The sequence below is a fragment of the Hyaena hyaena genome, unplaced genomic scaffold (genome assembly GCF_003009895.1).
Source record: "Hyaena hyaena isolate Hyena2069 unplaced genomic scaffold, ASM300989v1 scaffold_279, whole genome shotgun sequence".
Taxonomy (NCBI): Eukaryota; Metazoa; Chordata; class Mammalia; order Carnivora; family Hyaenidae; genus Hyaena; species Hyaena hyaena.
The window spans coordinates 1,369,856-1,514,034 of NW_024080910.1; the positions used below are offsets into that span (position 1 = coordinate 1,369,856).

General features: G+C 39.1%; 2 protein-coding genes, 1 non-coding gene and 2 pseudogenes across 6 annotated transcripts; 3 read left to right on the plus strand and 2 right to left on the minus strand.

Moving 5' to 3' along the window:
• Positions 1 to 4,484: 4,484 nt before the first annotated feature.
• Positions 4,485 to 4,591, minus strand: LOC120241123. The gene has a single exon (XR_005530838.1). It is a non-coding gene; the product is annotated as a U6 spliceosomal RNA (small nuclear RNA).
• A 2,702-nt stretch (positions 4,592 to 7,293) lies between these two features.
• On the minus strand, positions 7,294 to 119,556 carry MCM9 (minichromosome maintenance 9 homologous recombination repair factor). Of its 4 annotated transcripts, XM_039246022.1 has the most exons (13): positions 119,261 to 119,556; positions 115,842 to 116,160; positions 107,348 to 107,664; positions 106,148 to 106,229; positions 100,893 to 101,093; positions 96,862 to 96,987; positions 95,347 to 95,466; positions 55,724 to 55,898; positions 18,810 to 19,012; positions 18,020 to 18,223; positions 16,330 to 16,412; positions 15,712 to 15,857; positions 7,294 to 11,206 (listed from the first exon to the last, which is right to left on the minus strand). In XM_039246022.1, exons 2-13 carry the CDS (start codon positions 116,143 to 116,145, stop codon positions 9,745 to 9,747), a joined length of 3,423 nt encoding a protein of 1,140 aa, XP_039101953.1. In that variant the 5' UTR covers positions 116,146 to 116,160; positions 119,261 to 119,556; the 3' UTR covers positions 7,294 to 9,744. The 4 variants fall into 4 exon arrangements, with proteins under 4 accessions (XP_039101953.1, XP_039101954.1, XP_039101955.1 ...); XM_039246023.1 differs by lacking the exons at positions 106,148 to 106,229; positions 107,348 to 107,664 and having other exon boundaries at positions 119,261 to 119,340; XM_039246024.1 differs by lacking the exons at positions 7,294 to 11,206; positions 15,712 to 15,857; positions 16,330 to 16,412; ... (1 more) ...; positions 18,810 to 19,012; positions 55,724 to 55,898 and adding an exon at positions 79,273 to 80,150 and having other exon boundaries at positions 119,261 to 119,340.
• LOC120241117 lies at positions 22,141 to 49,736 on the plus strand (annotated as a pseudogene).
• ASF1A (anti-silencing function 1A histone chaperone) lies at positions 78,925 to 91,682 on the plus strand. Its single transcript, XM_039246026.1, has 4 exons — positions 78,925 to 79,316; positions 84,779 to 84,894; positions 89,806 to 89,982; positions 91,284 to 91,682. Exons 1-4 carry the CDS (start codon positions 79,208 to 79,210, stop codon positions 91,494 to 91,496), a joined length of 615 nt encoding a protein of 204 aa, XP_039101957.1. The 5' UTR covers positions 78,925 to 79,207; the 3' UTR covers positions 91,497 to 91,682.
• A 1,195-nt stretch (positions 119,557 to 120,751) lies between the features above and the next one.
• LOC120241109 lies at positions 120,752 to 121,306 on the plus strand (annotated as a pseudogene).
• The last annotated feature ends 22,873 nt before the right edge of the window (positions 121,307 to 144,179 follow it).

Here is a 144,179-nt window from a genome sequence, read left to right on the forward strand (position 1 = left end):
GGCTCTTTCTTCTACCATCCATTCTAGATTTCCCTCACTCTTGATTAGCACCTGTGACAGACAATACAATATGTGAGTAAATGTTATGTTGGATGATGAAAATGCTATGGAAAATTGGGAAGGGAGAAATGTTTTCCAATTTTGAATTGGTTATGGTAGGCTTCACTGAAGTGACATTTGAACAAAATCTTGAAAAAGGTGAGGGTGATCACCTTCAGGGGAAGGGCACTTCACAAACAGAACAGCAAGTGAAAAGGCCCTGAGGCTGGTTCATGTCTGGAGAATTACACAAACAGCATGGCTAGTGGTAGCTTGTGGCCGGATGTTGTAGGGCTTTAGAGGTCATTACTATAAGGACTTTGGCTTTTATCTTGAATATCATGGGGAGCCACTTGAGGGTCTGGGTTAGGAGGTATCATGACCTGACTTGACTTATTAACTGGATCGCTCAGATTACTGTGCTAAGAACCTGTAGGAAGTCAAGGAGGATGGTGAGGCAAGAGAGAATAGTGGTTTGTAATGGGGTGATAACAGGTTTGGTGAGAGAGAGAGTGTGTGAGTGGGTAACAGGGGCAGAGGGAGAGAGAGAGAGACAGAAAGACAGAGAGAATCTTAAGCAGGCTCCATACTCAGTGTGGAGCCCAACATGGAGCTCAGTATACCTCTGGGATCATGATCTGAGCTGAAATCATGAGTTGGATGCTCAGCCAACTGGGCCACCTAGGCGTTCCTGGATATTTTAAAAATAGAGAGTCCACAGGACTTTCTGACAGATGGGGTGCGAGATACAAGAGACAGTAAATTGTCCAGGATGACTCAAGTGTGTGGCCCAAGCACTGGAAGAATAGAGTATCCATTTAATTTACCAAGATGGATAAATTTGGGAAAGGAGCAAATTTAGGGGGACAAGATCAGGAGTCTAACTTGGAATATGATGAGGTTCAGATGCCCTTTAGATAACCAAGGAGATGTACTGAATAGGAGTTTGATACCAGTGTCTGGAGATGAGGAATCATCAGCGAACAGGTAGATTTCTGAGAGCCCTAGGATTTTGTGACAATAACAGGGGTAGAAAAGAGCTCTGACATTAAAGGTCTACAAGAGGAAGAGAAACTAGGTAAGTTGCAAAAAGACTGAGGAGGCCAGAAGAGGTTAGTAAGGAAAACCTTTGTGTGTTGTCCGGGAGGACAAGTGAGGAAGGATTTCAGGGAGGGGAGCGTAAGTGGCTCTGTCAAACCAAGTAAGATCAGGGCTGAGAATGAAGGTCACCTTGAAAAGGCTGCTCAGATGAAGTGTTGAGGCCAAAAACTTCACTGGGGTGGGCCAGCAGAGGGAACAAGAACTGGAGATGGGGGGCGGGAGGGGATAGGCAACTCTAAAAAAGTTTTGCTAAGAGGGGAAACAGAGACATAGTGAGGGAAGTGGAGTCAAGCAAGATGTTTTTCTTTTTTTTTTTGTTTTGTTTTGTTTTGAACCAATGGTGGAAATGATACAGTAGGCAGGGGGACCGGTAAGGGTGAGGGGAGGATGCTGGGGCCGTGTTCTGAAGAGGCAGTAGGGGCGCGATGCAGTGTGGGTGAAAGGCTGGAGGGAGGACTTTCTTCACATAGCAGTGTGGGTAGTCCATCTGTCAGAGGGGAGAAGGCAGGACACACGGTGACAGGTCCTGGCAAAGGTGTGCGGGGTGGACTAAGAGGATGACAAAGTGAGGAGTTTCTTCTGGGTAATACTTTTCCGCTCTCATTTTAGGAATTAATATAGGCATCACATTGCTCACTCTTGTAAAGGATTTCAGTCTACAGCAGAAAGGAGGGTATGAAATGGAGAATCTCATTCAAGAGCTTCAGGACGGAACTTAAGTACTAAGGGCCTGACTTCCTAGAAATGCCTAATTTACAGAAGACAGAGCCTTCCCTCCTGACCAGCAAACGCCTGCCAAGATTCTCTCCCCATCTTCAAATCCATGACCTTGCTTTTTGAACTCCGGCTTTTACTCCTTGCCCATAAATACCCCAAACCCTCAACAGACTCCCTGGAGCTTGCAATAGCATGCATTTTCCAAACTGCAATTCCTTGGCTATTCCCACATAAACTAGATTTCTGGAAATTCAAGCTTGTCTCAGTTTACCTTTTTATTTAAGTTGACACTTATAATGTAACTTTGGTCAGGTTATATTCTGACCAAACTCTAGCTGGTTACCTAATTTATAAAACCAGGATAACAATACTACCTATGTTATAGATTGCTGGGAGGATCGCGTGAAGTTAAAACTTTTGTCTAAACACTGAAAAGTGCTTAAGGAATAACTAGCACATCGTAAGAAATCTAAATAGATAACTTTTACCCTTTAGTAATAGATATTATTTTTTAATGGAGCAGTAAGAAGTGAGGGGAATTGAGAAATATGTTCCAGAAACTAATCTTTCAAATAAGAAATGTTAAAGACATTTTAAAAAAATCACTTAGGGGCACCTGGCTCAGTCAGTTAAGCATCTGACTTTGGCTCAGGTCATGGTCTCGCAGTTCATGGGTTTGAGCCCCGCATCGGGCTTTGTGCCGACAGCTCAGAGCCTGGAGCCTGCTTTGGATTCTGTCTCCCATCTTTCTGCCCCTGCCCTGCTCATGCTCTATCTCTCAAAAAATGAATAAACATTAAAAAAATCTTTTTTAAATCACTTAGGAATGACTGGCTGGTTCAGCTGGAAGAGCATGTGACTGTTGATCTTGGGGTCATGAGTTTGAGCTCATGTTGGGTGTAGAGATTATTTAAAGAATCTTAAAAAGAAAAAAAGAAAAAAAATAACACTCTTAAAAAAAATCCTAACATCTCTTCTTTAAAAAAAAAATTACTTAAATGTCTGAGTTTCCTGTTTGTAAAAGTATCACCTTAATTATGAGTAGTATTGACATGAAAATCAAATGTCATGTGTTAAATGTGTTTTGAAAAGTAAGTACTAATATCATGATGATTGATATCATTATCCTGTAATTACAATCTTGTTGGGGTAAATAAGTACTTAAAACCAATTTAGAAAAACTTCAGTTGCTGTGAATTTAGCTTTGGCTCAAGTTTTCTTTTTTTATTTTTTTTCTTAAACATTTTATTGTCAAGTTGGTTTCCATATAACACCCAGTGCTCATCACAAGTGCCCACCTCCACGCTTATCACCCCCCTTCCCCTCTACCCTCATCCCCATCACCCCTCAGTTTGTTCTGAGCATTCAAGAGTTTCTTATGGTTTGCCTCCCTCCCCTCTCCCCAACTATTTTTCCCCTTCTTTCCCCTATGGTCAAGTTTTCTTTGAAACTCAGTTCATTTTAGCATTTTTGGATAAGACAATTATAACATCCATACATCTAATTATAATGAAATAAAAATGTCATGGCTTTTGTAACTCTCCAGAACACATAATGATATTGAAAGAAAAACAACTGGACAGTGTCTGGCAGGTAACTTCCCATTCAAGGATGAATTGTGTCACACAGATGCTTTACTTTTTTCATCTTTACTAGTTCTTAGGGGCAGAGTATATAAACAAGGTGGGGGGTTCTCTCCAGGGGCTTACCGTGCTGCAGGCAACAGTGTCATCTCCATCACACGGAGGCCTCTCAAAGACAGCAAATCAAAGGTCTCCGATGTGCTGGATCCCTCAAGGCAGCTTTGGGTTCCCCTTCTTACAAAGCAGTTTAATTTCCCAACAATGATAAAATAAGATCATTAAAGATCAGTATCTTATGAATCCTCAATTTAAAATTATCCTGGACTAACTGTAAGTCTAAAAGGACTGAAGTAGGCTTGAGACACATATATTTTCCTCTCTTCGCAGTGGATCTAGTCCCTGCTTTGTTGGCGATTAAAAGTTGAAAATTTGGAAAATTTTAAATATATCTTAATTGCAGAAATTATTTCTAACGTATATTTCAGGTATCTTAAAAAAATTTTTTTAATGTTTTATTTATTTCTGAGTGAGAGAGAGAGAGAGAGACAGCATGAGCAGGGGAGAATCAGAGAGAGAGGGAGACACAGAATTTGAAACAGGCTCCAGGCTGTGAGCTGTCAGCACACAGCCCGACGCGGGGCTCCAACCCACTAACCGTGAGATCATGACCTGAGCTGAAGTTGGAGGCTTAACCGACTGAGCCACCCAGACACCCCTGTTTCAGGTATCGTTTAAGCTCCCATGTATTTTGATTTTTTTTTTTTTTTTTTTACAAATAGTTTATTGTCAAATTAGTTTCCACATAACACCCAGTGCTCATCCCCACAAGTGCCCTCCTCCATGCCCATCCCCCCCTCCCCCCCACATCCATCAGTCCTCAGTTTTTGTCAGCATTCAAGAGTCTCTCATGGTTTGCCTCTCTCCCTTTCCCCCACCATTTCCACCCTTCTTCTCCCGATTGGTCCTCAATTAAGTTCCTCCTAGTCCTTCTATACGTGCACACATATGATATTTGTCCTTCTCTGCCTGACTTATTTCGCTCAGAAAAATATGGAACGCTTCACGAATTTGCGTGTCATCCTTGCGCAGGGGCCATGCTAATCTTCTCTGTATCGTTCCAATTTTAGTATATGTGCTGCCGAAGCGAGCACCCATGTATTTTGATTTTTATCCAAGTGTTTCAAAAGCCTATAACAGAGTTATGATGAGAAATTTATGCAAAGGAAAATGGAAATTTAATAACCAGGGACAAAACAAACAGTGCCCTTGGTGGCCGGTAGCCTGAACTGCACTTCCAACATGCCCAAAGTGGCTCTCAATCCTTGAAAAACACCTGGTTGCTCTTGGTCAGGAATTTACAAGGCTCCCTTAGGAAAGATGATCCAAATACCTTTAGAGGCATGCTCTCTCATCTCAGTAACTGTAACAGAAACAATAAAGGTTACAGAATTATAAAACCTATAACCCCAAAACCCTGTGAAGGCAGAAATGTGATAGGCTGGCCAATCACAGCCTCTCAGCCCGTTGTTGGGGACTGACTCCACCCACCTCTGGATGCTATTTGTACCAAGTGGCCACTCACTCCCTCAACCCCAGGAAGTAGGGTATCCTCTTGAACCAAGTGAACACTGAGCCTGAATCTGTAAGATGAAGATGGGTGAGGTGTCTGGAAAGATCAAAGAAAGGAACAGCAGAGAGCCAGCCCGCAAGGTAGATCAAAAGCTACAAGGCACCTGGAGCAGAGAAACCCCAAGTTGGCCCAGAGAACAGGACTGCAGGGAGGGACAGTACATGGGAGCACGCTCCCTAAGAGAAGGAGCGACAAGGGACCTTGAGAACTCCAGAGAGGCTGAGAGAACTTTCCAGTTCTAGGGTCATGTAGGCTGGTTATACGTGGTTTCCTGCCCTTAATGAGATTCCCTCCTATACCCTTGCAGTGAACCTTTTATTTCAGCTAGCGTCTGAAGTTTTCCTTTTTTGTAACTCAGTAATACCTGAATCAGAAATACTTAACCCTCTTTTATGGACAACATCCTTGTAGAAAGCAAGGTCATACTGCCAGCTACTGATCATTTGGTTTTAGAAACCAATAGCCTGACTATTTGCTAGGCATCCTGGTCTCCTTTATGTATCAGCAGGCACTGAAAAAGTTAAATCTGAAGTATTAAGCAGTATTTCCATCCTGGCTTGGTTTATTATGAAAGTCCATGTTTACCCCCACGTAAAAATGCACCTGATACAAATGTTTGCTCTCAGGTGGTTCAACTTGGCCAATGCTTAAGGTTCTAACCAAACATAGAGAAGAGTGGCCTGAAAACCATTTGTGCTCAGAAGAGAAATAACTGATACCCTACTTCCTGGGGAGATCAGACCCAGTGTATAAATCCTATTTCCCTTCTGAGACTTTATCTTGAATCAGCGTATTTACATAGACACATCAACAATGTAGTTAAGCCTAACTTGACATTTCTGTCAAGTTCTTTTATTTAATACATGATTAACAGTAATATTAGTATTTAATATTTAATATAAACATTAAATCTAGATGCATTTTTAAGCCTTTAAGAAGAGACAGGGGAACTGATATAAGAACAGAGAAGTGCATCACAGGGAGCAATTTCTACAGCTCCCTGTGTATGTTATGTCTTTTGAGAAATGGTGAAGGAGGTGTGTGAGTAATGGCTTCCCATATACCTGGGGGCGCTATGGCACTTGTCGCAGGGGACATGGATGGCAAAAGCCCTATGGGAGTGAGCACTAACATGAGCCAGGAGTATTCCTCTATCCATCTTAATTGTTAACAATATGGAAAGCAGGCATGGGAGATGTTATTCTGACCACTGAAGAATGTGCACTGGCCTAGCCTGCCACACTGTGAGTTCGTTAGATTTGGAACGAGGCCATCGGATAAACTGCATCTGAAAGGTTAACCAGCTGCAGGTAGGCCCTAATGACCCAGACTTTGAGTGCAGGTTGGTTCTGAATTCCCAAATGCTGTGGACTGGCCAAAAGTGACCTCAAGGTATCCTCCTTGTGGTTGACCTAAGATTATGCCTACAACTGGTCTTGCAGTAAGTCTACCAGCTAGGCAGCTTTAGCACTTGAAGAAAGCATAGAAAGTAGGTACAGTGTTTGTGGGAATTCAGATTTGCCAACCAAGGGTAGATCTCTATTATTAAAGTTTTGGTATAGCATCAGAAAAAGTTTAAAGTTTAAATTAAGGCAAACAGTTAAAGATATCAGAATAATAAGCTTATGCTGTCTGTTATTTCTAAGAAACACTAAAAATTATAATAAAATCCCTACTATAAATTTTAGACTACCACATACACACTGAGGAGATTATCTTTTACAGGATCAGAAAATTCCTTTCTTCTACATAGTTATAGAGTTAAAATTATGGTTTGGTCTTCTCACAAATTAGGTATAATTCTACATTATTAAAATGTTTTCAACCAGTTCACTGGCAATGAAATAAAGAGTATTCTGACATGCTGATGCAGAATTGAAGGTTATTTTTATACCTTCCTTTATTGACCAGAAATATGATTTTTGAAAATGTACATACTTCCCCCCAAGAGGCCTATGTGCTTCTTTGGCACATGCTAAATACCATATAAGAGGAAGTCTTGTGAAATCACATAGTGTAAGAAAAATAGGACACAGCAGGATAGAATGTGACCTCAGGACATTAGACATTTTCAGCTCTAAAACTACTACAGGGAGCCAAGAGCAGCAGTAGTACTTTTGACCCTGGGTACCCTTAAGACCGTGAGTTTGGCCTATAATATGACTGGCCTATAAAGGGAGTAGACTGCCTTAGGGGGTAGCTGATTGTAAGACTTGAGGCAGGAAAAAAAAAATCAAAATGTGTCTGGCGCATGCTGTTATTTTCAGATACTACAGATACTTTTAGAAATGTCAAGAGTCCTAAAAGGACATAGGCATCAACATAATGGGACTTCCGATTGACCAAGTTGTCAGATTCTGAGCATCAAATACAAGCACAGCAAGGTAGTCGTAACCCAAAAGTAAGGCTGTGATACAAGTTTAATTTTTCAGTAAGTAGGGGAGTGTTCACATTGAACTTATTTTATTCCTTCTAATAAGTTTATCTGTTTACAATATCTATATAGTTATTTCTAACTGGGTAAGCATCAAAGAAAAAAGTACACGGAACTTGTAATTTGGCCAAATGATCCTGACAGAGGAAAGTACTAAAATAAAAAACAGGGTGGATTTATTAGCATAAATAATAGGATGCATGCTGAGTACAAAGAATAACTAGGTAGCAGGTGGCACAGGTGGTTATATACAATAACTAAGGAAGAGAGATAATTTAACACTGTATTATTTTTTTCTGAGAGAGAGAGAGAGACTGCAGAAGCAGGGGAGGGTCATAGAGAGAGGGAGACACAGAATCCAAAGCAGGCTCCAGGCTCTGAACATGAATCATTCAATGTCCCGAAGACATAAGTTAACTACGTAAATCCCTCATTACCAAGAAGTGCAAGTTCTAGAGAATCAAGATTCCCAATGAGGAACACAGCCATTTTAAATAATGAGAACAGAAGACATCAAAATACTCTCGTGACAAGCCAACAGGTTAGGTACTGCCAGCCATGCAGTGCTTTTAATACATCATAACTGCAAGAGGTACCAAGTTTCAAAGACAAACATTTATAAAAGGAGGACTTAAAAGTTTACCACAAAAACAGAAACAACAGCTCGGCGTCGTGACTCAGTTTGAATTACCCATCTATGCAATCAGACTAGACTGTGTCTAGACCAAGATTCAACCTGTCAATAACCTGGATCCTCTCCTTTTCCCTCATTTCTAGTCAGACTACTGAAACTCAGGAAAGTACTAACACTGAGACATTAGGGATAGGTCACATTATGAATTATACTACATTGGGAAGTTATTAAGTAAGTACAGAAGTAACAAGAAATTACCTAAACCATAATCTTAATGTTTCAGAATAGGGTGAGGTGAATGTGCAATAGTACATTTTACAATCACTGCTTATATATGTCTCTCACTGGCTGTTTAAGGTGTTATTTCAAAAGACTCATCAATTTGTACTCACAGTTTAACATTTTTCAGAAAATTTAATTAGTCAGTTTTGGAATTAATGTTTAAATGCTCAAGAATTTTTGGAGTTCCTTAATTTTTTTGGTATGAACTTAATGAAGCAATCATTAAACAAAGTACATACAGTTTTGGATATTCTTCACAGCTAAAAGTCCCTTAGACAATGGAAGACTTTATTATTGTTTTAAAAATTCGTAATTCAGAAGACAAAGTCTGTAATTAAGAAATCCTAACAGGCCCTGCTAGAATCCAAAGGAAACAGTGATTTTAAAAGGACTTAAGAAAGACAAAGCTTGAGATGTCTATTGCTACTGAACACAGTCATCATTTGCTTGGTTTTGAAGACAAATGAATCATAACTTAGTAGGAATCACATTTCCATATTAACCATTTGGGTAGATGCCATGACACATGATTGAGATTACTACAGATTCCCCTAACTACAGGATTTAGGTTGTGTTGAAGGTAGACCCCTCCAGCCCCCAACAATACAAAGAATCTGAAGCACAAAATGTTAGTTCGAGAAAACAGGGAAAACTTCAAAGGTCAATACTTGAGAAAGTGACTGTTTGACCAGTTGCCAGATCTTTAAAGAATACCATGAAACTGTAAGGACGCCTCTTTAAGAAGGAAAAGCATTAGTCACATCTAATCTGACACATGAGATTAAACACAAAAATATTAGAAAAATCACATCATTTTAGCAAATTACAATATATATCTGTCACACTCAGCACATCTTGGGTGAAGAAAAAAAAGGAAAAAATAGAAAATTGTTCATCTAACCTGTTAGCTTTATGAGGGCTACCTTCCTGGTATTTGTTCCTGAGTAAATGAAAGAAGCAATCTCTGGAAGACCCTACTCCCATTAAAACAAAAACAAAAACAAAAACAAAATAACAGAACAAAACTAACAAAAAAACACAAACCAAAACAAACAGAAACATCTTTAGGAATACAAGTATTACATTTGCAAAATTAAGCACCATGTCAATTAATTTGAGTGCTGGTATGACACTGCCCGACACTGATTATATAACTTTTCAAGTCATGAAGATAAAGGTGAAATTATAAATTCAGGGGAGCCGATATTCCAAATGGAACTCAATACAGCCAAGAGTTCTGTTCATATATAAACACCACGTTGATATCCTGAAGGTGCTGTGTTGAGTTGGGGAGGCTGAAATTTGACCTGAAAGCTTTTCATGATTATGGCTTTTTTCTCATTTCTTCATCCCAATCAAAATCCAATGCTTCATCATCTAGTTCTGATAAAGTAAAAAGAGACTTTTTGGAAAGAGTCAATCTCTCAGCGGACCCCTCCAGCTGGAAAGTTCTCCTCTTCTTGCCAGGCGCTGGAGCTGCAGTCCCGGGAGGCGGGCTTGGGCCTCTCTCTCCCAGGTTCGCACTTGCAGAAGGAGGAAGGGATTCTGGTTTGGATTCAGAGGGGGAGGTAAAGGAGAAGTCTGCCAATTTGGCTAATGTGCAAGCGTGAACTTTGCTGCTTTTATTGCTGCACGAGACCTCTTCCTTTCTGTCTCTTTGACAAGTGAGATGAAAACGCCCAGTCTTGTTCCCAAGCTCTACTTCACGCTGGATGGCTCTCCTTTCAGGGGCGTGTTCGCTCTCCTCTCTTGATCCATCTTCCTCCGGTGGCTTCTGGGACACCTGCTTTGTCTCAGCCTGTGGCTGGTTTGAGTTTCTGCTTTCTGAGGGAGAGGCCAACTTCTGTGGACCCTTCACAGGCGAAGCTGAGTCTCTGCTTGCAATGCAGGGAGTTGCAGAACCTGGGGCGGCTACTTCAGTTGTGCCCGGAGACACGTGACTATGGTCTTCAGGGGAGTGGATCAGTTTCGACTTTGGTTTGAAAGTAAATTTTGCCAGTTTGGCCAACGGGGGACCTGGACTCTCAGGACTTTCAAGTTCAGGCTCTTCCATCTGAACAACAGATTTCTGTCTCGTTCTTTTGGGGGTTTCTCCTTGTGGGCTGTGTGCGGGACCGGAGCGAGGATGACGAGGGCCCGTGGGCCGTGAAGGTGCCCTAGCGGTATTCCTGCACATCTCCTGGGCCCTCGCCTTGCGCAGCTTGTGCAGCTTCCTGGAGACGTGCTGCGTCAGTACCGAGTCTGGCTCGCCGGCAGACACTGCCGCTTCGGAAAGCATTGCTGCCTTTTTTGCCTCTTTAGCTTCCACACTGTCTGGCCTCGATGAAGCTTCTGTCTCTCCTGGTGCTGAAAGCTGTCCAGTTTCCAATTTGCTCTTTTGGCCTGGCTCACTCCTTTCCTTACCTTGAGACTTGTTCCGGACGACTTTCAAAGCCATTTTCCCCCCAGTTGTTCTGGGAGACATGGGAACAGTGTTTCTGGGTTCAATCTGATGAGCTGCTATGCAGTCAAACCAGTCCAAACTGTCACCTTTGCTGTGTTTGTGCTCAGGTGAATGTTTTCTATTTGTTGATGTATCAGGCCCCAGTGGGGACAGGGAGCTGGGAAGTGGGCTTCCCTGGGGACTGCCCCCAGCAGGGGACATTGGGATGCTACAGTTCACTTCCTGCCTTGCTGACCTGATTCTGGACTTGCATTCTTCTCCTGGATCACTTTTCAAGGATGGTGGGTTAGTCTCTGCCTCCACTGCCTGGGGCTGGGATTGGTAGGGACTCTGATTCTGTAACCTACGGCAGAGATAAAAAAGGAAAACGTATTTTGAAGAGAAGAGAATTTGCTTTAACCTTTCCATTTCTTTAGTCTCTGAGATACCATCTAAAGGCTTGAGTCCAGCATAATTCCAATTAATAACCAAATACAGTCTCTTAGAGCAGCACGAGGATATGATCCTTTCTCATCAGTACAGAATGTAAGTGCTCTGATAATCATTTTAAAACCGAAGTGAAACAAAGGAAACAAAGTAGCAGGTTTGTCTACATCTTTAGATCTCTCTGAAAGTCCATTTAATTCATTTAAGATTGTCTGAAGGTCAGTGTAAAATGCTCATTCTTATCTCTCCTGTTGCATGGTCCTCTACCACAGACTTGTAAGTCTCTACACAGCAGCTGATCGAGTGGCTCTTCCGTAGCCAGTCTGCAGGTCAGAAACAAAGTGCAAGACCGGAGACCATGATCTCCTCACATCTCTCCACCTGAGTTCTGAATCTTAGTGCACCTAAAAGTCACCTTCCTTGGGAGCAGACACCGTGGCTCACATGACACTGTGGCATCACGTCTGTGGCACACCTCCCCCAGGCAAGTGTGACATCTTTCCTGCCAAGCGCAGCCATGTTTCAACACATGTTCTGGGCAGCTACTCTCTATCCAGGTGACACGGAGGTGAAACCTACTGACCTTCCAGAATGAAGGATCTGATCAGTGATAGTCATTCTCAATCTTGGGCATACCAGAAATAGAAACAATGCCAGAGGATCGATTTCCTACAGAGATGACAGTGTCTCAAAAGGAATAACTTATCAGTATAAGGGGCAACGTGATCCCACTTCCATGTGTTAAATTTGAAAAGGAACTAAGCCAAAGAGCAGATGAGTAAATTATTCTAAAAATCATGTGTAATCATAGAAAAAGGTATGGGAAAAAAATACATTACATTTAAATGAATTTTAGATTTAAATATATTTAAACACATTAAAATGCTAATGTAGGCATCTCTGAGAAATAAGATTATATGTGATTTTTGTCTTCTTAATTTATTACTGTTACTTTTCAAAATACTCTATTAAAAGCATGTATTACCTCTTACCATCAGGAAAAAAAACAACAAAAAATTATGATAAAAATATTGGGCTATATTCACTTACTGTAGATATGGACACATCAATACAGCAAAATTGATATTCACCATAGTCACAGCCAAACAAAAAAACCTGAAATTGCTTGCAAAATTACTACTATCTAATATACATCAAATTGGGGTCAGGGATACTCATAATTGCTAAAGCTCCATAAAAGAATGTTCTAAAAGACAGGGAATTTTAAGGGGTAGAGTAACTTAGTCCTACCATTTTAGTCTTTTTTTTTTTTTTTAATGTTTTATTTATTTTTGAGAGAGAGCTAGAGACAGCATGAGCAGGGGAGGGTCAGCGAGAGAGGGAGACACAGAATCCGAAGCAGGCTCCAGGCCCTGAGCTGGCAGTCAGCACAGAGCCGTATGCGGGGCTCGAACCCACGAACCGTGAGATCATGACCTGAGCCAAAGTCGGACGCTCAACCGACTGAGCCACCCAGGCGCCCCCCTACCATTTTAGTCTTAATTCTGACTTTGGGAATCAAATTCTCCCCTTCATAAAATGTTTCCAGTTTTACTATACCTTCCTAAAAGACAATCTCTTTGCGTTCTGTTTTCAGGTGGATACAATGACCACCATTTGAGGCTGGCTGTCACTGGAAAGTATTTTCCAGAAGAAAAGTGTGATAAAGGTACAAATAGTTTTATGAGTCATATATGACCATCTTAAGGAACAGACAAGTCTTTCCTGAGGGGATAAACCCATATGCCACATGGGCTTTTCTCGCTTGAGAAGATTAGCCTTAGATGTGTCTTGGAGGTCATGCTCTGTCATTTGCAGGACACCTGGTTTTGTTACTTTGAGGGTCAACACAGGGACACGCCTCTGCATTACAAAGACATACCAGAAGAAAAGAATATTTTAAGGCAGAATCCCATTTTTGTTTAGATCATTACCTACTCTTCTTCTTTCCCTCCAGGAGGGAGGGAAATTTATTTTGAATTTGTTAAGTGTGACCGCTATTTTGCCATCACATAACACTGATTCTGAGCTTTACATACCTTTCCTTCCTGAATACAGCACATGACAGCTTTTGGTAGTCCAAATGCCCGGTTTCTGCTCAGTCAAAATGAACAGCCTTTCCAAAAGCCAAGCCAGGCCCAGGGCAGGCCGAAAAAGGATCCACTACATCAACCCATAAAAGAACTGAAGGAGTAGCTTTCATCTTAACACTAGGCTCTGGATCATTAAAAAACCAGGAGACTAAAAGGAAAGGGGGTTGATTTTATACTAGGGGCACTGGGTATTAGCAACACAAAGCCAGTCCCCACAGTGCCCCCAGGAAGGCTGTGCTGGGGTTTCATGAATTTGAGAGAGAATGCTACTGGATGCAGGCAGTGAGTGAAAGGAGAAAAGCCCGGGAAAGAATTCTCAAGGTTATACTTTTTCAGTCAACAATCCCATCTCAGTCTCCAATTCTCCTTCAGCAGCCGCTCTGCTTCTACGTGAACTCCTTTCACCAGCCCCCAGCTTCAAGGTCAAAGCCAGTTGCCAGACTCAGGGCAATTACTGAGCCACTCACCCTGATCACTAAGATAACCAGATGGATACCTCTGCCAACGCTCACTTGTGTGTCACAGACACACCCTCAAAGTCTAGCTTTTTTAGAAGCTCATGTACGCAAGGAGCATACAAACATTAAAGTTTGGGCAAAAATTCTCTAGGTAATGCACATGACCTGTTCCTTCCCACATTTTAACAAATCATTACAAAGCTGAGTTCTGAAACATTGTTTTTGTCATTCTTGAGTTGCTATCCTGTTGGAGGAGAAACAGTTTTCCCTCTTTAACAAAATACATTGTTCTCACTGGAGATTTTCTTTTTTGTCTGTTAAATATGTGAAATTTTAAAGGTCATGAATCTGGGGATGATGGGAAGGAAAATCATGATGCTGAAGGGAGGGTCAGAGCTGTTGCTAATGAACCAGGAGGGCGTCTCCCAGGTGAAGGTTGGTACAAGTTATCTCTATTTCTCAAACCTTAAAAACATACTATTCAGCTGGCCAGAAAGTAATCTGGGCCTCAGGCTTCTACCTGTGATTTTCTTTCACCAGGGTTAAATAAAGATCAAATGTTTACGGGGAGCCTGAGTGGCTCAGTCAGTTAAGGATCCGACTTGGGCTCAGGTCATGATCTTGCAGTCTGTGGGTTCGAGCCTTACATTGGGTTCTGTGCTGACTGCTTGGAGGCTGCTTCAGATTCTGTGTCTCCCTTTCTCTCTGCCCCTCTCCTCGTGCTCTGTCTCTCTCTCACACACAAATAAACATTAAAGAAAAAAAAAAAAGAGACCAAATATTTATTACGCTTGGAAGAGAGCTTTAAAACCGTTAAGAATAAAATTAAAATATTAATAAACACTATGATTCTTTAGGTAAACTCCCTATCCCATGTCCTCACCTGGCAAGGAAAAGTGATAAAGCCAAATTATGATAATATTTTGTATCTGGGTCTAGCCTGGGGTAGACTGCCCTCCTGGAGTTCAACTTCCTCTTTCTTAACAGCATTCCCAGCCACTTTTCTGAATGGCACCAGTCTTTTATATTGACCCAAATAAAGAGAAGAGGATGAAGTAGTAGTGGTGAACAGAATAAAGCCCATTTACCACGGTTTCTTGATTCCATGGAAACTGCATGTCTTGGGGATGAACTCTGAGTAGCCAACCTGCTGTTCATGTAATAGGGAACCAGTGGTATAAATTCAGTAATTAATATATAGTTTACCATATATAGTATATAGTAAAGAAGCTGCTAGTGTTCTCCATGAGGCTCACCAAATCAGCAAGCCAAAGAAATGTAGCTATGTCACTCCTCCTATCAAGAGGTGGTGTCTCTTTCCTCCTACCTTGCATGGGGGCTGACCTTGTGACTTGCTCTGACCTATATGTGGCAGAAATGATGCTGTTACCAGCTCTGGCCCAGCTCATGAGGCCTGCCAGCTTCCATTTTTGCTCTGTTGGAGCATTAAGCTACCATGTCAGAACTCTGACTCCCCTATGGTAGAGAGAGCCCCCAGCCATTTAAACCACCCCCTCCAAGGCACCACACATGTGAGGGAGACCATTCTCGATGTTCCAATTCCACCTGAGCTCCCAGCTAAATGCAGGTATATGAGTGATCCTGACTGACACTATGTGGAGTGGAAATAAGCGAATTTCTGACTTTCAGAAAAGTGAGCAATAAAATGGTGGTGGTGGTGGTGGTGGTTTTGTTTTTGTTTTTTAAGCCATTGAGCTTTGGGTTAGTTGATTATACAGCAACAGACAACTGAAACAATCCCCTACAGAGAGCACAGACAAATTTTCCACTTAATTTCCACCTCCTTCATTTTACTAAATGTCAAACAAGTATTTTCCATTATAAACCTTTGCCTGGGTTTCTTTTCTCACCTTTCAAGTCTTCTTAGCTCTTCACTCAAGAGGTTGTGCAGCTCCAGCTTTTCTAGAATGAGTTCACACTGCCTCTGGTACTGCTGCAGAGGGTTTTCAGGAAAGGAAGTGTGGAGTGCGTTCACACCTCCTAGCAGTGCACCTCCCTGAAGGGGTTTTGAGAAAATGGAAAATACCAGAGAGAGTCAACCAGTCAACCTGCAGAGAGGAGGCATACACTGGAGGCCACTGATCCCAGATCAGCCCTCTCCACTCCCATCTTGGCTGTCAATCACCTGCGGCCTTTTGCAAATTTCAACGGTTCTCTCCCTCCAGCACTGGTGGCAAGCACTGGTCCAGGAAACACACTGTCACTAGCAGGACAGTGAGTGCCCCTCAGACATGTTGAGGAAAAAAAGGTGAGATCCACTACTGCACACAGTGGGCAAAAGCAATGCTACTGATGCAAAGAATGTTTCCATGACCATGTTTTCCCTTCTTTTTAATGGTTTCCTTTGGATATATCCTGAAATTATTAGATCTAGGCTATGATCACTTTTATAACTCCTGATATACTATAACTTGTTTTTTTTAATGTTTATAACTAGAGTTCAAATATTAGGTGCAAAATACTCTTACCTGCATTGAGGATTCCATTACTGACACCGCTGTAATAGCATCTTCCAGAGTCACAGTGTCACGAAACATCAGGCGAGCATGAGCTAAGAAAATTATGAAGACAGAAATTTTTTAATGAACACTTGAGGTGACAAATGTAATGGTTTACCTGACCTCCCTGAAAAACTATATTTTATGAATGAGCTACTAATAACAAATTCATTTTACTAAAACAACCACGAAGGTCTAATTTCTTTCTTTCTTTTTAAGTAGGCTCCATACCCAGCATGGAGCCCAGCGTGGGGCTTTAACTCACAACCCTGAGATCAAGATCTGAGCCGAGATTAAGAGTCAGATGCTTAACCAAGTGGGCCATCCAGGCACCCCACAAGTCTAATTTCAACTAGTTTTAAAGTTGTTTCTCTAATGATGGGCCTGACCTTTCACAGCCCATGGCAATTCTGGGTATTTACATGAAAAGTACTCTGGGCTCCAATAAAGAAAGGGGCAAAGGGTTACATAAGCATATATCTAATATTCAACTTTTTATTTCCATGTTTAAAAATATTTATTTATTTTGAGAGAGAGACAGAGAGAGGTGCATGTCTGTGAGTGGGGGAGGGGCAGAGAGATAAGGAGAGAGAGAATCCCAAGTGTTACCAGCACAGAGCCCAAAGCAGGGCTTAAACCGTGAGATCATGACCGGAGCTGAAACTAAGGGTCGGACTCTTAACTGAGCCATCCAGGTGCCCCATTAATGCTCATTTTCTAGTCTATTATAGAAATACAGAATATTAAACTCATTTCTCATCTCTGGCACTTCTCTTTATTTGTGAGCTTTTCAAAACTACCAAACTCACAAGCCTGCGTTTGGGATGCTTCTTGTCTTAATATTAGCTATAAATCCTTGACAAGTGAAGTATGTTTGTTTTCTAAAACTTTTTATTAGGCATATATTGTCATCATATGATACAGTCAGTTCACATGGAATTTTTTTAAGAATTATTTTAAGGGCTAAATATAAAAGCCAGTATTAGAAAAAAAAAAAGGTCTTGATGTTTGTTTATTTATTTATTTAGAGAGAAAGAGTGCAAATGGGGGAGGGACAGAGAGAGAGTGAGACACAGAATCTGAAGCAGGCTCCAGGCTCTGAGCTGTCAGCACAAAGGCTGATGCGGGGCTTGAACTCACGAACCATGAGATCATGACCTAAGCTGAAGTCAGATGCTTAACTGACTGAGCCACCCAGGTGCCCCTAGAAAAAAAGTCTTGAGATGCATGTCAGTTGTATGTATGCACATTAGTCTCATGCCTTAAGGGATGGGCTCATCTATTATGTTAGTGATAGGCTGTGAATAGCAATTAGTGAGGAAAAAAAAAGATATGCTACACAGGAAACAACTCTAAACAAGAAAGTACTCTACCCAAAATGCTAACAGACTACCACTGAGAGACAAACATTAGTAAATAAGACTTTCTAAGTGAATCATGTTACCAAGGGTCCTCTTCCTTAATGATGCTACACTCTTCTCAATACCCATAATATGTCCCCAGAAGAATGCAGGTTTCATAGCTCAGAGCCTTTGCTTTTCAAGCAACTATGAGCACCTTAGAAATTCTTCTTATTCATCTTTTAATTCATGGTGCCAAGCTCCATGCCTTGCACATACTGGGCACCCGAAAGAAGTATTATTTGTTGAAAGAAATCAACCTTCTGCTAATCGGATCAAGCTTTCGAGCAGGCGGATGGTGGTCCGGGCAGCGTTCCGGGAATCGCTCTGTCTCTGCATCTGGTAGTACCGGAGAAGAACCTGATTTCCCACATCAGACAGCGTAGGCTGTAGATTCCTAATCAGGCAGAAGTAGGTTTTCATCTTTTCCATGCTCCAGAGCTTCTCTGATTTGCTTGGGTAACCTGTATATATCAGGTGCGAGGTCAGCAATTTCTAAGAACAAGCAAACACCTCACTTTAAGGGTTCTGATAAAGTTCTTGTGCTCATTTTTAAAAAAGATAACCTGCAGCTTTGTGGCCACCGAAACCCAGACCTGATTCTGCATGGCATATAGTTCAAGAACAAGCAGCCTTAGGATCTAAGCTTAATAAAGGTAAGCTTCCTACAGGGGTTAAAATTATCCAGAATAATTCTGGTCTGCCTATAGTAATACACAGTATTTGAGTAAATCTAATTTAATTTAAAGAGATCTGTTTCAAAATTCAGTCCAGTTTTCTTGGCGTACAAGAGGTAGGTGGTAACTATATACCACAGTTTGCCCTCTTTTAATCACAAAGAACATATGTACCAACTATACTATCATCAGAGGGCCCTTTCCTTCTGCTCATTATTCTGGGCACACTAACTGGCCCCTCTCACTGCCTTCGATCTAAGTATCTCTCTATTTCCAGTTAGGTATGGAACCTTACTTAATTTTCTTCAAAGAGAATTTCACATAGTTATGTCTACTTTTTCTCCATCAATGTGAATGATTTATCTCCACATACCTTTGTTTTCTAAGATAAAGGAGGAAATTATACGATCCCAGTCTTCATTCTTGGTATCAAGCAAAACCAGGATCAGATCAAATCGACTTAAGAGTGGGCTGCCAAGGGCGATGTTCACGGACACGGACTCATGGGGGTCATACTGGCCTTTGGGGTTAGTTGCTGCCAGAATGGTGGTCCTTGTGTTCAGCTTGCACACGAGGCTATTAAAAGAGAGGGTACAATTCACTGACTGTTGAGATTCAAATAAAAAGCAAAATTAAACTTGTTAATAAAAAGAAAATCTTGTACCTTGAAAATCCAGAGAAACTGTGTGAAAGGGAATATGGAATGATACAAGGAGGTATCACAAACACCAAGTTCAAAGGAAGTACATTAACAGTAGCCTATGCTGAAGGGAAGTTATTGTTACATAAACACTTCTTACGCCCCTACTATGAGTAGATCCCTTTTCTGGGTGCTAAGAGGTGTACAAAACGAAATAAAACATGGATACTGTTCTTAAGGAGCTTGTAATCTACCAGGTATAATGGTAAGACAGGAAAGACTATGGTAAGTTCTAGAAGGATAAAGTTCCTAGGGGAAGTTAAGATGACGTGTATCCATTTATGGGTTGGAAGAGATCATTAGAGAAATGATACAAAGTAGCTTTTGAACTGGGCCCTTCACAACATCTTGACTTTTTAAAGTGGAGATTAGATATATGTATTTGTGAGAGAGTGAAGGTGAGGGGTGAGGGTGACTTTGGAAAATGATGAGCGGGTAAAGCAAAAACTTGTGTACTCATTTCTTTTGATTTTTCTAAAACTGAAAGAAACAAGAGTCAGAGACACAGAAAGAGGAAGGGAAAGTTGGGAAGGGAGTGGGAGAGGGGAAGGAAGGGAGGGAAAGGAAGTCAGGAAAAATAAGGATTGATCAGCATCACTTTTTTGGTTTGTTGTGAGCATAGCTGATACACAATGTTACATTAAATTGTATGTGTATAACTTAGTGATTTGACAAGTTTATTTATTAATTTTTTAACATTTATTTATTATTGAGAGACAGAGAGACACAGAGCATGAGCAGGGGAGGGGCAGAGAGACGGGAGACACAGAATCTGAAGCAGGCTCCAGGCTCTGAGCTGTCAGCACAGAGCCTGACGCGGGGCTCGAACCCACGGAGTGTGAGAACATGACCTGAGCTGAAGTTGGATGCTTAACCGACTGAGCCAACCAGGAGCCCCTGATTTGACAAGTTTATACATTATGCTCTGTTCATCACAAGTGTAGCTACCATCTGTCCCATTATATCACTAATACAAAATCACCAATTGTATGCCTTATGCTCTGCTTTTTATTTGCATAACTTACTTTCCATAATTGAACTGTGACTTACTCATTCCAGAACTGAACTGATTCCCTCTCCCATTCATGTATTTTGCTCAAACTCCCATTTTCCTCCCCTTCGGCAACCATCAGTTTGTTCTCTGTATTTATAGTTCTGATTCTGCTTTTTTTAAAAATTTTTTTAGATTTCATTTATGAGTGGAATCATATGGTGCTTGTCTTTCTCATTCTGACTTATTTCACTCAGCATAATACCCTCAAGATCCATCCATGTTGTCTCAAATGGCATGATCTTATCCTTTTTTGTGGCTGTGTAATATTCCAGTGTGTATATGTGTGTATCGGTGTGTGCACACGTGGATATACACACACATTTTCCTCATCCATATGTCTACTGATGAACACTTAGGTTGCTTCCATGTCTTGGCTATTGTAAATAATGCTGCAATGAACATGAGGGTACATATATCTTTTTTTGAGTTTGTGTTTTTGTTTTCCAACAGTAGAACAATTGGACCTTATGGCATTTCTATTTTTAATTTTTGAGGAACCTCCATACTGTTTTCCACAGTAGCTGTAAACCAACTAACATTCCCACCAACAGTGCATGGGTGTTCCTTTTTCTCCATATCTTCACCAACCATTTGTTGTTTCTTATCTTGTTGATTTTAGCCATTCTAACAGGTAATATCCCATTACAGTTTTGATTTGCATTTCCCTGATAATTAGTGATGCTAAGCATCTTTTTTATGTGTCTGTTGGCCATCTGTAGATCTTCTTTGGAAAAATGTCTATTCAGATCCAGAAAAATCCTAAAGAATTCACCAAAAAAACTACTAGAAGTAATAAATTCGGTAAAGTGGCAGTCTACAAAATTAATACCAAGTAATTTGTGGCTTTTCTACACACTAGCAACAAAGTTGCAGAAAGAGAAATGTTAAAAAAACAAAACACTATTTATAGTTGCACCAGAAAGAATAAAATATGTGGGAATAAACTTAACTGAAGAGGTAAAAGATCTATATTCTGAAAACTATAAAAAAATTGAAGATGACACAAACAAATGAAAAGATATTCCATGCTTACAGGTTGGAAGAATACTGTTAAAATGTCCATACTACCCAGAGCAGTCTACAAATTCAATGCAATCTCTATAAAAGGCCAACAGTATTTTTCACAGAACTAGAACAAATAATACTAAAGTTTATATGGAATCACAGAAGACCCAAAATAGTCAAAGCAATCCTGAGAAAGAAGAACAAAGCTGGAGGTATCACAATTCTAGATTTCAAGATACACTATAAAACTGTAGTAATCACAACAACATAGTACTGGCATAAAAATATACACATAGATCAATGGAAGAGAATAGAGACTCCGGAAATAAACCCACAATTATATGGTCAATTACTCTATGACAGAGGAGGCAAGAATATACAATGGGGAAAAGACACACTTTTCAATAAACTGTGCTGGGAAAACTGGACAGCTACATGTAAAAGAATGAAACCAGACTACTTTCCAGTATCATGCACAAAAATAAAATGCATTAACAACCTAAACAAGAGACCTGAAATCACAAAAGTCCTAGAAGAGAAAACAGGCAGTAATTTCTCTGACATCAGCCACAGCAATAATTTTCTAGGTAAATCTCCTAAGATAAGAGAGAAGAAAGCAAAAATAAACGGGATTACATCAAAATAAAAGGCTTCTGTAGAGTGAAGGAAACCATCAAGAAAACAAAAAGCCAACCTACTGAATGGGAGAAGATGTTTATAAATGATAAACCTGATCAGGGGTTAATATCCAAAATATATAAAGAACTTATACAAACAAACACCAAAATACCAAACAACCCAATTTAAAAATGGGCAGAGGACCTGATTAGTTATTTTTCTGAAGAAGACATATTGATAGTTAACAAACATATGAAAAACCTCACATTTTTGAGGAGCAACAGTGAAGGGAAGACTCAGGAGGTCTAGGCGCAGTGGGCAGGCTAGATGGGGAAAAACCTGTGGACAGGATACATGGAGAAGATCAAAACAATGGTCCAGGAAGAGGCACACACGTCCCGAACAGAGCAGTGGCGCCATAGGTATGGAAATGACATAACTTAGACATTGTTTTTGAACTTATCATTGATGGGCAAGTCCTCAAAATAGCATGGCATATTCATTAACAGTAACAAATGTAGGTTATTTTTTCTCTGTAAATTTGTATGCTCTCCATTCAATGACCATTTTTAGTTACAGTGACATATCACAGCCCTGTGATATCAGCAAACATGGGCTACATTTGTTAATCTCTGAGCTATTTCCAGTTGGTTCTAGTGACCAGCTCATGAGACTGTAAAAGTTTAAGAATCTTAATTTGTAGTAAATGGCACAAGAAGACACTCATTAAAGAGAAACACAAACAAGGCACTAAATCCCTCTGTAAAATGAAATCCCTTTTAAAGTTTTACTGAAAGGGGGTCACCTGGGTGGCTCAGTTGGTTAAGCATCCCATTCTTGATTTCAGCTCAAGTCATGATGTAGCAATTTGGGAGTTCAAGCCCTGTGTAGGGCTCTGTGCTGACAGTGCAGAGCCTGCTTGAGATTCTCTCTCTGCCCCTCCACTGCTCACTGTCTGCCTCCAAATAAATAAATATTTTTTTTCTTAAATAGTTTATTATCAAGTTGCTTTCCATATAACACCCAGTGCTCATCCCCACAAGTGCTCTCCTCCATGCCCATCAACTCCCTTCCTCTCTCCCACACCCCCATCAGCCCTCAGTTTGTTCTCAGCATTCAAGAATTTCTCATGGTTTACCTCCCTCCCCAACTATTTTTCCCTTTCTTCTTTCCCATGGTGCTCTGTTAAGTTCCTCCTAATCCACCTATATGTGCAAACATATGGTGTCTGTCCTTCTCTGCCTGACTTATTTCACTCAGCATAACACCCTCAAATTCCATCCATGTTGCTACACATGGCCAGATTTCATTCTTTCTCATTGCCATGTGGTATTCTATTGTATAGATAAACCACATCTTCTTGATGCATTCATCAGTTGATGGGCACTTAGGCTCTTTCCACTATTTGGCTATTGTTGAAAGTGCTGCTATGAACATTGGGGTCCATGTGCCCTGATGCATCAGCATTCCTGTATCCCTTGGGTAAATTCCTAGCAGTGCTATTGCTGGGTCATAGGGGAGTTCTACAGTTAATTTTTTGAGGAACCTCCACACTGTTTTCCAGAGGGGCTGCACCGGTTTACATTCCCACCAACAGTGTAGGAGGGTTCCCGTTTCTCCACATCCTTGCCAGCATCTGTAGTCCCCTGATTCGTTCATTTTAGCCACTCTGACTGGCGTGAGGTGGTATCTCAGTGTGGGTTTGATCTGCATTTCCATGATGATGAGGGACACTGAGCATCATTAAAAAAATTTACTGAAAGGGAAAAATTCTGAATAGCTTATATTTTACAATTTATGTGCCAAAATGGCTTTGTGAAGGCAGTTGTTTAGTCCTTGTGGAACCAAGTTTGAAGGAAAAAAAAGAGTAGTACATTGTTCCTAACTAATCTTACAAAGAGCGTTTAATCCATACTAAAGTGAGGCTGTTTGCATTTATCATAGAAAAGGAGTATTACTGAAATACTGGCAATGAAACAAAATATAACTGCATATGAAGTGATTTTCAAAAAAATATTTTCAGTATGAGGTAAAACTGCCTGTTCTTCCTCCCTCTGATCTACCTATATAATAAGGTATTTCCTGTGTGCAGAGGACTGTAATGACAGTTCAGGAAGGTATACAGTGGTCCCTCCTTCAGTTAGTCTCCAACAGAACTGCTGCAGGGAGGGAAGGTTCTACACGGTGCTTGCCAGACAGTACATGAGCCACAGATGATGGCATCCTTGTCAGCGTTAGCATCAGCAAAGAGGCACTTCTGTGAAGACTCCTGTGTATCTGTAAGGTATATCATCTTAAAGCTACCCATGATGTGAGAAGGGAAATGAACAAGCAAAGAAAGAAAGAAGGTGGTGAATTATTTCTGAGGTAACTGGGGGAAAAAAAGAAACAAATAAGCTTAAGGAAGGGGGCTAAGGACAACGTATATGTGAAGAACACAGGCTGCCTGATGGACAGTTGGTGGAAATGTGAGCAATGTACAGCAGAGGAGTGGTTTCTGGTCATTTGAAACAGGGGAAGGCTGTATACGCACCTGGTGTTTGCAGATCTGTGATACAAACATTGCTGCATTAAAACCAAAGGAGGCTCTGGTAAAATACAGACACACACACACACACACACACACACACACACACACAGAGTCTAATCCTAAGTACTTCGTGCATACTAATGGCTCACTAAATAACTACTGAATGACTGAACTCACAGATTGGAGTAAGGTAATAATCATGTTTTCAATCCAGTATGACCTCTATCTTCTTCAACAACAATACTATAGGTAACTACTGTATTCATAATGCCAAGCATTGTGCTAGGCTTTATGTATACACACTATCCCTAATATTCACAAAAACCTAAGAGGTAAGATAACATATCACCAACTTAGAAATAAGGAAAATAGAAGTTGAAGGATGGTAGTAACTCCTCCACAGGTGACAGCAGCAGAGCTGAGCTCCCATTCAAATCCAGACCTGCTTGACTCCAAAACCAGTGCTCTTTTACCTGCAGACTGCCACCCAGGTATAACATCTTAAACAGTTCCTGTGTGGTCTTTAAATGTGTGTGTGTGTGTGTGTGTGTGTGTGTGTGTGTGTGTGTGTTTGTGTTTTATATTTATTTTTGAGAGAGACAGAGAAAGAGAGCACGTGTGCACATGAGGAGGAGAGAGAGACAGAGAATCCAAGGCAGGCTCCATGCTGGCAGCATGGAGCCCGACACGAGGGCTCGAGCTCATGAACTACAAGATCATGACCCGAGCTGAAACCAAAAGTTGGACACTTAACTGACTAAGCCACCCAGGCACCCCGTCCTGTGTGGTCTTAAAGAATCTGTCTGATGGTTTAGGCCTTCATTGACTTGCCTTATCTTTTGCCTACTTGATTCGATCCTCCTTGAAGGGCTGTGACTTATTGTTACCATGCTTACATGCCTGTCACGTATTAAATGATCAATAAACATTCACGAAATACATGACAAATAAAAAATATATCTTTATTTAGTTCAGTTATTTCTAAAATTCAGGGCCATTTTATACTTACAGACTTCAACAGTCATAAAATAATCATGCTAATATGTGTTTTTTTCTACATTAACTTCAAGGAGTGAAAACATTCCAGTTGCTGAAAAAACTACTTTTCCATTTTAATCCAAATGTTTTCACTTTCCTGAAACACACAGTGGTAACTTTTCTATTCTAAAGTTAGGTTACACAAATTATCTGTACTATTACAGGCCCTCCAGAAAGTGCCCTTGACTTTGCAATGCTCTCCAGTACTCTCATTACATCCTTTACGGGGTGATCCCCATCTCCACTCATGGCTTTAATCACCACCGATACGCTGGTTCCCGTAAATTCAGTTCTCGATTGTGGGACTGGCTGCTGTGTGTTCATCAAACCTTGTTTGCCCTTTGCCCCAGGCACAGAGCCAGACCATGTTTCCCATCCTCTTTTGTGTCTGAGTAGGTCTGTGGTGAGTAAGTCTTCTCAATGGAATGGGGGTGGAAGAACATATGCCATTTCCACGTCGGGCACCTATGTTCCCGTTCAACCCTTCTCACCCTCTCCCTCTGCCAGCATAAACCCGGATGAGGCCCTGGAGTCAGCGCTGCCCGAGGGACGGAGCTAGGCCCTGGAGGAGTGCGTGGAGCAGAGCACCCCACCCTCAACACACATGGGAGTGTGGCATAAGCAAGAAAAACTTCCTTTGCCAAAATACTGCAGGCAAGAGATGAGCACAGGAAAGAATCGACCAGTTTTCAAGGAGTAATGAAGAGAATAGACAGCTCGGAAATGTGAAGTATGGAAAGGGTGGAAAACACAACTGCTTCTAGGCCCCAGAGAGTAGGAGCAAGACTTGAAAGGGTTTTGAACAACAGAGCCCCAGTAAATTCTCTCCGGTGTACAAAATGACCCAGGTTAAGGGTGAAGCCTTCAGTTCTAGATGGCCTTAAGTTAGCCACCATTAGGTTGAATAAAAGAGGAATGGAAGCCACACTCATGCTCACAGCAATATTATTCACAATGGCCCAGAGGTGGAAGCTACCCCAGTGACCACGGATGGACAAATAAACAAAAGTGAGGTATGTATACATATACATACACAAACACACAGTGAAATATTATTCAATCTTGAAAAGAAAGGAAATCCTGCTACTTACTATAACAGGGACAACCCTTGAGGACATTATACAAAATGAAATAAGTCAGTCACAAAAGATAAATATGCTATCAATCTGCTTATATGGGATTTCTAGAATAGTCAAATTTATAGGGACACAAAGTAAAATGGTGATTTCCAGGGATGGGGAAGAAGGGAAAATGGGTCGTTGTTGTTTAAGGAGTATAGAGTTCTAGTTCTGCAAGACAAAAAGGGTTCTGAAGATTAGCTGTACAACAATGTGAATATGAATATGCTTAATATCACTGAACTGTACACTTAGAAGTATTTAGGATGGTAAATTTTACATTAGGTATTTTTCTTCACCACAGTAAAAAAAATGGAGGCCATAATGGACTGAATGTTTGTGACTCCCCCAAATCTACATGTTGAAGCTCTAACCAGCACGGTGATAATATTATGAGGCCCATAATATTATGGGCCTTAAGGAAGTAATTAGGTATAGATGAGCTCATGAAGGTAGTGCCCCCATAAGGGGTTTAATGTCCTCGTATGAAGAGGAGGAGAAGGCAAACCTCGCTCGCTTTCTCTCTCCCACAGACACATAACTGCACACGCACACACACCAAGGAAAGACCTTGTGAGCACACAGCAAGAAGCAGCTGTTTACAAGCTGGGAAGAGGGTCCTCACTAGGAGCTGAATCTGTCAGCACCTTGATCTTGTACTTTCCAGCTTCTAGAACCATGAGGAATAAATGTCTGCTGTTTAAGCCACCAGTCCATGGTATTTTGTTACAGCAGCCCACACTAAAACAAAGGCAAAGAAGGAAAGGAAAGAAAACCCCAGAGCAAGCCAGATTTGAGAAATCTGTGAAGAAAAGAACTCTGGATGCCAGTACAAGCATTTGACTGGAAGCAAAGGGATGAGAGGCCTATGATTCTAGGAGATCCACGCTGCAAAAGAAACCATACCTTCACTCTACAGAAAGCCTTTGATGTTTTCAAGTTGTAAAATAACCTATGGCAGATATGACACCAACAGCACAAGCAAAAAAAGACGAAACAGATAAAATGGACTTCATCAAAATTAACAACTTTGTGCTTCAAAGAATGCTATCACAGAAGTGAAAAAACCCACAGAATGAAATTATTTGCATATAATAGAGCCAAGAAAGGACCTCTATCCAGAATATATAAATAACTCTTAAAACTGAACAAAAGGCAAATAATCCAGTTAAAAATGGGCATAGGATTTGAATAGATGTTTCTCCAATAAGGATACACAAATGGCCAGTAAGCACATGAAAAGATGCTCAGTATCATCAGTCATTAGGGAAATGCAAGTCAAGACCACAGGCGAGATACTAAAGGCACACTAGAATTATTATAATCACAGACAAAATAGGTGTTGGCAAGGATACAGAGACACTGGAACCCTCCTACACTGCTCGAGGGACTGTGAAGTGGTGCAGTGGCATTGTAAAGGTTTGAAGGTTCCTTAAAAAGTTAAATATTGTTAACATACGACCAAGTGATCTCTCCTATTACATACCCAAGAGCAATGAAAACATATATCCACACAAAAACTAGTATGTGAATCTTCTTAGTAGCACTGTTCCTCATAACCAAAGTGGAAACATCCCAGATTTCTATCAACTGATGAATGGATAAACGAACTGTGGTATATTCATATAATGGAATACTATGAGGCCATGAAGGAAGCTATTGGTGGTACAAGCCACAGCTTGGATGAACCTTGGGAACATTATGTCAGTTAGAACACTTGAGGACCAGTCCTGAAGGCTAAAGAGCTCTGTGACGGAAGGGGCCAGGGCACCTAAATGATTTCATGGGCTGGAACAACTCCTCTTCCACACATTGGTGAGCAAGACACAACCTTAGATTGTGTTAAGCCACTGTCTGCTATAGCAGTTAGCCTCCCCTGAGCGATATCCAGCAAATCTCTCTAATGAACTCTAGATCCTTTGGCTGTAGCAAAAACTACTCCAATGTTTGAGTGGTTTCCTCATCCAAAGAATCGGGCCAAAAAATAGCCTGTGATGTAATACATATGTGTTTCTAGATTATCCAACACTTTTAGAATAGGGTCCCAATTAAAAGAAAAACTACTTAGCACTCAAAAGTGGGGTAAAAAGCCTCACAAAACTATACAAAATAAAAATATATTAATGATATGCTCATAATCCATGAACACATATTACAAAATTATTAAAAAATAAGATTGTTAAAGTTGACAAATCACCTTTGACTGACTCAATGAAGGGTAACAAGAGAGAACAAGACACAGGCCAGGGCAGCTCATACGGAGCATCTAGAAAGAATGGAAACTCTCAGAGTGTGTGACGTGAACTTACATTTTCATACCCTGGTGGCACACTTGGATGCCTGTAAGGGATCCTTATCCTGTTCCAGAGCCCCCCAGCTCCCTCAAGAGTCAGAACCCTCTCAGTGGCGTTGGGTAGAAGGACTTGTTCCCACCTCTCCCTGTCTCCTCGCCTTAGCCTGAGGCTAATCTGAAGAGGATGCCACCAGAGACACAGCTTCACAAGATCCGGAGGAAGGGGCAGACAGGTTGTCTGGTATGTAGAGAAATCTTATCTGGGAGCAGTGATTCCTAAGCCTGGCTCATCAAAGAGAGCCAAGGTTGGTTGTAATAACAGAGATTCTCAGGTCTCATCTCTGAGATTCCGATTGGTAGGCCTGGTGTGGGCTAGAAAACACCACCAGCAGAGTGACTGGTGCTGTGGCTCTTCTATGGCTGTTAAAATCACAGGTACAATAAACGACTACTTGTCTGTCTCCCTACAAAGTCTGAGCATCTTGAGGCACCTGGGTGGCTCAGTGGGTTAAGCATCTGACTTCATTCAGCTCAGGTCATGATCTCATGGTTTGCAGGTTTGAGCTTCACGTGGGGCTCTGGGCTGACAACTCAAAGCCTGGAGCCTCCTTCGGATTCTGTGTCTCCCTCTCTCTCTGCCCTTCCTCCTGCTCGTGCTCTGTCTCTGTCTCTCAAAAATAAATAAACACTAAAAAAAATTTTCTGAGCATCTTGAGAACAAAAGCCTTGCCTTTTCCTCTTTGTGATGTGAGTAGCATGGCATTGTTTAGTGCTCAAGACAGGTTTATTGAGCAAAACAATACATTGCCATCATGCTTGTTTTTATTTTTTAATTATTTTTATTTTTAAAAATATTTTTTATTTCTTTTGAGAGAGAAAGTATGAGAGAATAAGTGGGGAAGGGGGAGAGAGAGAGAGAGAGAGAGGGAGAAGGAGAGAGAGAATCACAACCTGGCTCCACACTGTCAGTGCAGAGCCCAGTGTAGGGCTCAAACTCACAAACCACAAGATCATGACTTGCGCCAAAATCAAGAGTTGGACGCTCAACCAACTAGGCCACCCAGGCACCCCCAGTGTGCTTGTTTTTAAAATTTAGACTGTACTTCCTACCTAGACTTGTGAGTATAATTTAGTAGCACCAAATATATAATTACAACATCAAATTTTCTCCTCAAAGAAATATCAAAGGTATCCTTTTAATTACTTAAGAGTCAACTGATACCCTGCATTTGAACTCTAACTCTATGCAGTGTATACAGAGTGATATATTTATTTCTTATTTTTTAACATTTATTTCATTTTTGAGAGAGAGAGAGAGAGAGACAGAGCATGAGCAGGGGAGGGGCAGAGAGAGAGGGAAACACAGAATCCAAAGCAGGTTCCAGGCTCTGAGATGTCAGCACAGAGCCCGATGAGGGGCTTGAACTCAGGAACCGTGACATTATGACCTGAACCAAAGACAGATGCTTAACCAACTGAGCCACCCAGGCACCCCCAAAGTGACACATTTACACACACACACAAAACTGAGAAATTCCCTGCAGCCTTGGAGGCCAGCCAGATATTCTGATTGAATGGTTCACACTATATCCTTAAACTATAATTCAAATTTAAAAATCCTTCACAAAGCAATCAGACTTTAGTCACTTGAAATGAGAGAGATAACAAAAGAACGCACATTTCAGAATTCCTAAAAATGATACTGTAAGGTATCAAACATCTTAAAAAACTTGAAGTGTTCTTAGAGAAAGTGCCCAGAACATCGGGATGATGATGGCCCTTGTATTGCTAGCCAAATTAAGATGCCTTTGAACTGAGGAGTGAAGGGTAGGTAAAGTGTTTTAAGGGTAAAATTCAGAGTATCTTTATTTGACTTTGGTGGAATACATGATTCAGTATTCCGTTTTCACACTTAACCCTTCTAATCGGCTTACTAATTAACAACTTGAAATGCTTTATGTCTCCAGACACATTGTTTCAAGAGCTCTGCATCTGGCAAATAACTGTATACTTTGCATCAGGAAGATTAACAGGCTCCTAGTTAGGGACAGAATAAAACTTAAGGTTCTGAAAACTGTTAGCCCCCCAAATTAGATAGAGCTACTGATAGAGGAAGACCAACTTTTTCTTAAACAGTAGAGTGACACACAGAAAGTGCCATGAAAAATGAACATAAGCGATGGTGGAACTTAAAGATGTTTTTCTTGGTCCCACCCACTACCACACAGACGGTCCGCAAACACTGCGCCCTGAAGGCACACTTAAAGCCATCCCAAAAGCAAAACCACAATGTGTACTATTCTTCCACTGTTCTCTACGTGATATTATGTCAAAATAAACATTTTTTAAATGTAAAAGGCCACTTCCTCCAGACAGAGGGAGAAAAATATCACATAACTGGTGGTAGACGTGATCTGGGGAGAAACTGCAGAACTTGACCAGGAGCGACTAAGTGCAGTCTTGATAAACTCTTCCAGCCTTTTTCTTTATCTCTTTGAAACCCGCTGAGCTCAAGACTTTTCTCATCAAGAGGCACCCTGCTATTCAGATTGATTCATCAGGCTATTCTGTCTGTCTAAACTATTGCTCCTCAGCACTGACAAGTCCAAGCACTGACAACTGTTGTATTCCTAAAGTGGTTCTTTTGTCCTCATTATAGTGCTGGACAGGCCAACCACTGGAACGTCCACCAAGCATGTAACAATCCCGTCTTTGTAAATTGCCACGCACTAACAGTGGGCTGGAGTAGAGACTGGAAACTGACTTAGGGCAGTCACCCTATAAACCAGAGGTGTCTGAGCTGCTGCTGCATAAGTCTACTAGGGACTATCTAATTGGACCTCTTTTGAGGGTATCTGAAATGGACACAAGAGGGAGAACTGAACTGCTATTTTATATCTACTTGAAACAATCTCCCATTCTCCAAATTATGTTCCAGTCACCAAATGTTCCAGTCACCAAAAGAAGCAGCTTCTTTTATTCTGTTCTTCGGTTTCTGCATTTGTAAAAATGTGGTTATAATAATCGTGGGCTGATATCAACTATTGTGAGAAAGAAATGAGTTATTACATGTGCAATGCTTAGAATAGAGCCCCGCATCTACTAAGTACTAGATAAATACAGATAGCCCTTTATTATCCAAACTCCTGCTTTCTGTAACTAGGAATTTGAATATGTTAAGATAAATTTTCTGATAAATTCCTTGCTATCCAAATTCAGGAACAAAATAGATTTGGCTAGAGAGAGATACTTGTGTTACTTATTATAGTTAAGTACCTTATTATGTGCCAGACACCATTCTGTGTGATTTACATGTAACAGTAAATTAACCTTCTTTTTTTATTGAATTATATTTAACATGTATCATTGTGTAAACCTAAGGTATACAACATGTTGATTTGATACATTTATAGATATGGTAATGTAGTTGCCATCAAAGTGAAAACTTACAATTGTATCTTGTTATGTAATTACCATTTCTTTTTCACAGTTGGCGTGATTAAGATCTAGTCTGTTGGCACTTTTGATGATTATAATATTATTGTCTACATTCACTATAATGTGCATTAGATCTCCAGGACTAGTCTACTAGCTACAAGTTTGCACCCTTAAAAAATATCTTTCCTTCTCCCCCAACCCCCAGGCCCTGGCAAACACTATTTTACTCTGTTTTTGAGTTGGCTCTTAAAAAATTTTTTTAAATGTTTATTTAGTTTTTAGAGGGAGAGACAGAGCATGAGTTGGGGAGGGGCGGAGAGAGAGAGAGAGGGAAAGAGAGAGAGGGAGACACAGAATGTGGAACAGGCTATAGGCTCTGAGCTGTCAGCACAAAGCCTGATGTGAAGAGAGATCAGGACCTGAGCCAAAGTCAGACACTTAATCGACTGAGTCACCCAGGTGCCCCTGAGTTTGGCTCTTTTAGATGCTATATGTAAGTGATATCATATAGTATTTGTGTTCTGTCTGACTTATTTTACTTAGCATAAAATGTTCTCATGATCTATCCTTGTTGTAAATGGCAGATTACATTCTTTCTCAGGCTGAATGTATTCCATTTTATATACACATATCACATCTTCTTTGTTCATTCATTTGTTGACAGGCACTTAGGCTGTGTCCATATCTTGGCTGTTGTGACTTATGCTGCAGTAAACATGGGAGTACAGGATATCTCGATATCCTGTTTTTATTTCCTCTGGTGTATACTCAGAAATGGGACTGCTGAATCATATGGAAATTCTTTTCGTTCCTATTATGTAGGCTGCCTTTTTAAAATTAAAAATTAATATTTGAGAGAGACAGAGAGACAGAGAGAGAGAGAGAGAGAGAGAGAGAGAGAGAGAACAAGCAGGGGAAAGGAGCAGAGAGAGAGAGAGAGTAGGCTCCATGCTTCACGGAGCTAAATGGGCTCCATGCTCAGTGCGGAGCCCTAGGTGGGGCTTGAAGCCATGACCCTGGGATCATGAACAGAGCCAAATCAAGAGTTGGACACTCAACTGACTGAGCCACTCAGGCACCCCTGTAGGCTGCCTGTTGAAGACACATTCTACAAGGTTGAGCTGAAGGCAGGCATGCAGTCCCAGACCAAGTAGAGGCATGTATTCCTCTCTGAGCAAACTGCACCTTTAGCAAACTACTCAGGAAGGGGTCCTCGCCCTGCACTACATGTTCAAAAGGAGCACGTAGGTGAATTACTTGGTCCTGGAGGAGAACACAGACAATGACCCCGGTAAGTCTTTACTCATGAACAGGGAGACTTCTGAGCAGATTATTCTGCAAGCCACCAACATTGACATCCAGCAAGCGCGGGCACAGGACAATGATCAAGTCTTAGAAAAACAGTAAGACTCCTTAAATGCTGCAGTGGGACCTCATCCATCAACGATTACTATATGCTGAAGGAGAATGAAATCTCTGTGAACCCAGGCGAGGTGGTCCAGATCCTCACGGTTAACAAGCAGAACACGTGCATGATGTTATCAGCCTGTCAGCAACCATCCTTCCAGAGCTGAGGGCTGGGTCCTGGGCAGCAGCCTGGTGTCCCTCACCAAAGCCAGGCTGGCAACAGAAAACAGTGACAGGAGGGGCACCTGGGTGGCTCAGTCGGTTAAGCGTCCGACTTCGGCTCAGCTCATGATCTCACTGTTTGTGGGTTTGAGCCCCGCGTCAGGCTCTGTGCTGCCGGCTCAGAGCCTGGAGCCTGCTTCAGATTCTGTCTCCCTCTCTCTCTGACCCTCCCCTGCTCATGCTGTCTCTCTCTCTCTCAGAAATAAGTAAAACATTAAAAAATTTACATTAAAAAAAGAAAAGAAAACAGTGACAGGAGCAGTAAATAAGTGCTTCATTGGCTTCCCCAGGATAGGAGTATGCAGATTTAGAAAAGTGAAAAACAAACAACACGAACACATAAACACATGGTAGGGAACTACTGCTGCCTAATCTTGAAGGTGCCACCGGAACCAATGTTTTGAGTGCTGGAATCATAAGCAGCATGTCGTCCAGGGTGGACCTTTCTGATGTTGTTGGTAATGGTGGTTTCTCCTTTCTCTTTCCCCCCACCCTACTAAGAAACCTCCTGAAACCCTAGGTGATGCAAGGCCTGCCTTCTGTTGTTCCATTAACTGACTGCAGGATTCACTGAACTGGACTTCTATTTTTATTGTAACACGTTATATATGGGTAATGTTCCAAATATGTACGTACACACACACACACACACACACACACACACACGAAGGTGATTTTTTTCCCTCTTCAAAACAAAGAGTTTAGACATCAACTAAAGAAGTAAAATGAATCATACAGCTCTAAGCATCAGTAGGAGCATTAATGTGGGAGAATTACAGTTAGCAAGTGCTAACCACTAAGGAGAGCTGAACAAGTCTGAAAGACTCACAGACACAAAAAAAATCAGAAAAAGTATCTGAGTCACAATGTTGGGAAAGCAGGTCTGAAGGTGAATACACTTATGCTATGGCAGCAATGAACAATACAGCTGCTATTTTAGATCTACTTTGAACAAAAACTCCCATTTTCCAAATTATGTTCGTCTCATCAAAAGATGCAGCCTTTGCCGTCCCGGGCACCCTAGCTGCCCTGGCTTAAGGTGCCCTTCAGGTAACGTGAGCTTTTCTCATTATAACTTTCAAAGGCCTTTCCAGTTATCATCCACCCTGCAGCACTTGAGGGTTCGTCCTGGAGCATAATCAGGTTTTGGCTGACTGATCAGAGCTCCTGGACACATGCAGGAGCCAGGTGATGATGATGATAACAGTCCATATCCATTTATCACAATTTCAAAATCCAAAAAATTCTGAAAAAGTGAGTTGTTCATAGTTAATTTGGCAGGAAAATCTGACCTAAATTGATGTACCTTTATTACATTTAGTGTGAAGTTTTATAGCTTCACTGTAGTATGATTAAAATAAAATGCTTGATTACAGAGGCACCTGGGTGGCTTAGTCAGTTAAGTATCTGACTTCAGCTCAGGTCATGATCTCGCGGTCTGTGAGTTTGAGCCCTGCATCAGGTTCTGTGCTGATAGCTCAGAACCTGTAGCTTGTTTCAGATTCTGTATGTGTGTGTGTCTCTCTCTCTGCCCTTCCCCCACTCACACTTTGTCTCTCTCTCTCTCTCTAAAATAAATAAACATTAAAAAAAATTTTTTTTAAATGATTATAGGCACTGTCTCAGGCACTGCTGGTAGATTTCATAATATAGGACATATGCACTGTATTTCTTTCCTAAAATGAAAACCAAAAAATCTGAATTCTAACATGTATTTGGCCTTAGGGGTTTCTGAAAAGAATTGTAGGTCTATAATAGTAACACTTAACTAGCATTTATTATATGTCAGGTTAGATCATAAGCACTTTACATGGATTAACTCAACCATTTTCATCGTGGCCCTATGAAATGGAGTGATTCACACCATCTTACCAATGAGGAAGCCATGGCACAGAGAGGTCCAGTAAAATGCCAGTAATTAGCTAGTAGGTAGTGAGCTGGAACCTCAACAAAGCCAGACTAGCTGTGGGACTCTTTCCCTTTTTATAATTCTTTCAATACCCAATGCAAAAAAAAAAAAAAAAAAAAAAAAAGGTGGAGCTCTTGATGCAGTCTCCTGAACTTGTTCCACATTAGCATAGATCATGTTCAACATTTCATGATATAACATGAAGCCATATTTTATATATGTACACATTCTGCAACAAACCAGCCAGCAACTGAATTAATTTGCTGGCTTAGGTTTATAGTACCTCATAGGTGGTACCTTGAACGTTATCCATTTACTCATTAGATGCTTGAATTCTTCACACAAATGTTTCCTAGTCTACTTTGAAGGCCCCTACAACGATGCAGCCTACCTGATGCCCTAACCTCTAAAAAGTCTTCTTTGTACTGATTCTAAATATACTTCCCTGAACTTTCTAGCCACTGATTCTAAAGGATACAGAGAAGTTTAATTCCATTTCTATATATCTAGCCATTGATTCTAAAGGATACAGGAAAGTTTAATTCCACTTCTATATATTTGATCCCTTTAAAATTATTGTAGATAACTATTTCCCCAATTACTCTTTCTAAAAATAGTTGAAAGAAAATACAGGTGATATTTTAAAAATACATAGAAGAAGTTGGTATGAGAAGTTAAACAACAAAGAAAGAATAACTTAAAAAGTAAAACACTGATGGGATGCCTAAGTGGCTCAGTTAGTTAAGCGTCCAACTCTTAGTTTTCAGCTCAGGTCATGATCTCATGGCTTCTGGGTTTGAGCCCTGCATTGGGCTCCGAGCTGACAGTGTGGAGCCGGCTTGAGATTCTCTCTCCTTTTCCCTCTGCCCCTCCCCTGCTCACATGCTCTCTCTCTTTCTCTCAAATAAACATAGAATAGAATAGAATAGAATAGAATAGAATAGAATAGAATAACATAACATAACATAAAATAAAATAATAAAATAAAATATTGATTTCTAGGTTTCCAGAGGATAATAGCAGCTGCTTATATCCACATCTCTCCACATATCCTTCAGAGAGGTTACAGATAAACAAGGAGAGCAAATAAACCCATGAAACAAAACTAAAAAATAAAAGTGAGAGAGAATAGTGCAAACCTCAATTTACATGGGAATCAACAAACAGACATTAGGAACCAGCAAAACTGATGTAGAGCCCACAACGGAACGGAAAGACCAGTGGAGGCTAAGTGAAAAGGCGAAGAGACAAATGGGTTCCTCATAATGGTAAAACACAAACAAAATGACCCTTAGAAGGAGAGAGTCCTACATGGATGGGGAAACATTGTGAAAAGGCTCGAGGCCTTGTGGATCAAAACAGTGACTATTGGGGAACAGAAAGATGGCCTTCTTGGGAAGGGTCCTGGAATAGATGAAGGTGACCAGCAAGGGGCAGGAGTTCCTTGGAGTCTTGGTGATCAGAGAAAGAAAGAGACAAGCAGTGGATATTGAAGATCCTACTAAACAAATAAGAAATACAGAATCAGAAGACACATAAACCACTCTCCCCTTAACCTTTAGAAAAAAAATTATCTGTTAAGTAATATGCACTCAGCTGAGATTACTCTGAACTAAAAACTAGTACACCATCCAAGTTTCTCACCATCCCCATAAAGAATAACTATTATTAATTTAGGAAAGGATAAGACATTTTATTTTCTTCTTATTATTTTTTAAATTTAAATTCAAGTTAGTTAATATACAGTGTAGTCTTGGTTTCAGGAACAGAACCCAGTGATTCATCTCTTTTTTTTTTTTTACTTTATTTCTAGGAGAGAGAGACAGACAGCGTGAGCAGGGGAGGGTCAGAGAGAGAGGGAGTGACAGACTCTGAAACAGGCTCCAGGCTCTGAGCTGGCAGTCAGCACAGAGCCCGACGCGGGGCTCGCACCCATGAACCGCGAGATCATGACCTAAGCGAAAGTCGGACGCTTAACCGACTAAGCCACCCAGGCGCCCCCCAGTGATTCATCTCTTACACACGACACCCAGTGCTCATCCCTAAAAGTGCCCTCCTTAATGCCCATCGCCCATTTAGCCCATCTCCCTATCCAACATCCTGCCAGCAACCCTCAGTTTGTTCTCTGTATTTAAGAGTACCTTAGGGTTTGCCTCCCTCCCTGTTTTTATTTTTCCTTCTCTTCTCCTATGTTCATCTCCTGTGTTTCTTAAATTCCACATATGTGTGAAATCAAACAATATTTGTCTTTCTCTGACTGACTTATATCACTTAGCATAATACATCCTAGTTCCATCCACACTGTTACAAAGGCAAGATTCTATAGTATATATAAATCATATTTTCTTTATCCATTCATCAGTCCATGGACATTTGGGCTCTTTCCATAATTCGGCTATTGTTGACAGTGCTGTTATAAACATTGTGGTTCATGTGCCCCTTTGAATCAGCACTCCTGTATCCTTTGGAAAAATATCTAGTAGTGCAATTGCTGGGTTGCAGAGTCGTTCTATTTTTAATTTTTTAGTAACCTCCATTCTGGTTTCCAGAGTGGCTGCATCAGTTTGCATTCCCACCAGCAATGCAAAAAGGTTCCCCTTTCTCTGCATCCTTGCCAACATCTGTTGTTTCCCGAGTTGTTAATTTTAGCCATTCTGAGAGGTGTGAGGTGGTATCTCATTGTGGTTTTGATTTGTACTTCCCTGATTATGAGTGATGTTGAGCAAAAGATAAGCCATTTTAAGAGTAATGGAAACACATACAACATCCATACAAAACTATAATAAAATCCTTATCCAATCTCTCACCATAAAAACCACAAAGCAAAAGAAATCTGTAAATAATACAGTCACTTGAATTAAATATCCTTAAAAATATTTGCATATATGAAAAAACTCTCCAAATCAGAAATTCAAAAACTCAAAACTTAAAAGTACAAAAAAGATGTATATCCAGAGATGACTCAAGGAAGAAAAGGAGGAGAGAGGAAGACAAAATAATTTTAGAAATGAACATTCAAATCTGAGATGCCAAACAGACAAGACATGGGGCTAGAAATATAAATAAAGGGTGCTAAGAAGAGGAATAAAAACACCATGAGAATAAAAACAAAATACAAAAGAGCTAAAAAAGTCTAAGACAAAAATTGGTTGCTACAGAATCTAGGCAAAGAAGACCTAAACTACCTGTAGTGAGAATTTCTGAAAAATAAAAACAAAGGACAGAGAGTATATATATACAAAACTATGTAATTCAGGAAAAATTTTCAGAAAGAAAAGAATTCTATATTTCAAAAGACTCACTAACACCTAAACAAATGGACTAAGAATAATTAACTGAGACACAGCCTAGTAAAAATACTGAGATTAAAACAAAAGAAAAAAATCCTCTGGGCCTTTATCCCCCCCCCCCCCCCCCCCCCCCCCCCCCCCCCCCCCCCCCCCGCCTCGGACCTTTAGAGAAGAAAATCAAATCATCTATAAAGCAAAAGATACCACAATGGCATCAAATTTGTTAACAGCAACACACAAAGAAAAACTACAGGAAAGAAAGTGTAAGGCTAGGTCTTTATATCCAGCCAAGCAGTTTTCAAGTATTAAAGCATGAAAAATAGTTTGATACCTGCATAGATTCAGAACAGCCCTCGGGAGCCCTTTCTAAGAAATCTGTTAAGAGGACAACTTTCATTCAAGCGAAAAATGTTTGCGATGCTCTGGCAAAAGGACTGAAGGTAAGCAATGAATACATTTAATATTAGATCAAAGACCAAAGCATCAGAAGGGATAAAAGTAGAAGAAGAGAATGTGTTATATGTACTGACAAAGCATAAATAATACAACCATTTTTTTAATAGTAAAGAGAAGGGAGTAAGGGGGAAATAGAATAGGATCATTGGTTACCACATGGGTAAGAGTAGAGTCAAAGGTATTACATAAAGCTCCCAACTGAAGATAAAGGGGCTGTAGGCATTATAAAAGGTATTTTTTAAAGGTAAGACCTAGAACAGATGTTGGCAAACTTTAGGCAACAGGTCAAGTCCAGTTCACCTGTTTTTGTAAATAAAGTTTCAATGGGACACAGCCACATCCAGCCAGCTACATACTGTCTATGACTTTTGTTCTGTCTACATAATACACAGTAATTTAGTCAAATTATCCAATTAAGAGAGGTGAGTGGTTATAAGAGATGGTATGGCCCTTAAAGTCTTAAATATTTACTATCTGGGCCTTTATAGAAAAACTTTGCCAACCCCTATAAAATAACAAAAATACAAACCTTCCTAAATGCCAAACACATAGAAAAAGAAACAGTAAAATTTAAAAAAATGAAACAGTTGACACCAATCGTATTGGTAATACCAATAAATATAAATGTGCTTAATTCACACATTAAAAGAAAAAGATTTTCAGGTCATTCATAAAGCAAAATAAAATAAAACCAACTGTATACTCTATATAAGAGAACAAACTGAGGCGCTCTTTTTTTTTTTTTTTTTTTTTTTTTTGCCCACAGGTCTTGTCCCTATGATATAATGAAAGCATTTTAAAAATAAAAATACAGGGGTTCCTGGGTGGTTCAGTCAGTTGAGTATCCAAGAGTATCCAACTCTTGATTTCGGTTCAGACCATGATCTCATGGTTCATTAGATCAAGGCCCACATCAGGATCTACAGAGAGCCTGCTTAGGATCTTCTCTCTCCCTTTCTCTCTGCCCCTCCCCTGCTCCCATGTGCTTATGTTCTCTCTCTCTCTCTCTCAAAATAAATTTAAAAACGTAAAAAAATGTAAAAAAAAACAAAACAAAAAACCAAACTGAAGTCTTAAGGTTAAACATGAAGAAATAAAGAAAGATATATTAGGCCAATACAAATAATATGAAATCAGGAGTTGTGATCTTGATACTAGGCAAGGCAACATTCAGACCAGAAAGCTTTAAGACAAAGAAGTACAAATGCCAAAGCCATAGCAACTATGACCACACAAAGAAAAGAATTAATTCAAATAACCTCTGAATATGCACTCTAACCATATATGGCCTCAGTGAAATATATTCTAAGCACAAAGACAAAAACAAACAAAAAACAAAACCAAAAACACCACAAACAAATTACAAAGAAAATTTGAAGAAAAGAAAAATTGAGTATCACTAAGTTTTTTGGGTTTTTTTGTATTTTGTTCTTTTTTTTGGTGGTTATTACTGGCAACAGTGTTGGTAAAATAATTCTGAAACTATTATGCAGACTCAATTTAGTTCAGGAACACAAAGAGTTCTGTGAACACTTTCATATACATAGGAAATAAATAATTTTGGAGAGTCACAAATATTTTCTCGCCCTGGTTAAAAGGATTGGATAAAAATCATAGGTTTTTAAGAAGTACATAAATAGTTGCACAGTAATTTGAATCTACTTAATACTGAACTGTATTCTTAAAAATGGTTAAGATGGTAGGTTTCATGTTATGTATATTTTACCTTGTGGCAGGTACTAAAGTCAGGATATTAACATATATCAGCCCTAAGTTGAGAAATATCCCTGGAAGAAGGAAATTGTTATTTTCCTTTCAGAGATGACTAAACTGAGGCCCAGTGATGGCAATAATGTCACACAGATCAAAAGGAAGTAACAGAGACTAGAACTGACTATGGGTCTCTTTAACTCCAAAGCTTAGATGCTCTTTCTTCCATAACCAATGGACGTTTCAAAAAGAATATTAACATTTAAGATTTTCTTTATTTTAAATGAAGGGATATTTACTAATTTTGTTATTGTTGCATATTTGTTGTTACTGAGTAGTGACAGTGGCAGGTTTATGTAGTTTTACCAAGAACTCATCAGGAAGGAAATAATTCCAGAGGAAAGGTGTTTGGTCTCTGGAAGGATTCTTGTTTCAGGTGATATCCTCTGCATGAAAAACACAGAACCCAACAACTCAAGGTGGAAGATATTCAAATATAAGTTATACGCCTAATCTGTTTTTAAATACAGTTTTAGGGGCACCTGACTGACTCAGTCAGTAGAGCATGCAACTCTTGATCTCAGAGTTATGAGTTTAAAATCCACATTGGGTTTGGAGATTACTTAAAAATAAAATCTTAAACAAATAAATAAAATTTAAAATTTTTTGAGTAGTGTAAAAAATGTTAGGTCTGGTTGAAACACATTTTCAGGCCAGCATGCATTAGCAACATTATGTTCAGGAGCAGAAGCAGGGAGTCCTAAGTGCTCATCAGTGTGTGGTAGCCCTGTTACGCCTGGGAATTGGCCATTTAGTAAGTTCAGAGACCACAAGAACCTAAGCTCTGTTAGTACAATGTAATTAAAAAATATCTTCATGGGGCACCTGGGTGGCTTAGTCGGTTAAGCCTCCAACTTCAGCTCAGGTCATGATTCACAGTTCGTGGTTCTAGCCCCGCATCGGGCTCTGTGCTGACAGCTCAGAGCCTGGAGCCTGCTTCAGATTCTGTGTCTCCCTCCCTCTCTACCCGTCCCCCACTCATGCTCTCTCTCTTTCTCTCTCTCAAAAATAAACAGACATTAAAAAAAAATATTATCTTCACAATTACATTGCTCAAGAAACCCTTTCAAGAAGATGGGAGGAATTAAAAAAGCAAACCACTGAGTATCATTATATAATAATGCAATTATATAGTATTTAAAAACTATGTCTTAAAATGCATGATAGAAATTAAATAGTATAAATGTCTTTATGAATCTAGAAATAGTTATGTAGGGTGTGGAACACATCATAATGCCACCAACATCCAAACCTGACAGTCCATAGATAAGAACTAGTGTAGTGATAATAACTAGAAGAGAACAAAGAGCCTTTAATTTCTGCAATGTGGTAAATCATAGTAATGTTTAAATATATATGCCAAAGTGCTTCCATAAGTAAAAATTCTTACATAAATGTAAAGAAGCTGAAGGGCTAAAATATCAGTCATGATCCATGCCACAGTTCAAACAGGTTTTAAATTCTGGATAGTAGCCAAGACAAAAGAGAAACATTTGAAGAATTTTATCTTGAAATCATACAAATATTTACCAAATAAGAACTATAATATTAATGCCTACTATGATACAATGGTCAAAAATATTAGCCCTTGACAAAAGTTCTTTTGTCTTTTTTCTTTTGAGAGAGAGAGGGAGCAAGTGAATGAGGGGCAGGGAGAGAAGGGGGGAAAGAGAGAGAGAGAGAAGAGAGAAGCGAGAAGCAGTGCTCATTTGGGGCTCATGTTTTACCCAAAGCAAGGATCAAGCTCACCCGATACAGGACTTGAACTCACAAACTGTGAGATCATGACCTGCGCCTAAGTCAGAGAGATGCTTAACAACTGAGCCACCCAGGCGCCTGAGAAAAGATCTTTATATCAGAGCATTCAGAGTGCTCATGTAAAACTCCTTCCAGTATATATTATATATTTGACATGTGGTTTAAAGGAGAAACAAAAACTGACTGTAAATATGAGTAGCATATCTTCTAGCTGTAAATGATCTCCTTTCCCAACATATAAAAGAAATTCAATCAGTAAATTATTCATTAAAATTATTTTCTTTAGATGTCACTACAAATTAAAAAGGTGATAAATGTATCATCTTCCCTGGCACAATTGTTCCTTTCCATCCCCTTCCCGTCTATCCCTATGTGGTAGCTTTACTATTCAAGCCCACCATCAGCAGACAAAGCTTGGGCTGTGAATTTGTACCTGTTCATATACTGTTGCCAATCAGGGAAGATAGGAGCACAGAAAGAGTAAGTGTTTAGAAACTTCAATAGCAATTTGACAGGGTTATTTCATGTATGTTGAATCTAAAAATAAAATATATGGAAAAATACATATGTAGTATAAGCATATATATAGATTTACATATTTTTAAAATTAAGGATTACTGTGGTATAATTTACATATAGTTAAATTCAACTTTTTTGGGTGCCCCTCTACAGTCAATCCCTCGTCCTAATGCCCAATCCCTGGCAACCACTGATCTGATTTCTCTTCTCATTTTGTCTTTTCTATTATTTCATATAAACGGATCATAAACTATGTAGTCATTTGTGCCTGGTATCTTTCACTTCATACAGTGCTTTTAAGATTCAATCATGTTATTGCATATATCAACAGTTTGTTCCTTTTACTGCTAGTAGTAGTCTACTGTATGGATTTATCAAAATGTTTATCCAGTCACCAGTTGGTAGATTTCTGGGTTATTTTCAATTTTGGGTGACTATGAATAAAGTTGCTATAAGCATTTATGTACAAGTCACTTTTTGGAAATGAATATCCAAGTGTTCTAGCACCATTTTTTGAAATGACTACCCTATTTCTATTGAATTATCTTGGCATTGTTCTTGAAAATCAACTGACTTTGTATCTGTGGGTCTATTTCTGGACTTATATTCTCTTCCATTGATATGCGTCTACCTTTATACCAGTGCTACCCTATCTTGATTCCTGTGGCTTTATAGTAAATCTTGAAATGAAGCTAGTCCTCCAAATTTGTTCTTTTTCAAGATTGTTTTGGCTATTCTAGTTCCATATAAAATTTAAGATCAGCTTGTTGATTTCTGCAAAAAGCCTCCTGGGATTTTAATTGAAGTTGCATGGATTCTATAGATTGCTCTGAGGAAAACAGGTATTTTAACACTGTCTTCTTATGAGTGAAATTTGGTATATGTCTCTTTATTTAGGTCTTCTTTAATTTCTTTCACCAATGTTCTGCAATTTTCATTGCAAAATATGGAAAATATTTTGCTAGATTTATCTCTAAACATTTCATATGTGTGGATACTATCATAAGTATTTTATTCTAGTTTTCAATTGCTCATTGTTAGCATACAGAAATGCAATTAGTTTTTATACTCCAACCTTGTATCCTATGACTTTTTATTTATTATTTTTTTAATGTTTTTATTTATTTCTGAGAGAGAGAGAGACAGCATGAGCAGGGGAGGGTCAGAGAGAGAGGGAGACACAGAATCCGAAACAGGCTCCAGGCTCTGAGCTAGCTGTCAGCACAGAGCCCAAAGTGGGGCTCAAACCCACGAACCGTGAGATCGTGACCTGAGCTGAAGTTGGACGACTGAGCACCTAGGTGCCCCTCTATGACTTTTTAAAACTTATTAGTTCTAATACCATTTTCACTGATTCTTTAAGATCCCCTATGTAGACAAACATTTACATTTGGAGACAGCTTTAACTTCTTCCTTTCTAAACTAAATGTCTTTTAGTTCTTTTTCTTGTATTACTAAATTGTCTAGGACTTCTACTACAATACTGATCAGAAGTGGACTGGATATGCTTGACTTGCTCCCATTCTTAAATGAAAGACATTTAGTCTTTCATCATTAAGTACAATATGTTTCTTGTAGGTTTTTCACAGATAACATATAAATAGGCAGATGGACTTCTTTTCTTGTTTGCTAAGATTTTTATCATTATTTTGTCCGATATGTTTTCCGCATCTATTGAGATGTTTTCTCGTTGATTCCTTAATATTGTGAATTACATTAATTGATTTTCAAATGTTACAATAACTTGGCACTCCTGGATGATCTTTAATTGATTATAATGTATAATTTTTTTAATACATTGCCGGATTTAATTTACTAAAGTACTGATGAGAATTTTCATGCCTGGCTGGCTCAGTTGGTAGAGGATTTGACTCTTGATCTCAGGGTTGTGAGTTCAAGTCTTATGTTGCACACGGAGCCTACTTAAAAAAAAAAAAAAAAAAGAATTTTCATGTCTTATGTTCATGGGGGATATCATTCTGTAATTTTATTTTCCTGTAATGCGTTGGTCAAGTTTTGGTGTTTCCATGGAATGTTTTGTTCCTATCCTTTTAACTTACCTATGTGTTTGAATTTAAAGTCAGTTTCTGGAGTTAAGATGGCAGACATGTAGGGGGACAGGGATTTTCCTCAAACACAGTTGTACTGAGGTCAGAACACTTGGAATACCCAGGTAATCTATCTGTGGAATGACAGAAAAATCTCCACAAGTGGAAGGAGACAGCTTGGCAGGACAGAGGTGCCTGTATGTGAATTGGGAAATAAAGCAGCGTTATCAGGAGCACACTGAGAGAGAACAGTCCCCTCCCTTGAGTACTGTGGGAAGAGAGTATATTGCCCCCCCACCCAGGCAAGGACAAAAGACTCTGCAGGCACCGGCCTTATTGGCAGGGCGGAGTGGCACCACCCCAGAAATGGGTCCCCATGGTGCGGCATCCTTTAAGACACTGGGTCTTGAATCCCAGCCAAGCACGTAGGAGGCACAGGAGACTGTGGAGCAAGCTCATTGCCCACGTCACTCTGTGAGGACTGCCTGAACAGCGTGGTTTGAGACACCTGGTCTGGGGAGGAGAGACTGAGGTGTGCCATTTTTCTGCCCATCACCAACATGGTGCGGCTTCAGGGACCAGCACAGTGGTCTCCAGTGGGGGCGGGACCAGTCTACACCCAACCCGGGCCCTCTGTGCCTGGCACCTGTGTATCTACTGGACTGGGACGGACTCTGAGGGCATTAGACGGCCCCTCCTCCAGACCAGCACAGCCACCAGTCCCAGGCACCAACAGACAACAGTCCTGGGGCTTTGTATGTTAGTCTGTTCTGTTTTTGTTTGCCTCTTTTCTTTCCTTCTCTTTTCTCTTTTTCTTTCTACCCTCTTCTTTTTTTTTTCCTTTGGAATCAGGCCCACAGTTTCTGATTTGATTTTTAATCAATTCTTATTATACACACATATATTTTTTCTCTCTCTGCTTTGTTTACAATCAGACATTTTTACTTTATTCTTTTACCTCTTTTCTATATCTGCTTCTTATTTTCCTTTCTCTCTCTCTCTCTCTGGATGCCTTATAGTTTCTTTGAGTCTCTGCTTGGTCTTTTTTTTCCCCACCCCTTTCACTTTCCTCTTTGAATAGGATCAGGTCTCCTGCCTTTCCTTTCTTCCAGGGTTACTTTATTGAACAAATCAAAGCACACCTGGTAGAAGTTCTAAACAATTCACCACTACAAGTAGGGAGGAGCTTTGCAGAAGACTTACCAGTGGGATAAAGCAGTCAAATATGCAGCAGCAGAGTGCATGCAACACACTCCAAAAACACTTCCTGAAGTGCCTGGCCCTGGACAGTGTATGACCTCTTTTTAAAATAGGAGTTCTTATAGGTGCAGGACACATAACAGGCTATTAAAGCAAGACAGAAACCTAGCCAAAATGATGAAACGGTAGAATTCTCCTCAAAAGAAATTCCAAGAAGAAATGACAGCCAGAGAATTGCTCAAAACAGATATAAACAATATATATGGATAAGAACTTAGAATAACAGTCATAAGACTAATAGCCGGGCTTGAGAAGAGCAGAGAATATACTGCTGCAGAGATCAAAGACCTAAGAAATAGTCACAATGAATTAAGAAATACTACAAATGAGATTCAAAATAAACCATATACAGTGACAGTGAGGATGGAAGAAGCAGTGGAGAGAATAGTTGAAATAAATGATAAACTTAGGGAAAATGATGAAGCTAAAAAAGGAAGAGAAAGGAAATTACTAGACCATGAGGGGAGAATTAGAGACCTAAGTGATTCAATGAAATGAAATAATATTCGTATCATAGGAATTCTAGAAGAAGAAGTAGAGAGAAAAAGGGGCAGAAGTTTTATTTGAACAAATTATAGCTGAGAATCTTCCTAATCTGGGGAAGGAAACAGGCATCCAAGTCAAAGAGGCACAGAGAACTCCCTTCAAAATCAACAAAAACAGGTCAACACCATGACATGGCAGAGTGAAACTGGCAAAATACAAAGATAAAGAGAGAATTCTGAAAGCAGCTAGGGACAAATGGGAATTAACCTACAAGGGTAGATGCATAAGGGTGGTAGCAGACCTGTCCACTGAAAGTTGGCATGCTAGAACGGAGTGGCAGGAAATATTCAAGCATCCTTCATCCAGCAAGGCTATCATTCAGAATAGGAGACATAAAGGCTTTCCCAGACAAAAACTAAAGGAGCTCATGATCACTAAACCAGCCCACAGGAAATCCCAACGGGGACTCTGTGAGTGGAATACTGCAATGACTACAAAGGATCAGAGACATTACCACAAGCATGAAAACTGCAAAGAACACAATGATACTAAATCCGTAACTTTCAATAATCACTCTGAATGACAATGGACTAAATGCCCCAATCAAAAGACATAGGGTATCAGAATGGATTAAAAAAACAACAACAAGATCTATCTATATTCTGCCTACAACAGACTCATTTTAGACCTGAGGACACCTGCAGACTGAAAGTGAGGGGACAGAGAACCATCTATCATGCTACTCAATGGCAAAAGAAAGCTGGAGTAGCCAAACTTCTATCAGACAAACTTGATTTTAAAACAAACACTGTTACAGGAGATGAAGAATGGCATTATATTATAATTAAGGGGTCTGTCCATCAAGAAGAGCTAACAATTTAAATGTTTATGTCCTCAATGTGGAGGAAGCCAAATATATAAGTCAGTAAATCACAACCATAAATAAATGTACAGATAACAATACTGTGATTGTAGGGGACTTTAATAGTCTACTTACAGCAACGGACAGATAATCTAGGCAGAAAATCAATAAGGAAACAGCGGCTCTGAATGACACATTGGACCAGATGGACTTAACAAATATATTTAGAACTTTTCATCCCAAAGCAGCAGAACACACATTCTTCTCAAGTACACATGGAACATTCTCCACAACAGATCACATAGTGGGTCACGAGACAGCATTCAACAAATATAAAAGGACTGAGATCATACCATGCATATGTTCAGATTACAACACTATGAAACTTGAAATCAACCACCAGTAAACATTTGGAAAGCCCCCAAATACATGGAAGTTAAATAACATCCTACTAAAGAATGAATGACTCAACCATGTGATTAAAGAAGAAATTTAAAAAATATATGGAAGCAAATGAAAAAAGAAATACAACAGTCCAAACCCTTTGGGATGCAGCAAAGGTTGTCATAAGAGGAAAATACACTGCAATTCAGGCCTATCAAAGAAGAAAGAAAGGTCCCAAATATAGAATCTAACCTCACACCTAAAGAAACTAGAAAGGCAGCAGTAAAGAAAGCCCAAAGCCAGCAGACAGAGAGAAATAATAAAGATTAGAGCAGAAGTAAATAATATAGAATCCAAAAAACAAACAAGCAAACAAACAAAAAAACAGTAGAGCACATCAATGAAACTAAGAGCTGGGTTTTTGAAAGAATAATCAAAATTGATACACTACTAGCCAGACTTCTCAAAAAGAACAGAGAAAGAACCCAAATAAATATAATCAAGAATGAAAGAGGAGAGATCACAATTATCAGAGAATATTATGAAAAATTATATGCCAACAAACTGGACAATCTGGAAGAAATGGACAAATTCCTAGATTCTCACACACTACCAAAACTCAAATGGGGAAGAAACAGAAAATTTGAACAGACCCCAAACTAGAAAAGAAATGGAATCAGTTATCAAAAATCTGCCAACAGCTTTCTGTCCAACATCTTAGCGAGGTTGCAGGGGTGGTCACTGCTCTCTGAGCTTCCCTATACCGCCCAAGGACAAGAAGAAGAAATATGCCGGAAAATCAGCCAAAAAAGACAAAGATCCAGTGAACAAATCTGGGGGCAAGGCCAAAAAGAAGAAGTGGTCCAAGAGCAAAGTTTGGGACAAGCTCAATAATCTGGTCTTGTTTGACGAAGCAACATACGACAAACTCGGTAAAGAAGTTCCCAATTATAAGCTTATAACTCCAGCTGTCGTTTCTGAGAGACTGAAGATTCGAGGTTCCCTGGCCAGGGCAGCCCTTCAGGAGTTCCTTAGTAAAGGACTTATTAAGCTGGTTTCAAAGCACAGACCCCAAGTAATTTACACCTGAAACACCAAGGGTGGAGATGTCCTAGCTGTTGGTAAAGATGCATGAACAGATCTCACCAACTGTACATTTTGGAAAATAAAACTTTATTAAATTAAAAAAAAAATCTGCCAACAGATAAGAGTGCTGGGCTGGAAGGCTTCCCAAGGGGAATTCTACTAGACATTTAAAGCAGAGTTAATATCTATTCTTCTCAAGCTTTTCCAAAAAATAGAAATGGAAGAAAAGCTTCCAGACTCATTCTATGAAGCCAGCATTACCTTGATTCCCAAACCTTTAAGACCCCACTAAAAAGAAGAATTATAGGCCAACTGCCCTGATGAATATGGATGCAAAAATTCTCAACAAGATACTAGCAAATTGAATCCCACAGTATATTAAAAGAATTATTCACCATCATCAAGTGGGATTCATTCTTGGGTTGCAGGGCTAGTTCAATATTTACAAATCAATAAACATGACACATCACATTAGTAGAAGAAAGAATAAGAACCATATGACCCTGTCAATAGATGCAGAAAAAGCATTTGACAAAATACAGCATCCCTTCTTAATAAAGACTCTAGAGAAAGTTGGGATAGAAGGAACCTACTTAAACATCATAAAAGCCATCTATGAGAAGCCTTCAGCTAACATCATCCTCAACGGGGAAAAACTGAGAGCTTTCCCCCTGAGATCAGGAACATGACAGAGATGTCCACTCTCACCACTGTTGTTTAACATAGTGTTGGAAGTCCCAGCTTCAGGAATCAAACAACAAAATACACTATTGGATAACTTCACACTAGCAGAGAAGTCGTCAAACTTTCACTCTTCACAGATGACATGATACTCTACATGAAAAGCCTGAAAGACTCCATCAAAAAACTGCTAGACCTGTTATATGAATCCAGCAAAGTCACAGGATATTAAATCAATGTGCAGAAACTGGCTGCATTTCTATACACCAATAATGAAGCAACAGTAAGATATCATACAATCAATCCCATTTAGAATTGCACCAAGAACTATAAAATACCTAGGAATAAATCTAACCAAAGAGGTAAAAGATCTGTACACTAAAAACTATAGAAAGAAATTTAAGAAGACACAAAGAAATGGAAAAACATTCCACATGCATGGATTGGAAGAACAAATACTGTTAAAATGCCGGTACTGCCCAAAGCAATCTATGCATTCAATACAATCCTAATCAAAACAGCACCAGCATTCTTCACAGAGCTAGCACAAACAATTCTAAAATTTGAATGGAAACACAAAAGGTCCCAAAAAGCCAAAGTAATATTGAAAAAGAAAACCAAAGCCGGAGGCATCACAACCCCGGACTTTAGCCTGTATTACAAAGCTGTAATCATCAAGACAATATGGTACTAGCACAAAAACAAACACACAGACCAATGGAACAGAATAGAGAACCCAGAAATAGACTCACAAATATATGGCCACCTAATCTTTGACAAACCAGGAAAGAATATCCAAGGGAAAAAAAGAGTCTCTTTAGCAAATGGAGCTGGGAGAACTGGACAGCAACATGCAGAAGAATGAAACTGTATCACTTTCTTACACCATACACAAAAATAAATTCAAAATGTATGAAAAACCTGAATATGAGACAAGAAACCATCAACATCCTATCGGAGCAAATAGGCAACAACTTCTTTGACCTTGGCTATAGCAATTTCTTACTTGACATGTCTCTGAAGGCAAGGGATATAAAAGCAAAAATGAACAACTGGGACCTCATCAAGATAAAAAACCTTCTGTACAGTAAAGAAAATAATCAACAAAACTAAAAGGCAACCAATGGAATGGGAGAAGATATTTGTAAATGACATATTGGATAACTATTTATCTAGAATCTATTAAGAACATACCAAACTCAACATCAGAAAAACAAATAATCCAGTGAAGGAATGGGCAGAAGACATGAACAGATACTTTTACAAAGATATCCAGATGGCTGACAGACATATGAAAAGATGCTCAATATCACTATCATCAGGGAAATAACAAATCAAAACCACATTGAGATACCACCTCACAATGGTCAGATGGCTAAAATTAATAACTAGGAAACAACAGATGCTGTTGAGGATGTGGAGAAATGGGAACCCTCTTGCACTGCTGGTGAGAATGCAAACTGGTGCAGCTGCTCTAGAAAATAATATGAGGTTCCTCAGAAAATTAAAAATAGAACTACCCTATGACCAAACAATTGCACTACTAGGAATTTATCCAGAGGATATAGGAGTGATGATTCAAAGGGGTACATGCACTCCAATGTTTACAGCAGCACTATCAACAGTAGCGAAATTATGGAGAGCCCAAATGTCCATTGAATGATGAATAGATAATGGAATACTATTTGGTGATGAAAAAAAATAAAATCTTGTCATTTGCAACAATGTGGATGGAAATGGAGGGTATTATGCTAAGTGAAATGAGTCAGTCAGAGAAAGACAGGTATCATATGACTTCACTCCTATGTGCAATTTGAGAAACTTAACAGAGACCATAGGGGAGGGGAAGGAAAAATAAGATAAAAACAGAGAAGGGGGCAAATTCTAAGAGACTCTTAAATACAGAGAACAAACTGAGGGTGATGGGGTTGGGGGAGAAGGGGAAAAGGCCATTGAGGAGAGTGCTTGTTGGAATGAGCACTAGGTGTTGTATGTAAGTGATGAATCTACTCCTGAAACCAAGACTATACTGTATGTTAGCTAACTTAACAATATAAACAAACAAATAAATAAATAAAAATAATAAAGTCAATTCCTTGAAGAGAGCATTTAGTTGAGTCCTGCTTTTCTATCAAATCTGACAATCACTGCCTTTTAATTGTTTATGTTTATTAATGTAATTAGTGATATGGTTGAATTTGGATCTACCTAATTGCATTCTATTTGTCTCATCTGTTTTTTTGTTTCCTTTTTCTTCTCTTCCTGCCTTGTTTTGTATTATTTTTTATGATTCCATTTTATCTCTACACCTGGTTTATTAGTTATGCACTCATTTATCTTCTAGTGGTTGCTCTAGAGTTTACATCTTTAACTTATTACAGTCTGCCTTCAAATAATATTATGCCATTTCACGTAGAGTGTAAAGGCCTTCAGTGTCTGTAAGGTCATGATAGTTGATTTGAGTACTGACTTTGTTGTTATCTTTACCCTCAATGCACCAGAGATTTAAAATTTTGCTACTGTTGTGCTGCCACTATTTTGTGCATCGAGATGGAGGTTGTAGCACAATGCTGGAAGATCATTCTCAGTGTTTCTACTCTAACTTCAGTTTTCAACAGTCACTGCACACCTGAACCATAGGGGGTGTCTCTTTCCATACTCTGGCACCTTCCCCAGTGGCAGACTGCTTGTTACGAGGTGTTAGGCTTATTTGGGGGCCAGACTGGTTCTTGGTCTCCTGGTCTGAAGCAAGGTTTGTGAGCCTGCTTTTCGATGGGATGGGCTGGAAAGCTGTAAGCCTTTCTGTCCCTCCCATCTGGTGGCAGAAGAACCCTGCCATGTATCTGTGGTAGTCCTTGGGCAGGAGGAATTGTTCTGTCCATTTCCCAAGGAAATGGATGCTTTGCCTTAATTCAGGATCCTGGACCTGATGAGTGTTTCTTGCCCTTCCCTCAGGAGAGAAAGGCTTTTGCTTCTACCCTTTTGCTTGGCTCCTGTGGGAGGAAAGGAAGATGCTCTTACTTCTTCTTGAAGTAGAAGGTTTTTGTTTGCTTTGGGTTTTTCCCCCGTCTCCTCTCCTTAAGAGGCTCTGGTTGGAGACCTGTGGAGAAGGGCTTGCAGGCAAGAACTCCCCTTGTGTTTGGAGCTCCAAACATCATTCTATATGAATTATTCTAAACTGACATCTATACCATGCTTGGAGATCAAGGAATTTTAAAAACTTTAGTTATTTTTTTCTTATTTGGTTCTATGGCAGCCACCTCTTCCTCTCATGCTCTGTCAAAAATGAACAGTTTATGTGCCTTATCTCTCCTCAGATGGGCCTGTCACACTTTAGAATCAAGTTCCCTTGATTTTCTTGTAAACTCAGCTCTCTGATACATTCAAGGAAAGTTATGATTTTTGTGGGCTACGCAGATTTTCTTGTTAGGATGGGAGTGACATGCTCTTACAAGCTTTCCACACTGGAAGTGGAAGAACAACTTAGGCTTATGATTTGTATGTTTTTGCTTTTTTATTTCACTTTTTAAAATAATTTTTATTGTATTTTATAATAATATTGCTTTGTAGGACACCTGGGTGGCTCAGTCAGTTAAGTGTCTGACTCTCAGTTTCAGCTCGGGTCATGATCCCTCAGTTTATGACTTCGAGCCCTGCACTGACAGCTCAGAGACTGGTTGGGATTCTCTCTCTCTCTCTTTTTCTCTCTCAATAAACTTTAAAAAAGTATTGCTTTGTTATGGATTGAAAAAGACAAAACTGGTCTCTCATCACAGTGTGAAAAGCCCAGTTTCAGTGCATGAAGTATAGTTATGACAAGATTGTCCAACCTATGGTTGCTATAACTGAACTGTTTAGGTATAGAACATTTCTTTTGGAACTTATGACACATTTATGGATAGCAAAAAGGTTCATACTAATTCACAACTAGCAGAGGGTAAGGTTATAGGAGTGACTAATCAAATATTTTCACTTTAAAAAGTTTATTCTGTAGCCAATCACAGAGCACTGCTAATTTTCTCCCTTTCTAAAATAGATTCAAAGCATTTGTTCCAATTTTCCCTGTTGTAAGGGTAAATTTTTAAGGAATACTTCAAAACGTCCCAGATTTTCTCTGGAAAAGGTATATCAAAATAAACCACAAATTCTACCAAACAGCAAAGGTGCTAATAAAATGGAGACATAATGAGAAGAGAAAGTAGCCTTGAAGATATTTAGGAAACTATACCTTTAATTTTCCCCGATAAAGAGTTTAGAAGCAACAATTACCTTAAAGTATGTTCTCATATCACTTCTATTATGAACTTATCACTTTGGTGCTCTTTGGTTTATCTTCCTCAACGAAATAGCAAGCACCTCAAGAATAGTGCTGTATTCATCTTTGTATTTCTCAGCGTCTAGCACAGTGCCTGGCATATAGTAGGCTCTTAATGAATATATACTGAGTGAATGTACATTCAGTAAAATGAATAAATCTGGTAATCTTTCTGCCTAGCTTTTTTTTCCTGTGTCTTTTTCCTACAGCCTATATCCTCTCACCTTCCCCCATTCTTTTTTTTTTTTTTTGCAAGTATATATAATTAGATCTCACGGAATCTATACACACCAGCGCCTATCTTTATATCCACTGCTGTTTGAAGACTTTGCTGGCAGTCCTATCTGCCTGATCAGCTGACATCACATCTATAACAGGAGCATTAGAGCTGAGATAGCTCTAGCTCTGTCCTTTTTTGGATGACCCAGCAGCCTACTTGGTGGTCAGCCTTGGTAGCTAGAGACATTTCTCATAACCACCTCAGGGCCTGAATGAATGGATTTCTATCTAACCTGCTTACTTTTCCTCCTCAGTGGTCACAGGCCACCAGTGACTCATATACCTCAACTCCTAAACCTTTTGGAGTCACAAATAGGCACATCATTTTATGTTAATATATTTTATTATTTAGTTTTCCACTCGCTGTGATCAACCTTCTATTAGGATAGATAAAGAGAATGCCCTTGAAAGCAGAAATTATGTTATTTTTCTTTTTGAATCTTTTAAAGTTCCTAACATAGTAATATGCCCACAGTAGACAGACATTACTGGATGAGAGAATAAGCTGAATTCTGCATGGAGAGCTCTTTATAAGTCAATTTACACTTATACTTTAGTTTCTCCTTTCTTTGTCCCAACACCTCACTTTTACCTCCTCATACACCTCCATGGGGATGCTAATGTGTGTCTTGATGAATGTTAGCTGATAATACCTAATAAGACCAAACATACCTTGTAGTTCAATAAGATTCATATTTTTCCATAATCACATATTAACTAATCTCATTATTCCTATACATTTAAAGAAAAGAGACTCTTACCCAGCCTTAGCAACACTTATGGTTTGCTGCTCCATTGCCTCATGGATACTGGTTCTATCATGCTCTTTGAGGCTGTTAAACTCATCGATACAGCAAAGGCCCGCATCTGCAAGTACTAATGCCCCAGCTTCCAAATTCCATTCTCCTGAGTCTTTCACAGCAGTTACCGTCAGACCTAAGGAAACAAGCAAGCTGTGTCAGCTTTTATTTTCAAAAGCATACTTATATCTATGAGGGGAAAGTGCCTACATTTTAAATGGAAGGGCACAGAGTCAACACTTTTACTTCTATTCTGTCTAGAATGGATGGCATCAGACAGAGAACTGGTAGTTCCCAAGGGGAGGTGGGTGGGAGGATGGGCAAAGCAAATGAAGGGAATTAAGAAGCACAAACTTATAAGTAAGAAATTACTAAAAATAAATAAATATTTAAAAGTGTGCGAGATCTCTATGCAGAAACTACAAAACATTGATCAAGGAAATCAAAGATAACCAATGAAACCAAGAGATATTCCATGTTCATGAAATGAAAAACTCAGTATTTTTATTTTATTTTTTCCAGTGGCCTGTGTCTTTTTTTATTAATTTATTTTTAAATTTATATCCAAGTTAGTTAGCATACAGTGCTATAATGATTTTAGGAATAGGTTCCAGTGATTCATCCCGTATATATAACACCCAGTGCTCATCTCAGCAAGTGTCCTCCCCTAATGCCCCTTATCCATTTAGCTCACCCTTCCCCCACAACCCCTCCAGCAACCTTCAGTTTGTTCTCTATATTCAAGAGTCTCTTATGTTTTGTCCCCCTTACTGTTTTTATGTTATTTTTGCTTCCCTTCCCTTATGTTCATCTGTTTTGTATCTTAAATTTCACATACGAGTAAAGTCATATGATATTTGTCTTTCTTTGACCAGACAATTTCACTTAGTATAATACCCTCTAGTTCCATCCATGCAGTTGTAAATGGCAAGATTTCATTCTTTTTGATTGCCAAGTAACACTCCATTGTGTATATATACTACATCATCTTTATGCATTCATCTGTCAATGGACATTTGGACTCTTTCCATACTTTGGCTATTGCCAATAGCACTGCTATAAACATTGGGGTGCATGTGCCCCTTTAAAACAGCACACTTGTATCCCTTTGATAAATACCTAGTAGTGCAACTTCAGGGTGGTAGGGTAATTCTACTTTTAATTTTTTGAGGAAACTCTATACTGTTTTCTAGAATGGATGGACCAGTTTGCATTCCCACCAGCAGTGCAAAAGAGATCCTCTTTCTCCACATCCTTGCCAACATCTGTTGTTGCCTGAGTGGTTAATGTTAGCCAGTCTGACAGGTGTGAGGTGGTATCTCATTGTGGTTTTGATTTGTATTTCCCTGATGATGAGTGACGTTGAGCATTTTTTCATGTGTTGGTTGGCCATCTGGATGATTTCTTTGAGGAAATGTCTATTTATGTCTTTTGTCCATTTCTTCATTTGGTTATTTGTTTTTTGGCTGTTGAGTCTGATAAGTTCTTTATAGATTTTGGATACTAACCCTCTATCTGGTATGTCATTTACAAATACCTTCTGCCATTCCATCGGCTGCCTTTTAGTTTTGCTGATTGTTTCCTTCACTGTGCAGAAGCTTTTTATCTTGATGAGGTCTCAATAGTTCATTTTTGCTTTCGTTTCCTTGCCTCCAGAGATGTGTTGAGTAAGAAGCTGCTGTAGCCAAGGTCAAAGAGGTTACTGTCTGCTCTTTCCTCTAGGATTTTGATGGCTTCCTGTCTTATATTTAGATCTTCCATTCAGTTTGAGTTTATTTTTGTGTATGGTGTAAGAAAGTGGTCCAGGTTCATTTTTCTGCATGTTCGCTGTCCAGTTTTCCAAGCACCATTTGCTGAAGAGACTGTCTTTATTCCATTGGATATTCTTTCCTGGTTTGTCAAAGATTAGTTGGCCATATGTTTGTGGGTCCATTTCTGGGTTCTCTACTGTTCCATTGCTCTGAATGTCTGTTTTTGTGCCAGTATCATGCTGTCTTTATGATTAGAGCTTTGTAATACATCTTGAAATCCGGGATTGTGATGCCTCGAGCTTTGGTTTTCTTTTTCAACATTACTTTGGCTATTTGGGGTCTTTTCTGGTTTCATACGACTTTTAGGATTGTTTGTTCTAGCTCTATGAAGTATGTTGGTATTATTTTGATAGGGATTGCATTGAAAATGTAGATTGCTTTGGTGTTATCATTTTCATTGGCTTCCATGTACTTTTTAATTTTTTCTTTAACTTCTTGGTTAGCCCATTAATTCTTTAGTAGGATATTCTTTAGTCTCCAAGTGTTTGTTATTTTTCCAATTTTTTTCTCGTGGTTGATTTCAAGTTTCATAGCATTGTGTCTGAAAACATGCACGGTATGACCTCAATCTTTTTGTACTTATTGAGGGCTGATATGTGTCCCAGTATGTGATCTATTCTGGAGAATGTTCCATGTGCACTCAAGAATGTGTATTCTGCTGCTTCAGGATTAAATGTTCTGAATATATCTGTTAAGTCCATCTGTCCATCTGGTTCAGTGTGTCATTCAAAGCTATTGTTTCCTTGTTGATTTTCTGTTTAGATGATCTGTCCATTGCTGTAAGTGGGATGTTGAAGTCCTCTACTATTATGGTATATCAATGAGTTTCTTTATGTTTGTGATTAATTGATTTGTATACTTGGGTGCTTTCACATTTGGAACATAAATATTTCCAATTGTTAGATCTTCTTGGTGGATAGACCCTTTAATTATGATATAATGCCCTTTTTCATCTCTTGTTACAGTATTTTAAAATCTAGATTGTCTGATGAAAGGCTACTCTGGCTTTTTCTACTGAAAAGATATGAATATATTGTCATTATGTTCCCTGTAGAGTTGGAGTTTCTGGTGGTGTTCTCTGGCCTTTTCTAGTCTTTGTTACTTTTGATCTTTTCGGTTTTTTTTCATATTTTCTCCCATCAGAGAGCCCCCCTTAAAATTTCTTGCAGGGCTGGTTTAGTGGTCACGAACTCCTTTAGTTTTTGTTTGTCTTGGAAAATTTTTATCTCTCCTTCTATTTTGAATGACAGCCTTGCTGGATAAAGAATTCTTGGCTGCATATTTTTCCAATTCAGCACATTGAATATATCCTGCCACTCCTGTCTGGCCTACCAAGTTTCTGTGGATAGGTCTGCTGTGAACTTAATCTGTGTTCCCTTGTAGGTTAAGTACTTTTTTTTCCTTGATGCTTTCATGATTCTTTCCTTGCCTGAGTGTTTTGTGAATTTGACTATGATATGCCTTGTTGATGGTCAGTTTTTGTTGAATCTAATGGGAGTTCTTTGTGCTTTCTAGATTTTGATGTCTGTGTCTTTCCCCAGGTTAGGAAAGTTTTCTACAATAATTTGCTCATGTAGACCTTCTGCCGCCTTTTCTCTCTATCCATCTTCGGGGACCCCTATGATCAGGTATTATTCTTTTTTAATGAGTCATTGAGATCTGTAATTCTTAGATCATGTTCTTTTTTCTTAACTTCCCTCTTTTTTCCTGGTTCATTATTCTTCATAAGTTTGTCCTCTATATTACTGATTCTCTGCTCTGCTTCATCCATCCTTGCTGCCATGGCATTCATTCGAGATTACAGCTCAGGTATAGCATTTTTTATTTTGTCCTGACTAGATTTTACTTCTTTTGTCTCTGTAGAAAGGGATTCTATGCTTTTTTTTTCAACCCCAGCTAATATTCTTTTTATCCTGACCCTAAATACTGGTTCAGGCATCTTGTTTGTATCTGTGTTGAGTAAGTCCCTGGCTGTCATTTCTTCCTGTTTCTTCTTTTGGGGTGAATTCCTTTGCGTTGTCATTTTGAAGGAAGAAAAAGAGTTAATAAAATAAAATATTAAACTTAAAAACAACACAAAAAAATAAAATAAAAGATGCTACTAGCTCCTAGGTGTGTTTTGGTCTGGTTGTTGAAAGAAGCTTGATAGAAAAAGAGAAAAAAGGAAAAGAAACAAAAAGCAAAAAAGGGAAAAAGGAAAACATTTGAAAATTTTAAAAAATGAACACAATAAGATAGAATAAAATGGAATGATGAATGTAAAATAGAATTTAAAAAATTTGTAAGAAAGTAAAAAATATAGTAGAAAAAATAAAGAAAAATCTTTTTTATAAAAACAGAAAATAAAAATAAGTTTTTTCTCTTTCTGTATTCAATAAGAAAAGAAAAAGAAAAAGAACTGAATAGACAGACCAGCAAACAGTATGAAATATGACTGAAATGACATCCAGTTTCCCTTAGAATTCAAACATGAAGCACTTTATAGTCTGTAAACCAAGTAGGATGAGAGATTTATGGCGCTCCACTAGAGCATGGTGGCCCAGTGGGCAGGGCTTGGTGTAGCAGCTCCATTCTCCATGAGATGGCGCTTAGTTCATTGGTGGTGGATTGTTGTGGCGCATGTAGGTGTGTATGCGCATGCCTGGGAGGGTGAAAATGGCATCACCCAGCTATCCTGTTTCTAGTATCAGAACTCTGTGCTCTGACTGGCAATCAAACACCCCTCCTTTTGTCTCCAGCTTCCATCCACTCCCCACTTCTACACCGTCTGTGACCAAGCCATCAGCCTGTCAGGCAGCATCTCCCTCTCGAGTTTTATCCCAGATAGGGCCGTCTTTCCAAACCCCTCACTTCTGAGGGCCCTGCAGCTTTGACCAGCTCAGACCCTTTGGGGGAGGGCCTCACTGAGCAATGGCTGGGTGCCGGCCCACCCCCTGGAACATTTGCAGGACCATGCTACTGCAGATGCCCAGAGAATGTGGCTGGGTGCCAGTCCACCCCAGAAAAAGTTTGCACGATCATGTAGTGGCAGTGTTTCAGGGATTATGACAAATCACAACACCCATCTAGCGCCAGACTTCAGTGAACTCTTAACATCCTTGTTCCAACACCAGCAAATGTGGCTGTTCTCTGGTATCCGCTGGGGCCTTTGCTTGTACAGAGGCTGCACAGCTCCTACCAAATGTCCTCCCAGCAGGGAAACAGCTTCTCCTCATGTGGCCTGAGGACCTCTTGGACCTCACTGTCTGCTCTTGGGGATTTGCCCTTCCCATTAGAGCACCACCAGGTATCGAGCTGCAAAGTTTCAGGCCCAGTGCTCCTCGTTTGTAGAGTCTTAATGGAATTTAAGCCTCCTCCTTTCTCCTTTACTCCTGTTTTTTGTTCAGTCCCTTGCAGTCCCTTTCTCCTTTCTCTCTTCTTGTTCAGTCCACTCTTTCTCTTTCTTTCCAGCTGGTCTCGGGGGGGAATGCTTTTCTTGTACTCTCTCCCATCTCTGTCCTCTCCTCCACAAGCAAAAGCAGCTCCCTACCCTCCACGGTTTCTCTCTCTCCCAGTTCACCTCTCTGCACCATATACTTGCTGAGTTCTGTGGTTCAAGTTGTGCAGATTGCTGTGTTAATCCTCAAATCACAATAATTTCTAGGTGTGCAAGATAGTTTGGTATTGATCCAGCTGTATTTCAGGGAAAAGAGACCAAAACTCAGTATTTTATTTTTATTTATTTATTTATTTTTTTATTTTTTACAAATAGTTTATTGTCAAATTAGTTTCCACATAACACTCAGTGCTCATCCCCACAAGTGTCCTCCTCCATGCCCATCGCCCCTCCCCCCCACATCCATCAGTCCTCAGTTTTTGTCAGCATTCAAGAGTCTCTCATGGTTTGCCTCTCTCCCTTTCCCCCACCATTTCCGCCCTTCTTCTCCCCCTTGTTCCTCCGTCAAGTTCCTCCTAATCCTCCTATACGTGCAAACATATGATATTTGTCCTTCTCTGCCTGACTTATTTCGCTCAGCATAACACCCTCAAGGTCCATCCATGTTGCTACACATGGCCAGATTTCATTGTTTCTCATTGCCATGTAGTATTCCATGGTATAGATAAACCACATCTTCTTGATCCATTCATCTGTTGATGGACTCTTAGGCTCTTTCCATGTTTTAGCTATTGTGGAGAGTGCTGCTATGAACATTGGGGTACATGTGCTCCCATGCCTCAGCATTTCTGTATCCCTTGGGTAAATTCCTAGCAGTGCTATTGCTGGGTCACAGGGGAGTTCTATTGTTCAAAACTCAGTATTTTAAAGATGCTTCCCCAAATTCTCTGTAATTCTCCCTAAACTGGTCTATAGATTCAATGCAATTCCAAACAAAATTCTAATAGGACTTTTTTTAAAAATAGAAATTGACAGGGTGATTCGAAAATGTATATGGAGAACCAAAGGAAACACAAGAACAAACCAAAAAACAAAGTAGGTGGTCTCATATGATCCAATTTCCAGATTTACTACAAAGCTATAGTAATCAATTCAGTGGTACTAGAAAAAGGATAGACAGCAAGAACAATGGAACAGAGTCCAAAAAGGGGCCCAAATATATCTGGTCAAGTGAGTTTTGACAAAAATGCAAAAGGAGTTCAATGAAGAAAAGATCATCTGTTCCACAAATGGTGCTGGAATAATTGAATAGCATTATGCAAAAAGAAAAAAAAATCAATCTTTGTCCATACTTCAAATCTCATACAAGAATCAACTAAGGATCTAGATGAAAAATGTAAAATTTATAGATGAAAACTCATAGCAGAAGATGTAGGAGAAAACCTATGTAAGTTCTTCTGTTTTCCAGTCCAGCACTTCAGGAGCTCAGAAGTTGGCACAAGTTTCCCCATCTTTAATAATAAGTAAAAAGTTGAGCAAACTGAAAAATCAGTAATTCTTCTAAGATGTATTAGAGAAGTGAGATCACAGGGCAAACCAATGCCCCAAAATTAGAAAGAGAGAAGGACAGAGAATCACAACTTAGCAGAGCAGATACCTCCATGGGAATAAGTAATGGTTAAAGAAAACTTGAACTGTAATTGATGAATTGCTGGAAGCTCACTGTGGATGACTCTAATAACTAAAATTTCCATTCATAGGGGGGGCCTCACACTTTTGTGATTTTTAACCTCCAAGAGCTCTCCCAGGTTCTTCCATTAAATATCAGCAATTTTTCTCTGAAACTGTAAGCAATAAGATGAAAAGTCTTAAAAAAAATTTTAGAGATCCAAAGCACTGAAAATGAAACGAAGAATTCCTTTGATGGTCTCATTAGCAGACTGGACAGAGCTGAATAAAGAATCTCTGAGTGTAAAGATAGTGTAAGTTTCAGTGGAAACTTCCAAAGCTGAAAAGCAAACAGGAGAAAAGTGGAAAATAACAGAGCAGAATATCCAAGAACTGCCTGACAACTACAAAAGGCGTAACATACATGTAATGGGCATCCAGAATGAGAAGACAGAAAGGAACAGAAACAACATTTGAAGAATTAGTGACTAAGAATTAGTCATTAAGTGATAAATTAATGTCAGACCTCACCAGAGATCCAGAAAACCCAAGATAACACTGAGCAGGAAAAATGCTAAAAAACCAAAGAAAACAAAACAAAACAAAACCCTCCAAAAAACTTACATGTAGGCATGTCATATTTAAACTTCAGAAAATTAGACATAAAGAAAATAACTTGAAAGAAACCAGAGGAAAAATATAACTTACCTGTAGAGGAACAAAGATGAGAATTATATACAACTTCTCCTCAGAAATCATGCAAATAAGAAGAGTAGAATGAAATATTCAAAATATTGAGAGAACAAAACCCACCAGACTAGAATTCTGTCCCCTGTGAAATTATCTTCAAAAGTGAGAAAACAAACTTTCTTCAGAAACAAAAATTTTGAGGTAATTTGCTGCCAGCAGATCTTTTAAAGGAAGTTCTTTAGAGAGAAAGAAATGATATAGGTCAGAAACTCAGAGCTATATAAAGGGACCTGACTGGTTCAGTTGGAAGAGTGTGCAGCTCTTGGTCTTGGGGTTGTAAGTTCATTCCCCAAATTGGGTGTAGAGATTAATTAAATAAATAAACTTAAAAAAAACCCCTCAGATCTACATAAAGAAGAACAAACAAGGACTAGCTTATATAAAAACTTCTTTTTTTCTTTTTTTTTTTTTAAATATTTTTTTATTTATTTCTAGGAGAGAGAGAGAGAGAGACAGCGTGAGCAGGGGAGGATCAGAGAGAGAGGGAGTCACAGACTGAAACAGGCTCCAGGCTCTGAGCTGGCAGTCAGCACAGAGCCCGACGCGGGGCTCGAACCCACGAACCGCGAGATCATGACCTAAGCGAAAGTCGGACGCCCAACCGACTAAGCCACCCAGGCGCCCCAAAACTTCTTTTTTTCTTATTCTTAGTTATCTAACCAATAGTAGTTTGTTAAAAATAATAGCAATAATATATTCAAATATGTATGTTCATATGTGTCTATGTGCAAGTGAAATGAATGAGATCAATAATAAAAGGGATGAGAGGGAGAAATTAGAAATATTTTGCAACTTATGAGGTACTTGCACTGTACAGTGTTATTTGAAAGTGGACTTGGATTAATTGTAAATGTATATTACAAACTCTGGAGCAACCAATTACAAGTTAAAAAGAAGCATAGTTGATATACTAACAAAGGTAAAAAATGGAATCATACAAAATGCTCAATTAAAACCGTAAAAGGCAGGGCACCTGGGTGGCTCAGTCAGTTAAGCATCTGACTTCGGCTCAGGTCATGCTCTCACAGTTTGTGAGTTCAAGCCCCACATTGGGCTCTGTGCTGACAGCTCAAAGCCTGGAGCCTGATTCATATTCTCTATCTCCCTCTCTCTCTGCCCCTCCCCTGCTTGTGCTCTGTCTCTCTCTGTCTCTCAAAAATATAAAATTTAAAAAAAAAATTAAGAAAAACATAAAAGGCAAATAAGTAGAGGAAGATAAAAACAGGACCAAAGACTATTTAAAAAAAAAAATTAAAAAAAACATAAAAGGCAAGTAAGGAGAGGAAGATAAAAACAGGACCAAACACTATTTAAAAAAAAAATTAAAAAAAACATAAAAGGCAAATAAGGAGAGGAAGATAAAAACAGGACCAAAGACTAAGGGCAACAAATAGAAAATACTAACAAATATGGCAGGTATTAATCCAGCTATACTAATAATCACTTTGGGGCGCCTGGGTGGCTTAGTCGGTTAAGCGTCCGACTTTTGCTTAGGTCATGATCTCACGGTTTGTGGGTTCGAGCCCCGCGTCGGGCTCTGTGCTGACTGCAAGCTCAGAGCCTGGAGCCTGTTTCAGTCTGTGACTCCCTCTCTCTCTGACCCTCCCCAGCTCAAGCTGTCTCTCTCTCTCTCTCCTAGAAATAAATAAAAAATATTAAAAAAAAATAATCACTTTGAACATCCATGGTCTAAATTCACCAAGTAAAAGACAGAGATTACCAGAGTTTATTAACACACACACACACACACACACACACACACACACACACACACACACAAAAACCCAACTATATATTATGTATAAAAAACCCACTTTAAATATAAATATATAAATTTTTAAAAAAGAGAAAGATACACCATGCTCACACTAATCCCCCCAAAATGGGAGTAGCTATATTAATTTCAGACAGAGCAGACTTCAGGACAAGAAAAATTATCAGGGAGAAAGAGGAGCATTACATAATGATAAAATGAGGCCAATACTCCAAGATGACATAACAGTCCTTAATGATTATGGGCTTCAGAATAAGTGAGGCAACAACCAGTGGAATTCAAAGGAAAACAGATGAATTTGTATTACAGTTGGACACTTTACCACCCCTCTATCAGAAACGGACATATCCAGCAGGCAGAAAATCAGTAGGCCATAACTGAACTCAATAGTACCATCAATCAACTAAATATAACAGACATCTATAGACAACTTCATCCAACAACAGCAAAATGTAATTTTTTCCTCCAGATCCCATGGAATACTCACCAAGATAGACCACACGCTGGATGATAAGACAAACTTTAACACATTTATTAGAGAAATCATAAATCTTTCCTCAGGCTATAATGAAATTAAACTAGAAAGCAATAACAGAGAACTAGAAAATTCCAAATTATGGGAATATTAAACAACACACTTCTAAATAACACATGGGTCAAAGAAGAAATCTTAAGAGAAATCTTAAAATGTTTTGAACTAAATCAAAATGAAAATACAATTTATCAAAATATGTGGGATGCAGTGAAAGCAATGCTTAGATGAGAAGAGTAATCTAAGTGCATATATTAGAAGAGAAGATCTAAAACCAATAATCTAAGCTCCCACCTTAGGAAACGAGGGAAAGAAGACCAAATTAAATTCAAAGCAAGCAGAAGAAATGAAATAAAAATTACAGCAGAAATCACTGAAATTGAAAACAGGAAATCAATAGAGAATATCAACTGAAACCAAAAGCTGTTTTCTGTGACAACATCAATAGTATTGATAAACTAAGAAGAAAAGAGAAAAGACACAGATTACTAATATCAGAAATGAAAGAGGGAACATCACTACTGATCCTATGGAAACTAAACAGATAATGAAGATTATTATGAACAAGTTTATGCCCACAAATTTGATAACCTAGATGGGAAATGGACCAACTCCTTGACAGGCACAATCTGCCAACTCACAAAAGAAGAAACAAACAATCTGAATAGGCCCATTCTATTAAAGAAATTGAGTCAATAATAACCTTCTAAAATAGAAAGTACCAGGCCCAGATGGCTTCACTGGTGAATTCTTAAAGATCTAAGGAAGTATACCCATTCGCTATAGTCTCTTGCAGAAGAGAGAAGTAGGGGGAATATTTCCTAACTTATTCTATAACATAGCATTACCTTGATGAGTTCACATTTTGTGAGATTGAGCCCCACACTGGGCTCTCTCTCTGCCCCTACTCTCTCAAAAATAAGTAAACATTTGGGGCGCCTGGGTGGCTCAGTTGGTTAAGCATCCGACTTCAGTTCAGGTCATGATCTTGCAGTTTGTGAGTCTGAGCCCTATATTGGGCTCTGTGCTAACTGACAGCTCAGAGCCTGGAGCCTGCTTTGGATTCTGTGTCTCCTTCTCTCTCTGCCCCTCCCCTACTCATACTCTGTCTCTCTTTCTCTAAAATAAATAAACATTTTAAAAATTAAAAAAAAAAAGATAGAGGAAAAAGAATTATATTGGAATAAAATTTTTTATATACTATTAAATTACTATTAATCTGAACTAGATTGATTTTACATTAAGATATTATAATAACCCCCAAGACAATTACTAAGAAAATATCTAAAAAACATAGTAAAAGAAACACTATGGATATTAAAATATTACACAAGAAATTACATTAAACACAAAGGAAGGCAGTAATGGAAGAATATCGCAACAAAGAAGACAAGTCATGTAGAAAACAGAGTGGAAAATAGCATTCATACCACCTACCCCCATCACTAATTACATTAAATGTAAATAGAAGAAACACTTTAATAAAAAGCTGTTTGTAGAATGAATACAAAAACATGATTTATATATGTGTTGTCTATAAGAGACAAAAAACCAAAAGAGTGCTGCAGTGACTATGCTAATATCAGACCAATATTTTAATACAATTTAAAAAATATGTTAATGTGAGAATAGCATTCACAAGTGAAGATATAATCACACTGGTTTCTGCACTAGTTAGATAACATCTAGAGCAGGAATCAGTAGACTATGATCTGTGGGCAAAATCTGGCCCAACCACTTCTTTCTGTAAAAATACTCTTTGGAACACAGTCATGCCCATCATTTACTTATTGTCGATGGCTGCTTTCACACCACAACAGCAGAGGTAGGTAGCTTGACAAACACAGTGGCCTTCAAAATCTAAAATACTTATATGTGGCCTTCTACAGAAAAAAGGTTATTAACTCTTGATCTAGAGTATTAATGTTTACTTTGAGACAACACATTTTAAAAGATACAGTAATAAGAAGAGAAGGGCAAAAATATAATAAACAATAAGGAAATAATGCAATTTAAAGAATAGTTTATGGCATAGAGTATGATTATCCTGAAAGATTTGGAGAAGAGAAAATAATTTTTATATATTTAGAGAACTATCCTATGGGAGAGGAATTGGGGGCAGCTTCAAAAGAAATAACAGAGACCAGCATGCAGAGTTTTATAGTGGAAAACCTGAGGTGTTTAAAATAGAACTGGCTGAGGCACCTGGATAGCTCAGTCAGTTAAGCATCCGACTTTGCCTCAGGTCATGATCTTACAGGTTCCCGAGTTCGAGCCTGGCATCAGGCTCTGTTCTAAAAGCTCAGAGCCTAGAGCTTGCTTCACATTCTGTGTCTCCCTCTCTCTCTGTCCCTCCTCCACTTGTGCTCTGTCTCTCTCTCAAAATAAACAGACGTTAAAAAAATAAAATAAATAAAATGGAATTGACAACTTTACAAAGTAGCAACTTTTCATCAAAGTAGCTATATAAGCAAAGATGGAATGTTTACTTGTCAGAGACAATTTAGAAACGCATAAATGCAATGAATAGGTGGCTGTATAAAAAAGGAATTAGATCCCACATTGGGTATAGAGATTACTTAAAAAATTATAAATAAATAAATAAATAAATAAATAAATAAAGGAATTAGAAAATTCTTTGAAAGAAAATTAAAAACAACTTACTATAACTTATGGGTAGCAACTAAAGCAGTTATTAGAGAGTAATTTATAGCTATAGATGCATACATTTAAAACGAAGAAAAATCTCAAACCAATAGTCTATGCTTCCACTTAAGACACTCAGGGGTTGAGGGGAAAGAAAAAAGAAAAGCAAACTAAACCCAGAGCCAAGGAGAAAGAAGGAAATAATAAATATTAGAGCATAAAACTGAAAAAGACAACAGAGAAACAATAGAGAAAATAAAACCAAAAGTTTACAAGCCTTTTTGGCAACTGACTAATCCAGTAAGAGAGAAGAATCAAATTACTAAAATTAGGAATCCAAGATAGGACATTATTGGCAACTTTAGAGAAATAGAAAGATAATAAGGGAATACAATGAACAACTGTGCGTTAACTACTTAGATAACCTAGATGAACCTGATGGATTCCTAGGAAGATACTAACTACCAACACTGACTCAGGAAAAAAAGAAAATCTTTGTAGACCTATAATTAGTGAAGAGTTTGAATTAGTAATAATAACAAACTACTCACTAACCCCCCCACACAGATACACACAGTTAACTTCACTGATGAATTCTACCAAACATCTAAAGAATCAAATACCAATTCTTCACAACTCTTCTTTAAAAGTAGAAGAGGAAAGAATGCTTCTTCTTCTTCTTTTTTTTTTTTTTAATGTTTTATTTATTTCTAGGAGAGAGAGAGAGACAGCGTGAGCAGGGGAGGGTAAGAGAGAGAGGGAGTCACAGACTGAAACAGGCTCCAGGCTCTGAGCCGGCAGTCAGCACAGAGCCCGACACGGGGCTCGAACCCACGAACCGCGAGATCATGACCTAAGCGAAGGTCAGACACTTAACCGACTAAACCACCAAGGCGCCCCGGAAAGAATGCTTCTTAACTCACTCCATGAGACCACTATTACTCACATACCAAAAAGCAAAGACATCACAAGAACACTAAACACCAGCATCTCTTATGACTACAGATACAAAAATCCTCAACAAAATATTAGCAAACCAAATCCAGCAATATATGAAAAGAATTCTACACCACGACTAAGTGGGATTTATCTCAGAAATATAAGATTGGTATAACACCTGGAAACCAATTAATGTAATAGTCCCATATTAACAGAAGAAAGGACAAAAGGCACATGATCATCTCAATATAGGCAGGAAAAGCATTTGAAACAATTCAATACTCCTTAATGAAAAAACACTCAACAAGCTAGGAACAGAAAAGGACTTTATCAACCTGATAAAAAGGATCTACAAAAAACCTACAGCTAAATATCATTCTTAATGGTATACGACTGAATGTTTTCCTGCTAAGATCAGAAACAAGATAGGGATGTTCACTCTCACTAAGAACACTGTCCTGGAGCTTCTAGAAAGAGCAATTAGGCCAAAAATGATACAACAGGCATCTAGAGGGGAAACAAGTTAACTATCTCTATTTGCAGATAATATAATCTTGCATACAGAAGATTCTAAGGAATCCACTAAAAGTTTATTATAACTAATAAAATGAGTTTAGTAAAGCTGAAGGACACAAAATCAATTTTTAAAAATCAAATGTGTTTCGGGGTGCCTGGGTGGCTCAGTCGGTTAAGCATCCGACTTCGGCTCAGGTCATGATCTCACAGTTTGTGCGTTCAAGCCCCACGTCGGGCTCTGTGCTGACAGCTAGCTCAGAGCCTGGAGCCTGTTTCAGATTCTGTCTCCCTCTCTCTCTGTCCCTCCCCTGCTCACACTGTCTGTCTCTCTCAGAAATGAATTAAAAAAAATTTTTTTTTAAAAGATTAAAAAAAAATCAAATGTATGCCTATACACTTGCATTAAATAATATAAAAATGTAATTAAGAAAATAATTCCATTTACAATAATATCAAAAGGAATAAAATATTTAGGGGCGCTTGGGTGGCTCAAATGGTTAAGTGTCTGACTTGAGCTCAGGTCATGATCTCACAGTTCGTGAGTTTGAGCCCCGGGTTGGGCTCTATGCTGACAGTGTGGAGCCTGGAGCCCCCTTTTGAGTTCTGTGCCTGCCTCTCCTTCTGCCCCTCCCCTGCTCATGCTCTGCCTCTCTCTCAAAAATAAGTAAACATTAAAAAAAAAAAAAGAATAAAATACTTAGGAATAAACTTAATAAAAGTAGTATAAAACTTATACTCTGAAAACTACAAGACATTGTTGAAAGAAATTAAAGATGACTTTAACAAATAAAAAAATTCCCATATTCACTGACAGGAAGACTTACTACTATCAAGATAGCAATATTCCCCAATGGGATCTACAGATTCAATGCAATCCCTATCTCTACTGTCTTCTTTTCAGAAATTGACAAGATGATCCTAAAATTCACATGGAAATTCAATGAATGTCAAATAGCAAACATAACCTTTAAAAAAGAATAAGAAAGACTCACACTTCATGATTTCAAAACTTACTAGAAAGCTACAGTAATCAAGACAATATGGCAGATGGGGGGCGGGGGGCGCCTGGGTGGCTCAGTTGGTTGAGTGTCTGACTTCGGCTCAGGTCATGATCTTATGGTCTGTGGGTTTGAGCTTCACATCAGGCTCTGTGCTGACATCTCAGAGCCTGCAGCCTGCTTCGGATTCTATGTCTCCGTCTCTCTCTACCCCTCCCTCCCTCACTTGTACTCTGTCTCTCTCTCTCTCTCTCTCTGTCTCTGAAAAATAAATAAACCCTAAAAAACATTTTAAAAAATCAATTCAATATGGTAATGGCATAAAGATACAGACCAACAGAACAAAACTGATTGTTCAGAAATAAATCCACAGATTTATGATCAATTCATTTCTTTAAATGTTTTTATTTATCTTTGAAAGAGAGAGCACATGTGTGCACTCACACACATAAGTTGGAGTGGGGCAGAGAGAGAGACACACACACAGAATCTGAAGCAGGCTCTAGGCTCCAAGCTGTCAACACAAAGCCCAATGAGGGGCTCAAACCCATGAACCATAAGATCATAACCTGAGCCAAGTTGGATGCTCAACTGACTGAGCCACCTAGGTGCCCCTATGGTCAATTCATTCTTGATAAGGGTTTGAAGACAATTTACTGGGGAAAGAATAGTCTTTCCAGATGAAACTGCTGGGAAATTGGACATCCATAGGCAAAACCGGAAATTTGGACCTGTACTTCATTTCGTATACAAAAAATAATGCAAATTGGGTCAAAGACTTAAATATAAGGTGCTGAAGTATAAAACTTTTAGAGGAAAACCATCCAGCAATTCTACTCTGGGTATTTATCTGAGGAAAACAAAAACATTAACTAGAAAATATACATATACTCCCATGTTCACCACAGCATTATTTACAATAGACAAGACATGGAAACAGCCTAAGTGTCCACTGATAGATAAATAAAGAAATTGTAGTACATATACACAATGGAGTATTATTAGGCCATAAAAAAGAATGAAATCTTGCCATTTGCAACAACGTGAATAAATTCGAGGGCATTATGTTAAGTGAAATAAGTCAGACAGAGAAATATTACATGATCTCTCTTATAAGTGGAATCTAAAAAAGCTATAGATACAGAGAACCAAGATCACAGATACAGAGAATAGTTTGGTGGTTGCCAATCTGTTGGTGGCAGGGAGAAATGAGAAAACTGGTTGTGTTTTTGGAGTTCAAATAAATTGCATAATTTATAATAAAAACCTTTTAAAAATGAAACTATTAAAATCCTGGAAGAAAACAAAAATAAAAGAAACACATAAAACTCTGAAAAGAAAATGCAGGTGTAAATCTTCATGACCCCTAAATTAGGCAGTGTTTTTGAGAGCTGACATCAGAAGAACAAGCAAAAATGACAAGACAAATATATTAGACTTCATTAAAATTAAAAGCTTAGGGGCAACAAAGGCCATCACCAGAAAACAAAAAACAAAACAAAACAAAAAACCCAACTCATAGAGTGGGAGAAAAAATTTCCAAACCTGATACATACATGACTTTGAAAGTGACTTGTGTTTAGAATATATAAAGAACTCTGACAACTCAATAAGAAAAACAACTCAGTTTTTTTAATGACCAAAGGATCTGAACAGACATTTCTCCACAGAAGGTATACTAATGACCAATAAGAAAATAAAGATGCTCAACGTCTTTAGCCATCAGGGAAATATAAGTCAAAACCACAATGAGACAGATACCACTTCATGCATCACTCATGGCTATAATCAAAAAGGCATAATAACAAGTGGGTTGGCGAGAGTATGGAGAAATTGGAAGGCTTACACATTGCCGGTGGAGATGTAAAAGGATGCAGGCAGTTTGGAAAACAGTCTGGTAGTTCCTCAAGAGGAGTTACTATATGACCCAGCAATTCCACTTTTAATTAAGCGTATAACCAGAGAAATGGAAACATAGGTCTTGCACAAAAATTTGTGAAAAATGTTCATAGCAGCATAGCTGTTATTTAAAAAAAAAAATCACTGTGTGATAATATTGAGGCTCTTAGAAGTGGGTTCTTTGTACGCTGGATTCACGGCTTTGGCAGGCACATATTCCAGCAACCTAAAATCTACCAATTAATTACCTAGTAGCTCATTTGTGAAACCTTTCCCCTTCCTACCCTTTCTGGTTTTCGGCCTTTTCCACATGATCCTGCATATTAAGGCCTCCAATCTCATGAAGCATCCTTGCCTAGCTTCCATCAAGTAAGTCTCCACCTAATGCTGATTGTCTCTATAGTAACCAACTAGAAACACGGCTATGCTTAGCAGTGGCTCTGTGCAAGCAGTGCTCCAGCCTAGAGAGATTTCAGTCCTTTCTCTACTTATCACACATTTCTGCTGGTATCAGGAAAAGGAGAGAGCCTCTAATGAACAAGAGAGGTGGAGGGTTCAAGAGAAAAGGACTGAATGTAAAACATGAAGGAAGATGCATGAGTGGAGACTGAGTACAAGAGGAAAACAAGTTCAGAAGGAGCTCTGTTTATAGGAGTAAGAACACATGGTAAACAAACAAACAAACAAACAAAAAACTAGACGGACAATAATTATTAAGCACTTCCATTCATATTCTTCTGGTCAGAAACTATGTATCAACATTAACAAATGTCAACAACAAATATAATTATGGTGCTTGAGAAAGCTAAGTGATATTACTGATAGCTATCCAAAGGGTGTTTTACAATACAGTTCATTTATGGATAAGGGATCATACATAGTTTATATCCTCAACAAACTTGTAACCTAATGATGGGTAGAAATGAACACAAAACAGCAAAACTGTTATTAATGAGGTGGAACACAGAATGGGGGAAGGGGGACATAGTTTATGTAACAAATATGGAAACCTTATAATAAGTATAAGGATGCATTCCAGGATGTATAGCTCCATCCTCCACCAGATATCCCTTCTGCAACAGGAGGCTTGACATGTGCAGGGCCTCAAGGGGGAGAGGCCCATAGGTTTGCATTGAGGCTGGGCTTCCTCTCACAACTAGTATACACGTGGGCTAACCTCATCCATGGAGCTTTGTTCCTCAAGAGTCCATTAATCAAGACATTACTACAATGTCTGCCAGCCTGACACCATTGCTTTTTCTACACATAAGGACTATTTTAAATATCAGACACAGAGGAGAGAGAATAGAGAAGCAACACGTCAGCAAATAAAGGAAAGCGTTTCTTTTATTTTTTTTTTATGTTTATTTATTTACTCTGAGAGAGAGGATGCTCACATGAGAGCAGGGGAAGAGCAGAGAGAGAGGGAGGGAGACAGAATCCCAAGCGTGCTCTGTGCAGTTGGCTAGCCCCAACACAGGGCTTGATCCCATAAACTGAGATCATGACCGGAGCTGAAATCAAGAGTCAGATGCATAACTGACTGAGCCATCCAGGGACAGAAGGAACAAGTTTCTGAGCACCAGCGTGGAAATGATAATGCCTTACCCCCCTACTATACTAGGATGATTTGGGGATCTAAAGTAGGTCACTTGAAAGTTCTTTACAAATGGGAAAGCACTGGGGTGCCTGGGTGGCTCAGTCAGTTAAGCACCCAACTCTTGATTCTGGCTCAGGTCATGATCTCATGGTTCCTGGGATCGAGCCCCACATGGGACTTCATGCTGACAGCACAGAGCCTGCTTGGGATTCTCTCTCTCCTTCTCTCTGCCCCTCCCCTGCCTGCATGCTCTTTATCTCTCTTAATAAACATTTTAAAAGAGCAAATGGTAAAGCACCATACCAATATATATATACATACTATACACGTGGCACACACAGCCTTTATTGTGATACCATATTTTGGCTCCCACAGAACTTTAACAATAACTGGTTAAAGATGAATCTGGGGCGCCTGGGTGGCTTAGTCGGTTAAGCGTCCGACTTTCGCTTAGGTCATGATCTCGCGGTTCGTGGGTTCGAGCCCCGCGTCGGGCTCTGTGCTGACTGCCAGCTCAGAGCCTGGAGCCTGTTTCAGTCTGTGACTCCCTCTCTCTCTGACCCTCCCCTGCTCACGCTGTCTCTCTCTCTCTCTCCTAGAAATAAATAAAATATTAAAAAAAAAAAAAAGATGAATCTAACACTTTCTATTCTGTACCATACAGACTTGATTACGTAGTTATCTTTCCTACCAATAAAGTCTATGAGGATTAAGTCCATGTATGTTTTGTCTTTGAATATTCTAGAGAGCCAAGTGCACTAATTTCACATAATAAATGCTCTCTATATGATAAATTACTAAAATCATTACAGAATTTATTCCTTTTATAAATATGAACTCCAGCAGATTTCAACATTCTACAATTATACAGAAAATCTTACCTAAGACTATTATTAAATTTTGACATCCTATAACTAATAAAAAATAAGGAGCCCCATGCGGCGCCTGGGTGGCTTAGTCGGTTAAGCGTCCGACTTTCGCTTAGGTCATGATCTCGCGGTTCATGGGTTCGAGCCCCACGTCGGGCTCTGTGCTGACTGCCAGCTCAGAGTCTGGAGCCTATTTCAGAGTCTGTATCTCCCTCTCTCTCTGACCCTCCCCTGTTCGCGCTGTCTCTCTCTCTCTCTCCTAGAAATAAAAAAAAAAAAAAAAATAAGGAGCCCTTTAAACCAAAGAGCATACTACAACAAGCCTTAAATTAGAACTTTTTAAAAAAGACAGGGACAATAATGCAAATGTCTCTTCAGAGAGTATTAAACACTGGGCTAATGTAATTACCCCACATGGAAATCCAGGATTTGAACAAAGGCAAAAGGTTAGCCCTTCCATTCCTATGATAACTTGTGCAGCAGGCAGGAGCTAAGACTTGATTTATATCTTAGCTATAATACATTTTAATTCAATATATTTTAACTCAATCTAATTCGAGTTCATTTTAATTCACTCTTTCATTTTGTTTTGTATGTGTCTTCAATTTAACTTCAAGTTTAAGACTGTTAGAAGCCTTCTGTAGAGGAAGCAAGCTGCATCTTGTCCCTTCGTATTTTAAGCTAGTATGCCCAGCACCAGTAGGTATTTTCTCTCAGTAGCTACAGGACACCACTCCACACACACCCACAGCCTACTGGCAAGGCTAAACGACCACCTCATTTTACAGGACAGAAAGGTGTGATAATGGACCAATAACTGAATTAAATAAATTTAGATTGTCACATAAGCCTAATTATGAGGAGAAAAAAAGTATAGCTGTATTAGTTTCCAAGGGTTGCCGTAACACAATACCAGCCTGGGTAGCTTAAACAATGTAAATAATTTTCTCACATTTCTGGAGGCTAGAAGTGCAAGATTAAGGTGGCTGCAGGGTTGGTTTCTTTAAAAGTCTCTCTTCTTCGACTGCAAGTGGCTGCCTTCTTGCTGTGTCCTCACATGATCTTTTCTCTGTGTACCTGTGCCCTTCATCCCTGTCTCTTTTTATGTCCAAATTCTCTCCTCTGGGATACCATTTAGATTGGATTAGGGCCCACTTTAAGGAACTCATTTTAACTTAACCACCTCTTTAAAAGGCCCTATAACCAAATAAAATCACATTTGGAGGTACTGGAATGTTAGTGCTTCAACATATGAATGGGGTTGGGAGTGGGGGGCACAATTCAGCCTATAACAATAGCTAACTAGGTTCATTTATCTCTGTCCTAGGCACTAGTTTAGCCTTTGTTGCTCTCAGAGTCCAAACAATCTCCTTCAGCCATCCTTCCCTCATATAGGAAATCTATACAGAGGGAAGCAATTTTGGGGATTATATTCTTTGTAGCCCTCCAAGCATCAACAGTCATGATGACCCACCTGTTACAATATGATCAGCTGTTTAAGAGTCACCAAAAAGTTGTCCAGCAGTCCTATAGAATATCTCTGAAACCAGAGTGATGCTTTTACAATTCTTCCCCCTCTATAATATATACCAGCTTATTTAGAAATATGCTAGGACACATCTGGGAACCCTTTGGCCTTTCCTGTAAAATACTGTCAAAGGTGAAGAAAGAAACTATTGGAAAAGATGCTCAAAGGTTCTTTAATGTTTGTGAGAGGCAATAATAAAAGAGTTAGGACAGGCAACATGAGAGACCTAGAGCCAATATTTGCGGCTTCCAGTGGACTACTAAAGAAGGTCATGTTCTCCTTAAATGCTGTTGTACATGACATGTTAAACAAAGGGTTTTAAAGAAAATAAGCCAAGTTAGTGGTATCCAGGTAGATCTTCTCAATTCTTGATGCTGCAGATCCCCCAAAAGCGAGTTTTATGGTAAGATATACCTTATTACAACACACCTATGGTCAGACTGCAAAATACACTTTCTTTTACCAATCTTTTAATGTAACTTTTATAAAGCAAGTGAATTAGAATCTCCTCTTAAGAGTGCCTGCAATAATCAGAAAACTGCATACACCATTCTCAAGGGAGTCATGTTTTAATCTTCAAATAGCCATTTAGCTTACATATTTAGTGTATTTTAACAGCATATTGCAATTAACACTTTATTTTGGCTAGTGTTAAGACCAACACTAATAAGAGTGAACAGAGACTATAGTCTATCAGTCACAGCAATCTGCATTTATCACCTACTCTAACATACAAAAACAAAAGGGCTTGAGGCAATCTTTTCTGGTAGGTCCTATTTTACTGTTTAATCCATTGACAATGAAATGAGAACCCCCTGCTCCAAGCAGTTTTTCTAAATATGAGGATGCCTGGTATTACCTGTGCCATATTAGCTTTCAAAAGACTATCATATAAAAAAAAAAAGCCTCATCAACAGCAACCTACTTAAGTATGAAAAATGCCCAAAGGATGAGAACTCAAAATCCGGGGCACTATACTGAAAAAACAACTCTTTCAGCACACGATACTTAAGAAATAATACTTTTCTTAATGTAATTAGCCAAGGTCAGTGGTTTCACTCGAAACAGATAAGGAAAAAATTGATGGTTTATGAACAGCAGGTAATAAAGCACATCATTAAACAAAACATTATGCCACCCTTAGCAGGTAAACAGAAATTGTTGAACAACCCTACAAATGTGTTAAAAGCTCTCCCTTTCCCCATAATGGTAGCCAAACACCAGAAATGAACCGACATGAATGCCAACGAATCATGCAAAGACTCCTCAAAACTTGCTTGTGGTGCCACAAATTTTTATTTACTAACGGTTCAGGTCATAAATTTTTTGAAAATCACATGTCCTGGTACGCCGTTGTTCTTTACTCTTCCTTTCTCTTTCCTTATATTTTTTGCCCTTTGGTTTCCTGACACTTCCATTTTCTCACGTTCCTGTTATGCTCACGAAACGGCAGAAATCTGGGGTGTAACTGATCACATCGCTGGTAATCTTTTTCTTTTTCTGGGGTTTTCCAGATTAGTACGGGAAGAAGACTCAGGTGCAGCCCAATTACCTGTTCCGATTTTGCATGCAAAGTGTGCGTGGAAAAGCCTCTCTTCGCCCCTCATTGTGTGTCTATTTAACTAACGGCGCTGTAGTGCCCAAACGCAGATATTGACCAAGAACTAGATTTCCAAAATGGCTTTGCTCCTTTCGAGCTGGCATGGGGTCTATAAAATACAATTTATTTCCACTGCAACCAACCGTCTCTACCCCAAATGTACCCAGTACGTAGGCAGCTGAATCCAGTGTAGGCAACCGAATCACATCCATTAAATTCAGTAGAGAGACTGCACGGGAGTTGGACGGACGTAAAAAGCGTTACAAGGGAAGGAAGAAAAAAAAAAAAAAAAAAGACACCATAAACCACACGAAGCAAACCCGAGGGGCGGGCGTCGCCCAGAACCGCGCCCTCCCGCCGCCTCGCCGGCCGCGAGCACGCCTCCCCGCCGCGGCCACGCCTCCTCCAACCCCCGCCCCGCCCCGCCGCGGCCACGCCCGACGTGAGGCGCGCGAGCCGCCGGGCCGGGGGCGGGGCCTGCGCCGCCCCTCCCCCCCGCCGCCGCCGCCGGCGGCCTCCGCGCGGGCCTCCCAGCCCGTATTCCACTCACTTTGTTCTCCGCCTTTGTCCTAATCCACACCAGCAGGTGGAGCCGCAGTTAAAGTTTCCGAGTCCATTCCAGGAGCGGGAGCCCATCTTGCTCGCCGCCGAGGCCCTCGCTGGAGGAGGAGGGTCAGAGCTCGGGTGCAGCCAATCGCGGGCAACGCTGCTAGTTATCAGAGCAGAATGGGCTGTAGTTTAGTGAAATAGGAAAGCTGCAAAACACTGTGGAGTGCTCCCGTGTAAATAAAAAGAGGAAAAAAAAGTTTCTCAAGTCGCCGCTGCACGACGTCGGGCAGGCGCCGGGGCGGGGGTCTACGCTCTCCCGAGCGGCCGCGCGCTGGACTTTATTGTGCCGCAACAAGCCCCCGTTCCCATTGTTTGTGTTTTTTTCAAAATATGGCAAAGGTTCAGGTGAACAATGTAGTGGTGCTGGATAACCCTTCTCCTTTCTACAACCCGTTTCAGTTCGAGATCACCTTCGAGTGCATCGAGGACCTGTCTGAAGGTGAGTCGGGCGCCCGCCCGCCGCCGGGCTGTCAGTTGCGGGCTGCAGACGTTGAAAGTTTCCCGGGCCGGGCCTCGCGCAGGCGGCCGGTGCTCGGCGCCGGACGGGCGGCAGGCTCGGCTCTGCGGAGGGAAACTTGAAGTTGGTGGACGACCGCCGCCGAGGCGCGCGCGCGGCGTTCGGCCGCGGCCGGGGCGCCCGCCGGGGCTCAACTTGCGAGGAACTTGTTCGAGCGGAGGTAGCCATGTTGTCAGCTTTGTCTGGCGGGCGGGCGGTTCGCGAGACCCGCACTCGCGCCCGCGGCGCCGGCCGGGGGTCGCCCCGGGCTGGCCCCGCGCCGCGAACGGCCTCCGCGGCCCCGGCCAGGAGGCCGGGAAGGGAGAGGCATGTGTGTGGTCGCGCCGGCGAGTTAGCAGCGGAGCCATCTTACCAAGAGTAGAGAATTGGGCCACCGACCCCGGCGTCACGACGCCTCCTCTCCGCGCCGCGGGTGACGAACACGGCGCCCCGCCTGCCCACCTTCCTGCCCCCGAGCGAGAGGCAAATCCGCTTTTAGAGCTTACGCTGGAGTTGCCCTACTCTCCTGGGTGGCCGAGCCCGGCCGCCGCGGGGAGGAGAGCGAGGCTGTCCTCGCGCTGATTTCTGGCTCCCTGGACCAACCAGCGGGGGAGGCGGGCGCAGGCTCGGCGCTCCCCGGGGACCGCGGGTGCACCCCGGCGGCACTCCCCGGCCCGCGCCGGGGATGCTCGGGGCGCCCTGGGATGCTGGCGCGCAGGCTCGCCCCGACCGGCGTGGACTCCTGGTCCGTAATGACTGAAACCTTCTCTCCTCTCGCTCAGGGGGGAAAAAAAAATCTTGCTAAGCTATAAAGTTACGTTTAACCCAAGAGCAAAAATAAGTGAAACACTTAAATAATTTCCAGGACTAAAAATCACTGGCTTCTCAGTAGTCTGAAAGACTTTCTTCAAGAACGTGTTGAAATTGAATTAAAATAAGTCATCCAAACACCCTGAGCATAAAATACAAAAGTGGGCTAGGAAATAAAAGGAACAGTCCTAACGGCAATGCAAAAATTTTTACAATTTTTTTCTAAGTTCCTATTAAGGTCTCCAAAAATATTTTTATTATGTGCAGTAATAAATATTTTGAAAGCTAAAACTTGCCAAGGGTTTTTTTTTTTTTTATCTTTGCTCTTAGATTTTATTAAAAGAATCCAGTGCTTGACTTTTCAAAATTTGAAAAACAAATTTAACTTCATCAGTGGTTATTTTACAAGTATATTTAACAAAATGCATTTTAAATTACGGAAATCCTGGCATATGAAGCGTTTTCATTTTAAGAATTACTTGTTAATGTCCACAAAATGGATTTTATGTAGGGTGTTAGGTTTTCAAATTATAAAAACACATGCTCATTGTAATAAACTTTTTAAAAGTTGTACAGACGTATATAAAGTAACAGTCCTCTATACTCCGTGCCTTGCACCATCTCCTGTAATTATAATTAACACTTTAATCTGTGCTCTTCAATAAGTAGTAATGAAAATATAACGCATATATGTATTATATGTAGGTCACATTTTGACAGAGAATTTATTAAAATAAATGAATTTCTATAGATCACTGATAATCAAGGGGATTTTTCTTACTACTCTGAAACCATTTGATTACTTTCCCAGAATACTACTATAACCATTTCAGCTACCAGGCCAATTTTGCATATCCAACCAGTTGGTAATCTTTCCTTTTTATTGCCAATTGTATATAAAAATGGGCGAATGCAAGATAAACCAGTGATGAGTCCATTCCAACTTATACTACAGCATTTTAAGCTTTATAAGTTATTTCAAAGTACAGGTACTTCTCAAGTGATGCCTTCCATTTTAAAAGCCAGTTTTAGACAAGGATGAAAGATGATTCAGGATGTTACAGGGCTTTGACACTGCATGGTTGAAACTCACCATTCGTGGAAGCAGAATTACATTCCATTTTTACCTGGGACCTATTCAGAACTCGGCTGAATGACGTCAGAGTTTTTAATATTAGTGGCAACAATACGCTTACTTCCACTTGTACACCTCTTCCAAGAGCACTTGTATTGGTTATTTAGCATTTTTTAAAAGAGTTTAAGCTGAGTCATACTGAAAGCTGCAAAGAAATCTTTCAAAAAGGTGCCATGCTTTTGTACTCCACCTAGAGGCTATGTGGATTAAGGAAATGGAGTTTACTTAGCAAAAGCTTCTTACAGGTTCCATACTTTTTATATTGCAAATCTTTTTTTTTAAAATCTATTAAAATGAAATTACAGAATATTCTGAAGGGAAAGTTTCAGTTCATAATTTTGTCTCAAGTCCCACACCAGATGTTGGCCACCATTTTACATACTTTAACTTGATAAGAGGACTCAGGATGTGTTTGATCTGGTGGTCCCCAAGTCTCTACACGTTTTGATGGACCTTCCTGTTAATCTTTGTTATGCCCTCTGTGGACTGCTACTGCTTTCTCTACTGAATGGAGGGGTTTTTTTGTTTTTGTTTTTTTAGTTGGTCAATACTAGCAATTCTAGCCACTGTTAGTTGAATACTTACAATGTACCAGAATTGAACATGGTGTTTCATGCTTTAAAACTTCAGGCTTGTTCTAATTCCCAAAGATTACATACTTTCCACTAGATCACAGATCGTCCCAAGTAGTGTAATTAGTTTAAAATTCACTTGGTGACTTCCCTCACTCCCAACCATAAATGCAGATAATTGCAGGCCAAGATTACCATGATTAGGTGCAACAATTAGTTAACTTTTTAAATAAATGAATAAACTCCTTCAACAGATAACCTGTGCATCTGACTCTATCCCTTCCTCCCTCAAATACAGGGGACAGGAAAATGAAGGTGGAGTTAAAAATATGATAATAATAAAACTGATACCAATTTAGAAGAAGTACTGAGCATTTTAAACTCAGTAGCTATGGCAAGGATTCCATTAGCATAAAAACTAAGGTACAGGTGTTCCTTGAGTTACAGCCTATGCTCCTTAAGGGTAGATTATCTCTCCATGGCTTCTGCTCTCATCCATCCCCCCCCCATTAAGTTCTTTTATTCCACTATTCATTTGAGAGCCAGAAATGGAAGAATTCATCTTCCTAGTTTCCATTTTGGAAAGAACCCAGGCTTTAGAGTTGCAGAGACAAAGCATGGGTTCTGACTCCTGAGTTTGCTAGCTGTGTGAATTTGGTAGATCACTTAGCCTCTCAGGGCTTCAACTTTCTTGTTTGCATAATAGTATAATTAAATCAATATGATAAAGATGGTGTGATTTAAATAACAGGTATGAAATTGGCAAGACCAATGCTCAGCACATAGTAGGTATTTTATAAAATAAATTTATAAATTCTGACTATGTTTGTATGCCAGACCATAAATGCCAACTTACCTTCTACCAATTAGGAGGCCAAGAGCACTATATGCATTAGTACAAATAAATACATACAAAACGAATAGAATATGAAAACCTCCATGTGAGAGTTCCCAGTCTTACTCACACTTGGCTAGTTTACTAGCTTTTATACCCCTTTCTTAAACGATTCTCCACTTGGCTTTTGGGTTTCCTAAGTTACTGGCCACTAATTTTGTAATTTTATTAGCTACCTATCTAGTAGGTATCTCAAACTTAACATGTCCAAAACAAATTCTTGCTTGATTTCATCCCCTATCCCCTGCAAAAAAGGATTCTTGCTGTCTTTATCTTCCAGATTTATCTAGAGTGTCCCTGCTTCTCATCCCTATGGCTACATGTGGTCTAAGCTACCATAATTTCTTGGATGTTGGTAAAATATCCTCCTGTCTTGACCCTCACCGTCTTAACAGTCCATACTGAACATAGGAGCCAAAATGATCCTTCTCAAATGAAAATTGGATAATGTTACCCCTCCAGGCAGAACCCTCTCAATAGCTTCCTGTGCCACTCAATGTAAAAGCCAAAAATCTTTATGATGACCTTTAAAGCTTTGCATAATTTGTGGCGTCTGTGTGGCCCAGTTGATTAAGAGTCTGACTTTGGCTCATGTGATGATCTCACGGCTCATGGGTTTGAGCCTTACGTTGGGCTCTGCTGACAGCTCAGACCCTGGAGCCTGCTTCAGATTCTGTGTCTCTCTCTCAAAAATAAAAAACAAAAACTTTGCATAATCTGAGCATGCCCCTCACACCCAATCAAAGGGTCCATTATTTTCCCCTTTATTCAGTCTGTACCAGCCCAGGCCTCCTTGCTGCTGCTTCAGCATGCTCCTACTTCCAGATATTTGTTGTTCCTTCTAACTAGATACTTAATATTGCTTCTTTCTTCTTTTAATCTTCATGAACAAATAGATGATCTCGTGAGATGTCAGATGCAGGACCTTGCATCTGTAAATGTGCTAGAAGATAGAAATGTAAGTGGTCTAGGAGAGAGGCATGACTTATATAATAGGTCCTCAGAAAATGCTGACTTAATAGAACTAGATTCTCAGTAACCTAGAAACATCCCTCTGGGAGTGCTGTAGTCACAGTGTAGTGAATCCAAGGGTGGACCACACTGTGCAAACACCCTCAGAAGACCAGGGGGTCTTGGGTAATCTGTATTTGCAGAGCTGTCTTCCTCCTACTACTAAGCAGGAGGCTCCTTTGAAAAAGCAGTCATTTTACCCATCTGTGGGTTCTTGTTGCAGAGCACACTGGAGAAGGTGCTCAGTAATAGCTGAATTACATGTAACAGTTGAATTACATAAAATGTCCTGGGTTGCACTTCAGTGTGTCTTATTCCTCCTCATGCTTGTTCCCACTGTATATAGTCTGTTATATGAAGTGGCACAAGGATCCTTGGTTTCCTCTTCCCAATTTAAAGAATATATGACATGAAGAGGGACCATGCGAAAAAACCCTGACTATGGTCCCTGTGATAGTTGATAAGCTGAGCCATCAAGGGAACTTGTTTGCTAATAATGATTTTTCCACTTTGGTGATTTGTATCTGTGCAATATGCTATGGGGCAGCCCTTCCAAAGTGTTTAAGTATGCTGTTAAGATGACATACAGGAAAAAGTGGGGAGGATTCCATAGCCAAACTTGAGAAACGCTGGATTAATGTTACTGGTGTTCTTTACCGGAGGAAGTTTTCCGAACACTCCACCAGTGTGCTTTATTTATGAATCCTTAAGGTTATAACATTTCCCGAGTTTTTGGCCATGATGGTTTGTTTATGAGGAGCCCTGCCCAGGGACTAGTGTTTCACAAAAGAACATTTTGAGAAACTCTTAAGAAATGTAAGAATTTTATAAGGAGCAGTTCAGTGCCTTTCTGGACTTTCTGCTGTGAGAAGCCAATTCAGCAGCCAATAATTGGCTTAAGTGGTCATTAAAATAGGGTCTTTGATATCATCTCATAATGTAATTACTGAATATGAAATAATGTTTTGGTTTTTAACCCTAGACTTGGAATGGAAAATTATCTATGTGGGCTCTGCAGAAAGTGAAGAATACGATCAAGTGTTAGACTCTGTATTAGTGGGCCCTGTTCCTGCAGGAAGGCATATGTTTGTATTTCAGGTAAGATTGTTCTTGGTAACTATGTATATGCCAGATACGTTTCTAAACCATATACCTCATCATCCTCATCCCTTTCCTTTTGGGTTAAATCACTCGGCTTCTGCTGCACTCACTTTTTTCTGCTTCTCTTGTGTTTTAGGTAGCATAAAGAAATGCTACCTCTTGATTTTGTGCACTGAGATGTTAACATGATGTTTGCTCCACAGTTTGCACAGCACGCAGTAAAGCTTATACTGTGTCATGGCTTGCATGGCAGTTCATTCGGGGCTCTTCCTGTGAAGAGTCCGATAGTATCAGACCTTCAGGGTGGCTGTCCAGCAGCCCAGTACAGGGATCTCAGTTTCTGGTTTCAGCCACTAGGAGTACTGACCACAAAGACAACTCTTTTTTTTTTTTTTTTTTAAGCACACTCCTTGATTGAGCTAGGTTAGTTAACTCTGCTACTGGGGAGAGATCCACATAATCTTGGATCATTGGAATTAAAGTCCAGTGTTTTACTAAAGCTTCTAATCTACACGTTTTATACAGCATTACTGTTACAAATCTGCTACTCTGTTATCTGTGAGGGGAAATTCTAGTACAAATTATGTTTTCAGATAACACTGACAGGATTTGGGTCTGTGCCAAGGCTTCAGACGCTGTCTTCTATATACAAAGTGTTACTTCTTTTAATCTGTTAAATTGTTGTTTAAAACTATTCAGTCACTTCCCAATTATCCATGCTTATTAGAGGGAGATATTTATAACAGCCCAAAGAGTAACTAGCCATAGGTTGCAAAAACAAACAAACAAAGAAAAAAAACACTATTAATTTTGTTACAAGTATTTAACAACAAAGTCCCATCAGTTAAGTAGAACCCACTGAAAAGACCTCATCCAGAAGAAAATTAAGTTTCTCTATCCTTGATCTCCCTTTTTATCATTTTCAATTTAAATGAATACTGTTGGTCAGATAATCCCATCTGATAACAGCCACAAATCATGAATCATAAGCATATCATATCTCTAGATTTGCTACCTATCCCTCCCCTCTCCTAAATACAGAATTCAGAATTGTGGTCTCCTAGCCTTAGTGCTTTTTATTAAAAAGCAACAAATAATTTACTATATCTAAACAAATGGTTAAGAAAAGCTCAAATATATTAGTTCCCATCCATTCATTAAAAGTGCTGTTGACCTGAGTCATGTGAGTACATAACCTTGGTGAAAGACGTGGGTACCAGCGAATATGTAGGGGAGGCACTGCAGTTACAGACCCTGCCTCACATCCTGCCCCATTGCTTATTACACACTCGTGACTCTGGACAGGCTCCCTAGCTTCCCGTAGTCACTCTAGTCATCTATAAAATGTGGATTAATACCCTACCTCATACGAATGTTATGAGGATTAAATGAGGAGTAAAGCATTTAAGTACAATCACTGACAAATAGTGCCCTACCTCTATAATTAGAACTAAAGTTTTATTCTCTTAAGTTCTTGAAATTGTTACACAAAGAAGTATTTGCTTTGACCCATAAACTTGGAAAATGCGTACTTCGCTGATGATAATTCATGATGTGCTAAGAAACTTGGATTGCCGTATACTGATAGACCTTTTTATGCTACTATAAAACCTGCGAATCTCTGGCTTTGAAATAAACCCTTAAATGATCTTTTCTGTGTGTTTATGTTGTTAAGAACACTTTTAAGCTTAGAGTGAAAAATATATTCAAAGATATTTCCCTCCAGTGATTTTCCAGTAGTTTTACCTTGGTATCAGTGTTCATGTTGCCAAAAAGGACAGAGAAAAAGCACCATGCGATTTAAATCAGATAGTCAGCCTATGTATTTAAAAAAAATTCACCAGTATCAGCAAAAAGGGACTAACATACAGTTTTTGTTTTGTGCTTTAAACAAACTGCCATAGTATTCTCCTGGTCTGCCATGAATAAGCATGCCTTTCTTATGAGTGTGTCAAAGGGTAGCAGGAAGATGTCCAGACATCTGCGTAGTACTGCTGGCCGAAGTTAAAAATCTCTACCTATCACTTCATCTTTTTTTTCCTTAATGTTTATTTATTTTTTAGAGAGAATGAGTGAGTACGAGCGGGAGAAGTGCAGAGAGAGAGGGGAACAGAGGATCCGAAGCGGGGTACTCTACGCTGACAGCAGATAGCTCTGCTGACAGCAGAGCCCCAAATTAACCACCATGCAAGCCACGACACGGTATAAGCTTTACTGTGCAGGGCTTGAACTCAGGAACCCTGAGATCATGACCTAAACCTTAGTCGGATGCTCAACTGACTGAGCCGCCAAGGTGCCCCTTTATCACATCATCTTAAGTGATCTAAAAGGACTTTGAGTTTTTCTACTTGAATATGGATTTGCTCAAGTTGAATCCTTTGGCAATCAAATTTTAAAACATAAGCATGGCTAGAACCAATCTACTGAGCGTATGGGAAGTACGATGGGAGGAAAGTTTCCATAGTAGTACTAAACTACCTCTGTTTCCCCATTCTCCATTCACTTCCAGGACATTAGAATCTCTGGGTACCTGGAAGTAACCTAACCCCTTTCAGGAGGGGCACACAGGATTTGTAAGACAAATAGCATATTCTCAGGACGGGCCCTCATCCCCCTGCTGATGTCTCTCTAAAATGATCACAAATTACCTTAGGTCAGGCATTGAGTTATGAGTGAATTTCAAAATACTCATCATATATTGTGTGCCCAGGGCTGTGCCAGACATGAGATTATAAAGATGAACTAGATAGGATTTCTGCCCAAGACAAAGCTTAGAATCCCCGCAATGACTGAAAGGTAAACATATTTAGATTATTGGACATACATTAGTAGAGGGTTTGTGTCAAGTAACAGAAGTGCAAAAACAGCACTATTAACTCTACCTTCTGAATTAGAAAGGGCTTCACTAAAGAAGGATACATATTATGCAAACTTAGAAAGATGAATTTTTTAGTATGTTAGGGAAGAGCCTTACAGGCTGAAGGAAGAGTATATGCAGGGCACAGAGGCATGAAAGATTGTACATTTAAAAGAACTCTAATTCTTTTTTTTTTTTTTTTTAAATATTTTTATTTATTTCTAGGAGAGAGAGAGAGACAGCGTGAGCAGGGAAGGGTCAGAGAGAGAGGGAGTCACAGACTGAAACAGGCTCCAGGCTCTGAGCTGCCAGTCAGCACAGAGCCCGATGCGGGGCTCAAACCCACGAACCGCGAGGTCATGACCCAAGCGAAAGTCGGACGCTTAACCGACTAAGCCACCCAGGCGCCCCTAAAAGAACTCTAATTCTAGAACAAGAGTAAAAAGTATGGAAATAAAGGAAGTGTGAATGAGCTGTTGACTGGAAACAAATTGTGAAGGGCCTTATAAATAAAGTTAAAGAACAGATTTTTATCTCTGAAATGGGTGTAATCATCAGGAGTTTTTAAAATTGGTGAAGGGATGGGAATGGATCTTTTCCTAGCTAATGCTAGCAGCAGTGCAAATAGCAAGCGAGCTAGGGGAGACCAGTTAGAAAGTTGCAGCAGGATTCCAGAGAAGACATAAAGACATGAACTGAGTCTTCAGAAATGAGAAGTGCTTAGACTGGCTGGATGTGGGAGGTAGGAAAGTGGAAGGTGATTGAAGTTTTCAGCCTAGATAGATGTGTTAGACTAGATAGATGTTTTGTGCCTTTTTGTGTCATCTATATGTAATAACTACATAGTAATCACTGGTCTTTGATAATAATGGTCTGATTGAGAATGCCAGACAGGGATGTTCCCAAGCCAGGGCCCTGGCTGAAGTGTTCACGTAGGCCCAGGGATGTTCGTTCGGCGTCCTGGCAAGAGTGAGCTAATCTGCTGGGACAATCTTCATCCATTCACCACTCAGAATGGCTGCCTCAGCTCTGTGTCAGTGCCCACTAGTCTACGACTCCTTCTAGCCTGACATACTGCCATAGACGGGGCCCTAGCTTTTTGCTCATGCTGTTTGCCTTCTCTAGCTCACTTGCTTCACCTTCTGCACTCCTCAGGATTCAGCAGCTGGATTCAAACAAGGTTATTGAGTATGTCTGCTCAAACCAGTCTTTACCTTCATTGTATTTCCATAGTATGTGTGGTTTAAATAGTACAATATATTTTAGTGCCTATCAAAGTCATTCACAATAGTTTAATATTTTTGAAAATCTGTAGATCTATTTCTATTCCATTTTCAGTTTTATATTAATTTACTATTAGAATATCTGTGAGGGGTGGGAGAGTGGCTGTGAGAATGTGTGTCCTGGGTATAAGAGAGAAACTGGTATAATAAATATCTGCTGCCAACAGGCTATATTGAGATCATTGAATGTTTACTAATTTAGGTTTGAAGATTATTACAGGAGGGGCGCGCCTGGGTGACTCAGTTGGTTAAACATCTTGACTCTTGATTTCAGCTCAGGGCATGATGTCACGGTCACGGGACTGAGCCTTGCATCAGGCTCTGTAGTGGGTATGAAGCCTGCTTATTCCCTCTAGCTCTCCCTCTCTTGTGCTTGCTCTCAAAAAACAAAAATGAAAATTATGACTGGAAAAGGTCTAGTAGAGTCAGTTAAACAACTGACTTAATTATTTGCTAGATTTTATAAAAGATTTTATAATTGAATATTGCACAATCCCTCATGAAGTACCACACAGTGTAGCTAGATTTATCTTCCTATAGAAGTCGTGAAGCTTTCAGGTACCCAGAGTAATTAGGTAGACCATGGAGAAATATTTGAACTATATTTTCTGGCTTTAAGTCAGTCTTAAAAGTGAACATTTGCCTTCCCAGTATGATATCCAAGTTTCTGTTGCTGCTCCCTTAATTGATGATGTTCAAGGTAACCAAAACTCCCGTCTTGCTTGCCTCTTTATGATGTGTGTTTCCTTTCTTTTTAAATTATTCTAGGCTGATGCACCTAATCCAGGACTCATTCCAGATGCAGATGCAGTAGGTGTAACAGTTGTGCTAATTACATGCACCTATCGAGGTCAAGAATTTATTAGAGTTGGCTATTATGTAAATAATGAATATACTGAGACGGAATTAAGGGAAAATCCGCCAGTAAAACCAGACTTTTCTAAGGTAATGTTCTGACTCTTCCTCTTCCATTACTTTTACTATACTTTATTTTTTTTAAGCAAGTGCCAATTCGTAGTATATTATGAAAATACCTTTGAGACAAAATAAATTTGAAGTCTTTGTGCTAACTGGGCAAACTAATTGTTCCATTACTATACTTGACCTCAGACCCTACCTCCAAGTGAATCATGAGCATTTAATGTTGGTCAGGCACCTTGAGAGTTTCTGATGGTTTAAAAAACTGGAAAAAGCTTCCTATAAGAAATAGTTGTTTACAGCTTTCTGCATGGCATTTCCCACACATCATGATTCTATTCATTTCAGCCTTTATGACATACAAATTCATGATTAATCAATGATATTCTTGGTCTATAACTTTTCCAAAAAATGTGGGGGGGAAATTTTGTGTTTGTTTTTCATATAAACATTGTTACCTCTGTGTGTGTGTATACACAACAGACACACACATACATATGTTTTCCTTTGTCTGCTATTCTTAGAGGTTAAACTAAAGGTCTTAAATATTTTTGGTTATGGAAAACAGCTTCTGAGTGAGAATCTGAATCCTGTGATTCAGAAATACAAATTCTCAGAAATACTTGGTATTTCACGATTTTTCTTGGGAATTGTAACAGTTTAGTAACTGATGATTTATGTGAGGTTGAATACAACACTCCATCTGCCAGATCATGCAAGAAAAATTACACGGGAGTAAAATGGAATGTTCTTTCTGGTAATAAGGCTAGAATGTTTAATCCTGGTATGGGACCTTCCATTGACTTAATGTATTAGTTACTTATATGGCACCTTATATAGCAAAAAGAGGAAAAACGAAGGAAATTAAGGTAGGAAACCACTAATAATGAGATGTTATATTTGAGGACATTTTTCATTTTGTTTGAAAATATCACTGAAAAGATACCACATCAGTCTACAAAGCATACTAGTTCGTGAGATAAAGCACCCTTGAAGAATTCACCTACAAAAAAGAAGGGATTCTCTCCCTTTAGGAAACAAGTATAGAGGGGTTAGATATTTTATTGGTTAATAAGAGATCTGGATACATTCTCTCAGATTCTCCACATCCTGTTTCCATTAGGCTAAAATAATTTCTTTGCTGTAGCCCTGGTCCTGATGTACTAGTTATGTTAAAGTGCTTTACTTGACTTAATTATGCCTTTGTATATGAACTTGTTAGCCCTTTAGGAGTACTAATCTAAAGAACCATTCTATTAAGTTCCTATTTGTATATGGTATTTAACTTTCTTAATGTTTACTATTTATATATTCCCTTCTTCCTTTAGCTTCAAAGGAACATTTTGGCATCTAATCCCAGAGTTACAAGATTCCACATTAATTGGGAAGATAACACAGAAAAACTGGAAGATGCAGAGAGCAGTAATCCAAATCTACAATCACTTCTTTCAACAGATGCGTTACCTTCAGCGTCAAAGGGATGGTCCACGTCAGAAAACTCACTAAATGTCATGTTAGAATCCCACATGGACTGCATGTGACCTCCTGCCATCCCTTTAGTACAAATTAAGCTATAAAAACACACAGAACTATTTCCCTGAAATTCCGTAAGTACATAGTCAAGACACAATGTGAAGAATTTGTTTAAAAAACATCCTGTAGAAAGTTTATAAGAAAACCAGTATTTGAGCAAATTGTGGAATATAAATACAACTATTTTTAAGTAATTTTTTTCTCTAATGTGTTATTTTATTTGTTCTGAAACTAATCTGATTAAAGCATATATATTATTTTCTTCTCCTCTATATGTAATTAAAGCACTTATAAAGAAAAAATATAAATCATTAGACCAGGTTGTAAAGCTGTCTTAGCCTTTTGGACAATAATCTTTGGACCACTATCTTACTGGCCTTCGAAAGAACAAAGTTCACGTCAAGTAAAATGTTTCTTCCTGTGATAGTTTGGTTTAATGTAAGGGGTAAATTTCCATTCTTTTTTGTCATATCCTTAAAGAAGGGATTTGAAGTCAAGTATATGCTACTAAGAACTTTAGGACCTGATTTTCCAGGCCACCTTGAAGCTTCTTATGGCTCTTACAGCATTCTGCTTGGTTTCTAAGATGACAACAAATCTGGATGTTTATAAGGTCCTCTGGCTATGGTTTTGTTTTGTAACAGTTTAGGACATCAGAATATTCCTTGAATGATCATCATTATCACCTATTGAGTTCAACATGTCAAGAGCAGATACAAACTCCCTAAGTTTAAGAATAGGATATTATAATGACTTAGATGTATTCATTAGATTTATAAAAATACTATAAACTGATTTGGTAGATCATCTGTTGTTGGCAACATTTATATAAAAACAGTGTATTTGGGAAGGTGTATTTAGCTTTATCATATGAAATAAGTCACTATTTTGGAAATATATATATTTTCACACATGTGATACTCTTCTCCATATCCCTGGACACTCATGCAGAATAAGATGAGGCATATTTGCAGTTGACATATTCTAGATAGCCTTTCCAGAGAAGTTTTTTTTAAAGCAATCTTGGAAAGGAGTCCATTAACAAAGCGGGCCAAAGGGTTCTTTTTCTTTGATGAGAGCTAGGTCCTTCCTCAAAGTTTCTTATGCTCCATTAAATTAAGTGTAGAATATTCTCATTACTCTTGCTGCTAAGCAAGACATTAGCCATATGATGCAGAGTTATGCAGTGCCTTCATATCTAAAACTTTTATACTGCACTTTTTAAAGCTTTTATTTTGAGGAAGGGAAAAGGGCATTTGTCTGAATATGGATTCTAAGTTGTATATATTTCCTGTCATTCTAAAAAAGTGAATTTGTGAAGCAAAATTTTGCTAAATGTTAAATTTTGAAATTTAATATACCAGATCATTAAATACTGTCCACTAACTAGTTCATAGACTTTAAATATAAAATACATCCAACTGTTAAAACTACATGAAGAATTTCATTTTTGTCTAATTGCAATTAAATTTAAGAATATGTTAAAATATTGAAATGAGAATAAAAGTAAAACTTTCTAACAAAGAGCTCAGTAATTAATATAACAGGAAAAATATATGTGCTTGTTAGAAATAAAGCATATATAAGCCAAATAACCAATAAATCAATTTACTGCAGAGTTTTTATTCTGACTAATTACAGTGATCAATTTTGTATTGACACCAAGGGTTAGGTTTTTACATCAATTTGTAAACAGCTAATTTTCACAGAAGGTTAAGACTTAAAAAACTATGTATTTAAAATTTTTATGATTCTGTAATGTTTAGAATTCAAATATTACGAACTAAAAAGCTATAGCATATGGGTTTTATTTTACCCCTGTTTAGCCTCATCTGATTATCGCTAATATGTTTAGAACAATTTTTATCCTTTCTGATCACAGTAAATAGATCTGTCATGAGAATACAAACAAACAGGAACAAATTACCTGTGCCACAGAAGAGAGAGGCAAGTAGGTTGGAATGAATGAGGTTATCATTTAACCTGAGAAAACATTCAGGAAATCTGAGGAGCGTGCATACATTTGTTCATTTATAACCTTCTATAACCTTGGGCATCCATGTGCTCTTATCCTCTGGTTTTAAGATTTGGGGTTTCTGATTTTACCAAGAAAGTCTACACTAGTGGTTTTCAAAACTTTTTACTGTAATCCAAAACTTTTACTGTAAAAAACAAAGTATGACCCTGTAACACAAGTATTAATATTAATTTTCATGACAATGCACCCTTATAGTGCATCTTTATATGTGCAGTATATTCTGGTATCGCATTTCATTTTTAAAGTGCTGGTTTTGACTCACTGAACTTGGCATTTATGACTCCAAGTGGTTGTGATACCCAGTTTGAAGAAAGGCTAATCAGGCCCTTTGAGTAGATGAGAAGTAGCAATAACTTTCCTATGGTTCTAAAATTTGTATTCCCTATACCTTTCTCTTCTGTCATATTTGGATTATGACCTTTACATTTAAAAAAAAAAGGGAGGGGTGCCTGGGTGGCTCAGTTGATTAAAGTGTCCAACTTCAGCTCAGGTTATGATCTCACAGTTCATGGCTTCGAGCTCCCCATCGGGCTCTATGCTGACAATTCAGAGCCCGGAGCCTGCTTCACATTCTGTATCTCCCTCTCTCTCTCTGCCCCTCCCCCACTCACTTGCATGTTCTCCCTCTCCCTCTCAAAAATAAACAAGCATTAAAAAAATAATAAAAGAGGGGAAAGTGCTAGTGTAATGTGAATCAGCAGGCATTCACTTGAAAACTGTCCATATATTCTGAAATTATTAGTAGCCCAGCAGATACACTGGACTCATTTCTTGACACTCCATATAATTAACTTAGGAAACATTCCACATAATTACTTGGCAAACACTTTTGTTTGTTATTGATATCATTTCATACAGAACTCTAGAACATCTGGTCATAAGTTTTAAATGCACATAAAGTATTCTTTATATATTCCTGCCTACTACCCTTTCCAGTATGCTGAACCTTGTTTATGCCTTTCAATTTACAAATCCCTTCTCATCAATGCTTAATGTACTATTCAGTTATATTTCAAAATCTGATAGCCCCTTAGAATGGGGCTCTCATTATATAGGACCATTAATATACCTTTTGCTACTTTATGATAAGTTTTATGGTATAAGCTTCTTCTAAGAAACTTAAGTATAGGCCATGGACATTAGGCTTTCATTAACGTAGCAAATAATATTGTAAACTGTGTGAAGCCAAGGGCCTATAATAGAAGTACAGGAGAGCTAGTTCCTAAATCAAAACAGTATAAAATACAAAGTGACATCAAAATATTTTTAAAATTTTTCCTAAAGTTACTTTATAATCAAATCTTGACATTCTATCTGAAAAGGCTTTTGTATGTACTTGTTGAAGAATCATTACAAGATATGATTCTTGTAGGAAGCTCCATGTTGTAATGATGAAAGTATGCTTTCCACATATTAAGACAAATTTCCTAAGAATTTTCAGTAGGAGCTACTGTTGTGAATGAGATCTATGAGTACAAAAAAGCCTCAAGCTCTACGCCACTGACCTACTTTTGTAGAGTAAGATTTCTCCCATTTATCTCAACGTTGTTTTTTTTTTCCCCAGACAAATAGGATCTTTCAAAACTCAGATGCAAAAAGATATATGGGATAAGTTTTAGGAAAATAACTTTAAATGAAGGTGGAGCTTTTGAAATATTTTCTTAGAGCTACAAAAGTACTGCTATATATTTCCATTTTTGGCAGTAACTCAAGAATTAGCTTGAAATTTACCCTAATTAAGGTACTTTTTTTATAGGAAAATACCATTGTGTTAGCATCTGTCATAAGGTTACATTAATTGAGATTGTCAATTAAAATACCTGCACTAGTAGATCCAATTCCTGTCGTGAGCACAGATCTCGGTGTAATCTTTGCTGCATACTTGAGAAATTGAGATTTCCCTGTGCCAGGATCCCCAACTAATAAAAGATGAGATTCACCTGGAAAACAGTTAATAAAGTTTTAAATTTCTATGAAAAGACCCATGAATAAGTATAATTAATCAAAAAGAAAATGGTCCACTTAGAGTGCCATCATGATTTATATTTTATGTTTTTGATGTATACTTAGGGTCATTTAAGGAAGGATTTAACAAGGTATCCTGAGAAAGATTAACTATGATAAAATAACCATCTTTAAGTGATTTCCGATTATGACATTTAATATCTAAATTAATAGACTTTGTGCTATTTCCAGATGTTTAGGCGTATGTTTGACATTTAAGACATTTTTGGCTTCTTTCTAAAGTTGTTGATTTTACTTAATCTATTTTTAAATATCAAACTACTTGATTAAATCGTTCCATACAAGCCATACAGATATTTTATTCCATTTTTATTTAAATATTTTTAAATATTTTAAATATTCAAGTGCTTTATAAGTATCACTTATGATTACAACAGTTAAGACCTTTTCATTTAATGAAAATTTTAATAATTTAATATCTACCTTAAAGTACGTATTTTCAAATGTAGCATAAATGAATATATGAATATCCTGTGGTATATATACTGTGTCACTGATCAAAAACATTTATTCAAGTATTTCCTAAATACACTAATAGGAAACTCCTATTTAAGCTCCACATTTAGCAGAGTGCCTTGCAAACAGTAGGTGATCAAAACATAACAATACATACACACCTTATTATCCTATATTGTACCATATGGTTTTAGAATTCTTATTAATGGCCTTATGTCCTTTTAGTCTTTGTTTATTATGGCCCTCATGTGGCCAAATGAGGGCCATAATAAACCTACTCTATGCCAGATTCAGGTCAGTTAAATGTGTTAGCTGCAAAAGAGCTTTTTGCCATTTAAACATAATTATACACTTAGAGTAATCTTTGCTTGAATGTGTGACCTCCAGCAGCACCTCGTGGCAGACTGCACATTTGCTACCTACCAGCAGAAGGGGAACCAGCAGGCAGATGACTGCAAGCAGCAGTCTGAGAGAAACACATGGACAGTCCCAGATGGAGAGACGCTGACTTGGAGATATTAAAAAGCATTATTTCTAATCTTTTCCTCTTGAAGAGAGACTGGGGATCCAGTGAAAACATAATAATCAAAATGTAAAGATTTTATTTTGTGGCACCCTTATAGGTTAGAGCAAACATATATATTCATCAAAAAAAAAACTTAAGATTTCTTTTAGCCTTTGGAATTCTAGAAATTACCTTTTGATATACAGATGCTGGACTAAGTATTAGATGGACAACTGTCATCAGGTTTAAAAGATCATGGTTACAAAATAAAGCTCAACAAGCAATTTGTATTCAAAGAAAAAGTCTAGCTAATATGTATTAGTATTTCTCAGTTTAAGTAGGTACTAACCTCTGACCCGTGTTCCTGTAGCGTCAGTCCTTTGAATCCCACCAGCCAGCACCAGGGCCACAGCAAGCTTCACTAGATACATCCCAAAAACTTGAGGGCACAAGCTGGCCAATATTTCATTCCTTCCTAGAAAAGGAAGCAAGATCAGATATTACCAACAGTTGTCAAGAAATCCTATCTTAAACTTCCCTTCCAACTTCTTTTTTTTTTTTTTTAAATATTTTTATTTATTTCTAGGAGGGAGAGAGAGAGAGAGAGAGACAGCGTGAACAGGGGAGGGTCAGAGAGAGAGGGAGACACAGACTCTGAAATAGGCTCCAGGCTCTGAGCCGGCAGTCAGCACAGAGCCCGACGCGGGGCCCGAACCCACGAACCGCGAGATCATGACCTAAGCGAAAGTCGGACGCTTAACCGACTAAGCCACCCAGGCGCCCCTTCCCTTCCAACTTCTATGAACATCATGCTCTGCCATCTAAAATGATCATGAGGACCATTTCCAAATGCCTAAAAGGAGTGAATAACTTTGACTTGGTTGTAAAATGCCTTCTCTTACTAATGCCATGATATGAAAAGTCTGCTTTTCATTCCTTGCTTTTTATTTTCATCCTGCTTTAGTTTCCATAAATTTATCATACTGTGCAAGGGACAGAAAGGAATCTCCTTTATGCCCTCATTAAGCCAACAGTATCCCTTTAAAATACCACTACACTTCTGTGCAGTAATTTCAGTAAAATTACTCCAATGCCTAAATAAAATGAAGTCGGATCGTAGGAGCCAGTAATCTTTAAATACAGGAAGTACTTGGAGCTCATGGAGCTTCTCCAGACGTGTAAGAGAAGTAAAATCAATCCACTCTAGAAGTCAATTCAGCATTTGCTCTGAAAAGTTTGGTAAAGCCTGTTTTACCCAGAATAAGGGTATCAGAGTATTTAAAAGATCATTATAAACTACAATTCGAGCAGTCCAAGATGAAGTCCTAGATTCTCCTGATCATATGCTTTAAGTAAAAGAATATCACTTTTGAGTTTCTGTTTTCAGAAATATCAAAACAACAAATCTGAGAATCTGCCTATCCCACCTATAAAGTAGATACGTTATTTGATCACTGGCATAATCAACCAGTAGGGGCTCTTAGAACCTATGACATCCTAACAAGCCTGTCCTGAGCTGGTCTTATGCGGAATTCACTACTGTGATGGTACTCTGTATGTCTACAGGCTGGTAACTAATATACTTGTTTCAGGATTTCCATGTTTATACTCATGTTTCAGAGGTAGGTCTTCTGATGAGGCAAATAATCTTGTAAGAACTCCTTTAGGTGATTATTCTAGTTCCAGAAGCTTTTTTGCCAAAGCATGAAGGGCGAGGAAAGAGGCTTCCTCTACAAGTTATGGCCCTATACACAAAGGCTGCTTTTTGTAAAGAATCAAAATTGATCCAGTGGCAATTAAGATAGGGTGATATGACCTGGGGTGGCTGGAATGATGAAGAAAGAAAACCTTTTAGTAAAATGGGGATCAGAAAACAGAATTAGTAAATCCTGAAGGGAGCTGATTAACTGCTAGAGGGAATTCTTCCCTTTCCTGAGGTAGAAAACCCGGAAGAAAAAAGAAGAAAGGTTTGGGATCTAAGCAAACCTTTACCTTACAGCAGATAGGTAAATTCTGACCAGAATCTAGAGATTACACATACAAAGAAAGAAGTAGTCCAAACAGGTAGGTTTCAGAGCAGGCAAACTGACCTGGCAGACTTCTACGCCAAAAAGTAAAGCGCCCCTTCTGCTGAATAAATGTGGAGTCAGTGATTGATATGCTGACAGGAAACCTACCCCAGTGATGAAGAGCACAGGCTCTGGGGTCAAATGCCTTGATTCACATCCCAATGCTATTACTACCCATGTGACCTTGGCCAAGTGTCTTAACCTGTCTGCCTCTATTTCCTTATCTGTAAAATAGAGATGATAATGATATCTCATAGAATTGTTGAGGATCAAAGGAATGAATAAGTGTATATACAGCACACAGACCAAACAATAGCCTTACATACTTAACTGTTGAACTATTAAATCACCTGTATTACTTGTGCTTATTTCTGATCTCAAGATTTCCTCACAATGTAGTTAACATAAAAGGTATACTATAAAGATAGGTCTGAAGTACCAGAGAAAAATAAAGGGAAAGAACAATTCCCTTAAATTTGTTGTCTGGAGTTCCTTAAATCTTAAATCATGGCAATAGATGCTCCCATGGCTGTATCATGGAAGAGAATTGATTAGAGTGAATAATATCCCCAAACCTATCTCCCTCCCAAATTTCTGGTTCTAGACCATGTTAATAGTGTGTCTACAGCCAATTACCCCACTCTTGTGGCATGATTCTCCATTACCTCAATGAAGAGAACCTCTTAGATCTAAGATAACAGAGTCACCCCAGGCTGGGCCCCAAAGACCCCAATACCTACACCTGGGTTTCTATCCAGCATCTGAACACCAGGCTCCAAGGATCCCTGAGGTTACTATAGACTGGAATAAAGCCTTCAGCTCCTCTTAGACAATACCCACAGTATGAGGTCTTAATGAAGCAGATCCACCTCTGAGGGAACCTTTCGCTTTAGACCAGCAAAATGAAGCCACCCTTCTGGATGCAGTTCCCTGCCTTCATCCCCTCAACTAGCACACATACACTTTGAAATGGTAAAATTCAGTGTATGGTACTTAGGAAACTAAGCAAAACCCATTCAGACCAAAAAAAAAAAAAAAATGTTGCCTCATTTTCTGTCTTCCATTTCTCACAAGGTCATTATATTTACTTATTATTTATTTACTTCTTCCTTTTATCCAGTAAATAAGTTGTATATACATAACCTTCTAATTAAAATAGACTCTTAATCACCAGCACAAAGCACTTCTCATGGTCTGGTTATAGAGCAATGCATGATGTCCTTCCTTCACTGTTACAGGAAAAGGTGGGCTGTGGCACTAAGATTAATTAACAAATGACTGTAGTCCAAGGAAGAGTTACAGATTTTTTAAGGAACTGATCCTACAAAACAATTTAAAATTTAAAAATTCATTTAAAAATACTTCTTATAGGGCTTGCCTCCTAAAGCCACAATGTGGAGAATTTAAGTTCTTTCTGTACAGATCAAAGAATGATCAGGAACCACTACATTACATGCAATACGCAGGAGCAAAAAAAAAAAAAATCATCCCACAAAATAAAAGCAAACTGCCTAAAGTTAGGCAAATAAGAATTTTATTTTGTGAAATGGTATCTGTCCAGTATGTGATTTAAGAATAAAGTTAATCAATATGTATGAGATTTGAGGTGAAGTTTATTAGAAATAGTCTATCACTGGCTTCAGTTTATTTTTCTCAGAAGATACCTCCAAGGAAGAATGAAAACAGACATTTGAAGGTTTAATTGGTGTTTTATACTTTTGGAATTTTTAAATAAAAAGTACTCTATGAACCCAAAGGCTTGTGTGATGTTTTAGTCTACATAATTATATTTTAGTGTCACAGTCAAAAGTGTTTGCTGTGATGACAAAGCTTATTTTTTGCATCTTTCTATCTCTCATCATCTCTTTCCTCCTTAATGCATATTTAAAAATCTTTACCTAAAGTAGCATGAAGTTGTCTTAATTACCTAAGGCACATAAGAAAAGAAATAAGGCTTTATTAGAATGAGGATTCATCATAGACTGAGTTTTGCCTATTTAAGGAAGAACTGTGTATTTGGTGGAAAAGGGAGAAAATTGGCAGTATAAGAGATGTCTAAAAGAATAGAAATGGAAGATTTCTTGTAATTCAGCCCTGATTCTCCAGGAAGATCTCTAAATAGAAAAGACTATACCAGAAAAGAGCTTAAAGGGAAACTATGACTAGCAGTACTAACAAATGCTACCAAACTTTGAATTCGGCCATTGAGTTTATACAGCATGTAAGGCTGCCTCCTAACCACAGACTGTATATTTAACTACTGAATGAAATGCCATTAATAATTACCAGCTTTATACCCTTAATCACAAACCTGCAAAGGGATCACTCTTATAGGATTCCCAAAAATCTTCAAATTCCTTTTGGACTTCCTCATCCATGATAATCCCTGTAGACTGCTCATTATTTACTTGGACATAATTGGCTTTCAGGACTATCTCCACTTCACAGCGTACATCTTGCTGAAAGGGCTTCCACCGTTGCATTACGACTCCATAAATAGTGAGGTCATCACCTAGGAAAGAACACCAAGTAGCAGCAAAGTCCAGTAGTACCACACTGCTTGCTGAGCACAGACTTCATGACAAAGAACCAGAAATAAGAAATAAACCACTCTGGAGTGCCTGGGTGGCTCAGTCAGTTAAGCATCTGACTGACTTGATTTTGGTTTGGTCATGATCTCACAGTCCTGAGTTCAAGCCCCATGTTGAGACCCTGCTGAGCGCACAGCCTGCTTAGGATTTTCTCTCTTTCCCCACTCTCCCAATATAAATAAATATTTTTTAAAAAAAGAAAGAAATAAACCATGCTCCTACCAGGTTTAGAGTGATAAACACTCATCCAGAAAACAATCCGGAGCCAAAAGAACACAGATTTCATTTTTGCTTTTGTGTTTGTTTTTCCCTCACAGACTTGTATCTGCACATGCTAAAAGCTAAAGTCAGCATTTTTGTGAATCTGCTACATGATAATCACACCAAATTATTACCCTTCACTGGGAAAACTGTTTACTGGATGGTTTATTCATCATTATATTGGGCAAAATGTTCATCTCAGAATCCCTAACCAAATAGTTCTCATTTAAAGAACAGGTGGGAACTTCAGCTAGAAGGTGAAACTATCATCAATTTGGTGTCAGGAAAAGAGACAATCTTCTGATAACTGACACTAGCTTTAGTTTCCTAGATACTAATATTTACTTTCATATTTATTAATATTTTCCTTACTGACTTAAAAAGATGAATGAACTAAGAGATGAGTGAACTACGGTTCTACTTCAAAGCTCTTTTCCCTAAACTATGAAAACACAAGATACACCCTGCTTGTTCCTCCTTGGTGGGTTCCTCCCCACCTGAGGAAACTCTCCCAACCCTGGTGAGAAGAATAGTAAACTTTTACAGATATTCCTAAGAGGACTTGGGTAGTTTATGGGCACATTCTCCAAACACTGACTTCTGTGCTTATTATTACATACAATTCAATGCATCAATTAACAGATGTACATGAATGAACAGTTGGAATTCAGTATTCTGGTAGTGGAGAAAAGGGGGCCAGAAGAATAGAAGATAATCCTAGTCCTCAAAATCTTCAATATATGATGTTGGACATACCCCGTCTGGTGGTATTTTTAATTTGCTCAACAAACAGTGTCTCTGAACTAACCGGCAAGTCTTCATATCTAGCCTGTGTCAAATATACGGTATTTGCTTATGCTAAATGCCTCTTACTCTCTAAATTTCAATGTGTAATGTGTAAACTGCAGAGCTTTTGATTTTCTGAAGAAAAATGTTCTGTAAATGCTAAATGCGTGGAACTGGTGGCAGCAATTACAGAATAGAGAGCGTATTTCCAGCCAAAGGCAACTTCATAATAAACGATGAAACACACATGTTTTCATGAGTCTTCCTAAACCACTGCTTGGATGGTTTTCAAAGCCAATCAAGAATTATGATCATTTACTATACCTACTGCCCTCAATTTTTAGTTAAAAATGACTGGGGCAACTTTATATAAGTACTTGGAACAGTCCTTTACTGTGGTCATTTTAATGGATTATACTTAGGTTGTTTCTAAATTAGTCAAATGAAGAGCTTAACTTTTAGATACCACACCCATAAGTAATCTGATTTCAGTGAGCAGTGATTAATGTGGAAAATGTGGAATACTGAAGAATGGCCAAGAGCACTGATTTTGTCCGATTTGGATTCGGATCCCAACTCTACCACTCACTGGCTATGTCCTTTGGCAAATTACCTAACTTTGGTGAGCCTATGTTTTGACCTAGAAAATGGGAATGGTTATAATTTATACCACAGAAGAGTGAAAACTAAGTTAGATAACGTTTGTAAATTATTTCATGCAGTATCTAGAATACAGTAAGTGCTCAATGGGTAAAAATTAGCTATTATTATACTAAACCTTGTTATTACACTTCAGCTTTTCTGTAATTAAAGTTATAAACAATGTTATTGTCAGGAGGCTACCATTCTTCCCTTTTGATAATCCCATCTCTTTGTGCCGCTCTGTCTTCTGCAGCTGACTTACCACTGCAGCCACCCCCAGCTGGACCCACAACTGACCTCCTGCCACACAGGCAGGTCTCAGGATGCAACTTTATTACTTTGTGTAATAAAGGACACTGCTTTATTACTCTGCGCCTGTCAGTCTGGGGTTCCCAAGCAGATTAAATTCCTGAAGGGAAAGGATTATGCCATTTATCTTTTAATTCCCTCAGAGGTTTGTAGCTATGGATAAATGAAAAACGTGCTGTTGACAGACTGCTTCCATCCATTATTGCTAGTGACATGTGAAAGAAAAATAGCTTGGAAAGAATCCGGTCTAGATGAACTGCATGAAATCATCTTATTTTCTTTTAACAGTTTTTTTTTTAAGTATTTATGTATTTATTAATTTATTTGGGTGAGGAGCAGAAAGAGAGGGAGAGAGAAAATCCCAAGCAGGCTCCTCTGCACTGTAGGTGTGGAGCAGGACACGGGGCTCAAACTCACAAACCGTGAGATCATGACCAGAGCCGAAATCAAGAGTTAGATGCTCAACCGACTGAGCCACCCAGGCGCCCCGATAAAGAATTATTCTTGACTCTAGATATTGAACTTTGCTACTTCCATAGTGTTTGCCTTATAATTTTAATGAAACAGCAGCTCAGTAAATATTTTATAAATGAAGCATTTGGAGAAATCTAGGATTAAAAAAAGAGAGAAATGGTGGAATTTGGAGAAATGAAGCACTTTTGATCCGTCTGGTAGGGGAGAACAGGGATGCAGAATAAGAGGTCAGATATACTTGCTTCTGTCCAGGGGTTACACTCGTGTTATACGTTTTCTATTGAGATTAAGGGTTAGTTAAGATTAAGGTATGAGTGAGAGCAAGAAATACTTAAAGCAGGGAAAGTTCAGGTGAATTAAACAATTTTTGACACCAGGCTAAGGTTTACCAACCATTTCCATTTTTTGACCCACTTTCAATGTAACTTAAATGTTAAATAGCAAGTGGAAACTGCTAGACAAACCATAAAAGCAACAGTTTTTAAGATATTTGGAATAAGAAGAGGAAAGAGAAGAAATAATCTCATATCGTCCTCACAGGCAAAAGTCTGGTCAAGGCCTGGGAATGTGTGTAGGGAGCAGAGCTGTGGGCTTTCAGGGAGATAGGTTGCCATCTGCCTTTTCTAGGGCTAGAAAGAGGAGCCTCAGAGAAGCTGACTAGGATAACCTTTTCTGGGGACTGAAAGTTTGTAAATCCAAAAGACTTTTCATTTAAACCATATACTAGAGTTTTTAGTGCCTGTCAGTTCTGGTAAGAGACAGTGAGGGAACAGGATGAGGATACTGGTGTTAAAATATGGAAAATGTCAGCTACTTCGGTTAGAGAAAAAGGCTTTGATTAAAACTTTTAGATTATACTTTTGAAGGCAGTCTGCTTTTTTCTGAGATCTTTACCTTTAGCTGACAGTGCCATGTAAATTCTATAGCCTTAGCCTCTGCCAACAGCTGAAAAAAGCCTCCTTTATTCTCTCATTCTTTCTTTTTGTATTACACACGTAAAATAATATCACATTTGTTTAAAAAACATATCAAATTTTATTAAGAACATCTCATGATATTTAAATGTGGTTACTGCAAAAGAGAAAAGAATATTTACTCTCTTGAGCAACACTGCTGATTTACAAAGCCTCCTAACATCTTAATTTTTCTAATAAAATTCTTTCCCATTTTTTTTGTAGACACAGAAATTTTAAAATTGAATGTAGAACACTTCCATTCTACATGTGTAGGTCAATATTTATCCTTGTCTTCCCACAAATACTTTTTTTTATTAATTTTTTTAATGTTTATTTTTGAGAGAGAGAGAGAGAGAGTGTGTAGGGGAAGGGCAGAGAGAGAAGGAGAAAGAATCTGAAGCAGGCTCCAGGTTCCGAGCTCTCAGCACAGAGCTGACACGGAGCTCGAACCCATGAACTGTGGGATCATGACCTGAGCCGAAGTCAGGCGCTTAACCAACTGAGCCACCCAGGTACCCCGCCCTCCCACAAATACTTTTAAGTTTGATTCTTCCCAGGCTCCCCAAAGAGCAGAATAAGAGGGGCAAGATGAGTCGAGATGAGGTAAAAGAGAGCTGAGGAGTTGTCTGGTTACCCTCAAGATCAACATATAACCAAGAATGACATTGCAACAACCCCTGTGAAGCCCTCCGATTTCCAGAATATTCTGAGGCTCACTCTCTGATTTGCCTGGAACACTGCAGATCATCCAGACCAATGGCCAATCATGAGGCCTAAGTCACTAGCAGAGGCTGTACAGCCTGTGTTTGACTGTCACTGAGAAAAGAAACCATCGTCTGGCAAAATCTACCTTTCTGGAGCTTCAGCCTACTGAAACTCAACAGTAATCTTCTGTAACTATAATTCTATTTCTGTATGACAGCCTTCCAATTAATGAACAGTGAGCTGCCATGTCCTTCCTGAGGCTTCTTCATGCTAACCACCCACAGTTGTTCTTTGGGCCTGGTTTCAAGTTCCTTCTCAACTTGGGGAACTGGCCAATGGAAACACTGAGAACCCTCAGAGGACAAAATCAATGTGATTCCCACAGTGGTGTCACGAGCACAGAGGAAAGAGGAACAATCACCTCCTTTCTTCTAGATATAAGGAAGAGTACAACCGTACTGACAGAACCATGCTGTCTGATCCACTAAATGCACTACAATTTTTAAAGTTGCTACCGTTAAGCAAGGATGTGCTGAAGAGACTCCTGGATGAAAAGTCAGTGGGATTTTTGGATTCATGTTCTAGTTCTGCCACTTAACTCTCCATGTGACCTCGGGCAAGTCAGATTCTTCACTTATAACACACTGGCTGGACTGGACTGCTAAGCTACAGCTTCTTTCCTGCTGTGTATCACCTCCCACCTCCATGCCAGCTTCTGTTTTCAAGGCGAGCAATGAAGCCTCCACACTCACTTCCCACAGTTCATGTGAAAATAAAAAGTGGCTTTTTCCTAGTCAATATTTTAGGACCTCTTATAAAGGCTAGCAAAAGTTAATTCTCACCAGATTTGCAACTGTCTACTAAGTCATCTTCCAGGATAACCTTCATAGATCGTGGAATACTTCCAACAGATAGCCTTTGAACCTAGCAAGGAAAAGAAGACACATACTAAGTATGCTTAACTACATGCTAAGTATTCAGAAGCCTAGCAGTTCTTGAAATTACTGTCTCTATTTCTCTGGTATTATCATACAAATTAATTCTAATAAAGATTTATAAAATCTTCTTGAAAATTGTGCCTACTATCTGTTTACAAACTGGCTAAAACTAGAGTTTAAAAACATCAATATGGAAAATATCTCCAAATATAATCTACCTTGTGAATGCTCAAAATAAACATAGGCTCCACCTATTAAACATAAAACCAAAGTTATTTACCTAGAAAAGACCTGCAGTTCTTTCCTGACCTCTAGTCCTAAGACCTGGGCAAATCACTCTGTTCTTCTGATCATTCCTTAGTGACAGAACCCTGGTTTTATTTCACATGGACATGTACCCAGTAAAAAGATTATTTCTCAGGCTCCCCTGCACATGAATATGGTCATATGGCTAAGCTCTGGCCAATGAAATGAGTAGACATGCCCTAGAAGACTTCAAAGAGTTCTACACGGATGGAGACTTGGGTTAGATGGCTGGTGCTGCTGCCTGTACTCCCTTCTCCTGCTCTCTGACTGTCATAAAGTGGTCAAAGAGCTGTAACTACCATCCTAGATTATAGAGGATGCTAGGATAGAGGCCACGTGTTAAGAATGGTGTATAAAGACAGGAGTTTGAGTCCTTGACACTGAATACACCTTTGTGTTTCAGCGGCAAGGAAAACCTGGCACGCTCTCCTGTGTTAAAGACAGTCTAGGTATACCTCATTTGACACGGCAAATAAAATTGGGCCTAAACTTCAAATCCTGACTACTCCAATGTTTAACAACCACTGAAGCCCATTTAGTTTTTCCTCCTATTCCTTAAACCTAGCTAGTTCGAACTTCTTAAATATTCCCTTAATTTTAACATATTTATTAAGTCATTCCAGAGCCCCTGCACCAATGCTCTCTATACAGAGATGATTACTGCATGGTGTCTAAAGACTATATTCTGATATACTTGCATCCATACTGTGTCATGACACGAATCCCTGTGTAATTTCTCCACTGCTAAAAAAAACCTTCTTTACAGTTGTGATTTTTCTCATTTTTTTGATCATTTACCTGTTCCTGAATTTTGATTTCCTGATAATCTCTACACCTGGTTGGAGATGAAGATAAGCCTGAGAGGCAAGTAAATTTTGAAGAATCACAACTCTCCAAGCTGGGACATGAGGACGGCCGGCAAAAGGTATAGTACAGCTCGAAGTCAGCCTTGACCACAAATACGTGCTTGCATTTGTTACACATGTAATCCCGCTCAAACTCCAGGATCTTCACCACACTTGTTCGAATCACTGTCCCAGTGACAGATAAAAAGTGTCCCACATCCTTGGTTTTAGGGATGTGCTCCCTCACCAGCTCAGGACAAACGGGCAATCCTGATGAGCAAAAACAACAAAAAAACCACATCAACTTATGTCTTGGGATTTGACTCTATGGAATACATTCTTCTCATATTTCCTGGGGTAGAAGGTATAATTTCAGAAAAAAAAATTGAGTTTTACCTTAGAAAAAAATTCAGACCAATTCAATTAAGAAAACAAAACAAAAAAAAGATTATTTTAATTAACAATGACCAGTGGACTCTTTTTAAAAGTACATATCCAGATGACATAATAACCAGGATTTTAAAAAAAGGATTGATTCTCATAAGAGGGCTAGCTCAGTAGAATCTAAATATGTTATGTTATATAATTGTAATCTCATTCAACAAAGAATATACTACCACCTGTGACACATAAAATCAATTGATGACCGAGTAAACCACAAAGCTGAGTGATAAAGGGAGGGCAGCATAATGTCCAGAACCCTACAGTGCTAGAAGGGTAGTGCCTTTTTAGTTAGGTTCAGAATTTATTAATACACAAATCTGTTTCCAAGCCTTGAATTACCTTGAGGTTTACCTAAAGCATTGTGTTATCCTTTAAAAAACTTGTGTTTTTCACCATTTACCATCAGGCAGCTTAAAAGGTACAAAATGCCAAAGAAAATTCTTAGGCAGAAACACCCATTCTCATGTTTGGCTGCTATGCACCACTGGAGTAGAGATGCTGGCTGTGATGGTCAAAGGCTGCCTTCTAACAGGTTTATCAAGGTAGCATTTGTTATACTGGTTCATGCCCCATGGGCCACTGTCTTGTCCTCAGAATTCAGCAGCTCTGAAATCTGGAAAATGTGCACACTGAAGATGGAGCTATCAGATTTGCCAAGTCATGAGAAATAACCATAGTAGTTATGATTATACTTTAGTTTCTATGGTCAGCACATTTTCTCCCTGTTGATAGATCTATTCTAAAAGCCAATTAATTATAATAATGTGGTAGTTTGGGAAGTATGAAATTAAAAAAAAAAAAAAAAAGCAAATGGGTTACATGAACTGTATGCTTAAGGCACCAGGCTACATTAATCCGCTGTTACAGGTCACAACTCTACAGGCAGACTTGAATTTTCTGTCGCTGGCTGAGACTCTCTGTATCCTGTATATCATATACACAAGGCAGGTACTGCCAACATTTGCCACTACAACTCCTTTTTCTGTACAAGGCTGACCCCAGGGCTGTCAAGTGTGATACTGCATGGGCAGGAATAGACGGAGAAGCTGGAGATGGATTAACAGGTATTTTATCCATTAAAAAATATCCATGCTATTTCTCATTATTGATTTCAGGCATCTGTTAATTCAGCTATGTTTAGCTAAATGTTGAGCTACCAAGAATATACTGATATTTCTAGCTACAACCAAGTAAAAGCCATACCAACAACCAAAGCTGCTCATTTAAAACAGGTCTTGTTCTCATGTCCACATTGCTTATGTTTTAGGAGCTCCATGTCCTTTTTTAGTTTATATCCTAGAGTTAAGAAAGAAATGACTAAGTGGAGATTTCTCTTACTTATTTGGCCTTAACGGGAATGAATGTATATTATGGCAAACCTTAACACTGCTTTATAGACTCTCAGTTACTTTTCTTTTGCTCCCTATATGAATACTTTTATCAAAACTGAGATATAATTCACATACCATAAATTTACTCTTTTAAGTGTATAATTTAGTGGTTATTAACATATTCACAAAGTTGTATGACCATCACCGCTATCTAATTCCAGAATGTTTTTTATCACTTCAAAAAGAAAGCCTGTACCCATTAGTGGTCACTCCCCACTCCCTTACCCTTGCCTCTGCTAACCACTAAGCTGCTGTCTCTGTGATAAATCTATTCTGGATATTCCATATAAATGGAATCATAATTCAGTGGCCTTTTGGTCTGGCTTCTTTCATGTAAGCATAATGTTTCCAAGACTCATTTATGTTGTAACATGTATCCATACTTCATTACCTTTTATGGCTAAATATTCCACTGGATGGATATATCACATTTTGTTTATCCATTCATCAAATGATGAACACTTGGGTTGTTTACACTTTTGGGCTATTATAATGCTGCTACAAACATTACTGTGCAAGTTTCCGTTTGATTATCTGTTTTTAATTTTCTTGGGCATATACTTAGGAGTGGAATTGCTGGGTCATATGGTTAAATAAATTTTTTGAAATAATGTTATTTTTATGTTTGCAAAAAGTCACTAAGTGTTCTCTAATGCGAGTATACAGAGGATAGGAAAATAGGTTATTCAAGTGGGAAATAAGATTATTAATCCAATTTCCTTCATGAAGTATAAACAAAATCTACCAACAATTATGAACAAGGTAAAAGAATGGGAAAAATGGATTAAGAAAAGTTAACAACTATTCAGATTTTTTTACTATCAATTTTCTCTTCCTTGGCCCCTAAAAAAACATCATTTGCATCCCATTTCTACTCTTCTCATTCTAGTTCTGCTTCAGATGCAAACTGATTGCTCAGTTTTAATTATATTATCAATATATTAAAACTGAAGGAAAAGTAAGATCACAACAACTAGTTGTGGGAAGTGTTGTATCACTCTGATGCCTTGCATAGCTGCAGAACCCAAAGGAAAATTATAGACTGTGCAGTGTAATTTAGCAGGCTCTTTGATAGTTAATATGCTGAAGTCCTATGTAACTGATGAAGTCTTATATAGTTATTTAGATAGATAATTTGCTATTTCTGGCTTACAAACAAAGTTTGGTTTGAAAACAAAAGTAATGTAATTTTATTATAGTCTTCTCCTAGAAAGCGATCTTTAATTTGATAGTATCTTACTGTAAATAGCACCTTAGAATGGAAGAATAAAACAGCATACCCTCCATTGATTCTACAGTAATCCAGGAAAGACATAATGAAGGCCTAAGTCCAAATGTCCTCTTATAATCTTTCCATGGCTGCCCATAGATCTAAGAATAAGGATCCAAGTCTGGACTGGACTACAGGGCCTTCCTCTCATACCAAGCCCTCTAAACACTCAACATTCACATACAGTGTCCCCTTTGCCTCAACACTCTCCTCCCAACTCTGCTCCTCAAAAATGTCCACACTAAGAAGCAATATAGAAATTGAGAAAACAGATTCTGGAGCCAGATTACCTGGGTTTAAGTCACAGCTCTATTACCTACTGGCTGTGTGATCTTGGCCCAAATTATAACCTTTAAGATTTCCCTTCTGTAAAATGGCAATAATAACAAAACCTACCTCACAGGGTCATAAGATTAACATAATTCATCTATGTAAAGTTTCTCAGAACAGGACCTTACATATAGCTAACACTATTTATTTATTTTTGAGAGACAGAGAGACAGAGTACAAGCAGCGGAGGGGGCAGAGAGAGAGAGGGAGACACAGAATCTGAATCAGGATCCAGGCTCTGAGCTGTCAGCATAGATCCTGCTGTGGGGCTCGAACCCACCAACTGTGAAATCATGACCTGAGCTGAAGTCAGATGCTTTATTGACTAAGTCACCCAAGTGCCCCTAGCAAGCACTATTTAAATGTTAGTTCTTATAGGTAATAGTTCTATTTTTTCTCCTTAAAAGATCAGCTTAACTATCTTTTTCTAAATATAATCTTTCCTTAACCCACCTCAGGTTGAATTTTCTCTTTTATGTGCTTTAACACACTGTTCCTCTCTTTCATACTACTAACTGAAATTTAAATAAAATATTATGCTTCCACACTAGAATATAAATTTCACAGGAAAAGGTTGATTTTATTCACCATGGTTTCTAAACAGTACACGTTCAAAACATACTTTAAAGAAAGATGACTGGCAAGGCTAGGAAGTAGGGGAGTAGATTTGAGATATATTAAGGATACTATGTTAGCTTTGAGATCAGGTAGAGATAAGGAAGACGGTAACATTTAAAGTGACTCCCAGTTCTCTGGTTCCCTTAACATTCAGGGAACTCTGCAAGGTACGTAGTAATCAAACAGTAAATATGTGTACTCAAAGAATAAATAAGGAAATACCATTTTCAGTTAGAGTGGGACACAGTGGAGAAAAATCATAAGTATACTTTTTGATACACTGAGTTTGGAAGAAAATATCTAGAGTGAGACATCCGATAAGCATGGTGGTATCTGGATACAGAACTTAAGAGAGACAGATTTTGGCTAAAATTAAGAAAAAATATAGAGCTGGTATTTGTTTCTATATAGGCACAGATGAAGCTTAGGTTCAGAAACAGGGGCCACCCTAGGAGAGCGCAGGGATCCAGGAGAATATGGCCACATATGAACCTAGCACCTACGGTTCAAGTAAAGGAAGAGGCTCCTAAGAGGAAGGAGAAGCCACAGCCAGAGAGAAAGGACAGGGCAAGAGGGTGCTGCCAAGTGGGGCCAAGGCTCGAATTTCATAAGGTAGAAGGAGTCAACTGTATCAAATCCAGCAGGGAAATTAAAGAAGAGAAATACTGAGAAGTGACCCTCAGTTTGTCCACGCGGCTGTCACCAGCAAGGCTGGTGAGCGTGGCTTCAGTGTGAAGTAAAAGGATGAGCAGGAGGTTCTACTGAAGAACTTATGTATATACGCATATGTGTATTATGCACCTGCTGGAGGGGGTCCATACCTTTCTCAACATTTAACTCTGAGGAACTTATTTAAATCCTCCATCCCATAATTCTACTGACTTGCACATGATTCCCTCTAAGAACAGAAAGAACTTACATCGTGGTAACAGTTGTTAACTGCCTCTGCCCTCCTCTAACTTAATAGCAATGCCCTAACCTCTAGTATGCCCTAGTCATGCCTCTGGTCTTAGATCACATTCTACAAGATCTCCTCCAAATGCTGTAACAACATGGCAGTGACATTCATAATCACTTACTGACTGTACCATTCATTTTGGGCCTTAATCTCATATTGCTTTGTGTTGTTCCTTAACCATGTTATATGTGGAGGGGAGACTCACTTCTTGAGACCCTTTCCATGCCCCTCTGTGCCCAGCCCAGTCCTTTAATAAAGAGAAGGGGAAATGGGCTTTCCCTCTCTCTCTCTCTCTCACCTCACCTTTACCATATGTGGCCTCAAATCTCCCAGTCCAAAACAAAAATGCTTGAATTTTTTGGTGCATACAGGGGCTTCTTACCTCTGTACCTTTCCTTAGGCACTTTACTTGGTCTGGCAAACTCTCCCCAATTCACTCAGCCATCTTTGGGTGCACTTTGAAGAATGCATCAAGGTTTTCCCTTCCACAGAAAGAGGTCCCTATGTCTAGGCTAACACACGCTCACACAAATGGAATATGTTAGCAAAATGGTCAAATGAATGCACCATTGTATAAACAACGCCTTTTATGCGTAGAGAAATCGTCTGAGAGTGAAAAGGAAGAATCCAGAGATACTCTCCATTCCTTGCAAATGATACCCCAGGCCTCTGCATGCTGGGTCATGATAAGTCTACATAAACAAGTTTTATTTCAGTCAGCATACAGAGATGCACTGGAGAGAGATCACAACTTGGGAAGAAAGCACCTGGGAGGCAGGGAAGCTGGGCTCAGTTCCAAGCGTCCCACATATGCTAACCAACTTTTCTGAACTCCTTTACAAGTGCAGCCAGGATGGGTGAATTTCCTGCAGCTCACCCCCAGCAAGAGTCCCATGTCTTATACAATTACAACTTCTCTGAAGAAAAAGCTATGTAAAGATTACAACTAAATTTTCTAAGAAAATTAGCTTTCAATTATCTTCCATACTTTTACAATACAGGACAATATGTAATCTTTAATGTTCTTACATTGGAAACAAAAGAGAAGTTTACATTTGCTGAATCATGTACACGGTGGCGTTAGGAGAAATTTGCTTTTTCTTGGAAATTTTGAGCACATTTGTCTAAAATATGGCAGATTAAGTGGTTATTTTGTAAAGTAACTATTATTTTAAGAAAAAGATAATAAAGGTGAGTATATTTTATCTTCAGATTCTTTTTATTTCAGACTATTATGATTTTTAAATAAACTTATAAAGATAAAGGCAATATGATGTTAAGCCAAACTGACCATACACAATCAAAATTTTAGTGCTAAAAAGGTGCTAAGAGACAGTGCTCAGACAGAAATGACATTTTAATCTTCTTGTCTTACTATAGATGTTACCAAGTAACTAGACATGTTAGATATAACATGTATCTATACGTGTTACTAAGTAACACAAAAACCTTTACCATTCTCTGACACATTCAATGAGAAGGAACAAAAAGAAATTTTGGAAATAGACTGCAAATAGGTCCATTATCTGTGCTAGAGATACGTCCGTATCAATTACTTCAGGTCCCTGGTTTTCAGCAAGCAGGGAACAGTAGCATCAGCCTCACCTGAGATCAGTTAGAAATGTAAATAAATTCTTGGGCCCCAGGCCAGACCTTCTCAATTGGAAACTCTGTGGGTGGGGCCTAGCAATCAGTGCTTTAACAAACCCTACCGTTGATTCTGATTGCCATTAATGTCTGAGAACCACTACTTTAAATAACATATGAATGCTATCTTTTCTTCTCATTTACTTTGGTGCTATCTTTGTATTACAAGACCTTTCATCAAAACCACTGGAAATAGCAAGTAAACTGTAAGCTAATAAAAATCCCAGAAGATAAAGAGCAATGTACATCCTGCAAAAACAAACTGGAAAATGTCTTATGTGGCTAAGGAGACTGAACCACAGAGGCGACCTATGTTTTCGTAATTAAATGCCTTGCCTGGAGTCCAAGATGAAGCTACAATATACGTACAACCAGACTATTTCCATCCCTGGTTCATTCTGCTTGGGACACCTCCATCCCTGCCTTACCTTTCTTGAAATCTCCAGTGAATCTCTGAGAATTCACTCCCTCTTCTATGAGCTAAGATATCTTGCACATACCTTGAATGAAGCATCCATCACATAACATAAAAGCTGCCATTAAGCTCCTTTACAATTATGTTTAATATACTTAGGCATGTATCTTTGAGCATACATAAACCACTTGGTAAATACTTGACTATACAGTTATCTCCTCTACAGCCTTGAACTCCTTTAGAGGAGGGGCTATACCATAGTATTATGGTTTCCCAAGAGACTAGCAAATGCCTACTTATGATACATTTGTAGAAGGACTGCTACCATGGTAGTAGCAAAATTTGCAATTGACTTTTTCAGAGAACTAGAAAAAAAATAGGCCAATTTATCAGAAACCAATAGGGTCATCTAGGCAGACAAAATTTTGGTAAACTAAGCATGGAAAAATATCTAAATGTAAGGATATTAAAACGATTCCTAAATACCATTCATTAATATTAAAGCCTCTTTTAACGATCTTTTTGCAAATTATAAGGAAACATTTGTTCTAGATCCTACCAAGAGATTATTTAGTGTGCTGATGCATAAAGATTTATCATATTCATAATTTTATTGTAGATAAAATACTATATTTTCAATTAAATCAAATGCAAGGTCTTTTGGGGGATCTTAATTTTTTCTCCAAAGATTTCTACTATACTGACTCATCTTTTTGGAATCACAGCAAGCATTTTTGTTGCTTATAAATCCCCACCTTTCTGAAATGTACTATAAAGGATTTATTTTTAAACAATATGGTACATGTGTTCTCCAACTTAATCACAGACTACAATTCAAAGGTACAGCTTTGCCACCAGGGGCTGACTGCTCCACTGCATCATCTTAAAAATTAAGATACTTAATCTGTCATTCATTCAACAAAAACTGAGTGCCTAATAGGTGGCCAGTATAATGCTAAATTTGATATATAAAAATAATAAATTTCCTAAAATAGTTTTGAAGATCACTAGATAGAATCTACCACTTTTCTAATTCTTTGTATTATCAATTATTTTGTTAGTAGTCACATAATCTCATAAGGCTGCTTTGAATTATAATTTTATACACACATATCCACGTGTATATATGTGCACATTAACAAACTACTTTCTCCACACATTCTCCTTCCTCTTGATTGGCATGACGTATCACAGCCTTCCAACGTCCAGTAAAAAATCATTATTCTGCTCTAAAAATGACCATCAACTACACAATAGATGTATTTTTAAGTACAAATATCAATTGATTCTTAGTGCTCTGAATTCAGTGTGTGGTGGGATTTCTCCAAATGCTCCTAGAGAATAACATGGCAGTAAAATCTTTAAGTGATTTACCTGATATCCTGGCATGAAGATTCTGCTTCATAGAGGCACCCTCAATCTGAGACAGGGACTGGAGAATTGTCAAGGCTGATCTTCGCAGAGCACTATCAAAAATTGTTAGCACTTCATTTGGGAATGTGTTGAAATATTCCCCAATTTCCATGTTGGTCTCAAAAAGGGTCATGGCATTAACCACAACTGGGTAATGAGCATCTTCATCTCTTTCCTTCAAGATTAGAAGAATATCACTCTTATGGTATTCCGAAACATAGGATTCAAACACTTGACCAACCAATGTAACTTGATCACTGTTCATCTTGAATCTAGGTGACTAAAGAAAAAGAAAGGACTGTATTATACCATTGATATTGCAGACTTAAACACAATTTAACAAAAACAACTGGTTGTAAATCATCCTGACTTTTGGTCACACTATAAACTCAAAATATTATTCAAATTAAAAACTTAATTAGATCGAATTACCTGTTACAGTCACTTAGTCACTTAGTATTTTTTAAGAAAGCGAAGTTAAACCTAAGTCAAAGAATGATGCTGGTACTGTTTACTGAAATCCAAAACGGTTCAGTGCCTTTCCTGTATCTTTTCCCCAAACTACCTCTTCATTAACTCTATGATAAAAGACCCTTCCCTTTTCTTTAACCACAATTCATACATACATTTGCTATCAAGTATATCTTAAACAGCAGTCTTCTGGCTAAAGTTACTTCTGGTAGAGTTCTTTGCATGTGTCCTGGTTCTTATAAAGAATATATCTTTCTCTCTCTCTCTCTCTCTCTCTCTCTCTCTCTCTGTGTCTCATCACACACACACATTCATGTGTATTCTGCTGCAAAAATGGAACATACATGGAGAGCTAGGCTTTTTTAATGTTTATTTTTGAGAGAGAGAGAGCAAGCGAGCAAGTAGGGGAAGGACAGAGAGAGGAGATACAGAATCCGAAGCAGGTTCCAGGCTCTGAGCTGTCAGCACAGAGCCCGATGTGGGGCTGGAACTCATAGACTGAGATCATGACCTGAGCTGACTTCGGACACTTAACTGACTGAGCCACCCAAGTGCTTCCATGGATAGGCAGTTCTGACTTGAATAGTTGACAGATTCACTTCAGAAATTTACATTTTGAGGTTAACTTGTTTCCTATTTTCTCTTTCTAACCTAGGAAACATAGCCTCAGCAAAAACAGCTAGAATATACTATATTCTAGTATAAAGAAACTGAATAATTAAACTGAGGAAAGGAAAGGAAAATTGGTCTTTAAATTTTTTTTAATGTTTTATTTATTTGAGAGAGAGAGAGACAGTGTGAACAGGGGAGGGTCAGAGAGAGAGGGAAATACAGGATCCGAAACAAGCTCCAGGCTCTGAGCTGGCTGTCAGCACAGAGCCCAACGTGGGGCTGGAACCCACAACCATGAGGTCATAACCTGAGCTGAAGCCGTCCATCTAACCAACTGAGCCACCCAGGTGCCCCAGAAAATTGGTCTTTAAATGATTTAACACTGAAAATAAATGCACCATATTACATTACTTCACCTATCTCATCCCCCTGGCAATGTATTTTTTCAAAATTTGTATCTACTGATTAAACAGGCCTACCTCATTCTGAGTTCATGTATACAGACAGATATCTATCATGTTCATAGTACCATGCTGGGAAATAAAACGCACAATTAAAAGATCCTCAATGCTCTCAGAGAACCAAGAGACAGATCAAATGAAACAGTGCTCTAATAGTGGTAAAAATGCAATATGAATAGGATGGAGCACAAAGAAGAGAAGGATTAAATTTACATGGGGTGACAATCCCAGATGAAGCAATGGGCAGTTCCAAATAAACTGCTGAAATGGATCATCTACAAAAATCTTGTCTGGTTTGGAAACAGAATAGTGAAGGACAAATGTACTTTGACTTATTTCATTCAACCAACACTTATTATATTCAGTTCAACAAACAGATGATAAAAGACAACTTAAGAAGTTCACATTTTAGCATCCTAACTATGTGTGTTACAATGCTATTTATCAGCATTATTTCCTTTTTCTAGGAACCTACTATTCTAGAAGGTGTGAAAGGAGTTGGGGGGCGGGGAAAAATGTCACAGGCCAAGAACTCTAACTACAAATGCCAGTCTGAGACTCACAGATGTATGTGTATATCTAGGAGAATGAGTGAGAGCAAATTACGGCCAATACATCGACAAATAATTTGTTTTTATTAGTTAATATAAATTCAGCCAAATATAGGGGCGCCTGGGTGGCTCAGTCGGTTAAGCATCCGACTTGGGCTCAGATCATGATCTCACGGTTTGTGGGTTCCAGCCCCGGGTCGGGCTCTGTGCTGACAGCTAGCTCAGAGCCTGGAGCCTATCTTCGGATTCTGTCTCCCTCTCTCTGACCCTCCCCCTGCTCATGCTGTCTCTCTCTCTCTCTCTCAAAAATAAATAAAACATCAAAACAATTTTTTTAAGTAAAAAAAATTTCAGCCAAATATAAAACAGAAAAAAAAAACCCACCTGAAAAGTAACTAATCTTACAGTATGTCCAGGACGTGGTCTTTGCTTAAAACAAAGAAACTGGACTCCCAAGGGTTGCTACAAGAGAATCTTTAAGATTCTATAAATACATACTAAATTTGGAGTCACAAGCTTAGCAGTTTAAAAGGCAGCTCCACATAGGGCAGAGAGGGCGTAGCTGCAGAATGCACGGCTCAAATTAAAGTCAGATTAAATTTCGCCTGGTCTTTTTTTTGAAATAGCATGTATTCTGAAAACAGCATTCCCTGTTCAAAATCTTCGCAAAACTGTTCAACTGTAAGCAGCCTGCTGATCCTATGAACATGCCCAGTCTTTCCGTTCTACAATTTTCAAGCTCCCTTTCCTTTTTACCTTTTCGAGTACTAGGGGTCAAAATACAAGCACGTGCTACTTCATCCTCCGGACCTAGTGAAGAAGCGCAGGCAAGAGCCAGCCGGGCGAACCGGCGGCGACTTGCAGCCGGACCACCGGGAAACCCCGCCCGCCGAGCGGCCGCCGCACCCACCCGGAGCCACGCCCCCTGGCCGGCCCCCGCAGCGCCGAGTCCTAAGACCCGCCCCTCTCGCCCGCGGCCCGCGCACTGCGGGCGCCTGCTCCCCGCCCGCCTGCCCCGCTCCCCACGGGCGCTGGGAGAACACCGAGCCGGGTCGTACTCTGGGGGCTGCTTTCCATACCTCCGCCTCTGGACGCAGCCCCTGCCCTACAGCACCTCGGCAGGTCTCCGCCACTTCCCTGGCTCGGCAACCGGGCACCTCGGTCGCCCAACCAATCCCGGAGTTGAATAGTTTGCGAACTAACCAGATGTGGGAGAGACTTGGGACGAACTGCGGGAGAGAAACAATAATAGTAACGATGAAACGAGGCGGCGGCTGTCACTTACTAGCGGATGGGCAGTGTCAGAAGTCACCGGGGACACGCTGCTCCCAAGGCTGACGGTCCCGGAGAGCTCGGGCCTGGCGGCGGGGGGCGCGGAGAGGCAGCTGGGGGCGGGGCGGGGCGCGTGCGCCGGCCGCGCGAGGCGCTGCCGGCCGCGGGGGCGCGCAGGCTCCGACGGGTCCTCCTGGCGCCTTGGGTGAAGTAGGCGCCGCGCCGGCTGCTCGGCGGGCCCGCGCACTAGGCGGACGCCGAGCCGCGCGCCGCCTTGACTTTGCCGTTCAGGAGGCTCTTCCGGGTGGAGAAGCGGGAGGGCGCGCACCCCGCCTGGTGCCGCGGGACGCGAGACAGTGGGGCTGGGCGGGCTGGGAGGGGCCGGGGCGGCCGGGGCGGCCGGGGCGGGGCCCGATGAGTTCCAGGGCGGAGCTGGGCCGAGCCTCCCGCCCCAGGTGGGGTGGGAAGAGGAGGGCTGTGCTGGGACTCACAGGGCCTGTATGGCTCACGCTTTTGTTCTGAGAACTGGCAAATGCGAGATCACAAAGATTTTCTGTTGTGTTGTCTTCAAGAAGGTTTGGGATTAAGGTTTTACAACTTAGGTCTTATGACCCCTTTTGAGTCAAGTTTTGTGTATGATACGAAGTACAGATGCTAGGTAATATTTTGCGTATAGATGGCTAGCACCATTTGTTGAAAGGGGTATCCTTTTTCTACTGAAAAGCCTTTGCACTTATGTCAAAAGTCAGTTGATTTTGTATATGCGGGTCTAAGACTTTCTGTTGCCAGATCCATGTCTACTTTACAGAAACGCTACGTTATCTAGATCACTGTAGCTTTGTAATGAGTCTTGAAATCAGATCGTGTTTGGCCTCAAAGTTTTTTGGGCTCTTACATTTTTTTTTTCTTTTTTGGGGGAGGGGAGGCTATTGTGTTTCTATATACATTTTTAAAAGTTTGTCGTTTTTCTGTTAAGAAATTGGGATTGTTGCGCTGCCTGACTGGCCGAGTTGATGGAATACGGGAGTCTTGACATTGGGGTTGTGAATTCGAGCCCCATGTTGGGTGTAGAGATTAAAAAATAAAATATTTTTTAAAAATTTTTAATGTTTTATTTATTTCTGAGAGAGAGAGAGGCAGTGTGAGCAGGGGAGGGCCAGAGGGAGAGGGAGACACAGAATCCGAAACAGGCTCCAGGCTCTGAGCTGTCAGCACAGAGCCTGACGGGAGGCTCAAACCGACGAACCGTGAGATCATGACCTGAGCTGAAGTCGGATGCTTAACCAACTGAGCCACCCAGGTGCCCCTAAAAAATAAAATCTTTAAAAAAATAAACAATCCTGGGATCGTTATTGGGGTTGCACAGAATCTGTGGGTCAATATGGGAAGAATTTACATGTTGATGATATTGAGTCATATGACCCTTGAACAAAGTAAACCTCATCATTTATTTGTCATATAATTTCTCTCAACAATAATTGATAGAGCAGTTGTAGCCTTTGGGATGGGCATGCCACTGGCTGAGCTGTGCCTTCTGGGTGACAGAGCAGGTTCAGTTTTCATTTGGGCGCCTGGGCAGCTGTCACTGAGTCTGTAGCATCGGTGATAGCAGGAGCAAGAAGATGCCAGTAACCAGTGGGGAGTGGACACTTGGCAAGGCCTACAGCATCAGAAGTGCCACCTCAGCCATGGCCCCAGTCAGGATGGCCCCAGTCAGATGCCATCCTTTCCATGATGGTTTTTGAAGGGGAACCTGGGAACAAGGTGAACCTGACCCAGTTGTTCAAGGGCAAGAAGAGAGTGCTGTTTGGAGTCCCTGGGGTCTTTACACCCCCCTTCCCTCCCACCCCCATGTTCCAAGATCCACCTGCCAGGGTTTATGGAGCAGGCTGCAGCTCTGAAGGCCAAGGGAGTCCAGGTGGTAGCATGTCGGAGTGTTAATAATGTCTTTATAGCTGAAGAGTGGGGACAAGCTCTCAATTGGGGAGGCAAGGTTAGACTCTTGGCTGACACCCCCGCCCCCAGGGCATTTAGGAAGGAGACAGATTTGTTACATTGATACATGCCTCATCTGAAGGCTGACCCCATCATCATCTCACAGTTCTGAGACCCTGGGCCCAGACATATTCCTTGTACCCCTTTGGCACCCAGTCTGGACAGAGGACCCCAGTCCACCCTCAATGGGAGCCATCAGTGGGAAACTTTGCTCAAATTTCTGCAATAAATATTTGTGGTTTGCAAAACAAAAGAAAACACAAAAACAGTAATCTTTTGTTACAGCTGTCTCTAACTCAGATTTATCCTTAAACTCTTGAGGAGCAGGAAATCAATCGTTTTTGGTGCTATGTAAATGCTATTTTCAATTTCAAGTTTTGATTGTTCCTTTCTAGTATATAGAACTATTAATCATTTTACATTTATTATTTCAAACAGTCTTAAAAATCAAACAATTTTTAAGAGCAGTTAAAGGTTCATAGCAAAATTGAGCAGAAAATACAGGAATTTCCCATAATGTTCTTCTCCCCACCCCTAAACCATAGTCCCCACACCCTCACAACCTCCCACATTGTCAACATGCATACTCTTTTTTTTTTTTTTTTTTTTTTACAAATAGTTTATTGTCAAATTAGTTTCTACATAACACTCAGTGCTCATCCCCAAAGTGCCCTCCTTCATGCCCATCCCCCCCTCCCCCCCACATCCATCAGTCCTCAGTTTTTGTCAGCATTCAAGAGTCTCTCATGGTTTGCCTCTCTCCCTTTCCCCCACCATTTCCGCCCTTCTTCTCCCCCTTGGTCCTCCGTCAAGTTCCTCCTAATCCTCCTATACGTGCAAACATATGGTATTTGTCCTTCTCTGCCTGACTTATTTCGCTCAGCATAACACCCTCAAGGTCCATCCATGTTGCTACACATGGCCAGATTTCATTGTTTCTCATTGCCATGTAGTATTCCACCAACATGCATACTCTTACCAGAGCAGTGCATCTGTTACAACCAATGAGCACACACTGACACATCATCATCACCAAAGTTCATTGTTTACAGCCTGGCTCACCCTTGGTGTTATACATTCTATGGGTTTTAATAGATCTATTATAATAACATGTATCCACCATTGCTATATCATACAGAATGGTTTCACTGCCCTGAAAATCTTCTGTGCTCTATTCATCCCTCTCTTCAACCTAATCTCTAGCAACAACTAATCTTTTTATTGTCTCCATAGTTTTCCCTTTTCTAGGATGTCATATGCAGTTGACCCTTAAATAACACAGGTTTGAACTATGTGGGTCCACTTATATGTGGGGTTTTTTTAATGGTACTGTAAGTGTATTTTCTCATCCTTATGATTTTCTTAATAACATTTTTTCTAGATTTATTATAACAACGCAGTATATAAAGCATATACAAAGTATGTGTTTATGTTATCAGGAAGGTTCTTATCAACAGGCCATTAGTGGTTAACTTTTTGGGGAGTCAGAAGTTATATGTGGATTTTTAATGTCTATGGGGGAGTCAACCCCAACCCCTGTGTTGTTCAAGGGTCAACTGTAGTTGAAATCATACAGTAGTTAGGCTTTTCACATTGTCTTCTTTCACTTAATAACATACTTTTAAGTTTCTTCCATGTCTTTTCATGGCTTGACAGCTCATTTCTTTTTGGTGGTAAATAATAATCCCTTATCTGAATATACCACACTTTATTTGTCCATTTACCTATTGAAGGATATCTTGTTTGCTTCCAAGTTTTGCCAATTATGGATAAAGCCAGTATATACATCCATGTGCAGGTTTTTGTGTCGGTATAGGTTTTGAGCTCCTTTGGGTAAATACCAATGAGGATGATTGTTTATTGAATGAATCCTATGGTAAGGGTATGTTTAGTTTCGTAAGCACCCCCACAATATCTTCCAAAGAGGTCGTACAGTTTTGCATTCCTGCCAGCAATGAATGAGGGTTTCTGTTGTTCCACGTTCGCTCTCTCTGACTGTTCCATGTCAGTATTTTGGATTTTGGCCATTCTAATAGGCATGTAGTGGTATCTCATTGTTGTGTTAATTTGCAATTTCCTGATAACATACGATGGTAAACATGTTTTCATGTGCTTCTCATCTGTATATCTTCTTTGATGATGAGGTGTATGGTAAAGTCTTTTGTCAATCTTTAAGTCAGGCTGCTTGTTTTCTTATTGTTGAGTGGGTTTTTTTTCTTTTTAAGTTTATTTTTATTTTTTTAGTGTTTTTTAAATTTTTTAAAATTTATTTCTGAGAGAGAGAGAGAGAGAGCGTGAGCAGGGGAGGGTCAGAGAGAGAGGGAGACACAGAATATGAAACAGGCTTCAGGCTCTGTGCTGGCTCTCAGCACAGAGCCCAATGATGGGCTCGAACCCACAAACTGTGAGATCATGACCTGAGCAGAAGTCAGACACTTAACCGACTGAGCCATCCAGGCGCTCCTATTTATTTATTTTTGAGAGAGAGAGAGGAAGAGACAGAATCCCAAGTAGGCTCCACCTCTCAGTACAGAGCACAACATGGGGCTCAATCCCAAAAACCTGATCATGGTTTTGTATTATGACCTGAACCAAAATCGAGAGATGCTTAACTGATTGAGCCACCCAGGTACCCTGACTTATTGTTGAGTTTTAAGAGTCCTTTATCAGATGTGTGGGGTAAATACTTCCTCCCGGTCTGTGGCTTTATCCACTTTTTTCTCTACGCATTGTCTCTCAGAGAGCAGATTTTTAATTATATCTAGCTTATCAATTGTTTTTTCATGGATTGTCCTTTTGGCATTGTATTTAAAAAGTTTTCACCATTCCCCAAGTCACCTAGGTTTTCTCCTGTGTTTTAGGACTTTTATAGTTTTGTGTTTTACACTTAGATCTATGATCTATTCTGGCTTAATTTTTGTAAAGGGTGTTAAGATCTGTGTCTAGATTTTGTGTGTGTGTTTGCATGCATATGGATGTCCAGCTTTTCCAATAACATTTGTTGAAAAGACTGTTTTTGCTCCATTTGTCAAAGATCTGTATTGCCTTTGCTCTTCTGTCAAAGATCAGTTGACTATATTTATGTGGACCTATTTGTGGGCTCTCTATTCTGTTCCATTGATCTATTAGTCTATTTTTCACTAATAGTACATTGTCTTGATTACCATAGATTTACAGTGAGTCTTGAAGTCAGATAGTGCCAGTCCTCCAAATTTGCTCTTCTTCTTTATTGAATTGGCTATTCAGGGTCTTTTGCTTCTCCATATAAACTTTAGAATCTTTTTGTCAACATCCACAAAATAGCTTGCTGGGATTTTAATTGGGATGGGGTGAAACTATAGATCAAGAATGAATGTTTTGACAATTTTGAGTCTTCTTCTCTATGAGCATGAAATATCTATCTCTCCATTTATTTAGTTCTTCTTTGATATCTTTCATTAGTATTATAGTTTTCCCTATATAGATTTTGCACGTATTTATTAGATTTATACCTAAATATTCCTTTGGGGGGATACTAATGTAAATGGTAATATGTTTTTAATTTCAAACTCCACTTGTTCATTGCTCATATATAAGAAAGCACTTGACTTCCACATATTTGTATCCTGCAACCATCCAGTAATCACTTAATAGTTCTAAGAAAGCACTAATAAGTAAAAACTTATTTGTTTTAAATGTAGATTCTTTCAGATTTTCTACATAGATGATTATGTCATCTGCAAATACAGTTTTATTTCTTCCTTCTCAATCTATGTGATTTTTCTTTTTCTTTTTTTATTGCATTAACTGTAACTTATAGGATGATAATAAACGAAAGGGGACACACTTGCTTTATTCCTGATCTTAATAGAAAATCAAGTTTTTCACTAATAAATACGATGTTGGCTGTAGGGATTTTTGGTAGATGTTCTTTATCAGGTTGAGGAAATTCTTCCTCTCTTTCTAGTTTGCTGAGAATTTTTATTATGAATGAGTGTTGGATTTTGTCAGTTACTTTTTCTGCTTCTCTTTATAAAATTCCATGACTTTTCTTCATTAGCCTGTTGATATGATGCGTTACAGTAACTGATTTTCAAATATTGAAACAGCCTTGAGTACCTTGAATAAATCCTACTTGAGTATGGTACCTAATTCCTTTTATACATTGTTGGATTTAATTTGCAAATATTTTGTTGAGGATTTTTGCATCTATGTTCATGAGAGATATTGGTCTCTGTTTTTCTTGTAGTGTCTCTGTCAGATTTTGGTACTAGGGTAATGTTGGCCTGAAAGACTGAATTAGGAAATACTCCCTCTGCTTCTGTGTTCTACAAGAGATTGTAGAGAGTTGGTATAGCTTCTTTTTTAATGTTTGGTAGAATTCACTGAGAAACTCAAGTAAGCCTGGTTCTTTCTGTTTGGGAAGGTTATTATTATTATTATTATTATTATTATTTTAATTTCTGAGAGAGACACACACAGCATGAGCAGGGGAGGGTCAGAGAGAGAGGGAGACACAGAATCCAAAACAGGCTGTAGGCTCTGAGCCAGCTGCCAGCACAGAGCCCGACGCAGGGCTCGAACCCATGAACCGTGAGATCATGACCTGAGCCAAAGTCAGATGCCCAACCAACTGAGCCACCCAGGGACCCCTGTTTGGGAAGGTTATTAATTGTTGATTCAGTTTGTTTGATAGACATGGGCCTATTCAGGTTATCTGTTTCTTCATCTGTAAATTTTGGCAGATTGTATCTTTCAAGCAAATGGGCCATTTCTTCTAGGTTATCAAATTTATGGACATAAAGTTATTTGTAATATTTCATTATTATCCTTTTAATGTTAGAGGATCATTAGTGATATTCTCTCATTTTTTTTATATTAGCAATTTGTGTCTTCTCTCTTTTTTCTCTTAGTCTAGCTAGAGGCTTATTGGTTTTATTAATCTTTTTAAAAAGCAGCTTTTGGTTTTGTTGGTTTTCTCTATTGATACTCTTTTTAATTTCATTGATTTCTACTCTAATTGTTATTATTTTTTTCTTTTGCTTACTTTGGATTGAACTTGCTCTTCTTTTTCTGTTTACCTAAGGTTGAATCTTAGAAGATTGATATTATACCTCTCTTCTTTTCTAATATATGCATTCAGTGAGATAAATTTTGCTGTAAGCACTGCTTTTGCTACATCCCACAAATTTTAATAAGTTGTTGTTTTCATTTTTATTTAGTTCAAAGTATTTTTATTTTTTAAATTTTAAAAAAATTTATTTATTTATTTTGAAGCAGTGTGAGGGGGAGGAAGATGCCCAGAGAGAGAGGGAGAGAGAGAATCCTAAGCAGGCTCTGTGTTGTCAGCACAGAGCCTGATGTGGGGCTTGAACCCACAAACCATGAGATCATGACCTGAGACAAAACCAAGAGTCAGACGTTTAACCAACTGAGCCACCCAGGTGCCCCTCTAGTTCAAAGTATTTTAAAAATTTCTCTTGAGGGGCGCCTGGGTGGCTTGGTCGGTTAAGCATCCGACTTCGGCTCAGGTCATGATCTCACGGTTTATGGGTTTGAGCCCTGCATCAGGCTCTGTGCTGACAGATAGATATACATGTGTATAACATTTTTACAAATATGCACATATACTCCCACAAGAATATAAGCTTCCTGGAGCACACCTCCCTCCACCCCCACTGGGATATCCCTAGTCCTAAAACAGTCTTCGACACATTGTATGTATACAGTAAATGATGGAAACCTTGCTGTCTTTAACTATAATATTTTTAACAATTTACTTGTGACTTTTAATTTTATAGTTTTTATAGTGAGATTAGTTCACAACATTCACAAGATCTCTTTTCACATAGTAGAGACTGAATGTTTCTTGTTTCTTGTTTTGTGCTATGCGAAATCAAACTCTACTGTCTAACAGATTTTAGCTGTCTTGTCAGAAAAGAACAAGGACTCTTTATTTTTTAAGTTTTTATTTTAATTCCAGTTAGTTAAAATACAGTGTTGTATTAGTTTTAGGTGTACAATATAGATTCAATAGTTCTATACATTGCTAGGTGTTCATCATGATAAGTGTATTCTTTTTTTAAAAAATGTTTATTTACTTTGAGGAGTGGCTGAGCAGGGAAGAGAGAGAGGTAGGGAGAGAATCCCAAGTAGGCTCCACGCTCAGTAGAGAGCCTGATGCAGGGCTTGATGTCATGACCATGAGATCATCACCTAAGCTGAAGTCAACAGTTAGATGCTTAACTGACTGAGCCACTCAGGTACCCTTGATAAATGTATTCTTAATCCTCATCACCTATTTTACCTATTTCCCCCAACCCCTGCCCCTCTTGTAACCATCAGCTTGCTTCAATAGTTAAGAGTCTCTCTGTCTTTCCTTTTTCTGCTTTACTTATTTTGTTTCTTAAATTCCACATATTAATGAGATCCAATGATATTTGTCTTTTTCTGACTTATTTTGCTTGGTATTATACCCTTTAGGTACATCCATGTCATTGTAAATGGCAGAATTACATTCTTTTTTATTTTATAACTGAATAATATTCCAGTGTGTGCGTGCGTGCGTGCGTGTGTGTGCGTGTGTGTGTGGTGTATCTGTATCACATCCTCTTTATTCATTAATCAGTTGATGGACACTTGGGCTGCTTCCATATTTTACCTATTATAAATAATACAACAAACACTGGGGTGCAAGTATCCTTTTGAATTAGTGTGGTGGGTAAATACCCAGTAGTGACTGCTAAAATGTAAGGTAGTTCTATTTTTAATTTTTGAAGAGCCTACGTACCTTTTTCCATAGTACATACACCAGTTTGCATTCCCATCAGCAGTGCAAGAGAGTTCTTTTTTTCCCACATCCTCGCCAAAACCTGTTGTTTCTTGTGTTGTTGATTTTGGCCATTCTGACAGGTATGGGGTGGTCCCTCATTGGAATTTTGATTTGCATTTCCCTGTTGAGTGATGTTGAGCATCATTTCATGTGTCTGTTGGACATGTGTGCATCTCTTTTGGATAAATGTCTATTCATATCTTCTGCCCAATTTTTTAAATAAGCTGTGTGTATGTTTATATATATATATGTGATCTCTACACCCAGCGTGGGGCTTGAAATCAACAACCCTGAGATTGAGTTACTCGCTTTTCTCACTGAACCAGCCAGACCCCACTGTCTATTTTTTAATTGGATTATTTGTTTTTTGAGTGTTGAATTGTACAATGTTCTTTATATATTTTGGATAGTAACCCTTTTTTGGATAAGTCATTTGCAAATATCTTCTCCCATACAGTAGGTTGCCTTTCAGTTTTGTTGATTGTTTCCCTCCACTGTCCCCCTTGTCTCATAGGACCTTTCTAGAAAAAAAGTTGCTATGCCTGATGTCAGAGGAATTACTATTTTCGCTCTTTCCAAGGATTTTTATGGTTTCAGGTCTCACATTTAGGTCTTTTATCCATTTTGAATTTATATTATGTATGGTGTAAGAAAGTGGTCCAGTTTTCTCAACATCATTTGTTGAAGAGACCATCTTTTTCCTGTTTGGATATTCTTTCCTGCTTTGTCAGAGATTTAAAAAAAAATTTTTTTTAATGTTTTATTTATTTCTAGGAGAGAGAGAGAGAGACAGCATGAGCAGGGGAGGGTCAGAGAGAGAGGGAGTCACAGACTGAAACAGGCTCCAGGCTCTGAGCTGGCAGTCAGCACAGAGCCTGACACGGGGCTCGAACCCACGAACCGCGAGATCATGACCTAAGTGAAAGTAGGATGCTTAACCGACTAAGCCACCCAGGTGCCCCATGCTTTGTCAAAGATTAATTAACCATATACTTGTGGGTTTATTTCTGGATTTTCTATTCTGTTCTATTGACCTATGAGTCCATTTTTGTGCCAGTACCATACTGTTTTTATTACTACAGCTTTGTTATATAACTTGAAGTCTGGAATTGTGATGCCTCCAGCTTTGCTTTGCTTTTTCAAGATTGCTTTGGTGATTTGGGGTCTTTTGTAGTTCCACACAAATGTTAGGATTGTTTGTTCCACTTCTGTGAAAAATGCTGTTGGGTATTTTGATAGAGATTACATTAAATGTGTAGATTGCTTTGGGTAGTATAGACAGCTTAAGTATATTTGTTCTTCCAGTCCATGAGCATGGAATGTCTTTCGATTCCTTTTGTCATCTTCAATTTTTTCATCAGTGTTTTATAGTTCTCAGAGTACAGTTCTTTCACCTGTTTGGTTAGGTTTATTCCTAAGTATCTTATTATTTTTGGTACAGTTGTAAATGGGATTGTTTTCTAAATTTCACTTTCTGTTGCTTCCTTATTGGTGTATAGAAATGCAACAGATTTCTGTAGATTGACTTTTGTATTCTTTTTTTAAAAGATTTTTTTTAATGTTTTATTTATTTCTAGAGAGAGAGAGAGAGACAGCGTGAGCAGGGGAGGGTCAGAGAGAGAGGGAGTCACAGACTGAAACAGGCTCCAGGCTCTGAGCTGGCAGCCAGCCCAGAGCCCGACGCGGGGCTCGAACCCACGAACCGCGAGATCATGACCTAAGCGAAAGTCAGGACGCTTAACCGACTAAGCCACCCAGGCGCCCCTGATTTTTGTATTCTGTGACCTGACTGAATTTATCAGTTCTAGTAGTTTTCTGGTGCAATCTTTTGGGTTTTCTATATAAAGTATCATGTCATCTGCAAATAGTGAAAGTTTTACTTCTTCCTTACTGATTTAGATGCCTTTTATTTCTTTTTGTAGTCTGATTGCTGGGGCTAGGACTTTTACTATGCTGAATAAAACTGATGAGAGTAGATAATCTTGTCTTGTTCCTGACCTTACAGGAAAGGCTCTGTTTTTCCCATTGAAGTTGATGTTAGCTATAGGTTTTTCCATAAATGGCCTTTGTTATGTTGATGTATGTTCTCTCGAAATCAACTTTGTTGAAGGATTTTGTCATTAATGGATGTTGTACCTTGTCAAATGTTTTTTCTACATCTATTATGCAATGATCATGTTTCCTGTCCTTTTCCTTATTGATGTGATGTAAAAGTTGATGTGATATAAAAGTTGTGAAGATTGAAGCACGCTTGCAACTCAGAAATAAATCCCACTTGATCATAATGAATGATATTTTTAATGTATTGATGGATTTGGTTTGCTAGTATTGAGGATCTTTGCACCTATGTCCGTCATAGATATTGGTCTGTAGTTCTTTTTTTAGTGATATCTTTATCTGGCTTTGGCATCAGAGTAATGCTGGCCTCAGAATGAATTTGGAAGTTTTCCTTCCTCTTCTATTTTTTGAATGTATTGGAAAAAATAGATATTAACTCTCCTTTAAAAATTTGGTAGAATTCATTTGAGTACTGATTCAGTTTCTTTGCTGGTTGTCAGTCTGTTCAAGTTTTTTAAAATTTCTTCCTGTTTCAGTTTTGATAGTTTATATGTTTCTAGGAATTTATCCATTTCTTTTAGGTTGTCCAATTTGTTGGCATACAGTTTTTTATAGTGTTCTAAAGTTTGTATTTCTGTGGTGTTTGCTATTATTTCTAATTTGTGATTTTATTTGTTAAGCCCTTTCTTTTTTTCTATTTTTTTAATATAGTTTATTGTCAAGTTGGTTTCCATGTAACACCCAGTGCTCATCCCAACTAGTGCCCTCTTCCATGCCCATCACCCATTTTCCCCTCTCTCCCACCCCCCATCAACCCTCAGTTTGTTCTCAGTATTTAAGAGTCTCTTATGGTTTGCCTCCCTCCCTCTCCTTAGCTATTTGTTCTCCTTCCCCTCCCCCATGGTCCTCTGTTAAGTTTCTCCTGTTCCACATATGAGTGACAACATATGGCATCTGTCTTTCTCTGCCTGACTTATTTCTCTTAGCATAATACCCTCGAGTTTCATCCATGTTGCTACAAATAGCTAGATTTCATTCCTTCTCATTGCCATGTAGTATTCCATTGTATATATAAACCACATCTTCTTGATCTTTTCATCAGCTGATAGATACTTAGGCTCTTTCCATGTTTTGGCTATTGTTGAAAGTGCTGCTATGAACATTGGGGTCCATGTGCCCCTATGCATCAGCACTCCTGTATCCCTTGGGTAAATTCCTAACAGTGCTATTGCTGGGTCATAGGGGAGTTCAGTTGTTAATTTTTTGAGGAACATCCACACTGTTTTCCAGAGGGGCTACACCAGCTTACATTCCCACCAACGGTGTAGGAGGGTGCCCATTTTTCCACGTCCTTTCCAGCATCTAGAGTCTCCTGATTTGTTCATTTTAGCCATTCACACCGGTGTCCAGTTTGTCTGGTATAAGTATAGCTACTCCAGCTTTCTTTTGACTTGCAGTAGCATGATAGATATTTCTCCATCCCCTTACTTTCAATCTGAAGGTGTCTTCAGGCCTAAAATTAGTTTCTTGTAGACAGCAATTAGATGGATTTTGGTTTTTTATCCATTCTGAGTCACTGTGTTATTTGTAGGATTCATGCTTGTGGTGGTGTCCCTGGTACCTTGCGTTCCTTGCAACATTTCCCTCATAGAGTCCCCCTCAGGATTTCTTGCAGGGCTGGTTTAGTGGTGACGAATTCTTTCCATTTTTGTTTATTTGGAAAGACTTTTATCTCTCCTTCTATTCTGAATGACAGGTTTGCTGGATAGAGGATTCTTGGCTGCATATTTTTTCTGTTCATCACATTGAAGATCTCCTGCCATTCCTTTCTGGCCTGCCAAGTTTCAGTAGATAGGTCTGTCACCACTCTGAAAGGTCTCCCTTTGTATGTTAGGTCCCTTTTATCCCTAGCTCCTTTCAGAATTCTCTCTTTGTCCTTATATTTTGCCAGTTTCACTATGATATGTCGTGCAGAAGATTGATTCACATTATGTCTGTGGGGAGTTCTCTGTGCCTCTTGGATTTCAGTGTCTATTTCCTTCCCCAGATTCAGTAAGTTCTCTGCTATAATTTGTTCAAGGACTCCTTCAGCGCCTTTCCCTCACTTTTCCTCTTCTGGAATTCCTATGATATGGATATTGTTCCATTTGACTGTATCACTCAGCTCTCGAACTATCCTTTCATGTTCCTGGATCAGTTTATCTGTCTTTTTCACAGCTTCCTCTTTTTCTCTAATTGTGTCTTCTAATTCACCTATTCTCCTCTCTGCCTCTTCAATCCGTGCATTGGACGCCTCCATTTTATTATGCATCTCATTTATAGCAGTTTTTATTTCATCACAAACATTTTTATGCTCCATAGCCTTTGTAGCAATAGTTTCTCTGATGTCCTCCATGCCTTTGTCAAGCCCCGCTATTAATTTTATGACTATTGTTCTAAATTCTTGTTCAGTTATGTTGCTTATATCTGTTTTGAGCAGTTCTTCAGCTGTCATTTCTTCCTGGAATTTCTTTATAGGAGAGTTCTTCTGTTTCGTCATTTTGGTTAGCTTTCTGTCCTTGTTAGTTTTAAAAGCTTATGGACTCTGCACCTGTGAGTACTCCTGTATTAAAGAAGGCTCATTGACTGTCCAGGGCCTGTCCATTCAGGAAGAGTACTTTGAATGGTATCTCTTGGTCTCTCTTATTGAGACTTTGATTATTTTATTTCCCTACTCGTACTGGTATTTGGGACTCTCCACCGTGTGTACTTTGGCTTGAGGTAGCTCTGGAAAAGAAAACAAACACCCAGGGAAGGTGCACAGACAAATGCACAGACAAATCCAACAAACACGCAAACCGAAAGGGAAAACGAAAAAAAAAAGAAGGGAAAAAAAGAGAAAGGTGGAAAAACAAATAATAAAATAAAAATAAATAAAGGAAAAAAGAAGAAAAAAAAGAAAAAAACCCAAGACAAAGGATAGTCTATAAGCATAAAACCAGAATTCCCAGCTACAAATAAAGAGCTGGGTATATGCAGTGCTGATGGAAGAGCATATACAAAGAGAGAAGTGACAGGGCGTGTTGGAAGTGAAAATGGAAGAGAAGTGACCAGGCAGAGAGACCAAGAGGCTTAATTCAGAGAGAGAAAGAGGAGAATATAGTAAAAGGCGAGGAGAAAGAAATGAAGGTAATGTTACTCAGAGAAACTGTATAGTCTGATTACTCCAGAGAGAGAGAGAGAGAAAGGTAGTGGTGGAGGTGTAGAATATACATCTAGAAATGGACTAAATGTGACTATTTAAGCAAACCAGTGACCAGAGTGCCCAGTGCAGCAGAGGGGAGAAATAGGAATGAGACAAGGAGAAATATATCATCTGAATAGAAAGAATTGATCTAGAGTTAATCGCAGTAGCACATCCATGCTGGTCTTGCCTTGGGCTCTGGTAAAAAACAAAAACAAAAACAAAAAAAAGCAGCTCTCTAGCGAGGATAGGCGTGATTTGGTATAGGCAGGTCTTAGCCTCCGCTGTGTCCTGCAGCTGCTCCCTGAGGTCCCGCCTTGGTGGTTGTGGGGGGAAAAATGGCGGCACCCTTGTCCCCTCTCAAACCAAACATTGCAACTCACTCTTTTGGGTCCAATCTCCTTGTGCCTTGGGCGTAGCTGAGGGGGACCAAGAGCCCGCCTCATTTCCAGATCTTAGTCTGTGTGCCCCATTGATACTGCCAGAAATATAAACCCGCAGGCTGAGTCCCTCAGAACAGTTTTAAGCCTCTCGACTCCCCACTGGGAATTGAGTTGAGCCAGAAAAGCGGCAGACTGGCTTCAGGCGCGCTGCTTCCCCTCCTGGTCGAGCTGGCGAGCAGAGGAGCGGTTTCTCCCTGAGTCGCCTGGGACCAGTGTGTCCTGCTCAAGGTCAGCTGGACAGCTGGAAACCGGATCCCTCTGTGTCCTGAGCTGAGGTTTTTCTCTTCTCCAGGGACAGGGACAGTTCCTCAGGCAGTTTAAACCACTCTTTCTTTTCCCCTCAACTCACTGTGGCTCCCCGCAAAGGGGGCTCCCTCTCCTCCCTCTATGTCTCCAGTCCCTTTCCGGTCCTGGCCTGTTTTTATCTTCCCCAGTTCACACTCAGGCTATAAGGTTTTCTCAGCGGGCTCTGTCTCCTTTTCCTCCCAAACTCCTGGATTCTGTAAGGATTCCTATGGCTTCAGGTCTTCTCCGTTTGAGAGATGGGGGTGAGTGAAATGCATGGAGCTCCCTACTTCTGCGCCATCTTGCCTCCTCTCTGTTTTGATCAATTCTTTAGCTGTCACTTCTTCCTGGAATTTCTTTTGAGGAGTTCTTCTGTTTCATCATTTTCACTAGCTTTCTGTCTCTTGTAAGTTTTAAGAGCTTGTTACGTGCTCTGCACCTGTGAGCATTGCAATATTAAAGGAAGCTAATACAGTGTCCAGGGCCTGGCTGTTCAGGAAGTGTTCTTTGAAGGATGTCCCTTGGTCTCTCTTGTTGTGACTTTGGTTATTTTATTTCCCTACTCATAGTGATGTTTTGGACTCTTCAACACGTGTGCTTTGGTTTGTTCCTTGAAGTAGCTCTGTCTTGATATGGCCCTTTTATTGTTTGTTGTGAAGAAGTTGTTCTGCCGATTTTCAGGTCTTTTTCAGAGGGAATCTTCCATATGTAGCTGTAGACTTGGTATGTCCATAGGAGGAGGTGAATTCAGGGTCTTCTATGCTGCCATCTTGGACGGCCCCAGATCACTGGTTGATAATGAAAGGATGTAACTCGGGAACAGTCAGACCAAAAAGTTACAAAGTAGGAGGTCTGGGGGAAGAGCGGGCAGCTTCCCCACCCTCTTCAGGCCGCCACTCTCCCGAAATCTCCACGTCTCTTTTTTACTTGATAAGTGTGGCTAGAGGTTTATCAATTTTATCAGTTTTTTTTTTTTTCCCAAAGAACCAGCTCCTGGTTTCATTGATATATTCCATTTTTTGTTTGTTTGTTTTTAGTTTCCAATTTTTTTTTTCTGCTCTCATCTTTATTCCTTCTGCTGGTATTAAATTTTGTTTGTTGTTGTTTTTTTTTTCTAGCTCCTTTAGGTATAAAGTTATATTTGAGATTTTTCTTGCTTCTTGAAGTAGCCTGTATCATTAAAATCTTCATTCTTACAACCACTTTTGCTGCTTCACAAAGGTTTTGAAACATTATGTTTTCATTTCCGTTCATTTTCATGTACGTTTTAATTTCCTATTTGATTTCTTTGTTGACCTGTTCATTGTTTAGTAGCATGTTATTTAACATCCATGTATTTGTGGTCTTTTCATATATTTTCATATGGTTGACTTCTAGTTTAATAGCATTGTGGTCAGCAAAAGTGCATGGTATGACTTTGATCTTCTTGTATTTACATTCCTACCAACCAGTGCATTGAGAGTTTCCTTTTCTTCACATCCTTGCCAACACTTGCTATTTCGTATCTTTTTGATACTAGCCATTCTGACTGATGTGAGGTGGTATCTAAGTATTGTTTTGATTTGCATTTCCCTGATGATTAGTGATGTTGAGCATCTTTTCCTGTATCTGTTGGCCAGCAATACGTGCGGTTTTTTTTTGGGGGGGGGGAATATCTGTTTAGGTCCTCTGCTTATATTATTTATTGTTTTTAGTCTTGAATTGTGTTAGTTCTTTATGTATTTTGGATGTTAACTCCTTGTTGGATAGATTATTTGCATATCTCTTCTTTCATTCATTAGGTCGCTTTTTTTGTTTTCTTGATTATTTCCCTTGCTGTACAAAAGCTTTTAATTTTTGTGTAATCCCAGTAATTCATTTTTACTTTTGCCAATGGGGACATATCTATAAATATGTTGCTAATGATGATATCAAAGAAGATACTACCTATGGTTTCTTCTAGGAGTTTTATGGTTGAAGTCTCACATGTAGGTGTTTACTCAATTTTGAGTTTACTTTTAGATGGTATAAGAAAGTGGTCCAGTTTTATTCTTTGACACAGGGCTGTCCAGTTTTCCCAGCACCATTTATTGAAGACATTATATTTTTCTCATTGTATAGTCTTGGTGTGTCTATTGTTGTGCCTCTGCCATACTGTTCTGATTACTATAGCTTTGTAGTATAACTTGAAGTTGGAGATTGTGATTCCTTCAATTTAATTCTTTCTCAACATTGCTTTGGCAATGTAGGATCTTCTGTTATTTCATACAAATTTTAGTATTATTTGTTCTATTTCTGTGAAAAATGCTGTTGGTATTTTAATAGCGATTGCATTGAACCTGTAATTGCTTTGGGTAGTATGGACATTTAACAATTTTAATTCTTCCAGTCCTTGAGCATAATGTACTATTTGTTTATGTTGTCTTCAATTTCTTTCATTAATGTCTTACAGTTTTCAGAGTATAGGTCTTTCATCTCCTTGGTTCAATTTATCCCTGGGTATTTTACTCTTATTGGTATAATTGTAAATGGGATTGTTTTCTTAATTTTTGTTTCTACTAATTCATTATTAGTGTGTAGAAATGCAAGAAGTTTTTGTGTATTGATTTTGTATCCTGCAACTTATTTCATTCTAATAGTATTTTTGGTGGAGTCTTTAGGGTTTTACATACATAGTATTATGTTATCTGTAAGAAGTGACCGTTTTACTTCTTCCTTATCAATTTGGATGCTTTTTATTTCTTGTCTGATCACCATGACTAGGATTTCCAATTATTATGTTGAATAAAAGTGGCATGAGTGGACATCCTTGTTTTATCTTGGAAGAAAACATTTATCACCATTGAGTATGATGTTAGCTGTGGGTTTGTTATATGTGGCCTCTGTTATGTTGAGGTATGTTCCCTCTAAACTTTCTTTGTTGAGAGTTTTTACCATGAACAGATGTTATATATTGTCCATGCTTTTTCTGCATTTGTTAAAATTATCATATGGTTTTTATCCATACTCTTGTAAATATAATGTATCACATTGATTAAATTTTAAATATTGTTAACCACTCTTTCATTCCTGGAATAAATCTCACCTGACCATGGTGAATTTTTTTTTTTTATGTATTATTAAAGTTTGTTTGGTAATATTTTGTTGAGGACTTTTCCATCTGTGTTCATCGGGGATATTGGCCTATAGATTCCCCCCCCCCCTTTTTTTTAGTCTTTGTCTGGTTTTGCAATAAGGTTAATACTGGTTCTTAGAATGAATATGGAAGTTTCACTTCCTTTTCTATTTTTGGGTATAGTTAGAGAAATTAGGTATTAATTCTCCTTTAGAGGTTTGGTAGAATTCACCTGTGAAGATGTCTCATCTTGGGCTTTTATTTGTTGGGAGTTTTTGATTACCTATTCAATATCATAACTAGTAATCAGTCTGTTCAAATTTTCCACTTCTTCCTGATTTAATTTTGGAAGACTATGTTTCTAGGAATTAATCCATTTCTTCTAGGTTGTTTGATTTTGTAGGTCTTCTCTGTCTCTTTCTTATCCTCTTGCTCTCTTCCCTCGTGGTTTGCTAGTTTTCTTTAGTGTTATATTAGATTCCTTTCTATTTTTTTGTGTGTATCTATTTTATGTTTTCAGTCTGTGGTTACTACTGGGTTCTTCTATAGCATCTTATAATATAGCCATCTGCATTAAGTTGATGGTTGCTTAAGTTTGAACGAACCCTTTTTTTATTCTCTATTTAAATTTTTTTTTCTTTGAGAAGTCTCCATGTCCAGTGTGGGGCTTGAACTCACAACTCTGAGATTAAGAGTTACATGCTCCAACTGACCCAGCCAGGCACCGATGAACATATTCTAAAAGCATTAATTTTTTACTCCCCCTTTCCATTTTTTGTGTATGATGTCATATTTTATATCTTTATTTTGTGTAACCCTTGACTAGTTTTGGTAGACATAATTGATTTTACTACTTCTGTGTTTTAACCTCCACACTGGTTTCAGGAATGACTAATCTCCCACCTTTACTGTATATTTGCTTTTACTTGTGATATTTTTTCTTTCATAATTTTTTTCTAATTATGTCTTTTTTTTCAGTTAAAGAATTCCCTTTAACATTATTTGTAAGACTGGTTTAGTGGTTATAAACTTTAACTCTTGTTTGTGGAGCTCTTTATCTCTCCTTGTATTCTGAATGATAAACTTGCTGGATAGAGTATCCTTGGTTGTAGGTTTTTTTCTTTTCAACACTTTGAATATATCATGCCTCTCTTGGCCTGCAGAGTTTCTGCTGAGAAATCCACTAAGAGACTTATGTGGTTTACCTTATTTGTAACTTTGCTCTTGTTCTTTAAAACTTCTCCCTTTATCATTACATTTTCCCTTTAAAAAAATATTTATTTTGAGAGAGACAGAGTGTGCATGTGGGGGAGAGCCACACAGGGAGAGAGAAAATCCAAGCAGGCGCTGTGCTGTCAGTGCAGAGCCTGACATGGGGCTTGAATCACAGCCATGTGATCATGACCTGAGCCAAAATCAAGTGTTGGATGTTTAACTGAGCCACCAAGGCCCCCCTACTTTTTCCCATTTTAATTACCATGTATCTAAGTGTGGACCTCCTTGGGTTCATCTCATTAGAAGCTTTCTGTACTTTGGATCTGGATATCTGTTTCTTTCCACGGATTCAGGAAATTGTCAGTTATTATTTCTTCAAATAAGTTATCTGCCCTCTTCTGTCTTCTTCTTCTGGGATCCCTATAATGTGAATATTATACTTAATGATGTCACTGAATTCCCTTAACCTATTCATTCTTTATTAGTTTTTCTTTTTGCTGTTCATGTTGGTTAATTTTCTGTTGCTTTGTCTTCTAGATCTCCGTTTTTCATCTTCTAATCGGCTGTTGATTCCTTCTAGTGTATTTCTTATTTCAGCTGAATTTCTCATCTTTGGTTCTCTTAATATTTTCTGTATCTTTATTGAATTTCTCATTGAGTTCATCCACTCTTTTATCAAGTCCAATGAGTTTCTTTATGACCATTACTTTGAATTGTTTATCGGGCATATTGCTTGTCTTCATTTCATTTAACTCTTTTACTCTGATTGTTTTCTTGTTATTTCATTTGTGACCCATTCCTCTTTCTCTTCACTTTGTATAACTCTCTGTGTTTGAGTCCATGTTTTAGGTAGATCATACACATCTCCTGGTCTTCAAAATAGTGGCCATGTATAACAGAGGTCCTGTGGTGCCTTATAGTGCAATCCCCCATTGCCACCAGAGCCAGGAGCTTTAGGGGTGTTGTTTGTTGTGATATGCATGTGCCCTCCTGTTGTGGCTGAGCCTCATTTGCCTTCAGTCCAGCTAGCTGCAATGACCCACTTTGCCTGCTGTGAGCACACTCTACAGAGTTTGCTCCTCCTGCTACTGCAAAGCCTGACTGCATCCCTTGAGGTTGCTGATGGGTGGGTTCAACATTCAGCCTGTCTGCAGTTAGCCTCTTTCCCACAGCTGCAGGCACATTGGAGGGCAGGGCTTCCTCCTTTTGTAGTCAGCTAAGAGGCCTAGCTGCAGGAACTGTGGGTGTGTTGGTGTGTAGGGATATCTTTCACTTTCCCCAGGGCAGGAGTCATTTTGGTGTGGTACCAGTTTTGGCTGGGACTGCCTGTTATGTGTGGCAGGGACAGAGCCACTTTTGAGGGAAGACTACTGAGGTTGGCAAGTTAGGTCAATGGGTCTGCTGGGGAATCTAGGGGTGAGGCATTGTTGGTAAGATGGATAAAGCTAGCATTGGCTTAGCAAGTGTCTGGCTACCTAGGCTTGGGGGGAGAGAGAGAAATTGCACCTGTCAGCACTTTTCTTCCCAGAACAATCTCCTGCAGATCCCTACCCCTCCTATGCTTGTTCTAAGATTAGTCAACAAATCTCCTTCACATACACCCCAGGCACTTTTCATACTGCTGCATCTATGCTGTGTCTGGGGCTGAGTTATTTAGTATGCTGGTTCTTTAAGTGGCAGGGGGTAGAGGGTAGGGTTCAGTTTCCTATCCCTCAAACCCCTCTTCCAGAGTTAAGCCTACTAATTTGTAAAGATCCTGGAGTTAAGCCCTACTGGTTTTCAAAGCCATATGTTTTGGGGGCTATTTTCCCAGTACCATTCCCCAGAGCCAGGGGTTGTCTGGTGTGGGGTCTGGTCATATCACTTCATTCTGCTTGTGATGTCCTTCCCATTTATGGTTAGTCTTTCTAGGAGTTTGGTTCCCATCCACATCTCCATACCTCCTACCCCTTTCTCTGTGGCTTTCTCTCTATGATTAGCTGTGGAAGGTCTGTTCTACCAGTATTCAGGTAATTTCCAGAGTTAGTAGCATAGATATAGCTGTTATCTTGGTGTCCATTGCAATAAGATAAGCTCAGATTCCTCCAACTCTGCCATCTTCCCCCAAACCTTTTCTAGTCTCTACTTACTTTTGCTATCTCTGTATTCTGCCGTGTGAATCAAGCTCGCCTGAGGGTACTTATTAAATGATAATTCCTTGGCTCTCTTGAGGCTCACAGAATGAAAATTGCTGGAGGTAGAGCCCTGAAGTCATTTTAAACAAGTTACCTAGGTGACTCATGCACACTGACATTTAAGAACCATAATTAGATGGTATTTAACTATTTTCCGAGTCTTAATTTTCAACATAACAATTCCTGAGACCATTGGTAACTTTATAGTGAAGTTAGGGTATTATAAAAAAAAAAAAAAACTAAAGTGAAGGCAGCTATCTGAAGATGTTTTTGAGCACTCCCTATTTCCCATGAAAATTTCTCTCCTCATCTAAGACTAAATTGTTGAGAGAAAGCAATCATTCTGTCATATGTTTTTGTACAAATGGGAATATCACATTGTTTTAGATTTTAGTTTACCTAAAACTATCAGGAAGTGAAAAGACACCTGGCAAAGTCAGCAAGACAATACGTAAAACTGAGTTTGATAGAGACTACTCTTGAGTGTAAGTTTAAATCTTTTTTTAAAGGGTATCTTTTGTTTTTCAGCGTTTATTTATTTTTGAGAGAGATATAGTGTGAACAGGGAGTTTAAGAGAGAGAAGGAGACACATGAACCATGAGATCATGACCTGAGCTGAAGATGGACACTTAACCAACTGAGCCTCCCAGGCCCCCCATAAGTTTAAATCTTAAAAAAAATTTTTTTTAATTAAGTAATCTCTGTGTCTAATGTGGGGCTCAAATTCATAACCCTAAGATCAAGAGTCACATGCTCTACTGACTGAGCCAACCAGGTGCCCAGTAAGTTTAAATCTTAATAACAACTTGTTAGCATTAACATAACATGTAAAAGAAATGCCCTTGAGAGGGCACAGACTTGCCTAGCTTAATAAAGATAATGTGGTTATTAGTTCCCGGTGTACATGTTTTGAATGAGTTTGGTTGCAAGTAACAAAAGTCAAAATAGCTTAAACAAAATTACTGTAAGGATGGAGCCTTTTATGGAGGAATGAATTCAAGCCTCAGGAAAAGGCTTAACCAAGTAACTGAAAGCTACCAGGGATCTCTGCATTCCCCTCTCTATTGTACTTATCTGTTTTATAGTTTTCTTTACTCCTCAGTTTAGTTGGAGTTGGTAAACTCCAAGGCTTATATGTCACAAATGCAGCTATATGATAAAACTAACTCAACTTTGTTTTGTGCCCGATTCCAAATTCTTTTTTTTTTTTTTTACAAATAGTTTATTGTCAAATTAGTTTCCACATAACACTCAGTGCTCATCCCCACAAGTGTCCTCCTCCATGCCCATCGCCCCTCTCCCCCACATCCATCAGTCCTCAGTTTTTGTCAGCATTCAAGAGTCTCTCATGGTTTGCCTCTCTCCCTTTCCCCCACCATTTCCGCCCTTCTTCTCCCCCTTGTTCCTCCGTCAAGTTCCTCCTAATCCTCCTATATGTGCAAACATATGATATTTGTCCTTCTCTGCCTGACTTATTTCGCTCAGCATAACCCCCTCAAGGTCCATCCATGTTGCTACACATGGCCAGATTTCATTCTTTCTCATTGCCATGTAGTATTCCATGGTATAGATAAACCACATCTTCTTGATCCATTCATCTGTTGATGGACACTTAGGCTCTTTCCATGTTTTAGCTATTGTGGAGAGTGCTGCTATGAACATTGGGGTACATGTGCTCCTATGCCTCAGCATTTCTGTATCAAAGAGTGAGTACAGCTTGGTGAGTGTGGTAACCGCAGTGGGGTGCTCTAGTAGATTATCAGTTTTGTGGCTACTACTCACTTCCCGATTCAAAATTCTTAATGAGAGAATTAGATTTGCCCAGTTAGAGCTTGTGTTGATCTTTGGTCCAATTAGCTATCCTTAGGTTGGCCAGGTCATACAGTAAATGATGACTGCCAGAGGCCAGCCCTGTCGATCCACGAATGTTTGTAGGGAGTGTTTTAAGGGAAAACAAAACTGTTATTAATTCTCTAGGTGGGCACAGATCTAGGTGGGTTAATTCTCAGCTGCCCCCAAATGTCTATAATTTTGTGGGGACTAGATATCCATTGACGTATCCAATTCTGGGGCCTGAAACTCCTCTTGCTATAATTCATTTTATTACATAGCCAAACGGAGCAAATTACAGAATAATGATCATTTATTACTCAAACACTTTAAAGCCTATTCTGATTGCTGGATTATCTTTCTGGATGGATTTATCAACCTAATACACGGCTAGCTGTCACAGTCAGTAAAAGGACACATGTGCCATATTTCCTGATAATGATTCTTTTTTTTACCTTGGGGTAATTTCTTTATGTTTTATTTTAATTGCAGTGTAGTTAACATATGGATTTGTATTAGCTTCAGGTGTTCCATATAGTGTTTCAAGAATTCTATGCTTTATTCAGTGCTCATCAAGGTAAATGTATTTTTTTTTTAACTTTTTTTTGTTTTATTTATTTCTAGGCGCGAGGGAGAGACAGTGTGAGCAGGGAAGGGTCAGAGGGAGAGGGAGACACAGACTCTGAAGCAGGCTCCAGGCTCTGAGCTGTCAGCACAGAGCCCGACGCGGGGCTCAAACCCATGAACCGCAAGATCATGACCTGAGCGAAAGTTGGACGCTTAGCCGACTAAGCCACCCAGGTGCCCCAAGGTAAATGTATTCTTAATCCCCCCACCTGTTTCACCCATCCGCCTCCCATCTCTGCCCCCTGGCAACCCTCAGTTCTCTATAGTTAGGAGTCTGTTTTCTTGGCTTTTCTCTTTTTTCTCCTTTGTTCATTTGTTTTGTTTCTTAAATTGCCCATATGAGTAAGATCGTATGGTATTTGTCTTTCTCTGACTGACTTATTTCACTTAGTATTATATCCTCTAGATCTATCCATGTTGTTGCAAATCGCAAGATTTCATTCTTCTTTATGCCTGAGTAATATATATGCCTGCGTTGCTTCCATAGTTTGGCTATTGTAAATAATGTTGCAGTAAACATAAGGGTGCATATATCTTTTTGAATTAGTCTTTTCATATTCTTTGGGTAAATACCCAGTAGTGGAATTAGGGGTCCTATGGTAACTCTACTTTTAGTTTTTTGAGGAACCTCCGTAGTGACTTTTCCATGGTAGCTGCACCAGTTTGCATTCCCACCAACAATTCATGAGGGTTCCTTTTTATCCACATCCTCACTAACACTTGTTGTTTCTTGTGTTTTTTATTTTAACCATTCTGACAGGTGTTCATTGTGGTTTCTGATTTGCATTTCCCTGATGATGAGTGATGTTGAGCATCTTTTCGTGTATCCGTTGGCCCTCTGCATGTCTTTGGAGAAAGGTCTGCTCATGTCTTCTGCCCTTTTGTAATCAGAAAGTATTTGGGATTTGTGGAGTTGTATAAGTTCTTTACATGTTTTGTATGCTAATCCTTTATCAGATATGTCATTTGCAAATATCTTCTATTTAGTAGGTTATCTTTTAGTTTTGTTGATTGTTTCCTTTGCTGTGAAGATTTTATTTTGATATAGTTCCAATAGTCTATTTTTACTTTTGTTTTTCTTGCCTCCAGAGAGAGATCTAGCAAAATGTTGCTATGGCCAACGTCAGAGAAATTACTGCTTGTGCTGTCTTCTAGGATTTTATGGTTTCATGTCTC

What these genes read in the sequence shown, in the direction of transcription:
- ASF1A (XM_039246026.1), top strand. Translation starts at nt 79,208, where the DNA reads ATGGCAAAGGTTCAGGTGAACAATGTAGTGGTGCTGGATAACCCTTCT. An exon ending in GGCATATGTTTGTATTTCAG is followed by an intron (nt 84,895 to 89,805) that starts GTAAGATTGTTC and finishes AAATTATTCTAG; the next exon opens with GCTGATGCACCTAATCCAGG. An exon ending in TAAAACCAGACTTTTCTAAG is followed by an intron (nt 89,983 to 91,283) that starts GTAATGTTCTGA and finishes TTCTTCCTTTAG; the next exon opens with CTTCAAAGGAACATTTTGGC.
- MCM9 (XM_039246022.1), bottom strand. Translation starts at nt 116,145, where the DNA reads ATGAACAGTGATCAAGTTACATTGGTTGGTCAAGTGTTTGAATCCTAT. An exon ending in CTTTATCTTAGAAAACAAAG is followed by an intron (nt 18,224 to 18,809) that starts GTATGTGGAGAT and finishes TGATATATACAG; the next exon opens with GTTACCCAAGCAAATCAGAG. An exon ending in TAATGGAATCCTCAATGCAG is followed by an intron (nt 15,858 to 16,329) that starts GTAAGAGTATTT and finishes AAACCCCTTCAG; the next exon opens with GGAGGTGCACTGCTAGGAGG.